Source organism: Anomaloglossus baeobatrachus, unplaced genomic scaffold (assembly GCF_048569485.1).
Source record: "Anomaloglossus baeobatrachus isolate aAnoBae1 unplaced genomic scaffold, aAnoBae1.hap1 Scaffold_118, whole genome shotgun sequence".
NCBI classification, from domain to species: domain Eukaryota; kingdom Metazoa; phylum Chordata; class Amphibia; order Anura; family Aromobatidae; genus Anomaloglossus; species Anomaloglossus baeobatrachus.
This window is the reverse complement of record NW_027441888.1, coordinates 78270-200165: the sequence shown is the minus strand read 5'-3', so window position 1 is coordinate 200165 and position 121896 is coordinate 78270. Positions and strand designations below refer to the sequence as shown.

General features: G+C 45.8%; 3 protein-coding genes across 3 annotated transcripts in view; 2 read left to right on the top strand and 1 right to left on the bottom strand.

The window, feature by feature from the left end:
* The first annotated feature begins 11774 nt into the window (after positions 1–11774).
* On the top strand, positions 11775–71792 carry LOC142260518 (uncharacterized). Its single transcript, XM_075331968.1, has 6 exons — positions 11775–11881; positions 65106–65255; positions 65385–65564; positions 65646–65769; positions 65845–65958; positions 68344–71792. The coding sequence occupies exons 2-6, from the start codon at positions 65178–65180 to the stop codon at positions 69393–69395; spliced, it is 1548 nt and encodes a 515-aa protein (XP_075188083.1). The 5' UTR covers positions 11775–11881; positions 65106–65177; the 3' UTR covers positions 69396–71792.
* A 1029-nt stretch (positions 71793–72821) lies between these two features.
* Positions 72822–91509, top strand: LOC142260517 (uncharacterized). Its single transcript, XM_075331967.1, has 2 exons — positions 72822–73995; positions 88076–91509. The coding sequence occupies exon 2, from the start codon at positions 88747–88749 to the stop codon at positions 90736–90738; it is 1992 nt and encodes a 663-aa protein (XP_075188082.1). The 5' UTR covers positions 72822–73995; positions 88076–88746; the 3' UTR covers positions 90739–91509.
* A 29352-nt stretch (positions 91510–120861) lies between these two features.
* Positions 120862–121896, bottom strand: part of LOC142260516 (uncharacterized) — a gene marked incomplete at its 5' end in the record, with an annotated part of 10105 nt that continues 9070 nt past the window's right edge. The window contains one exon of the mRNA XM_075331966.1: positions 120862–121896. This exon is cut by the window's right edge and continues 2166 nt beyond it.

The window sequence follows — 121896 nt, the reverse complement described above, 5'->3', positions numbered from 1 at the left end:
GAAAAAAGACACAAAATTTTCTGGAAAATCCGAACAAAAAAAAAAAGATTTTCACAAATCATTAACCTGAATGTACAAATCAATATGATAAAAAAAATTGTTTAAAAGAACTGAGAGTCCTGGGTGGTTGATGCCTTTTAATGGATAACTGAAAAGATGGTAATAATAGCAGCTTTCGAGACTACTCAGGTCTCTTCATCAGGCTCAGTATAACACAAGATCTGAAGAGTCACATATTTATACACAACAGGACATAGAATGGAGCAGTAAATAAGACAAGTTATGTGAAGCAGAGCGATCACTATGGCAAGGGGACAATCAGTTGTGGCAGTAAATATTGCAGCAGTTCATAGATAAGGAGTGGGAAAGTTTTATTGTCCTCTGATTAAGGTCTGGTCCGGGCTGTGATGCCCCCAGATGGTCTGAGGAGCACATTTCTTAATTTATGTAACAAGACATACATCCATGTGACACCTTCATTCCTGCTCTGAATGTGTCACCGGTCATCATACGTTTTCCCAAACCCTTCTGTCTCTCTTGGATTTGAAGTTTCCTTTCAATACCAGCAATTTCATGTCCATGATACTGTGGTCTGAGTTACAGAAATGTTTGGTCACACGTAGATTAATCCTTTTTTCTCTAATTGTGTGGCGGTGGGAATTCATCCTTGTCCTGAGCTGTTGTCCGGTCTCCCCTACATACAGACCCCAGTTGGACATTTGGTACATATAATTAAGTACACCCCATTAGTTGTGGTGCAGCTGAAGGTCCCTGGGATCTTGTAGTCCTGAAGTGATCTGGGAATCTTTATCTTGTCCGTTGTCAGTATAAATGGACAGGTCTTACATTATTTATGGTTGCAGGGAAATGTTCCTCTTGTTGTAGAAGAGGACAGGGATCTTCTGACAATGATGCTTCTTAGATTCGGGGGCTGCCTAAAACACAGGAGTGGGGGGTCTGGAAAAATAGATTTTAATCGGGCATCTTTTTGCAGTAATGGTTGTAGTTTCCGTGCAGCTCCTCTTAACACCTCCAGATTTGGATGGTAGGTGATCACAAGAGGGACCCGGTTGTTTTCTTCTTTAGTTTTATAATGTAGGAGATGGTTTCTTGATATTCTGGTGGCTCTTGTAATCTGGTTTTCAATTTTTCTTGGGGGGTAGCCTTAATTCAAAAAGGTCTTTCTGATGACCTCAAGGTAATTGTATCTATCTGTAGTGTTAGAACATATCCGATTGTACCTGATGGCCTGACTGTACACTATAGAGTTTATGTGTTTTGCTTGAAAACTGTCCCATTTCAGGTATGTTGTCAATTGGCTTCTGGTACAGGGATGTCTCTATTTCATTGTTCCGTAGTTTAATAATGTTGTCCAAGAAGTTTATTTCAGTGCAGGAGTAGTTGAGTGTTAGGCTGATGGTGGGATGAAACTGATTAAAGTGTTCATGGAACATCTTCAGCTGCTCCTCAGGCTCTGTCCAGATGATTAAAATATCGTTGATGTAATGGTAGTAGGCCAGAGGCCTGATAGGACAAGAGGATAAAAAGTCACTCTCAAGCTTGGCCATGAAAAGATTTGCATATCGTGGTGCCGTTTTGCTTCCCATTGCTGTTCCATTCTCCTGAAGAAGACTCCGGTAATACAAACGTATGACGACCGGTGACACATTCAGAGCAGGAATGAAGAGGTCACATGGATTTATGTCTTTTTACATCAATTAAGAAATGTGCTCCTCAGAGCATCTGGGGGCATCACAACTCTGGACCAGACCTCAATCAGAGGACAATAAAACTATCCCCCTCCTTATTTATGAACTGCTCCAATATTTACTGCCACAACTGATTGTCCCCTTGCCATACTGATAGTTCTGCTTCACATAACTTTTCTTATTTACTGCTCCATTCTATGTCCTGTTGTGTATAAATATGTGACTCTTCAGATTTTGTGTCATACTGAGCCTGATGAAGAGACCTGAGTAGTCTGGAAAGCTGCTATTATTACCATCTTTTCAGTTAGCCATTAAAAGGCATCAACCAATGAGGACTTCAGTTCTTTAAAACCATTTTTTTTTATCTCTATGGCTGAGTCTAGAATGTACGGGCTCCTATCAGGTTAGTGGGCGTGACCAGCTTGGTTGGGGGCATGACAATGTCTCACTGTCTACTGTAATCATGCAAGAGGGGCTTCTCCCCCCCTCCTGTGGCTTCGCCTCCCCTGCACCCCCCTCCTGTGGCTTTGCCCCCCCCCATGCACCCTCCACCTGTGGCTTCACTCCCTGCACCCGCCTCCTGTGGCTTCGCCCCCCCCTGCACCCCTCTCCTGTGGCTTCGCCCCCCCTGCACCCTCCCATCCTGTGGCTTTGCCCCCCCTCTCCTGTGGCTTCGCCCCCCCTGCACACCCCTCCTGTGGCTTCAGCCCCCTGCACCCCTCTCCTGTGGCTTCATCTCCCCCCTGCACCCTTCCATCCTGTGGCTTCACCCCCCCTGCACCCCTCTCCTGTGGCTTGCTCCCCCTCTTGTGGCTTCTCCCCCGCCTCCTGTGGCTTTGCCCCCCCTGCACCCACCATCTAGTGCAGGGGTGGGGAACCTCCGGCCCGCGGGCCGTATACGGCCCGTGACGACTTTTTATGCGGCCCCCGGGCACATTCCCGGGGACCATTGTGCTTTGGTGGCAGCCGCGCTTTTCCCGGCTGCCGGCCCTTTAAATCCCACTGCCTGATGCCCTGTGGGTAGATGCTAGAATGTACGGGCTCTCTCCAGATCCTGACTTCCAGGACCTGACTGCAGCCCATACATTCTAGGCTTATCCCCGGCCTGTGTGCTCTGGTGGGCGGGTAAGCAGCACGCTGCGATAGTCACACAGAAGAGCTGCAGCAGGTTTACCAGCCTCCCGAAACTGTGCTGTGTGTGTGTGTCTGACTCTCCCTCCCCCTCACTGCGAGTACTCAACCCATCGCTGCCCCCCCCGCTCAGTGCTGTGTACCCCCTCGTACTGTGTGTACCCCCCAATGCTGTATGTACCCCCCAATGCTGTGTGTACCCCCTCGTGCTGTATGTACCCCCCAATGCTGTATGTACCCCCTCGTGCTGTATGTACCCCCTAGTACAGTGAGTACCCCCTAGTACAGTGAGTACCCCCTAATGCTGTGTGTACCCCCTAATGCTGTGTGTACCCCCTAATGCTGTGTGTACCCCTTAATGCTGTGTGTACCCCTTAATGCTGTGTGTACCCCCTCGTGCTGTGTGTACCCCCTCGTGCTGTGTGTACCCCCTCGTGCTGTGTGTACCCCCTCATGCTGTGTGTACCCCCTCATGCTGTGTACCTCCTAGTACAGTGTGTACCCCCCAGTGCTGTATGTACCCCCTCATGCTGTGTGTACCCCCTCATGCTGTGTACCTCCTAGTACAGTGTGTACCCCCCAGTGCTGTATGTACCCCCCAGTGCTGTATGTACCCCCCAATGCTGTGTGTACCCCCCAATGCTGTGTGTACCCCCTAGTGCAGTGTGTACCCCCTAGTGCAGTGTGTACCCCCTAGTGCAGTGTGTACCCCCTAGTACAGTGAGTACCCCCTAATGCTGTGTGTACCCCCTAATGCTGTGTGTACCCCGTAATGCTGTGTGTACCCCCTCGTGCTGTGTACCCCCTCGTGCTGTGTACCCCTTAATGCTGTGTGTACCCCCTCGTGCTGTGTACCCCCTCGTGCTGTGTACCCCTTAATGCTGTGTGTACCCCCTCGTGCTGTGTGTACCCCCTAGTGCAGTGTGTACCCCCTAGTGCAGTGTGTACCCCCTAGTGCAGTGTGTACCCCCTAGTACAGTGAGTACCCCCTAATGCTGTGTGTACCCCCTAATGCTGTGTGTACCCCGTAATGCTGTGTGTACCCCCTCGTGCTGTGTACCCCCTCGTGCTGTGTACCCCTTAATGCTGTGTGTACCCCCTCGTGCTGTGTACCCCCTCGTGCTGTGTACCCCTTAATGCTGTGTGTACCCCCTCGTGCTGTGTGTACCCCCTCGTGCTGTGTGTACCCCCTCGTGCTGTGTGTACCCCCTCGTGCTGTGTGTACCCCCTCATGCTGTGTACCTCCTAGTACAGTGTGTACCCCCCAGTGCTGTGTACCCCCAGGTGCTGTGTGTACCCCCTAATGCTGTGTACACCCCAGTGCTGTGTACCCCCTCAGCGCGGTGTAACCCCTCATTGCTGTCCGTGCCCCCCCTAGTGCTGTCTGTACCCCCTGGGTGATGTCTATGCCCCCCCACCAGTGCTGTCCGCACCACCTAATGCTGTCCATGCTGCCACCAGTGCTGTCCATGCCACGGTGAGTGCTGTCTGTGCCCCCCTTATGCTGTCCATGCTCCCCAGTGCGGTGTGCCACCCCTCAGTGCTCTTAACTCGCTACTGCTGTCTGTACCCTCCCACTGCTTTCTATGCTCCCCAGTCCGTGTTCTCCTGTTGATGTCTATGTTCCCCCAGACCTGTCTGTCTCCCTAGTGCTGCCACCCAGTGCAGTCCGTGCTGCCACCCAGTGCAGTGCGTGCTGCCACCCAGTGCAGTCCGTGCTGCCACCCAGTGCTGTGCGTGTCCCCAGTCATGTCTGTGCCACCGCCAGGGCTGTCCATGCCCCCTACTGATGTATATGCCCCAGCCCCTCCTGTGATGTATATGCCCCAGCCCCTCCTGTGATGTATATGCCCCAGCCCCTCCTGTGATGAATATGCCCCAGCCCCTCCTGTGATGTATATGCCCCAGCCCCTCCTGTGATGTATATGCCCCAGCCCCTCCTGTGATGTGTACTCCCAGTGTCTCCTGTAATTTATGCGCCCCGGCCCCTCCTGTGATGTGTATGCCCCCAGCATCTCCAGACAGAGACAAACCTGGAAAAGCAGCTGTGAGAAACAAGATGATCAATATCACCGAACATCACAATCGCACCAAAGAGAAGCAGCTCCGGCCACCACAATAGGGGTGAGTTAATTAATCGTTTGACCAAATATAGCAGGGTTATTTTTCAGGTTGATAATGTTGTGCGGCCCCCAAAGGTTAGTAGGAAATTCCAAATGGCCCCCGGCAGTAAAAAGGTTCCCCACCCCTGATCTAGTGCTTTTACCCGCAGACCCCCGTTTCTATTATAATCACCTCTATGCCCACATGGAGTTAGAGAAAAAAAGTTTATTCCTGCTGAAAGCATTTTGCACATGCCCCATCACATGACAAGTTACGTCATACCTGTCAGGAGCCCGTACATTCTAGCATCTCCCTTATCTCTACTGGCTACCACGGTACAAAGATATATTTGACCTGTATCAAAACAATATGGAAATGAGCCGGTGAGGAATAGCAGGAAACTGGTCCTGAACTGGTTAAAGCTAAAAATAGCCAAGACATGAAGGGGTTAATAATAGTGATGACCCCCAAAATAATGGAGACCCTGCACCTACCTCCACCTGCAGAGCCGCACACTAGATATATAATACCCTGCACCTACCTCCACCTGCAGAGCCGCACACTAGATATATAATACCCTGCACCTACCTCCACCTGCAGAGCCGCACACTAGATATATAATACCCTGCACCTACCTCCACCTGCAGAGCCGCACACTAGATATATAATACCCTGCACCTACCTCCTCCTGCAGAGCCGCACACTAGATATATAATACCCTGCACCTACCTCCACCTGCAGAGCCGCACACTAGATATATAATACCCTGCACCTACCTCCACCTGCAGAGCCGCACACAGATATATAATACCCTGCACCTACCTCCACCTGCAGAGCCGCACACTAGATATATAATACCCTGCACCTACCTCCACCTGCAGAGCCGCACACTAGATATATAATACCCTGCACCTACCTCCACCTGCAGAGCCGCACACAGATATATAATAACCTGCACCTACCTCCACCTGCAGAGCCGCACACTAGATATATAATACCCTGCACCTACCTCCACCTGCAGAGCCACACACTAGATATATAATACCCTGCACCTACCTCCACCTGCAGAGCCGCACACTAGATATATAATACCCTGCACCTACCTCCACCTGCAGAGCCGCACACTAGATATATAATACCCTGCACCTACCTCCACCTGCAGAGCCGCACACTAGATATATAATACCCTGCACCTACCTCCTCCTGCAGAGCCGCACACTAGATATATAATACCCTGCACCTACCTCCACCTGCAGAGCCGCACACTAGATATATAATACCCTGCACCTACCTCCCCCTGCAGAGCCGCACACTAGATATATAATACCCTGCACCTACCTCCACCTGCAGAGCCGCACTCTAGATATATAATACCCTGCACCTACCTCCACCTGCAGAGCCGCACACTAGATATATAATACCCTGCACCTACCTCCACCTGCAGAGCCGCACACTAGATATATAATACCCTGCACCTACCTCCTCCTGCAGAGCCGCACTCTAGATATATAATACCCTGCACCTACCTCCACCTGCAGAGCCGCACACTAGATATATAATACCCTGCACCTACCTCCACCTGCAGAGCCGCACACTAGATATATAATACCCTGCACCTACCTCCACCTGCAGAGCCGCACACTAGATATATAATACCCTGCACCTACCTCCACCTGCAGAGCCGCACACTAGATATATAATACCCTGCACCTACCTCCACCTGCAGAGCCGCACACTAGATATATAATACCCTGCACCTACCTCCTCCTGCAGAGCCGCACACTAGATATATAATACCCTGCACCTACCTCCACCTGCAGAGCCGCACACTAGATATATAATACCCTGCACCTACCTCCACCTGCAGAGCCGCACACTAGATATATAATACCCTGCACCTACCTCCTCCTGCAGAGCCGCACTCTAGATATATAATACCCTGCACCTACCTCCTCCTGCAGAGCCGCACACTAGATATATAATACCCTGCACCTACCTCCACCTGCAGAGCCGCACACTAGATATATAATACCCTGCACCTACCTCCACCTGCAGAGCCGCACACTAGATATATAATACCCTGCACCTACCTCCACCTGCAGAGCCGCACACTAGATATATAATACCCTGCACCTACCTCCACCTGCAGAGCCGCACACTAGATATATAATACCCTGCACCTACCTCCACCTGCAGAGCCGCACACTGGATATATAATACCCTGCACCTACCTCCACCTGCAGAGCCGCACACTAGATATATAATACCCTGCACCTACCTCCACCTGCAGAGCCGCACACTGGATATATAATACCCTGCACCTACCTCCACCTGCAGAGCCGCACACTAGATATATAATACCCTGCACCTACCTCCACCTGCAGAGCCGCACACTAGATATATGGCTGCTCTGTGCTTACAGGACCTGTGATGATGTCACATGGAGGGGAGGAGTCAGGGTCACATGATCAGCTCCTCAGTGTATGCAGGACTCTGCTGTGCTGGTTGTCATGGTGCTGGATGAGGGGAAGTTTATGTGTGGGGTCAGGAGGGGTTTACAGTGTGGATGTAGCAGAGCCGTGTGTGTACGAGGTGTACGGAGCGGAGCCGTGTGTGTACGAGGTGTACGGAGCGGAGCCGTGTGTGTACGAGGTGTACAGAGCGGAGCCGTGTGTGTACGAGGTGTACGGAGTGGAGCCGTGTGTGTACGAGGTGTTCGGAGCGGAGCCGCGTGTGTACGAGGTGTTCGGAGCGGAGCCGTGTGTGTACGAGGTGTACGGAGTGGAGCCGTGTGTGTACGAGGTGTTCGGAGCGGAGCCGCGTGTGTACGAGGTGTTCGGAGCGGAGCCGTGTGTGTACGAGGTGTTCGGAGCGGAGCCGTGTGTGTACGAGGTGTACGGAGCGGAGCCGTGTGTGTACGAGGTGTACGGAGCGGAGCCGTGTGTGTACGAGGTGTACGGAGCGGAGCCGTGTGTGTATGAGGTGTATGTAGCGGAGCCGTGTGCGTACGAGGTGTGCGGAGCGGAGCCGTGTGCGTACGTGGTGTGCGGAGCGGAGCTGTGTGCGTACGAGGTGTGCGGAGCGGAGCCGTGTGCGTACGAGGTGTGCGGAGCGGAGCCGTGTGCGTACGAGGTGTGCGGAGCGGAGCCGTGTGCGTACGAAGTGTACGGAGCAGAGCCGTGTGCGTACGAGGTGTACGGAGCAGAGCCGTGTGCGTACGAGGTGTACGGAGCAGAGCCGTGTGTGTACGGAGCGGAGCTGTGTGTGTACGAGGTGTACGGAGCAGAGCCTTGTGTGTACGGAGCGGAGCTGTGTGCATGCGAGGTGTATGGAGCAGAGCTGTGTGCGTACGAGGTGTATGGAGCAGAGCTGTGTGCGTACGAGGTGTACGGAGCAGAGCCGTGTGTGTACGGAGCGGAGCTGTGTGTGTACGGAGCGGAGCTGTGTGTGTATGTGGCGCCCCTGAGTACATCAGGGTTCCACAGAGTACTGCATCCTTACCCAGGGTGCAGGGCCTATGCCCCATGGTTCCAGGTTCCTAAGAAACCAGTGTCACTACCAACAGCACCAGAAATCCCAATCACAGCTCACATCATGACCTGTCAGACACACCAGTGGGTTGGTCTAGCTGGAAAAGGGCCTGTCCATCTAGGGGTCTTCCAGATCAGAGCACAACATAAGTAATAACCTATACTAAAATGGCTTTTATTTCTGACCAACACTGATCAAACATTTTCCCTTCTCCACATTTGTCCCCTGTTTGTCCCAGGAGTCCCACTTCTAGGGGAGAGCGATTGCCGCCTTTCTCTGCACCATGATAGACATTTGGCTCATAGCGCAATGTCGGGCAAACATCTTCTTTCACAGAAGAAAATCCCTCACAATAACTATTGCACGGACGCTGCAAAGATCCACAGATCTGGAATCTTCAGACTGTTAAGCCTGCTTTACACCTTTCAATTTCGTGTGCGATCTCGTATGTGATCGCATGCGCCCCCATCATTTGTGCGGCTCGTGCAATTTGTTGCATGAGCCGCACAATCATTCAAAAGCTGTCACACATACTTACCCGTCCATACGACCTCGATGTGGGTGGCAAACATCCATTTCCTGGAGTGGGAAGGACGTTCGGCGTCACATCGACGTCACACGGCAGCCGGCCAATAGAAGCGGAGGGGCGGAGATGAGCGGGACGTAAACATCCCACCCACCTCCTTCCTTCCGCATTGCCGGGCGGGAGCCGCAGGATGCAGGTAAGCTGCAGTTCATCGTTCTCGGGGTGTCACACACTGCGATGTGGGCTACCCTGGGTACGATGAACAACCTGACGTTCAATTTTTCAGAAATGAACGACGTGCGTGCGATGAACGTTTTTTCGTTCAATCGCAATTGCACGCCGCTGTCACACGCTACAACATACCTTACGATGCCGGATGTGCGTCACTTACGACGTGACCCCGCCGACACATCGTAAGATATCTTGTAGCGTGTAAAGCGGCCTTAATCCTGATAAATGTGATTAACAAAGAGAAAATGTTCATTCTAATACGTCATTCAGAGAATTTCGGAATTCAGAAAATGAAGAGGAGGAAGGAAAACCAATAAGAAGGATATGAGAAGATCTCCAATACGGAAGATGAAAAAATGAACTTGACTATGAATGAATTTATGGATATTTTATGAGTGTGTCCCGCTCTGAGGAGACCTCTGGCGAGTCTGGGATCAGAAGGTCACAGCACCTTATTGTTCACAGGTCTACTACTTGATTTGAGTGAATCTACTTTCTTTTAGTGCTGTAGGGGTTAAGGATTCTTTTCAATCTGGCTATTCTTTGTAGCCTTAATCTCAGATACATCTCTTATGTGACCACTTCCCTTCAATATAAAAAGTCACGTGTCTTGCCATTTGATGCCAGTTATAGAGTCTAATTCTATGCTGACCTCTTTGGAAGGGGCCTGTGTCTGAAAGAAGCTGAGGAGTTGTGATTATTACTGCTGTGGTGTTTAGCTGCATTGGTACAGTTTTATATTGTTTTTGCTTTCTGTGTTTATTTTTCCTTTATCTCCTTTACCTGTTGTGCTACTGCAGTGATGAGACTACTGCTGGCCGTCTCACTAGCCAGAGTGAATGAGTGCCTAGGCACGTGATAACGACAGGGGGGTGAAGGACCCGTGACATTAGGGAGCGTAGGGTATAGACACGGGTGAGTTGTCTCTTCTTCCTATCATCAGGGCCTTCCTTTTTTACCATTTCCATTGTTACCCTGGTGTTATGCTGCACGCTAGGTTTCTGTACGCTCTGGCGTGACATAATCTTGTGGTTTTGATACCAACTGTCTTAACGGTTAAGCAGATTGGAGTCCTGCACAGATGGTTAAAGTTTGTCTGTGGCATTTTTTTTGCTGATGATAGAAATGTTTCAAGTCAGACTTAAGGCCGCTTTACACGCTGCGATATCGGTACTGATATCGCTAGAGTGCGTACCCGCCCCCATCGGTTGTGCGATACGGGCAAATTGCTGCCCGTGGCGCACAAAATCGCGAGGACCCGTCACACTAGTTACCTGCATAGCGACGTTGCTGTGACCGGCAAACCGCCTCCTTTCTAAGGGGGCGGTTCGTTCAGCGTAACAGTGACGTCACAGCGACGTTACTAAGCGGCCGCCCAATAGAAACGGAGGGGTGGAGATGAGCAGGACGTAACATCCTGCCTACCTCCTTCCTTCCTCATTGCGGGCGGCCGCAGGTAAGAGGAGGTTCCTCGTTCCTGCGGTGTCACACATAGCGATGTGTGCTGCCGCAGGAGCGACAAACTACATCATACCTGCAGCAGCAACGATAATTGGGAATAGGGGGGCATGTCACCGATGAGCGATTTTGAACGTTTTTGCGACGATTCAAAATTGCTCATAGGTGTCACACGCAACGACATCGCTAAAGCGGCCGGATGTGCGTCACAAATTCCGTGACCCCAACGAGATCGCATGAGCGATGTCGCAGCGTGTAAAGCGGCCTTTACTCTAGTAATAAATTTACGTGTAATTAATTTGAAGGATTCTCCTTCTCTGAACAAAAGACCATTGTAATCCTAAACTAATTGGATGAGGATCGTAATTTGGAAGAATTGGTGGGGGATCATGATGTAAAACCAAAGGTCTCAAACACTCATTATTATGCAGTAAAATCTCGCGTACCATCATAAGACATGTTCCAGAATATGATAGAAAAGGATCAGTTGCCTCTGCACCGTTACGTCTCCTCCAATAAAAATAAAATAGTAAATAATTTAACAAGAAATCATTATATTGCCATCTGTAAACTAAAAAATAACAACTATTTGGTTATACGTAAGTCAGACAAGGCGGGTTGTATATAGTGCTATTGATGCCTCTTTATATAAAAAATGAGAATATGACATTTTGGAAAATAATACTACTTACCGTAGATTGCAATCAATCCAGCTGATGTCTTTTCTAAATCATTATACAATATGTTGGTTGGCGGTTGGTTCTCTTTAAGATTCCTTCCTCAAATGCTTCTATTTTGAGAAATGTAGAAAGGATCCATAGTTGTAATCCCTTAGTTTATGGGGTTGGAGAGAATATTCTGAGCTTCCTTATATAGTCATCCATGTTTTGGATGACTATTCCATCCCCCTTGTTGGCTTATAGAGTTACTATATCTGAATCATTGCAAAATAATTTTAGAACATCCTTTTCTTTTCCATTTAGGTTATTTTGGGAGTGTAATATTTCTGATTTTATTGAACTCTTCGAGCACCAAGATGAGGAAAGTGTCGAAAAAATGACCTTCGCTTTCAAGGGAATAAAAGCTCAATTTTGGAAAACATCAATATGTAGTCTTGTGTCATATAGAAATTACAAAATCCATAAAGACTCAACAAGACCCCTATACAGCTGACCCTCTCCTTTGGAAACAGGTAATTAAAGAGAATCCTCTAGCAGATGTGAAGCCAATCTCAGCTTGAATTTACAAGAATGCAGAAAAGGACAGATTTATGAATGGTAGAGTTAAGAGCAGCAGTTGTACTGAAAAATAGCAGATAAGTTCAAATAATTTGTTTCCCCTTATAGAAAATACAAAGTAAGGTATAATGAACTGTATTGATATAATAGATATGAAAGTCATATGTTCGAATTTGTGATAAAACAGAGAATGCAAAGCATCGTTTCACATCATTGGGTGATGGCCGGGGTCTCACCCAATAGATATGGACCACATAGATGAAAATATCTATGCAATGTCTCCTATCTATGAACAGATAAAAATCGTGACAGGAAAGATGCCAGAATATATCCACCCTGGGACCTCCAGGGATGGAGATATTGTAAAAGTTGGGAATCTTATCATTTTCTAAGATTTAGAGACATCCTATCGTTATCTGAAGTCCAGCCCTGTTATGATGGGAAGTATGTGGGTGTAACTTGTGTTAATAAAAAGCTGATGCCAATTATGATCCTTGTTCAATGAAAGGAACATTGCTGTGTGGGATTGTTCCACGTTCCTTTGGAGTCCTTCCCTCCAGAAATCTGAAGGAATTTCTGTGACCCAGGTTCATTTATTTTCTTGCTTTATTCCCTTTTATTTTATGTAATTGTATATACTGTATTGTTTTCCCCTTTGCATCATCTTTTGTATATTTTTATAAATACTGCCTACTTTTCAGATTAAATATATAACATTTAATAGCGTATGGCTATGGGATGTGGTTTATAGAATAACCCCTTCAGCCCCCAGCCTGTTTTCACCTTAAAGACCAGGCCACTTTTTGCAATTCTGACCAGTGTCACTTTGACAGGTTATAATTCTGGAAATCTTCAACAGATCCTGGAAATTCTGACATTGTTTTTTTCGAGCCATATTGTACTTCATGTCAGTGATAAATTTAGGTCAATATTTTTTGCATTTGTGAAAACTTTGGAAATTTGGCGAAACGTTTGAAAAATTCGCAATTTTCAAAATTTGAAATTTTATGTCCATAAATCTGAGAGATATGTCACACAAAATAGTTACTAAATAACATTTCCCACTTGACTACTTTACACCAGCGTAATTTTCGAAACAAAGTCTTTTTTCGTTATGAAGTTAGAAGGGTTCAAAGTTCATCAGCAATTTCTCATTTTTCCAACAAAATGTACAAAAAAAAATGTTTACCACATTTGGAGTGACTTTGAGAGGCCTAGGTGACAGAAAATACCCAAACGTGACCCCATTCTAAAATCTGTACCCCTCACACTGCTCAAAACTACATCCAAGAAGTTTATTAACCCTTTAGGAGCTTCACAGCAACCAAAGCAATGTGGAAGGAAAAAATTAAAATTTTACTTTTTTACACAAAAATGTTACTTTAGCCATAAAATGTAGCTTTTTCACAAGGGTATCAGGAAAAAATGCACCATAGAATTGATTGTGCAATTTCTACTGAGTACACCGATATCTCATATGTGGTGGAAATCAATTGTTTGGGTGCACGGCAGGGCTCGGAAGGGAAGGAGCATCATTTGAATTTTTGAAAGCAAAATTGGCTGGAATAATTAGCAGATGCGATGTTGCGTTTGGAGACCCCTTTAGGTGCCTAAACAATGTAGCTCCCCCACAAGTGACCCCATTTTTTAAATTAGACCCCTCATTTATCTAGATGTTTAGTGAGCACTTTGAACCTCTGGGGGCTTCACAAAAGTTAATAACTTTGAGCCGTCAAAATAAAAAAAACAAACAAATTACCACGAAATTGTTACTTCAACCAGGTAGCTTTTTTTTCACAAGGGTATCAGGAAAAATTGCAACATAAAATGTATTGTGCATTTTCTTCTGAGTACACAGATACCTCGTATGTGGTGGAAATAAAATGTTTGGGCGCACGGCAGGGCTTGGAAGGCAAGGAGCGTCATTTGACTTTTCAAATGCAAAATTGTCTGGAATCATTAGCGGATGTCATGTTGTGTTTGGAGACCCCCTGAGGTGCCTAAACAATGAAGCTACCCACAAGTGACCCCATTTTGGAAACTAGAGTCCTCATGGAATTTATCTAGATGTTTAGTGAACACTTTGAACCCCTGGAGGCTTCACAAAAGGTTAGAATGTTCAGCCGTGAAAATATATATATATATTTCTTTACCACAAAATTGTTATTTCAACCGGGTAGTTTTTTTTTCCACAAGGGTATCAGGAAAAAAGGCACCATAAAATGTATTGTGCAATTTCTCCTGAGTACACAGATACCTCATATGTGGTGGAAAGTAATTGTTTGGGCACATGGCAGGGCTCAGAAGAGAAGGAGCGCCATTTCACAGCAAAATTGGTTGGAATTATTAGCGGACGCCATGTCGCGTTTGGAAACCCCCTGAGGTGCCTAAACAATGGAGCTCCCCCACAAGTGACCTCATTTTGGAAACTAGACCCCCCCCATGGCATAAATCTAGATGGGTAATGAGCACTTTGAACCCTCACATGCTTCATACATTGAGCCATAAAAACAAAAAAGTACTTTTTTTGCAACAAAAATGTTATTTTAGGCTCCATTTTTTAATTTTTACAGGGGTAACAGGATAAAATGGACAGCAAAATTGTTGGGCAATTTGTCCTGAGTACGCTGATACCTCATATGTGGCAAAAAAACACTGTTTGGGCGCACGGCAGATCTCCAAAGGGAAGGAGCATCATTTGACTTTTTAAATGGAAAATTAGCTGGAATTGTTAGCCGCACCATGTTGCGTTTGGAGATCCCCCTGATGTGCCGAAAACAGTGGAGCTTCCCCACATGTGACCCAATTTTGGAAACTAGACCCCCCCCCATACAAAAAAATTAGTTTGGCGAAATAAGAAATACAGACGTTAGTAACACAAAATAAAAAATGAGCGCCTGCAACTGACACTAAGGCAAGTGCCACACGTGAGAGCGATGCACGAATCTCGCTTCACATCATCCAGCACAGCAACACACTCCTGTCTGGAAGAGAGCGACCATGCCGTATGATGCGATGCGAGACTCATGCATCGATCTCATGTGTGGCACTGGACTGACCCTTACAATATTCAGTAAAAAATACTGTAGTTGACGATTACTACAATATAATTTTACTGGCCCTAAACTAAGTTTATTTGTATTTCTTTCTTAGTTTACAGAAAAAAAATCAGGACGCACGCACGTATGTGCTGCAAAAGGGGGGGGGACTAGGTGAGCTGGAAAAAAGGATGGATGGAGGATGGAAAAGGGCGCAACGGATGCAGGAGTGGCGGAGGATGAGGGGGATGGTGGAAGGGGAGTGAGATGTGAGATTGGGGATAGCTACCTTACAGGATGGATCTAGGCAGCAGATGGAGAAGGCAGCAGATGGAGGAGGGAGCAGATCGGAGAGGGAGCAGCAGATGAAGAGGATGGGAGAGCGCGGGCAGCAGATCGGGGAGGGGCGCAGATGCTGATGGAGTGCAACGGCAGATGCAGGGGGGGCAGTGGCAGATGCAGGGGGGGCAGTGGCAGATGCAGGGGGGGCAGTGGCAGATGCAGGGGGGGCAGTGGCAGATGCAGGTGGGCAGTGGCAGATGCAGGGGGGCAGTGGCAGATGCAGGGGGGCAGTGGCAGATGCAAGGGGGCAGTGGCAGATGCAGGGGCACAGTGGCAGATGCAGGGGGGCAGTGGCAGATGCAGGGGGGCAGTGGCTGATCGGGGACAGTGCGGGAGCATATGCAGGGGGAACGGCGGCAGATGCAGGGGGGGCGACGGTAGATGCAGGGGGGGGCGACGGCAGCTGCAGGGGTGGCGGCGGCAGATGCAGGTGGGGCGACGACAGATGCAGGGGGGGGGCGACGACAGATGCAGGGGGGGCAGCAGAAGGAGCAGTGCAGCGGCGATGCAGGGGCAGAGCAGAGCAGGGGCGGAGGAGAGCAGCGGCGAAGGAGATGGAGGGCGGCGGATGATCTGGGGCAGTGGCTGCAGCGGTGATCGGGAACAGCAGTGGATCGGGGGCAGTGACTTACCGATAGTCACCCACCCTCAGGGATCGTTCTCCTCAGCTTCCACAGACGGGCAAGCTGAGGAGAGCGATCACCTACAGATCTCCGACCCCAGATCAACGGTGATTAGAGAGATCGGTCACAAGGCCGATCTCTCCAATCAGAGCTGGGGGAGGGTGCAGCAAAGGTCACCCAGCTCCAGCCAATGATCAGTGCTACAGCTGCAGTGATCATAGCTGCATTTCAATGATTCAGCCATTTTAAATGGCTGAAACATTACACTGGCTGTGATTGGCTGTGCGGCGTTTGTCAGCCAATCACAGCCTCCATAGGTCGAGGGAGGAGACACCACCCCTCCTGAGGTCAGGTACAGGTCCTTTCCTTCCCGAATATATATATCCGGCATGGGGCTTTAAGTACCAGGGCACCATGACGGATGTATCCGTCAAAGGTCGTGAAGGGGTTAAGAGGAATAAAGCTACCTCAAACGGGTGTCCAATCGACCTTGATAAGCAGAGACTGATTCCAGCGATGTGTCACTTACTTGGCAGCTTGCTGAAGTTTTTATAAAAATCATTTTTATCTGCTTAAAATCTACCATTTCTCGAAATGCTGCTGTGTATAACCCCACTCACACCACTGGTTGGCAGCTGTCTACAATGAGCATAGACAGGAAGCTGCCAATCAGGGGTGGGGGCAGGGTTATACAGAGCTTATGGAGATAGTCCTTAGGTGTCCGGCAATAGAAGGTCACAGCGTTTCACTGCGCAACATGGTTCCTAACTTTCTATTGTTGCTGCTGTCAGTATTCAGTGTACTAGGTAGCTCCTCTGTTGGGTTTTTATCCTTTTCCCTTTAGGACCCAAGGGAGCTCCTTTTCCTTCAGCTGCTAATCATCTGTATTTCCCCTTATATACTCTCATTTTCTCTGGACTTGTGCCTTACATTATCCTGATGTTTAATTAAGGGGCAAACATTTAGTGACAGAATCCCATTAAATTCACAAAACCCCAGCATAGGTATCATAAATGTTACTTGCTCTTCACAAAGAGATAGACCTCTTTCAGTTCTGGTCTCTTCTACACCCGTATTATAAACTGTAATAAAGGTTTGTGGGCAGAGATGAGCGAATCTAAATAGTAAAGTTCAGTGTTCATATCAAACGCTGATTTTATAGAAAAATCAGTGTTAGAATTCAGAGTTTTGGTGCTTTATGTATCCTAACTACTCGATCTAGCATCGGTGTGCTCGGGTACGCTCGGTGTTCGGCCCAGTGGGAGCCGCTTGCAGTGGTTGAACGGCTTTCACTGGGGGTAAAAACATCGTTATAGAATGTAGTGTGTAAAAGAGAAAAATCCGCCCTCCCTTCCCCGGAAATACTGTTTATAGCCGGTTGCATGTGGGCGAAAACCCAAACTGCCCAATGAATGAATTCCAATGGGGTTCAGTCCAGGTCAAGTCCAGGTCCCGAACTGAACCTTATCTAAAGTCTGGCTGAAAAAGCCGAACCCAAACTTCAACGGGTCCGCTCATCTCTATTTGTGGGTAGCCCCACAACAAAAATAATCACTTGGATATCAAACATATAAAATCCTTTTGTTTTTTGTCCATTATTACAATGATCCTTTGAAAAGGAACTATTTTTATAACATAAGGGGCCTATTTTATGCGGAGGCCACTCCTGATTGATGAAGTGGTGAATGCCTCTTCATGAATCTGGAGTGTGCCTCCTTGTGCTATGCTAGAAATATTACTCCCATCAGGGACTGGAGTGGGATTTCTGGCATAGGGGTACAGCTCGTCATGAATTAAAGGATCTTTGCTATCACGCCCCGTCCCACCCAAGCTCTGCCAATTTTGTAGTGAAAATGCCAAAAGCCACCAAAATTTCGCATGAATCTGAATTGATCCAAATTTTTTAGACTTTTCAAAGCTTGTATGACAATTTTTTTGGCATAAAAGCTTTGATAATTTGAGACCAGAGCATCTTAACTAGAGATGAGCGAGTACTGTAATATTCGTAATCGCTACACTCGTAACGAGTACTTTGTAATATTCGTGAATTTGTTCCGAATAGCGAGTACAATGCAAGTCAATTGGAAATGCGAGTAATTTTCTGCTGGACCCAAGAAAGAGGTCTGGGGACCTGAGGAAAAGGCTGAAATGGATGGGGAAGGGATGAAAGTGAATGGGGAGAGCCTGGAGCATGCATTTCTGACTCACATATGGATTCTGATAATGAAGATGTGACAGTATTACGCCACTTAGTCTCTCTCGCTGTCTCTCCGCTTCATACTCACCGATCACAGGTGCCGTGCGGATGTCACACTGCTCCTGCTGCCTCTCTTCTTCCCTACCCGCTTATTAGCCTCATCACATAATCACTGCACCCGCTCATTAGCCTAATTACATATTTACTTCTTCACCCTGTGATTGGTTGCAGTCAGACCCAACCCCAAGCTGAGTGACAGCTGTCTGATTGCGTGCGACCAATCACAGCCGCCGGTGGGCAGGTCTATATCGTACAGTAAAAAAAAAAAAAAACGTAAAAAGCCGGCGTGCGTTCCCCCCAATTTTGATGCCAAGATAAAGCCTCGCAGCTGAGGGTTGGTATTCTCAAACTAGGGAGACCCATAATAATAATAATAATAAGTTTTATTTCTATAGCGCCAACATTTTCCGCAGCGCTTAACAATTAAGAGGGGACATGTACAGAAAATATGAGACAATACAAAATAACAAAATTAAGATACCAGGAGGAGTGAGGGCCCTGCTCGTAAGCTTACAGTCTATGAGGAAATAGGGGAGACACAAAAGGTGAATGGGGGGGAGAAAAGCTTGTCATATATGGTCCAGCCATCGATTTAATAGGGTATTCAAAAGCAGCTGCATGAACCCGTCGGTGAAAATGTATACAGGTGCAGTGCTAGGTAAAGTGTATTTTCACTTTTTTTTACTGGGCATGGAGGAGGATCAGAGAGCTGGATCTATATGGGGGATTGATAGGACCTATATGGGGGAGAGCTGGACATATATAGGGGAGAGACCTGGCCCCATATGAGGGAGACTGTGTCGCGGGCGGGGATGGCGCCGCCGACGCTGTGCTCGCTAACGCTCGGGTCCGGCGCTGCTGCTATGGCTGCTCGGTGGCTCGAGCGGTGGGCCAGATCTGGGGACTCGAGCGGCGCTCCTCGCCTGTGAGTGAAAGGGGGATAGTTTGGTTTGGGGATTTGGTCCGTGACGCCACCCACGGGTTGTGGTGAAGTTGGGCACCACCGCTGCTGGTAACGGGGATCCCGAGAGCGATGGCATGGAGCAACTGGGATGTTGTTTTCCCCTCTGTGGGTAGGGGTTGGTTGTCCCGGGGCCTGGTGACGGGGAGGCAGGGTTGGCAAGGTGCAGGGTCGCTTGGACTGCGCAGCGCGGTGCTGGATGGCACGGTAGTACTCACTCAGCCACAAATGTACACAAAGTCTCTGGTAAACCAAACGGCTGGATGGACGGGTCCCGCAGCCGGCTGCTGTAGTTTCTCCCGGATGGTTGGTGGTGGCTGCCTTTCCCTGCACCTGTGTGTATGTTCGGTCCCGATGGATTACCACCGGTAACCCGCTCTCCAGCGTGTATATGTGCCGGAGGAGCCCTTTTGCCCGCAGGCTCTGGCCCATGGAACTCTAGCTGTGGCGGTAGCTGTATTTCCTTTTTTTTGCTGGTTGGACGGTTGCCTTCAATCGGATCTTGGCTGTTAGGAAACCCCTGGGGTTCCGGTCACTGACGGATTTGACCTCTAATGGTGACTCCAAGCCTGGTCGGGGTCCGTAGGCCCTGCCTGTGTGTGCTGGCTTCACTTCGCTCCCCGGTTCGGTACCGGCGGGCCACCGCCCGTCCCCGGTCCTACGGTTCTGCGTTGAGCTGCCTCTCCTGCAGACGGCCACCACCGTCTGCCAACCTTGCTCTTGGTGCCCGGGCCACACACCCGGACACGGTCAGTTTGCTCCTCGACTACCACTTCACTCCTCTCTCCTTCACTTCCCTAACTGATCTCTCTCTGACTTCCTTTTCCCGCCTCCAGGACTGTGAACTCCTCAGTGGGTGGTGCCAACCGCCTGGCTCCACCCCACCTGGTGTGAACATCAGCCCCTGGAGGGAGGCAACAAGGATTTTGTGTCTGGCTGATGTGCCTGTCTCGGGGTGGGGGTGCATGTTGTAGTACCTGTGACGACCTGGCTAGTCCAGGGCGCCACAACTGCATGGGACCTATATGGTGGAAGAGCATGGGACCTATATGGGGGGGGGGGGCATGGGACCTATATGGGGGAAAGAGCTGGCCCTATATGAGGGAGACTGCATTGGACCTATATGGTGGAGACTGCATGGGACCTATATGGGGAGACTGCATGGGACCTATATGAGGGAGACTGCATGGGACCTATATGAGCGAGACTGCATGGGACCTATATGGGGGAGACTGCATGGAACCTATATGGGGGAAAGAGATGGCCCTATATGAGGGAGACTGCATGGGACCTATATGAGGGAGACTGCATGGGACCTATATGGGGGAAGAGCATGGGACATATATGGGGGAAAGAGCTGGCCCTATATGAGGGAGACTGCATGGGACCTATAAGGGGGAGACTGCATGGGACCTATAAGGGGGAGACTGCATGGGACCTATATGGGGGGAGACTGCATGGGACCTATATGGTGGAAGAGCATGGGACCTATATGGGGGGGCGTGGGACCTATATGGGGGAAAGAGCTGGCCCTATATGAGGGAGACTGCATTGGATCTATATGGGGGAGACTGCATGGGACCTATATGGGGAGACTGCATGGGACCTATATGAGGGAGACTGCATGGGACCTATATGGGGGAGACTGCATGGGACCTATATGGGGGAATATTATGGGACCTATATGGGGGAAAGAGCTGGCGCTATATGAGGGAGACTGCATGGGACCTATATGGGGGAGACTGCATGGGACCTATATGGGGGAGACTGCATGGGACCTATATGGGGAAAGAGCATGGGACATATATGGGGGAAAGAGCTGGCCTTATATGAGGGAGACTGCATGGGACCTATAAGGGGGAGACTGCATGGGACCTACAGTATATAAGGGAGACTGCATGGGACCTATATGGGGGAGACTGCATGGGACCTATATGGTGGAAGAGCATGGGACCTATATGGGGGGGCATGGGACCTATATGGGGTAAAGAGCTGGCCCTATATGAGGGAGACTGCATGGGACCTATATGGGGAAGAGCATGGGACCTATATGGGGGGTGGCATGGGACCTATATGGGGGAGAGAGCACACGTGTAGTGTGCATAGGGATTTTCATAGTTTTTCTTATAGTCCGGCCATCCAACGGTCTGGGGGACAGTGAACTGGCCCCCTGTGTAAAAAGTTTGGGGACCCCTGCTCTTCGTAGTATGTTCCAGAGCTTAGGCGCAGCTCGTGATAAATCTTGAAGACGGGAGTGGGAGGTTCGAATTGTTGAGGATGTCAGTCTTAAGTCATTAGCAGAGCGGAAGGCACGGGTGGGGTGATAGACAGAGATGAGGGAGGAGATGTAGGGTGGTGCGGAACCGTGGACAGCTTTGTGAGTGAGAGTGATAAGTTTATATTGGATTCTGTAAGGGATAGGCAACCAGTGCAATGACTGGCAAAGAGCAGAGGCATCAGTGAAGCGGTTGCAGAGGAAAATGATCCTGGCTGCGGCATTCAGAATGGATTGGAGAGGGAAGAGTTTAGTAACAGGGAAACCAATTAGTAAAGAATTACAATAATCCAGGCGAGAATGAATGAGAGCGACAGTAAGAGATTTTGCAGAGTCAATGGTAAGAAAAGGTCGAATTCTTGAGATGTTTTTGAGGTGGAATTGACAAGAACGAGCAAGTGAACGAATGTGGGGAATGAAGGAGAGATCGGAGTCAACTATAACCCCAAGACAGCGGTCGTGCTGCTGGGGCGTAATTGTAGAGCCACACACAGAAATGGTAATATTGGGTTTAGGAAGGTTAGGAGAGGGAGGAAACAGGAGAAGTTCAGTTTATGACAGGTTCAGTTTTAGATAGAGGGAGGACATGATGTTGGAGACAGCGGACAAACAATCGGTAGTATTTTGTAATAGTGCAGGGGTGATGTCAGGAGAAGATGTGTACAGTTGGGTGTCATCAGCATAGAGATGGTACTGGAAACCAAATCTGCTGATTGTTTGTCCAATAGGGGCTGTGTATAGAGAGAACAGGAGGGGGCCTAGGACTGAACCCTGAGGAACCCCGACCATAAGGGAAAGAGGAGAGGAAGTGGAGCCGGCAAAGCATACAGTGAATGAGCGGTTAGAGAGGTAAGAGGAGAACCAGGAAAGAACGGTGTCCTTCAGCCTGATAGAGCGGAGCATAGTGAATAGGAGCTGGTGATCCAAAGTATCAAATGCAGCAGAGAGATCCAGGAGGATCAGCAGGGAGTAGTGACCATTAGATTTAGCTGTTAGTAAATCATTAGAGACTTTAGTAAGAGCAGTTTCAGTAGAATGTAAGGAGTGGAAACCGGATTGTAGAGGGTCGAGGAGAGAATTATCTGACAGCGGATTAAACGGGAGTGGACCAGACGTTCCAGGAGTTTGGAGATGAATTGGAGACTAGAGACAGGTCTGTAGTCAGCGGCACAATTTTGGTCCAGAGATGGTTTTATAAGTAATGGGTGTATGCTGGCATGTTTGAAGGAGGAGGGAAAGACACCAGAGGAGAGTGAGAGATTGAATATTTTAGTTAGGTGAGTGGTGACAGCTGGGGTGACAGATTTAAGGAGATGTGAGGGAATAGGGTCACTGGTACAGGTAGTAGGGCGAGAAGATGCGAGGAGCCTGGTGACTTCTTCTGTGACTGGATCAAAGAGTGAAAGTGAGCTAGATGTAGTGAAGGAGGGCAGACAATGTGTGGTGTTATGTGTGGTGTTATGAGCCTGGGAGGAAATTTCCTGGCGTATATGGTCAATTTTTTCTTTAAAATAATTGGCCAGGTCATCTGCACTGAGGTTGGTGGTTGGAGCCAGAACTCTTGGTCCTAGGAGGGAATGGAAAGTATCAAAGTGTCGTTTAGGATTTTTGGCTAGAGAGGTGATGAGGGTGTTAAAGTATTCTTGTTTGGAGAGGTGAAGGGCAGCATTGTATGTTTTGAGCATAAACTTATAATGGATGAAATCTTCGGCTAGATTGGATTTTCTCCACAAGCGTTCAGCGCACCTGGAACACCGCTGGAGAAAGCGTGCTTGCAACGTGTGCCAGGGCTGCTGCCATCTGCGCCGAGTTGCTCTGCATGTAGCAGGTGCAGTTTCATCTAGGGCGCTCTGTAGGGTTTCATTATAATGTTTTACAGCAGAGTCAGGACATGAGAGGGAGGATATTGGAGCCAGTGATGACTGCAACTTCTTCAGAAATTTCTGGTTGTTAATGACATGTATATTCCTATATGGGAGGTAAGTGGGGGTGTCTTGAGTTGGTTGACAGCTCTTGACCAAGAATGAAAGAAGGTTGTGGTCAGAGAGTGGGAGAGGGGAGTTAGTGAAATCATGCACTGAGCAGAGACGGGAGAAGACCAGGTCCAGCATATTCCCACCTTCATGTGTAGGAGAGTTAGTTAGTTGTGAAAGGCCAAGAGAGGAGGTTAGAGATAAAAGATGAGTGGCAGCTGGGGAGAGGGGATCATCAATGGGGATGTTAAAGTCCCCCATGACAAGAGTGGGGAGGTCACAGGCTAGAAAATGTGGAAGCCAGGTGGCAAAATTGTCCAATAACTGATTTGTTGGGCCTGGAGGGCGATACACAACTGCTACTTGCAGGGAGAAGGGTCTGTAAAGCCTGACAGTGTGGACCTCAAAAGAAGGGAAGATAAGTGAGGGAACAGGAGGGTTGACCTGAAAAGTGCAGTTTGGGGAAAGCAACAGACCAACACCTCCACCTGATCTGTTGTCAAGTCTAGGGATGTGAGAAAATTGTAGGCCACCATATGAGAGAGCAGCAGCTGCGGTGGTGTCTGACTGCTGAATCCAGGTCTCAGTAAGAGCCAGGAGGTTGAGAGAATTGGAAAGGAAGAAGTCATGGATGAAGGAGCGTTTGTTACATGCTGAGCGCAAGTTCCAAAGAGCACAGTTAATAGAGACAGAAGGTATGCAAGGAATATTAATGAGATTTAGGGGTTTTCTGAATATGCCAGGGAAGGAATTGAGCTTACTATTATAAGAAGGTCCTTCATTAGGTGCAATATCTCCTGCTAAAAGGAGAAGGAGAATAGAGAGAGTGAGCATGTGGATAAGAGATTTTTGAGAGTGTCTATTACGTTGCATGGTGGGTGTGAATGGATCTGGATGGTTTATAATTTTGAAAAGAGCATGAGAGCAGTACATAGGAGAGGAGAGGAGAGAAGGGCTGATATAGATGGAGTGTACTGGGTGTGTGAAAGAGCAGTAGAAATGAGGGATTGAAGCAGCTAGCATATAAATGGTACAAATACATAGGGTGGAAACATGTTGCAATACACCAAAATGTGGAGCAAGTTTGTTTGATTGTTTTGCATGCCTTACCTGTCTCCTGCCCTGTACAACTGCCATGAATAACTGCTGTGCACTTATTAAAAAAATCTGCACAAATGCCCCCTGCATAAATGCTTACCCTTAGCTAGGTTTACTTATATAGTAAGGTTTGTGCTTAGATCTGTGTCAGTTTAGCGCGTTAATCAATCATCTAACTTTAACCAAAAAGAGGCAATAAGTTGTAATAACAACAAACATGCTTGCATGCTAGCAGGATCATAAACCTCAGGAGCAAGTGGGATGAAATTTAAACATCCAAGAAAAAGCTCAGTTGCAAATAATGATATATACCATTTCATTGCTATAAGCAGAAAGCGGAGTTAGAATTCAGCAGATGAGAGGAGATGAGTTGATTATATATACCTGTATGAAGAGATGAGAGATGAATGTTAGATTAATGCCATGAATAACTGCTGTGCACTTATTAAAATCAGCACTTGTTTAAAATCTGCACAAATGCCCCCTGCCTTTAAACTAACTTCTGAATGTTCTTTTCAAAATTTGAAGCCCAAAACTGAATCCATATTCTAGCTGTGGCCTTACAAGTGATTTATAGAGGGGTAACAATACGTTGGGATCACAGGATCTAATCTCTCTTTTTATACACCCTAAAATCTTGTTTACTTTTTCAGCTGCTGCCTGACATTGAGTACTGCTGCTCAGCTTATTTGTATCCTGATTACCCAAGTCCTTCTCCTGCTCTGTAGTTCCGAGTTTACTTCCATTTAATATATATGTAGCTATAGGATTCTCCATCCTAGGTGCATTAATTTACATTTCTTAACATTAAATCTCATTTGACAAGTGTCTGTCCATTCTGACACCTTTTTAATATCCTACATAGTTATCAGCAAAGATTGACACTTTACTATCAATCCCATCCACAAGGTCATTAATAAAGAGATTAAAAAGGATCGGTCCTAGCACACATCCCTGCGGTAACCCACTGCTGACTATAGCCCATTTAGAGAATATACCATTTATGACTACTTTTGTTTCCTATCTTTTAGTCAATTCCTTACCCATGTGCATATCGTTTCCCATAGTCCCTGCTTCTGGAGCTTCAATATAAGGCTATTATGTGGTACAGTATCAAATGCTTTTGCAAAGTCCAAATAAATCACATCAACTGCTTTACCAATATCCATATTTGCACTTACCTCCTCATAGAACCCCAACATGTTAGTTATAAGCTGTCTGTCAGTTATTATATTATTTTCTGCAATATATTTTTACAAATTATTGGATAGTAGTTGCCTGGATCCACCCTCTTACCTTTCTTAAATATTGGTACCACATCAGCAATCCTCCAATCCTGAGGAACCAATCCTGGTACAAGCAAGTCTAAGAAGATGAGATACAGTGGTCTGTCAGTTACTGAGCTCAATTCACTCAATATTCGTGGATGAATGCCATCTGGCCCAGGGGATTTGTCAATATTTAATTTACTCAGATGCAGGCCTACTTCTTCTTGTGTTAAATTAATATCAGGTGGTGAACTTTGATTTTTGACTTGTTGAATGCTCCCTGGAACAGTCTGTTCCTTGGTGAACACAGATGAAAAGTTACTGTTTAATATCTCAATCTTTGCTTTGTCATCTATAATTAACTGGTTATTATATTTTAAGGAACCCATACCATCCTTTGTTTTCCTTTTGGCATTAATATATTTATAAAAAACGTGAGATTTATTTTAAAGTCCTTGTCCATTTTTGTTTCAGTAGCTAATTTTGCTTGCTTGATTTATTTTTTACATTTCCTTTTGAGATTCTTATACTCCTGAAATGCTATTTCTGTATTCTCAGCCTTCAAGATTTTGAATGCCATTTGTTTTTGTTTTATTATACTTTGTACTGTCTTATTTATCCATAGAGGTTTTGTTTTTATTCCTAGACATTTTAAACCAGAAGGTATAAGTTTTTACAGGACTCTAGGAGTATATCATTAAACTTACCCCATTTACTGTATGTTCGGTATCCCCAGAAACCATGACATTGCCCCAATCGACACAATTAAGTTTTTCCTTTAATTTGTTGAAATCAGCTTTCCTAAAATTCTAGGTTTTAGCATTTCCCCTTTCAAATGCTCTATTGAATAATAATTTGAAGCTTACCATATTATGATCGCTGGTGCCCAAATGCTCCCAGACCTGTAGATCTGAAATTATATCTGGTCTATTTGACAGGACCAGATCTAGCAGATTATCTCCCCTCGACGGTTCATCTACCATCTGAGAGAGATAATGGTCTTGAATTGTATATAAGAAATTACAGCTTTTAGCACAACCAGAAGATTCTATGTCCCACCGAATGTCTGGATAGTTGAAATCCCCCATAATAAGAACCCGATTATTATTATTATTTGTTGCTTTTTCAATTTGTTGCAGGATTTTACCCACTACCTGTTCAGGTATGTTAGGAGGCTTATAGCAAACTGCAATTATCAGCTTTCCGTTATTCCCCTCCCCATGTACATTTTCCCATACTGACTCTACATTGTTGCAGCTCCTCACAATGTCATCATTGAGCACAGATCTTAGGTTAGATTTTATAAATATACCCCTCCACCTTTTTTGTCTTTCCTATCTTTCCTGAATGTAGTATAACCCTCTACATTTGTCACCCAGTCATGACTCTCATTCGTTTTCCATAATGCCCACCACATCATAATCCATGATTGACATAAGAGTTTCCAATTCATTTTCTTTGCAAGACTATTTGCATTTGCCAGTAGATATTTAATACTATTAACACATTCCTTACTCCTTGCCTCCCTACTTTCCTTGCATGTCCCAGCCCCTCCAAATCTTCATTGACACCTACTGTCTCACTGTCTCTATTTGCTCTATCTATCCCTATTCTGTCTCTTCCTAGAAGCTGTGAATCCCAAGCACTCTAATTATCAGTCCCTTAGATAACTGTATGCTTGTACTCACACTTCAAAGCATCAACAGATAGTTTAAAACTTCGCCAGAAACGATGACTTGTAGGAAGACCAGGAGAAACGCTGTAGTTTTCTTCTAGAATCTTGTATTAAGTACAAAGTAAAGGCAGGTGAAAAGGAATAATCTGTACAAGGTGTACACATGTGTCTTCAGCAATAGTTCCTCTAGACTAAACTGAGGGAGAAGGGAGGAGCATTCTATACAGAAACCAACTAAGGGAGGAACATAGGGACAAACTTCATACAGTCTAAATCTACCTAGTAACAATAAAGGAATTTCCTGATAGGAGGAAAAATACGCAATGCAAGAAATACTGTATACACAACAGTTTGTTCCTGTGACGGGGTATGCAACAGAGCAGTGAGGGACGCCAGGCCAAGGAACAATCCAAAGGGCTTTATTGGAACCACAAAGAATAAGCAGCAAACATAAATATAAATCCTTCAAATCTGCAAGGAGTCCACAACAGAAAAAAAAAAGATCCAGGGGCACCGCCTGGTATTCCGATGCCAGGGGAATTAGGGCAATGGTCCTTATATGAGTTCCTTGAGTCCAACAGGTGAACAACAAAACACAATCCCACGTGGCCACGGATCTCCAGTCTGTAACAGTCCACACACACAGACCCCAAGATCCAGCCTCAGCTATGGATCCTAGTCCTTCTCCAGCCAAGCTCCAACTAACTGAACCAACATGTTCTTCTCTCCTGGGATCAGCCCCCTAGGTGGGCACACCTCCCCCTGGCCACTTGATGCATGAATGGACCCCAGACTGCTGGCTCCGCTCTGTCTACCAAGCTGTAGATTGGAGAAGTCCCATGCCGAGAAGAATAATATATATATGCAACCCCCACCAAACTGCTGAAGCCTGATTGCAATATGATCCAGGCTGGGGGGAAGGTATGGTCACTTACATCCCAAGACATAGTATTACAGCAAATACAGTGAGAAGGTAAAATACATCACATGGCATCTTATACAAAAATATGGGATGGAGAAAACTACATACATCATGACAGTTCCCATTCATGGGACACAACAATCCACTTATTTGCTCCACTACCCTCCCTCCCCCAGATCCTAGTTTAAAAGCTCCTGCATCCGTCTGACCATTTTCTCCCCCAGCACAGCTGCACCCTCCCCATTGAGGTGCAGCCCGTCCCTACCGTAGAGCCTGTAGCCAACTGAGAAGTCGGCCCAGTTCTCCATGAACCCAAACCCTTCCTTCCTGCACCAATTTATAAGCCACGTATTTATCTCCCTAAGCTCCCGCTGTCTTTCTAGTGACGCTCGTGTCACCGGTAGTATTTCTGAAAACACCACCTTGGAGGTCCTGGACTTCAGCTTCTCTCCTAGTTCCCTCTAATCATTTTTAAGGACCTTCCATCTGCCTCTAACTTTGTCCTTAGTACCAATGTGCACCATGACTGCTGGGTTTTCCCCAGCCCCACCCAGCAATCTGTCTATCCAAGCCGCAATATGCTGAACCCGAGCACCCGGCAAACAACACACTGTTCAGCATTCAAAGTCTTGGCGGCAGAATACCCTGTCTATCCACCTAATTATAGAGTCCTCTACCACCACCATCTGTCGGGCCTTTGCTGCACTCCTATTTCCCTCCTTCCTACAGCAGTCATTTTCCTGGTTGCTAGGAGCAACGTCCTGCTGTAGTGACCCTAGTCCTGGCCCTTCATTCCTAATATCAGCCACACAGGCATATTTACTAGGTTGTGCAGATCAGGACTGGGCTCCCTGACACTTTTCCCCCTACCTCTTCTTCTGTTACCCAGCTACCTACCTCTGGGTCCTGACCTTCCCCACCTCCACCCTCCTCCATAGCACTGGCCCCAGCCAGAGCCGCTCAGTGAGCTCTAAACTCCTCTCTAGGTTTGCAATGCTCCTGAGTGTTGTGAGCTGCATATTTAGATCAGTTACCTGGGCTTCCAAATATGTAACACGCTGACATCGAGAGCAGACATATTCACCCTCCAACGGCTGCTCAAGGCAGGCACACATCTGACAAGACACACACCTGGTAGCATTGTCCATGGAGCCGCTATTAAATGGGGATGAACAGTGCAGATAAAAGCAAAAAACAATGGGAAACTTACAAGGATAATTCCAAACTATGATATTGTGTGTAAACTATGCACTTACCTCCCCCTCAGACTTTACTGCCCCTCACAAGCTCAGTGACCCTCGCTTACTGTGGCTGAGGTAAATAGTTTTGCTCGTACACACACAGCTCTGCTACATCCACACTGTAAACCCCTCCTCACCCCACACATAAACTTCCCCTCATCCAGCACCATGACAACCAGCACAGCAGAGTCCTGCATACACTGAGGAGCTGATCATGTGACCCCTGACTCCTCCCCTCCATGTGACATCATCAGAGGTCCTGTAAGCACAGAGCAGCCATATATCTAGTGTGCGGCTCTGCAGGTGGAGGTAGGTGCAGGGTATTATATATCTAGTGTGCGGCTCTGCAGGTGGAGGTAGGTGCAGGGTATTATATATCTAGTGTGCGGCTCTGCAGGTGGAGGTAGGTGCAGGGTATTATATATCTAGTGTGCGGCTCTGCAGGAGGAGGTAGGTGCAGGGTATTATATATCTAGTGTGCGGCTCTGCAGGTGGAGGTAGGTGCAGGGTATTATATATCTAGTGTGCGGCTCTGCAGGTGGAGGTAGGTGCAGGGTATTATATATCTAGTGTGCGGCTCTGCAGGTGGAGGTAGGTGCAGGGTATTATATATCTAGTGTGCGGCTCTGCAGGTGGAGGTAGGTGCAGGGTATTATATATCTAGTGTGCGGCTCTGCAGGTGGAGGTAGGTGCAGGGTATTATATATCTAGTGTGCGGCTCTGCAGGTGGAGGTAGGTGCAGGTTATTATATATCTAGTGTGCGGCTCTGCAGGAGGAGGTAGGTGCAGGGTATTATATATCTAGTGTGCGGCTCTGCAGGTGGAGGTAGGTGCAGGGTATTATATATCTAGTGTGCGGCTCTGCAGGAGGAGGTAGGTGCAGGGTATTATATATCTAGTGTGCGGCTCTGCAGGAGGAGGTAGGTGCAGGGTATTATATATCTAGTGTGCGGCTCTGCAGGTGGAGGTAGGTGCAGGGTATTATATATCTAGTGTGCGGCTCTGCAGGTGGAGGTAGGTGCAGGGTATTATATATCTAGTGTGCGGCTCTGCAGGTGGAGGTAGGTGCAGGGTATTATATATCTAGTGTGCGGCTCTGCAGGTGGAGGTAGGTGCAGGGTATTATATATCTAGTGTGCGGCTCTGCAGGTGGAGGTAGGTGCAGGGTATTATATATCTAGTGTGCGGCTCTGCAGGTGGAGGTAGGTGCAGGGTATTATATATCTAGTGTGCGGCTCTGCAGGTGGAGGTAGGTGCAGGGTATTATATATCTAGTGTGCGGCTCTGCAGGTGGAGGTAGGTGCAGGGTATTATATATCTGGTGTGCGGCTCTGCAGGTGGAGGTAGGTGCAGGGTATTATATATCTAGTGTGCGGCTCTGCAGGAGGAGGTAGGTGCAGGGTATTATATATCTAGTGTGCGGCTCTGCAGGAGGAGGTAGGTGCAGGGTATTATATATCTAGTGTGCGGCTCTGCAGGTGGAGGTAGGTGCAGGGTATTATATATCTAGTGTGCGGCTCTGCAGGAGGAGGTAGGTGCAGGGTATTATATATCTAGTGCGCGGCTCTGCAGGAGGAGGTAGGTGCAGGGTATTATATATCTAGTGTGCGGCTCTGCAGGAGGAGGTAGGTGCAGGGTATTATATATCTAGTGTGCGGCTCTGCAGGTGGAGGTAGGTGCAGGTTATTATATATCTAGTGTGCGGCTCTGCAGGTGGAGGTAGGTGCAGGGTATTATATATCTAGTGTGCGGCTCTGCAGGTGGAGGTAGGTGCAGGGTATTATATATCTGGTGTGCGGCTCTGCAGGTGGAGGTAGGTGCAGGGTATTATATATCTAGTGTGCGGCTCTGCAGGTGGAGGTAGGTGCAGGGTATTATATATCTAGTGTGCGGCTCTGCAGGAGGAGGTAGGTGCAGGGTATTATATATCTAGTGTGCGGCTCTGCAGGAGGAGGTAGGTGCAGGGTATTATATATCTAGTGTGCGGCTCTGCAGGAGGAGGTAGGTGCAGGGTATTATATATCTAGTGTGCGGCTCTGCAGGTGGAGGTAGGTGCAGGGTATTATATATCTAGTGTGCGGCTCTGCAGGTGGAGGTAGGTGCAGGGTATTATATATCTAGTGTGCGGCTCTGCAGGTGGAGGTAGGTGCAGGGTATTATATATCTAGTGTGCGGCTCTGCAGGTGGAGGTAGGTGCAGGGTATTATATATCTAGTGTGCGGCTCTGCAGGTGGAGGTAGGTGCAGGTTATTATATATCTAGTGTGCGGCTCTGCAGGTGGAGGTAGGTGTAGGGTATTATATATCTAGTGTGCGGCTCTGCAGGTGGAGGTAGGTGCAGGGTATTATATATCTAGTGTGCGGCTCTGCAGGTGGAGGTAGGTGCAGGTTATTATATATCTAGTGTGCGGCTCTGCAGGTGGAGGTAGGTGCAGGGTATTATATATCTAGTGTGCGGCTCTGCAGGTGGAGGTAGGTGCAGGGTATTATATATCTAGTGTGCGGCTCTGCAGGTGGAGGTAGGTGCAGGTTATTATATATCTAGTGTGCGGCTCTGCAGGTGGAGGTAGGTGCAGGGTATTATATATCTAGTGTGCGGCTCTGCAGGTGGAGGTAGGTGTAGGGTATTATATATCTAGTGTGCGGCTCTGCAGGTGGAGGTAGGTGCAGGGTATTATATATCTAGTGTGCGGCTCTGCAGGTGGAGGTAGGTGCAGGGCATTATATATCTAGTGTGCGGCTCTGCAGGTGGAGGTAGGTGCAGGGTATTATATATCTAGTGTGCGGCTCTGCAGGTGGAGGTAGGTGCAGGGTATTATATATCTAGTGTGCGGCTCTGCAGGTGGAGGTAGGTGCAGGTTATTATATATCTAGTGTGCGGCTCTGCAGGTGGAGGTAGGTGCAGGGTATTATATATCTAGTGTGCGGCTCTGCAGGTGGAGGTAGGTGCAGGGTATTATATATCTAGTGTGCGGCTCTGCAGGTGGAGGTAGGTGCAGGTTATTATATATCTAGTGTGCGGCTCTGCAGGTGGAGGTAGGTGCAGGGTATTATATATCTAGTGTGCGGCTCTGCAGGTGGAGGTAGGTGTAGGGTATTATATATCTAGTGTGCGGCTCTGCAGGTGGAGGTAGGTGTAGGGTATTATATATCTAGTGTGCGGCTCTGCAGGTGGAGGTAGGTGCAGGGTATTATATATCTAGTGTGCGGCTCTGCAGGTGGAGGTAGGTGCAGGGCATTATATATCTAGTGTGCGGCTCTGCAGGTGGAGGTAGGTGCAGGGTATTATATATCTAGTGTGCGGCTCTGCAGGTGGAGGTAGGTGCAGGGTATTATATATCTAGTGTGCGGCTCTGCAGGTGGAGGTAGGTGCAGGGTATTATATATCTAGTGTGCGGCTCTGCAGGTGGAGGTAGGTGCAGGGTATTATATATCTAGTTTGCGGCTCTGCAGGTGGAGGTAGGTGCAGGGTATTATATATCTAGTGTGCGGCTCTGCAGGTGGAGGTAGGTGCAGGGTATTATATATCTAGTGTGCGGCTCTGCAGGAGGAGGTAGGTGCAGGGTATTATATATCTAGTGTGCGGCTCTGCAGGTGGAGGTAGGTGCAGGGTATTATATATCTAGTGTGCGGCTCTGCAGGTGGAGGTAGGTGCAGGGTATTATATATCTAGTGTGCGGCTCTGCAGGTGGAGGTAGGTGCAGGGTATTATATATCTAGTGTGCGGCTCTGCAGGTGGAGGTAGGTGCAGGGTATTATATATCTAGTGTGCGGCTCTGCAGGTGGAGGTAGGTGCAGGGTATTATATATCTAGTGTGCGGCTCTGCAGGTGGAGGTAGGTGCAGGGTATTATATATCTAGTGTGCGGCTCTGCAGGTGGAGGTAGGTGCAGGTTATTATATATCTAGTGTGCGGCTCTGCAGGTGGAGGTAGGTGCAGGTTATTATATATCTGTGTGTGGCTCTGCAGGTGGAGGTAGGTGCAGGTTATTATATATCTAGTGTGCGGCTCTGCAGGTGGAGGTAGGTGCAGGGTATTATATATCTAGTGTGCGGCTCTGCAGGTGGAGGTAGGTGCAGGGTATTATATATCTGTGTGCGGCTCTGCAGGTGGAGGTAGGTGCAGGTTATTATATATCTAGTGTGCGGCTCTGCAGGTGGAGGTAGGTGCAGGGTATTATATATCTAGTGTGCGGCTCTGCAGGTGGAGGTAGGTGCAGGGTATTATATATCTGTGTGCGGCTCTGCAGGTGGAGGTAGGTGCAGGGTATTATATATCTAGTGTGCGGCTCTGCAGGTGGAGGTAGGTGCAGGTTATTATATATCTGTGTGCGGCTCTGCAGGTGGAGGTAGGTGCAGGGTATTATATATCTAGTGTGCGGCTCTGCAGGTGGAGGTAGGTGCAGGTTATTATATATCTAGTGTGCGGCTCTGCAGGTGGAGGTAGGTGCAGGGTATTATATATCTAGTGTGCGGCTCTGCAGGTGGAGGTAGGTGCAGGTTATTATATATCTGTGTGCGGCTCTGCAGGTGGAGGTAGGTGCAGGTTATTATATATCTAGTGTGCGGCTCTGCAGGTGGAGGTAGGTGCAGGGTATTATATATCTAGTGTGCGGCTCTGCAGGTGGAGGTAGGTGCAGGTTATTATATATCTAGTGTGCGGCTCTGCAGGTGGAGGTAGGTGCAGGGTATTATATATCTAGTGTGCGGCTCTGCAGGTGGAGGTAGGTGCAGGGTATTATATATCTAGTGTGCGGCTCTGCAGGTGGAGGTAGGTGCAGGGTATTATATATCTAGTGTGCGGCTCTGCAGGTGGAGGTAGGTGCAGGGCATTATATATCTGTGTGCGGCTCTGCAGGTGGAGGTAGGTGCAGGTTATTATATATCTGTGTGCGGCTCTGCAGGTGGAGGTAGGTGCAGGGTATTATATATCTAGTGTGCGGCTCTGCAGGTGGAGGTAGGTGCAGGGTATTATATATCTAGTGTGCGGCTCTGCAGGTGGAGGTAGGTGCAGGGTATTATATATCTAGTGTGCGGCTCTGCAGGTGGAGGTAGGTGCAGGTTATTATATATCTGTGTGCGGCTCTGCAGGTGGAGGTAGGTGCAGGTTATTATATATCTGTGTGCGGCTCTGCAGGTGGAGGTAGGTGCAGGGTATTATATATCTAGTGTGCGGCTCTGCAGGTGGAGGTAGGTGCAGGGTATTATATATCTAGTGTGCGGCTCTGCAGGTGGAGGTAGGTGCAGGGTATTATATATCTAGTGTGCGGCTCTGCAGGTGGAGGTAGGTGCAGGGTATTATATATCTAGTGTGCGGCTCTGCAGGTGGAGGTAGGTGCAGGGTATTATATATCTAGTGTGCGGCTCTGCAGGTGGAGGTAGGTGCAGGGTATTATATATCTAGTGTGCGGCTCTGCAGGTGGAGGTAGGTGCAGGGTATTATATATCTAGTGTGCGGCTCTGCAGGTGGAGGTAGGTGCAGGGTATTATATATCTAGTGTGCGGCTCTGCAGGAGGAGGTAGGTGCAGGGTATTATATATCTAGTGTGCGGCTCTGCAGGTGGAGGTAGGTGCAGGGTATTATATATCTAGTGTGGCTCTGCAGGTGGAGGTAGGTGCAGGGTATTATATATCTGTGTGTGGCTCTGCAGGTGGAGGTAGGTGCAGGGTATTATATATCTAGTGTGCGGCTCTGCAGGTGGAGGTAGGTGCAGGGTATTATATATCTAGTGTGCGGCTCTGCAGGTGGAGGTAGGTGCAGGGTATTATATATCTAGTGTGCGGCTCTGCAGGTGGAGGTAGGTGCAGGGTATTATATATCTGTGTGTGGCTCTGCAGGTGGAGGTAGGTGCAGGGTATTATATATCTAGTGTGCGGCTCTGCAGGTGGAGGTAGGTGCAGGGTCTATTATTGTGGGATCATTTTCATATTGTTTTGTACATGCAGTTTAACCCCTTTACGACCGCCGTACGGAGTAAAACGTCAGTAGTGAAAGGCACTTCTTATATATCGCCGTATTAAAATGGCGGTAAGGTAACAGTGTATACCGCCCCCCAGTGTCAGATAATCTTCAGGTTTTCAGCTAGCAGGGGTATCGGAGACCCTGGAGATCACGATTCGGGCTGTTTTTCCGCTCCCCGGTCACGTGGTCACCAGTATACACCGGAGAATCGTGATCACATTGCAGGACAAGGAAGGGTCGGTAAATAATGATTTATCTCCCCCTGATCAAACGTCACATGAGAGATAAATGTCCTCCCTCGCTCCCAGTGTGGCAACGTGCCCCCCACCCTCAGTCCACCTCCCCCTCATGATCACCTAACATGGCCATCACATGTGTTGCGCGCCGGCTGCACACATCCTCCACTGATTTCTGCCTCAACTGTCATGTCCCCGGACCCCTGACATATCAGATGAGGCAGTAAAGTCATCCCCAGGTCCAGCCAGGTCATCCCCGGTCCCCTCAATACCTCTCTTGCAACGTTGATCCCCCGCCACTCCTGTTTCTCCTTGTCATCAGAAGAAATGTAAGCCACATGCGCAGAGCAGCTCTGTACACAGTGACACTGAGTTTACTGCAGCTCACACTGCCGTGCTGTGGACCGTGGGAGTGTGAGTGCAGTATTCTCAGGTCATTGCAGCCACGCACCTCACATGGAGTGCCTGCACCCCCAGAAAATGGAGGATACATTCACTGAGTGTGCCCCACATATTCTGGAATGAGGATACTAGGAGGTCACTCTATTGGACTGGGGTAGTGTGAGTGCAGTATTCTCAGGTCACTACAGCCACACTCCTCACATGGAGTGCCTGCTCTTCCAGAAAATGGTGGATACATTTCCTGAGCGTACCCCCATATTCTGGAAAGTACAGAATCGTCGTGGGTCCTTCAAAATGGATTGCAGTGGACCTGATTTTTTTTCTTTTCAATAAATTGGTGAAAGAGGAAATGTATTGAGTAGGGCTTTTTCAAATATTTTTTTGTCATCTTCATTTTTTTTTATTACTGACTGGGCTAGTGATGTCAGGTATCTGATAATGAGACTACAACAAAACTGGGTGGTATCCAAATAGTACCAGTAATTCCATATTGGTAAATAAGTCAAATATACACTGTGTGCAGAATTATTAGGCAAATGAGTATTTTGATCACATGATAATTTTTATACATGTTGTCCTACTCTAAGCTATATAGGCTTGAGAGCCAACTACCAATTAAGTAAATCCGGTGATTGCATCTCTGTAATGAGGAGGGGTGTGGTGTAATGACATTAACACCCTATATAAGGGGTGCTTAATTATTAGGCATCTTCCTTTCCTTTGGAAAAATGGGTCAGAAGAGAGATTTGACGGGCTCTGAAAAGTCCAATATTGTGAGATGTCTTGCAGAGGGATGCAGCAGGGTTGAAATTGCCAAACCTTCAAGCGTGATCACCGAACAATCAAGCGTTTCATGGCAAATAGCCAACAGGGTCACAAGAAGCGTGTTGGGCAAAAAAGGCGCAAAATAATTGCCCACGAATTGAGGAAAATCAAGCGTGACGCTGCCAAGATGCCATTTGCCACCAGTTTGGCCATATTTCAGAGCTGCAACGTGACTGCAGTATCAAAAAGCACAAGGTGTGCCATACTCAGGGACATGGCCAAGGTAAGGAAGGCTGAAAAACCACCACCTTTGAAACATAAGATAAAACGTCAAGACTGGACCAAGAAATATCTTAAGACTGATTTTTCAAAGGTTTTATGGACTGATGAAATGAGAGTATGGGGAGATAAATAACTGAATTGATCAATGCAATAGAGCCCCAACACTACGCCAAAGTATTTCTCTACGTTGGGGTCCCTAGCTTGTGTGTGTCCTCTCATGCAGTTAAAAAACTTACCGTGTATGGGAAGCTGAGACCCAGGCTATTTATGCGTATGATATGGATTGGCAATAGGTGTGGTTGGGGAGGGTTCACAAACGAAAAACTACTAACAAATAAAGAATAACGTTTGGAACACCATTCTAAGTCTGAACTGGGTGCAAAAAACTAAAAAAACTAATTGCATTGATCAATTCAGTAGCTAAATTTCTCTTAATTCATATGTTCATGGCAGTAATGCAGATTCCATTTTCACATTTTCACTCTTCCATATAGCTATTGGATTTTTCATGTCAGTATTCACACAGCAGTTTCTGCTATTTCATGTATTCCCCTTACATAGTCACTGGTGTGCATACCTTATCTCCCCATAGTGATGTTTTTTTAGGTTTTTGCACCCAGTTCAGACTTAGAATGGTGTTCCAAACGTTATTCTTTATTTGATGAAATGAGAGTGACTCTTGATGGGCCAGAGGCTGGATCAGTAAAGGGCAGAGAGCTCCACTCCGACTCAGACGCCAGCATGGTGGAGGTGGGGTACTGGTATGGGCTGGTGTCATCAGAACTTGTGGGACCTTTTCAGGTTGAGGATGGAGTGAAGCTCAACTCCCAGACCTACTGCCAGTTTCTGGAAGACAACTTCTTCAAGCAGTGGTACAGGAAGAAATCGGTATCGTTTAAGAAAAACATGATTTTCATGCAGGACAATGCTCCATCACATGCATCCAACTACTCCACAGCGTGGCTGGCCAGTAAGGGTCTAAAAGATGACAAAATAATGTCATGGCCCCCTTGTTCACCTGATCTGAACCCCATAGAGAACCTGTGGTCCCTCATATAATGTGAGATCTACAGGGAGGGAAAACAGTGCACCAATGGGAGCAGTGTCTGGAGGCTGTGGTGGCTGCTGCACGTAATATTGATCGTAAACAGATCAAGCAATTGACAGAATCTATGGATGGTCGGCTGCTGAGTGTCATCATAAAGAAAGGTGGCTATATTGGTCACTCATTTTTTTGGGTTTTGTTTTTGCATGTCAGAAACGTTTATTTCTAAATTTTGTGCAGTTATATTGGTTTACCTGGGGAAAATAAACAAGTGAGATGGGAATATATTGTTATGTAATGTTTATTATAATGAGATGCTGCGGTATTGTTAATTCCATCTGGGATTGCATGCATCCTCTCCCTATATTGTTGGCATTTTTTCTTCAGGAACCCAGCTTTCTCACTGCTTCAATATGTGCGTTTAATTTTGTTCATTGTAATTACATGCATAGATGAATGTTTGGTTTATTGGGTGCTATTGATTTTGATACAGGAGACAAGTATTACATCTGTTGTCTCGTCTCTATCTGTATAGGCTGGGTCTGTATCAATACATCATTTATTGTATACTGGGGAATTATCCTTGATGTTATATTGATTTTTGTGAGAAGATGCAGTTGTGTATAATCCATTGTCATGGAATGATTTTAAATGTTTTTAACCCTGTACACACATGATTTTGTTACAATAAAAATATAATCTTTTGCACATGTTAATTCCAGCATATATTTGACTTATTTACCAATATGGAATTACTGGTGCCGTTTGGATACCACCCAGTTTTGTTGTAGTCTCCATATGCTAGCTATCTGGCACAGAATTCCTTGTAAATATAGGTGGTGCTCATATTCCCCCTCTTCTTTTCAGTCAGGTATCTGATAGACGCCATGGCAATACTAACCCCAGGGATTGATGTTAAGTGACATTACACAGCTGGTATCTATCCCATATATTAAGTTTGCCACCGCACCAGGACGAGGAATGAGCTGGGGCGAAGCGTCAGGATTGGAACATCTAATGGATGCGCCACTTCAGGGGCGACTGCTGCCTGCTAATTTTTTGCTGGCAAAAGTCAAATAACCATGAACCTTCCCACCCTGAGAATACCAGACCCCAGCTGTCCGCTTTACCGTGGCTGGTAATCCAATTTGGGGGGACCCCCACATTTTTTTTTTCTAAATATTTATTTATAAATAATTTAAAAAAAAAAACAGTGTGGGGTGACCTCCAAATTGCATCACCAGCCAAAGTGAAGCTGATAGGTGGGGTCTGCAGCTGCTGTCTGCTTTACTCTAGCTGGCTATCAAAAATGGGGGGAACCCCACGTCGTTTTTTTAAGTTATTTATTTTTTGGCTAACTATAAGGCTAAACACTAAAGATGAGCGAGGTTCGAGGCTCGAGAATTTCATGTTCGAGTGACTTTGGGGGTTTTTCGAGCTCGAGCTCGAACTTGAGCTTTTTGCTAAAAGCTCGACAGTTCGAGTTACGTTCGAGAACGGTTCGATCACCAAAAGCGTGGCTTTTTACAGCTACAGTGTGCAGGGAGCCATCGCTGGCAGCCTGCGGTAAGCTGGTTACCAAGGTAAATATCGGGTATCCAAGCAAAGCGCTTTTCTTAGCAAGCCGATGTTTACCCTGGCTACATGTGCAAAAATCCCCGAAAGCCACACAGAAACACTTCCACGTGACTTCCGTCGGATGCCGCTGCAGTCTGTATCGCACTCCAGCTCCAGCCCCGCGGCTGCCCGCTCAGCAGTTTCCGCAGCTGCCCATGGCTGCTGTCACTGCAGTGTCAGCATATGCCCGCACTGTACGGTGTCCGCGGCTGCTGTCACTGCAGTGTCAGCATATGCCTGCACTGTAGGTGTCCGCGGTTGCTGTCACTGCAGTGTCAGCATATGCCCGCACTGTATGGTGTCCGCGGCTGTTGTCACTGCAGTGTCAGCATATGCCCGCACTGTAGGTGTTCGCGGCTGCTGTCACTGCAGAGTCAGCATATGCCCGCATTGTACGGTGTCCGCGGCTGCTGTCACTGCAGTGTCATCATATGCCCGCACTGTACAGTGTCCACAGCTGCCCACACTGCAGTGACAGCAGCCGCGGGCATGACAAGCGCTGCCGTCAGGAGGTTAGTGAAGTTCCTTACCTGCGGTGATGAAGTCCTGCCCTCCTGACGTCAGCACTGTCACTGTCCTCCATGGCCGCCGCTTGTCACATCTCCTCTCGCTGCTGACCCGAGACTGTCACTAGCACTAGCGGTGACGTCACAGGCACCCGCGATACTTGGTTGTGAAGGCGGCGGTCATTGAACTCAGTGACAGCTCTGCTATCAGGAGTGCAGCGATCACCGCAGGTAATATACATCGCTATCCTCCTGACAGCAGCACTTGTCATGCCTTGCAGTGACAGCTCTGCTGTCAGGAGTGCAGCAATCACCGCAGGTAATGTACCTCGCTATCCTCCTGACAGCAGCACTTGTCATGCCCTGCAGTGACCTGGGCTGACCTATTGATGTTAGCTCAGGTCACTGTATTGCTCTCCCAGCCAATATGGAACATTCTGTTCTTCATTGACTGGGACATTGACTATGGTATGGATCGTCATCGGAACCCCTTGGATTACACCAGACCTGGATTTGTTTTTCTTTCTAATAAATTGGTGAAAGAGGGAATGTTTTGGGGAGTGTTTTTTCAAATAAAAATGTGTTTGTCGTCTATTTTATTTTTATTACTGACTGGTTAGTGATGTAGGGTATCTGATAGACGCCTGACATCACGAACCCCAGGGCTTGATGCCAGGTGACATTACACATCTGGTATTAACCCCATATATTACCCCGTTTGCCACCGCACCAGGGCAACGGGATAAGCTGGAGCGAAGCAACAGGATTGGTGCAACTAATGGATGTGCCACTTCTGGGGTGGCTGCGGCCTGCTATTTTAGGCTGGGGAGAGTCCAATAACCATGGACCTCCCTAGTCTGAGAATATCAGACCCCAGCTGTCCGCTTTACCTTAGCTGGTGATCCAATTTTGGGGTACCCCCACGTGTTTTTTTTTAATTTATTTAATTTAAAATAACAGCGTGGGGTGCCCTCAGTTTTGGATTACCAGCCAAGGTAAAGCTGCCTGCTGCGTGTGGTCTGCAGGCTGCAGCCGTCTGCTTTACCCTAGCTGGCTATCAAAAATAGGGGGAACCCCACGTCATTTTTTTTTTTTTAACTTATTTATTTTTTTGGCTAAATACAAGGCTAAGCTCCCCTTGGTGCCACATGAAAGGCACGAAAGGGTGCAAAATTACAAAATGCAGGAGAGTGGGACATTATGTGTCTTTCTGCCATTATAATGACATAAAAGACTGATATGAAGTGTGTGTACAAGCACAGGATAATCACCAGAGCGCTCTACGCTGTGAAAAGCAGTAGAAAATGGCACTGTAGTGAACATGTGACCGCCTCATGTAAGTTGAAGCTATGGATCCTGGGTAAATTTATGTATTTTCCCTCCTTCAGTTTTTTTGCAGTACGCAAAAAAACAGAAGGCACACGGATGACAAACGGATGACATACGGACCGTATACGGAACAAAAACGGATGCCACACGGATGCATCCGTGAAAAAAACGGACCGTTTTTTGCGGACCGCAAAAACGGATCGGTCGTGTAAATATAGCCTTATTCTGATCTACCATTTATAAACAGCAGGCAGAAAAAAGTGAATAACGCCCCCCAGCGTCAGAAAATCTCCGGGGTTTCAGGGGGTAGCTGAGACCCTGGAGATCATGATTCAGGCCGTTTTTTCCCGTACACCGATGATCACATTACAGTAAATGACAGCGCCGGTAAAAAATTATTTCTTTATAGTTCCTATGGGAGACCCAGACATTGGGTGTATAGCTTCTGCCTCCGGAGGACACACAAAGTACTACACTCAAAAGTGTAGCTCCTCCCTCTGAGCTTATACACCCCCTGGAGAAACCAGATCTAGCCAGTTCATTGCTTTGTGTTCAGGAGGCATACATCCACACATGCATTCTCATCTGATTTTTCAATTTTGGAAAGAGTTTGAAGAAAAGCGGGTCCAAGTCTGGACCCCCGGCATGTCCCTTCTCACCCCACTGTGTCGGCGGTGCTGTTAAGGTTGATTCCAAGGCTGGAGCCTTACATGCCGCGCTCCTTCACCATCCCTCGGGCTCTGGCTTGAAGTGGGAGCCAGCACGGTTCTCCATGCTTTGCAGGAGACCGGTCTCCATCCGCAGCCCTTCAGGATCCTGCTGGACGGAGCACTCATCCCCAGGGACCTGGCCCTACGTCTCAGCAAGCTAAGTACCTGAGACATTTATATTCGGGGGGTCCCTGTACTTTATTATGGTGGGATAGTGTGCTGAGTGAGTTTTCTGACATTTCCGGCCGGTTCTCTGGCTGTCGCCTGAGAACCGCGCCGATGGTGCCTGCGCGCCGGCCGCACCGCTCAAATTTAGGCCCCGGCTTCGCCGGAGGCCTACTTTCGGTTTCTCTGCCCTCGCATGTCATTCATGCAGAGGGACAGTGCGGCTCCGCCCAGCGGCTGTTTTGCACAGGGAAGAGACACTCCTCACTGAGTACATGTCTCCTCCCCTGTAAGTCTATTTGGCCCTCCAGATCCCGCTCTCAGAGTTGGTCCCGCCCCCTCTCCTCGCTCCGGCGCCATTTTATCAGCGTTTTTCTCTGCGATCATCACTGGCTGCAGCATCCCTGCTGAGGTGCTTGGGGGTCCGGGTTTTGGGATCTGGAGGGCACACAACACCGCTCCAGCGGTCTGGTAAGCCACAACCTCTGGTTGTGGGCCTCTGTATATACTCTCTGGGGGTCACTCTGGCAGAGCCCCCACTTCAGCAGCATGTCTCACACGAGGAGCAAGGCTCCAAAGCTGTATTCAATATGCACTGCATGTAAGCTCCTACTGCCTGAACAGAGCACCAATCCCCATTGTGCTGCCTGCTCTAACCTGACGATGCCTCAGCCTGGAATCGTACCCCCAGGGGTCTTTCCGGCTGCTCCGGCTCCTGTGGCTGAACCCCCGGCTTGGGTAGAATCCTTATCTAGGTCTATCACCCAATCTTTTGCAGACTCCATGGGACAGCTGTCCCGGACTTTGCTGAACATGCATCAGCCCCCTTCACAGGGTGCCTCTGCTGCTAGGGCTCTCTCAGCGGAGCTCACAGAGGATTCTTCATCTGGTCCCAGGCCCCGTCCTCCTAAGAGGAGACGTAGGGCTCCCTCCCCTTCTGTCTTGCTAAATTCTACTAAAAAGGGGCTGAAAGCCCGTACTTACGAAGCGCTCACTGATATCCTAATCAGGCACGAATACTAACATTCTTTATAGCAAGATACTTATTTATTTTAATAGCACATGAATATATAGTCAATGGTACATAGGCATAAGAACTATTTTTTTAGTCATAGAATCTTATACAATAACAGAAATATGCATCAACATTACCGTTTGTTGTAGCAATCCTTTCACATCGGAGGGAACTCGATTTAATGATAAGGAAACATCAACTCGGCCTCTTGCATCACAGGAACAGTGCGTACGTACACTTCAATGTCCTGGAAGGTTTCCCTAACATTAAGCGAGTCCGGTGTAATTTTATAGGAGAACTTTGTAGGTTGTGTTTAAATGGTCACCAGCATGTGACAGCTGAGTCATGTTCATGTAACTTGACCACAAACTGCTGTGAGCACCAGCAGCTTCCTGCACATTTCCTGCACATTTAGCCAGTTGTCAACTGGCCGACCACAGTTGACCATACTGTTAGTGAAATATTGCAATGAGCCGTAAATTTCATATGCAAGCTTCCTTAAACCTGTCTTTAAGCCAACCACAAGTTTCCGGTAAGTGGAACTGTAAATGTGACTTCCTCATTATCTGTTTGACATGTATTCCTTGGTCATCATATTGGCTACTCAGAGGACATCTCTTTGATACTGAATTATTGATAGGTCAAATAATATCTGGGATCACTCCCTATCTAATCACACATTCTTCAGTCATATCACATTGGTATCACAATCGGTCCTTGATCCCAGGGATTATTTTCCATCATCAGTATTCCACTAGAAGAAGATCACTCAGAATATACCATACCATGACCAAGAAATATCGCTTTTAATAGGACACTAACATTGACTTTGCCACAGATTTTGATTTCTTGGTTTGTTTGGATAAACGTTGAATCACAAATATAATCACTTTCACTACTATGTATATTAAAACTAAAAGCAATATTATCTGAAAAGCTCCCTGCAAAAGCCCCATTACCCATCCTCCTAACCCCTTAAACCAATTTGCAGGGTTTAGGAAGGAAAAGGTATTCGCCCACCAACTATCTTTATTTACATCATTATCTTTTTGATATTTATCTCTTAATTTTTGTATGTCATTTAACTTTGCTCGTAATTGTAGCTGTCCTTTAGGATCTATGTAATGGCAACAGGCGGGGCCTATTATCTGACACATACCCCCTTGGGCTGCTGTTAGGTAATCAAGTACCAAAGTATGCTGGTTAGTAACTATAATCAACTGCTGTTGTACAGCTACAGAGGTGTTAACTATATCCAAAACTGCAAAAATTTGATCATCCAGATAATCAGTAGACTCTACTAATTTATCCCACATTTGCATTACCATTGGATATAGGAAAAAAGTACTGAAAATTTTATTCGCTGTTCCCATTTGTACCACATGGGGTCGCCCTGATTCCCTTGGTTTATTATCTGCAGCTCTCTTGAATATCATGTGTTTTGGCAAAACCTGAGCATCTAATTGATCATAAGGTAATATAAAGGTGGCTGGGGTCAAACGAGCTAAAGTACAGCTTCCCTTGACTCCTACTGGGAGCCATTTATAGGCATTATACCCACATACCCAATTCCTTTAGGTAAATCCCATAAAGCCGAATGTTGCAAAACTAAACGATGAACCAAATCAACGAAAATACTAACATTTGATAACAAACACCACCCGGGCTGTTGTCCAATTGGGCTACAGTATCCTACATCAGGGTTATTACAGGTCGGATCATTTGCTCGATATTCAGAGTAATCATTACACATTAAATTTCCCGATATGTTACTACAAGTTTCACTAGTCCCATTTATGAACATATTGGCATAAGGCCATAGCATATCATGAATTTTCCTTTCCACTAAGCTGGGTTTAAAAGCATCTAAAGTATTTACAGTTGTCCCAAAACTTATTTTTATATTCTCTATAGGGATGAATCCCAAGTTAGTCAGTCCAGTCTTATTTCTTGGTACCCAAATTCCTCCCTTAAAAGCCAGATATTGTAAATTGGTGATTGTTCCACTCAAATTGCCTTGCCACCATGGAAGATTGATCCATCCCACTACGGGAATGGGTACTGTAGTATTCCATAGTCGAACATTTCGAGTGTCTTTATCAGCAAGATGATCAGAACAACTTTTCCACTTTAGGATTTCCTCCATCGATACCGGGATAGCCAGATAATGGATACTGGTGGCTGTAACCGGAGAATGTGTACAGATCCAGCAATCTGTGTGTTGGCTACTGTTCAGCGCATCCGTTAAAATGTGATGGTGCATCAGAAATTTATTCGCCACAGGTTTCTCCTGATGTAGACTTGTCCATCCAACGACCAAAGAGGCAAACATCAAACACAGGAATTTCTCCATCTCATCACTATCGAGCTCTTCCCAGTAACCGATACTATGGATTCCGCTTATTTACAACACCATCTGCAAATAAAGATACACTATTATTCTCGTAAATAACATTTTTCTTGTGGGACATATTCCCACTTCTCCACTCCTGGTCTCATTATCAGGAGAGTACGATCTTTTCCAACCGCTATTACCTCTGCCTCTGAGGGCGGTCCTTGGAGGTTTTGAATCCATATTTTTGCTCCTACATTTGTAATATTAGAGGATCCAAAACCTTTAGTACCCCGTATTGTTAATTCTGCTGGGGCAGTCCCTTCTCTTATTTCAGACAAGTTTATTGGAATTATCAACATCTGAGCCACCTTCTGGTGTTTCACCAAGATCAAAGGTTCATGTCCCAAATTTAGCATCAGTACCTTGATTTCTCCCTGATAATCTGCATCTATTACCCCTCCCACCACTATGGCTCCTTTTAACACTAAACTAGAACGAGTGGCTATTTGACCATAATGATCCTTTGGCATCTGGCAACCCAATCCTGTTGAAATTGGTTTTACCTTACCTGGGGGTACCACGACAGTTTCCAATGTACTGAGGTCTAAACCTGCTGAATAAGGTGTCACTCTTTCTGGGAGTTTTGCCTCTTCTTCCACTTTCCAATAAATGATTGTACTCACTACGTGTGCCTCATGAATAGTAAGATTTGGTGTCAACATCCTCATGAGAGGAGTCATAGAATCTGTGATAGGTCTATTGTTTTTTATCTGTAGGGCTTCACTGAGATTGTCTCTCCATTGTCCATACTGTTTGTCTGATTGATTTACTTTTTTCAAGGTGGATTTCAACAACCCATTCATTCTTTCCACCAGACCAGCAGCCTGGGGATAGTATGGCATATGATACACCCATTGAATGTTATGTTCTTGGGCATAATCTTTTATCTTCTGGCCAGTAAAATGAGAACCATTATCTGATTGTACCTGCAATGGAACTCCATAGTATTGAGTGATGATTTCTAAAGTTCTCTCAGTACTCCACTGGGTTGCTGCCTTACAGGGAAAACCCACCATCAAACCTGAGTATGTGTCTACTGCAGTGCAGACGTATTTACACCCTCTACTTTCTGGCAATGGACCAATGAAATCCATCTGCCAAATTTGTGCAGGTAATTGTCCTCGACCTATGTGTCCCATTACTGTATGTGGAACCTCCCTCTTTTGTGAATGTTGGCACACTGGACAGTGTAGAATGATTTCTTTAATGATATCAAGAGTAAGAGGCACACCCCTTTCCTGAGCCCACCTGTAAGTGGCTTTTTCTCCCAAATGTCCACTTTTCTGGTGTGCCCAAACAGCTGTACCTTGCAACCATGCCTCTTTTTCCTTGTCACCTGTTGGACTGACTTGTCTGATGGCTGCTGCTTTATCTGCTTCTGAATTAAACAAACGTTCAAGTGAGTTAGTAGGGACATGAGCATCGACATGAAATACAGTGGTCTTGGTAAATTGAATAATCTCTTCAATCTCTTGCCACACTTCCTTGCCCCAAATCTCTTTTCCATGAATTAACCAATTGTGTTTTTTCCATCCCATCATCCATGTGGCTAATCCATTTGCTACTGACCAGGAATCAGTAAAAAGATGACACTCTTTTCCTTGTTCAAAAGATAATGCCAAGAATATGGCATAGAGTTCTGCATATTGGCTACTTTTGCCTTCCCCTTCTACTGACAGAAATTTTTCCAATCTGGGATTATATGCAACACTTTTCCACAACCTTTTCCCACTCACATAACGGGCTGATCCGTCTGTGAACCATGCATGTGTTTGTTGTGGTTCAGTTAAATCTTCATATGCTTTCCCCCACTTCACCGGGGACTCCTCTAGCATGGCAGCTTTGCTGGGAAAAGATGTTTCCTCAGCTACCTCTGCCACTTTCTCATGTAGAGTGGCGATCCCGCCTTCTCCCTTCTTGGCCCTTTCCGAAATGTACCATTTCCATTTAATGATACTTTGCTCCTGGGCATGCCCCACCCTATTGGTTTTAGGATTGGACAACACCCACTGCATTATGGGTATTGCTGGTCTCAGCAATACCTCATGTTCAATGGTTAATTGTTCCGTCTCTACCAGAGCCCAATAACAAGCTAACAATTGCTGTCAAAAGGAGTGTATTTTTCTCCAGCATCTGGTAATTTTCTATTCCAAAATCCAAGAGGAACTCTTTTTTTCCCCCTTGTTTTTGCCAAAGTGACCAATTGGCATACATATGTTGAACTGACACATGCAGCTCCACGTGTCCTGACAACATTGGCCATAGATCCACGGCTTGTTGTATCACTTCCTTGACCATCTCAAACGCATTTTGTTGTTCCTCTCCCCAGTGGAACTCATATTTTTTCCTCGTTACTTTGTACAAAGGAGCCAACATTTGTCCCAAATGAGGGATATGTTGTCTCCAAAAACCAAACAATCCAATATAAGACTGAGTCTCTTGTTTGGATTTAGGGACCGGAAAATTAATAATTTTCTGTCTGGCATTGGGCAAGATCTCTCTGTGCCCCTTGTTCCACTGAATCCCTAGAAATTTTACCACCTGAGACGGTCCTTGAACCTTGGCATCATTGATTTCCCATCCTTTACTCCTCATATGAGCAATCAGTTTTGTCAATTGATCTTTCACACTTTGTTCATCTTGTCCTTGTATCATTATATCATCGATATAATGTGAGATCTGCATTTCTGATGGTAGATCAAATCCATCCAAATGCTCTGCCACCGTCCGGTGACAGATTGTGGGGCTATGTAGCCATCCTTGGGGTAACCTGGTAAAGGTATATTGTCTTCCTAACCAAGTGAATGCAAATTGATCTTGAGCCTTCTCTTCTATAGGTATAGTAAAGAAAGCATTTGCCAAATCAATTACTGCATACCAAGTTCCGGAGTGAGTCTGAATATTTTCCACAATCGTTATTGTATCCGGAACTGCAGCTATCAAGGGAGGAGTATTCTTGTTTAACTCCCTATAATCAACTGTCATGCGCCAGGAGCCATCACTCTTTTTAACTGGCCAGACAGGATTATTCCATGCGGTAGAAGTAGGGCGCATTACCCCAGTTTCTACCAATTCTTTAATGGTTTCTCCTATCTCTCTGTGACCTCCTGGTATTCGATATTGTTTCATAGCTACCATTTTTGTAGCTGGAAGCACATGTACAGGGGGCATTTTGACTTTGCCCACCACCACTGGTCGCATTTCCTTATGACAAGACTTAATCCCAAAGGAGAATTTTTCCTTCTGTTAGATTAAGAGTCATCCCTTTTAGGACATCAATTCCCAAAATATATTCTGGTATAGGTACTACCAGTACCGTATACTTCTTGATAGGTAAATTACCTATCTTTAAAGCTACCTGTGTCTGAACCCCGGTGATCACTTGACCACCTAGTCCAGCAATTTTTACTCTAGGTCCTTTTATTTTTTCTGGGTTTCCATGAATTAAAGTAGCCTCCGCCCCCGTGTCAATCAAAGCTGGGACTCTTTGAACATTTCCCCCTTTCCAATGTATGCTAAGATTGACGTAGGGACGTTCGTCCCTTTTTATCAATAGGGGGGCTTGGCTGGCTACCTATAGTAAATCACTTCCTTCTGAACTTTCATTTACATAGATTTCAGTCTGTGTATTAGCCCTTCCTTCCGTAACCTTTGTGGCCACGGCTGCAGCCAGTTCTTCCCATGGATAAACTGACTGAAAATCTTCCCAAGACACTTTCTTTGGGGTTTTTTCCCCTTTTCCCTCTAATTTCTTTACCTTGGGGGTTTTTGAACCCCCTTCCATATTTGTAGTGGTCACTTTCTTTGCAGATAGAACTTTCTGTTTGTACAACTTCCATAATTCTCCTGTCTCCTTTCCATCAATCCTTTCCTTATTGATCCCGGCTTTAAGCAAAGCCTGGAACATGTCTTTGCGAGACACCCGTGGGGCCTCCCCTACTGATTTCTTTTTCCAATCAGGATTGTTTGGCTTACTGTTACCAACATGGCCTCCAGGGGACGGTTTATCCCACTGTCCCATATCCTGTAACTCCCTCATCCTCCCTAGAATTACACCGATTGATTCTCCAGTCAACGCTACAGTTAAGGTTAAAATAACTGTTTTGTATGCTGGAGTAGCATGTTTAACCAGCCTATTTCTTATGCTGGCTGTCAATGGGTACTGGAGATAATCATCATCCATTCCCAAAAGAGGAAGAGCATTCCTCATTGCTTCTTCCTTCAGCCTTTCCATACCATCTTTTAAAGGGGTTATCCGGCTTCTTTGACTTTTTTTTTTTTATTTCCCTATTGGGCTACATTGGGGCAGGTAAGTAGATAGAGACCACTTACCTGCCCCGCTGTCAGCCCCTCTCCCCCGGCTCAGAGCGGTCATGTGACCGCTCCTGCCGCGATTTTGCTGCTTCCGGTCTTTGCACGTCTACATGGGCAGGGCCATGTTGACATGCAAATGTGGAACAGCTTGTGCCTCCCTGCTGGGCGACTACAGTGCGAGGAGTCACCGCCCCCTTCCCTGCACCCTCCCACACATTCCCCCGCACCTCCAGTAACCTCCCCCTGCACTGCTGTGGGGTCCGTGATTTGGGGGCGGGGCCTGGCGGCAGCTGCCGTAGTATCAGCTCCAGCACCGGGCCCCCTGCCCAGGATCACACATTCAAATGTACCGGCATCACAGATCGGTACATTTGAATGTGCTGATGAGAAGTCACTGTCCCTCCCGCTGTCTGTGCGCTCTGCAGCACAGCGGTGACGTCAGAGCACAGACAGAGGACGAACGTGCAGGAGCGGCGGGGACCAAGGACGAGTGAGTATGTACTCCACATGTGTTCCCGATGGGGATGGGGGGGTTGCAGAGCCATGTGTGTGCGTGTGCAGAGCCATGTGTGTGCGTGTACGGTGCAGAGCCATGCGTGTGCAGAGCCATGTGTACGGTGCAGAGCCATGTGTGTACGGTGCAGAGCCATGTGTGTGCGTGTACGGTGCAGAGCCATGCGTGTGCAGAGCCATGTGTACGGTGCAGAGCCATGTGTGTACGGTGCAGAGCCATGTGTGTGCGTGTACGGTGCAGAGCCATGTGTGCAGAGCCATGTGTGTACGGTGCAGAGCCATGTGTGTGCGTGTGCAGAGCCATGTGTGTGCGTGTACGGTGAAGAGCCATGTGTGTGCGTGTGCAGAGCCATGTGTGTGCAGAGCCATGTGTGTGCGTGTACGGTGCAGAGCCATGTGTGTGCAGAGCCATGTGTACGGTGCAGAGCCATGTGTGTGCGTGTGCAGAGCCATGTGTGTACGGTGCAGAGCCATGTGTGTGCGTGTGCAGAGCCATGTGTGTGCAGAGCCATGTGTACGGTGCAGAGCCATGTGTACGGTGCAGAGCCATGTGTACGGTGCAGAGCCATGTGTGTGTGTGCAGAGCCATATGTGTGCGTGTGCGGTACAGAGCCATATGTGTGCGTGTGCAGAGCCATGTGTGTGCGTGTACGGTGCAGAGCCATGCGTGTGCAGAGCCATGTGTACGGTGCAGAGCCATGTGTGCGTGTGCAGAGCCATGTGTGTGCGTGTGCAGAGCCATGTGTGTGCGTGTGCAGAGCCATGTGTGTGCGTGTACGGGGCAGAGCCATGTGTGCGGTGCAGAGCCATGTGTACGGTGTAGAGCCATGTGTGTGCGTGTGCAGAGCCATGTGTGTGCGTGTGCAGAGCCATGTGTGTGCGTGTACGGTGCAGAGCCATGTGTGTGCAGAGCCATGTGTGTACGGTGCAGAGCCATGTGTGTGCGTGTACGGTGCAGAGCCATGTGTGTGCGTGTGCAGAGACATATGTGTGCAGTGCAGACCCCGATGTGGGGCTGTTATTTGCAATGCTGTAGTGATACCAGGTCAGGTGCTGGGGCAGAATATACTGACAGGGACTGTGTGTGCAGGGGGCGGGCAGAGGGCGAGGCTGGACACTGGGGTGGGGCTGGACACAGGGGTGGGCGGTGACAGCTCTGACTAAGGTTTTGCACAGGAAGTGGTCATGTTTGCTGGATCTGAATGTAAACAAGAAGCTGCAGAGACTAAAGGGATAATTCAAGAGGAACAAAAGTTAGAAAACAGAAAATAACAATGTAGGTGTGATTTATATGACAATACAGCACAGATAAACTCAAACATTTTTGTTAAGCTAATGTCGGACAACTCCTTTAAGGTATACCAAGGTTTATCATTGATAGGAAAGTCTGCTTCTGATGGGTATTTGTCCAGAAAAGCATGGGCTAAGATCATGATTAAGTTTTGAGTACCATGCTCATTATGATCAACAAAATAATTTTTTATTGATCTCTGAATTACTGGGTCCCGAGACATGGTGACAAATTTTGCCACGTCTCCGGCGTCAAAGTGCACTGCACCTCCTCCGAGATCGTGCACCCTGACCAACCAGGGAATTTCTCCTTCTGGTTTTTGTCTAAACTGTGTTAAAATGCTATCAACTTCTCCCTGAGAGTAATCTTCAATGGTTACTCGATTTTTTACATGAGGGATCGTTCTCTCATTTGTGATGGCATTACCATCTTCGTCATATTGCAGATTTCCCTGACCATCCCGGACATGTTCCCGGATGATCTCATTCTCTGTCCTCTCTAAGTGCCTCCTCACGGGATTAGCCTGAATCTTCCCTTTACGGTAATCCTCCTCATCAGATGATGAAGATGAATCCCACACATCCCCATCCCAAGTATCGGGATCCCAGTTTACAGAAGCTGAGGCGATACTTTTATGTACTTTGGTTTTATTTACTTTTCCTTTTCTTTTCTTGTACTTATTTTGAGCGATTTTTTACGGCAGCTTTTTCTGCCACATTCTGATAATGTTCCAATTTATCCTTCAACAGTCTGGTATTACATTCCAGAACTGTTTTCTGGCCACCTAATTCTATCATCTTTTGTTCCTTTTGGGAACATTTCTTCTGCATCTTTAGATTACGCTCATGCATCTCGCGATATGCACTTGCCAAAATCCAGATGCGCCGTCCTAAAGACACTACATCACCTGCTTTCACAGGGACACTACTGAGTACATTAACAACATCAGTAATCTCACTACCCTTGAGCTTATTCTGCCATTGTTCTGCCAATCCACAATTGACCAATTCATGTGCTATAAGATTGTAGGGAGCCTCAGTCCAGCCAGGGATCTCCACAACAACCTCCTTAACATTATCCTTACGTTTTCTGAACATTTTGACACTATGCAAAAAGATTGAAAAAATATCTGGAAATTTGCCAAATATATGTTTTTAACTTCTAAATTACAAAAATTCGTTAATTACTTCTTATAGAAGTAATCCTGACGACTACGCCAATTTATGTCTTGCTAAATTCTACTAAAAAGGGGCTGAAAGCCCGTACTTACGAAGCGCTCACTGATATCCTAATCAGGCACGAATACTAACATTCTTTATAGCAAGATACTTATTTATTTTAATAGCACATGAATATATAGTCAATGGTACATAGGCATAAGAACTATTTTTTTAGTCATAGAATCTTATACAATAACAGAAATATGCATCAACATTACCGTTTGTTGTAGCAATCCTTTCACATCGGAGGGAACTCGATTTAATGATAAGGAAACATCAACTCGGCCTCTTGCATCACAGGAACAGTGCGTACGTACACTTCAATGTCCTGGAAGGTTTCCCTAACATTAAGCGAGTCCGGTGTAATTTTATAGGAGAACTTTGTAGGTTGTGTTTAAATGGTCACCAGCATGTGACAGCTGAGTCATGTTCATGTAACTTGACCACAAACTGCTGTGAGCACCAGCAGCTTCCTGCACATTTCCTGCACATTTAGCCAGTTGTCAACTGGCCGACCACAGTTGACCATAGTGTTAGTGAAATATTGCAATGAGCCGTAAATTTCATATGCAAGCTTCCTTAAACCTGTCTTTAAGCCAACCACAAGTTTCCGGTAAGTGGAACTGTAAATGTGACTTCCACATTATCTGTTTGACATGTATTCCTTGGTCATCATATTGGCTACTCAGAGGACATCTCTTTGATACTGAATTATTGATAGGTCAAATAATATCTGGGATCACTCCCTATCTAATCACACATTCTTCAGTCATATCACATTGGTATCACACCTTCCTCGTCCCGCGGCTCTGTTTCAGAGGCTGACTCGCGGAACGAGGAGGATGCCCTTACAGGGGGCTCGGATGCTACCTCCATGTGCCCCATTGCTCTGTCCGAAAGTGACTCAGATGTTAGTGATTTGATTGCGTCCATTAATTCTGTACTGGACCTCAATCCGCCAGTATCAGAGGAACCTCCCTCTCTGGCAGAAAAGCACCAGTTTACCTTGCCTAAGAGGACAAAGAGTGTGTTCTTTAACCACTCCAGTTTTCAGGCCGCTGTGACCAAGCCTAGGGCCTGTCCTGACAAACGCTTCCCGAAGCGTGGTTCTGATGACCGTTTTCCCTTTCCACCTGAGGTGGTCAAGGAGTGGGCTCATTCACCAAAGGTAGACCCCCCCGGTGTCTAGACTCTCAGCCCGGACCGTGGTATCAGTGGCTGATGGCACCTCTCTTAAGGATTCCACTGACCGTCAGGTTGACCTTCTGGCCAAATCTGTATATGAGGCGGCAGGGGCCTCGTTCTCCCCATCTTTTGCAGCAGTGTGGGCTCTCAAAGCCATCTCTGCTTCTCTAGAGGAGATGCATTCCCTCGCCAGGGAATCTATGCCCGAAATGGCTCCCTTAACTGCTCAGGCTTCAGCTTTTTCATCCTATGCCATGTCTGCCATGCTGGAGGCTTCTCACCGCACTGCGGTGGCTTCGGCCAATTCCCTCGCTATCCGCAGGATCTTGTGGCTTCGAGAGTGGAAGGCAGATGCTTCTTCAAAGAAGTACCTTGCTGGGCTCCCTTTTGCTGGGTCCAGGCTATTCGGTGAACAACTGGATGAAATTATTAAGGCAGCTACTGGCGGGAAGAGTACTTCCATGCCACAAACCAAAACCAGGAAACCTGTCCAGGGTAGGACCCAGTCGAGGTTTCGTTCCTTTCGTTCCTCCAACTGGTCGTCCTCTAAGCCCTCGGCCTCGTCCACTAACTCAGCCAAGGACCAAAAATCCAACTGGCGCACAAAGGCGCGTCCACAGAAGACCGCAGGAGCTGCTGCCACTAAGGCAGCCTCCTCTTGACTATCTGTCCACGCCAGCAACGTCCTTAGTCGGTGGCAGGCTCTCCCACTTTGGCGACGTGTGGTTTCAACACGTCTCCGATCAGTGGGTGCGGGATGTCATCTCCCACGGCTACAGGATAGAATTCTCTTCCAGCCCGCCAAACAGACTTTTTGTGTCAACTCCCCCCTGCTCCAAGGCCGCCGCCTTCTCTCAGGCCGTGGCATCCCTGCAGGCCAACGGAGTAATTGTACCGGTTCCCGCCCGGGAACGGTTCAGAGGTTTCTACTCAAATCTCTTCCTAGTCTCCAAAAAAGACGGTTCCTTCCGGCCCATCCTGGATCTCAAGCTTCTCAACAAGCATGTTCAGGTGCGGCATTTTCGCATGGAGTCCCTGCGGTCAGTCATTGCATCAATGACCCAAGGGGATTTCCTGGCATCCATCGACATCAGAGATGCCTATCTGCATGTGCCAATTGCAGTTTCACACCAGCGTTGGCTACGTTTTGCAATCGGAGAGGCACATTTCCAATTCGTGGCTCTCCCCTTCGGGTTAGCCACGGCCCCTCGAGTATTCACCAAGGTCATGGCAGCAGTGGTTGCGGTTCTGCACCTACAAGGGTTGGCAGTGATTCCTTACCTGGACGACCTTCTAGTCAAGGCTTCATCCAGTGCAGACTGTCAGCGGAGTGTCTCGCTCACTCTTGCCACTCTAGCCCAATTCGGGTGGATTGTCAATCTTCCCAAATCCACTCTGACTCCGACTCAGTGTCTCACGTACCTAGGGATTCAGTTCGAGACTCTGCCGGCACTTGTGAAGTTGCCCTTAGTCAAACAGCAGTCCCACCAACTGGCGGTGTGCTCTCTGCTGAGGCCCCGCCGTTATTCCATCAGGCACCTGATGCAGGTGCTGGGTCAGATGGTGGCGTCAATGGAGGCTGTTCCCTTTGCCCAGTTCCATCTGCGTTCTCTGCAGCTGGACATTCTCCGCTGTTGGGACAAGCGGCCTTCCTCCTTGCACAGGTTAGTGGCTCTGTCGCCACAGACCAGGAGCTCTCTTCAGTGGTGGCTTCGGCCTCTCTCTCTGTGTCTCAGGGGTGCTCCTTCCTGACTCTGTCCTGGGTGATTCTCACCACGGATGCCAGTCTATCCGGCTGGGGAGCGGTATGTCTCCACCACCGAGCGCAGGGCACTTGGACTCCGTCCGAGTCAGCCCTCTCGATCAATGTGCTGGAAACCAGAGCTGTGCTTCTAGCTCTCCTAGCCTTTCACCACCTGTTGGCGGGCAAGCACATCCGAGTCCAGTCAGACAATGCGACAGCGGTTGCCTACATCAATCACCAAGGCGGGACACGCAGCCGCCTGGCAATGTTGGAGGTCCAACGCATTCTTCAATGGACGGAGGACTCCAAGTCCACCATATCCGCAGTCCACATCCCAGGCGTGGAAAACTGGGAAGCAGATTATCTCAGCCGTCAAACCGTGGACAGTGGCGAGTGGTCCCTGCACCCGGCAGTGTTTCAGTCAATCTGCCGCAAGTGGGGCACTCCGGAAGTGGACCTAATGGCATCCCGTCACAACAACAAGGTTCCGGTTTACGTGGCTCGCTCCCACGATCCTCAGGCCTTCGCCGCGGACGCTCTGGTTCAAGACTGGTCCCAGTTTCGTCTGTCCTACGTGTTTCCCCCTCTAGCTCTCTTGCCCAGAGTTCTGCGCAAGATCAGAATGGAGGGCCGTCGAGTCATTCTCATTGCCCCGGACTGGCCCAGGCGAGCTTGGTACCCAGACCTGCTCCATCTGTCCGTAGAGGTGCCGTGGCATCTTCCGGACCGTCCAGACCTTCTCTCACAAGGTCCGTTTTTCCGCCAGAATTCTGCGGCTCTCAGATTGACGGCGTGGCTCTTGAGTCCTGGATCTTGACGGCTTCTGGTATCCCACCTGAAGTCATCTCCACAATGACTCGGGCCCGTAAGTCTTCCTCTGCCAAGATCTATCACAGGACTTGGAAAATTTTCCTGTCCTGGTGTCGCTCTTCTGGCCATTCTCCTTGGCCTTTTTCCTTGCCGACCCTTCTGTCTTTTCTACAGTCCGGTCTGCAGCTGGGACTGTCCCTCAACTCTCTCAAGGGACAAGTCTCGGCTCTATCAGTGCTGTTCCAGCGGCGTATCGCCCGGCTGGCTCAGGTCCGCACCTTCATGCAAGGTGCGTCTCACATCATTCCGCCTTATCGGCGGCCCTTGGATCCCTGGGACCTCAATTTGGTTCTCACGGCTTTGCAGAAACCCCCCTTTGAACCTCTTAGGGAGGTTTCTTTGTTTCGTCTTTCACAGAAAGTGGTCTTTCTAGTGGCCATAACTTCCCTCAGGAGAGTATCTGATTTAGCTGCGCTCTCTTCGGAGTCACCTTTTTTGGTTTTTCATCAAGACAAGGTGGTTCTCCGTCTGACTCCGGACTTTCTCCCTAAGGTGGTTTCTCCTTTCCACCTTAACCAGGACATTACCCTACCTTCCTTTTGTCCGGCTCCTGTTCATCGCTTTGAAAAAGCGTTGCATACTCTGGATCTGGTGCGGGCGCTCCGGATCTATGTGTCTCGCACCGCTGTCCTTAGGCGGTGCACCTCTCTTTTTGTGCTAACCACAGGTCGGCGCAAGGGCCTCTCTGCTTCTAAGCCGACCTTAGCCCGTTGGATTAGGTCCACCATTTCGGATGCCTACCTGGGTTCTCAGGTGCCTCCCCCGCCGGGGATCAAGGCACACTCGACCAGAGCTGTCGGTGCCTCTTGGGCTTTCAGGCACCAGGCTACGGCTCAGCAAGTCTGTCAGGCTGCCACTTGGACTAGCCTGCATACCTTTTCAAAGCACTACCAAGTGCATACTCATACTCATGCTTCGGCAGATGCGAACTTGGGCAGACGCATCCTTCAGGCGGCTGTCGCCCACTTGTGAAGTTAGGCTCCGCCTACTTCTCAGTTTTTCTGTTTATTCCCACCCATGGACTGCTTTGAGACGTCCCAATGTCTGGGTCTCCCATAGGAACGATAAAGAAAAAGAGAATTTTGTTTACTTACCGTAAATTCTTTTTCTTATAGTTCCGTATTGGGAGACCCAGCACCCTCCCTGTTGCCTGTTGGCATTTTCTTGTTCCGCGTGTTATCACCGGCTGTTGTCGTAGACAGAGGCTCCGGTTGTTCCGGTTCTTGCTCTGTTTTTACTTGTGGGTGGCTATTCTCCTTCAGCTTTTGCACTAAACTGGCTAGATCTGGTTTCTCCAGGGGGTGTATAAGCTCAGAGGGAGGAGCTACACTTTTGAGTGTAGTACTTTGTGTGTCCTCCGGAGGCAGAAGCTATACACCCAATGTCTGGGTCTCCCAATACGGAACTATAAGAAAAAGAATTTACGGTAAGTAAACAAAATTCTCTTTTTATCTCCCATCTGGCATGAACAAACATGTCAGATGAGAGATAAATCTCCTCCACGGTCCCCTCCGGTCCCCCGGTTTCGCCAAAGTGCCCCCCCTGACCCCATCCCGGAAATCCAAGATGGCCGCGCGCACAGCAGCGCGCCAGCTGCATTCACTCTACTCCTCTGATTTCTGTCGCATGTGTCATGGCAAACTCCTCCCCAGGCCCTGCCAGGTCACCCCCTATAACACCACCGGTGTTCCCCGGTGTCCCACGGTACCTGTGCAGCGTTGATTCCCCACGGCCCCCTCCTTCACAATAGACGCCGCAACTCAACTTCCTGTGTTCAGACACTGAGTGCGGGAACCATGCATATGTAAGCAACTGCAATGCCCTGCTCATGAGGTAAGGAACATAGTTGATCAGGAGAGCTATACTACATTTCCAAATGGAGGTATTTGATTTTATAGTTGCCCTGCTGAACGACTACCAAACATAAGAGTCCGTTATACGCCACAAGAAAACATATCTAAATAGCGAGCTCTGTTGTTTAGTATTCATTCAGCTGAATAACTGGACTTAAAGGGGTATTCCATCTCCAAGATCATATCCCCAATATATAGTAGGTGGAATAGCAATAATATCAGCAAATACCAATATTTGGAAATGTAGAATAGTTCTCCTGATTAGGCATGCCCTTACCTCATGAGCAGGGCATTGCAGCTTTGGTAGCAACAGTTACGACATGGACTCTGCTGCTGTGGACCCGGGGAGACTGGGTGCAGATTCATTGCAACCACACTCCTCACATGGAGGGTCTGCACTCCTAGAAAATGGGGGATACATTCCCTGAGCGTGTCCCCCCATATTCTAGACGGTCCAGAGTTGTCGTGGGACCCCTTTATTTTTTTTTCCTTACAATAAATTGGTGAAAGAGGGAGTGTTTTGGGGAGTGTTTCTTCAAATACATTTTTTTTTCTCTATTTTTTTGTTAGTACTGACAGTTTGTGATGTCGGGTATCTGGTAGACGCCATGACATCACAAACTGCTGGGCTTGATGTCAGGTGACCTTACAGCTAGTATCAACCCCATTTTTTACCCAATTTGCCACTGCACCAGGGAACGGGATGAGCTGGGGTGAAGCGCCAGGATTGGCGCATCTAGTGGATGCGCCAATTCTGGGGCGCCTGCGGCCTGCTATTTTTAGGCTGTGAAGGACCAATAACTATGGACCTTCCCACCCTGAGAATACCAGACCACAGCTGTCCGCTTTACCTTGGCTGGTGATCCAATATGGGGGGACCCTACTTTTTTTTGTAATTATTATTATTTATAAAATAATTATAAAAAAAAAGCCTGGGGTGACCTCCACATTGGATCCCAACCACGGTAAAGCTGCCAGCTGTGTTTTTCAGGCTACAGCCGTCTTCTTTACCCTAGCTGGCTATCAAAAATGGGGCGACCCCACGTCATTTTTTTTAACTATTTTTTTATATAAAAATAATTAATGGGCTTCCCTGTATTTTGATTGCCAGCCAAGGTAACACCAGGCAGATGGGGGTGGTAACCCATATCTGTCTGCTTTATCTGCGCTGAGAATCAGAAATACCGTGGAGCGCTACGTCATTTTTTTTAATGATTTATTTTTACAGCACTATGATGTCAGTCAATCAAAATACAGGGAAGCTCTTTTTTTTTTTTTAGTTATTTAAATAAATAATTAAAAAAAAAAATATGGGCTCCCGCTGCATTTTTGTATTGCTAGCTAAGAGTAATCCAAGCAGCTACTAGCTGCTAACCCCCACTGCTTGGTGTTACCTTCACTAGCAATGGAAAATCCAGGGAAGCATTTTTTATTTTTTTTGCCAAAAAACTACAAAAAAAATATTTCTGTATGGTAGCCAGGTACAGCAGGCAGGTACGGCTGCCCCTAACCCCCAGCTGCCTATTTGTACCCGGCTGGGAACTAAAAATATAGGGAAGCCTTTTTTTTAATTATTTCATGAATTTCATGAAATAATAAAAAAAAAACGATGTGGGCTTCGCCCCATTTTTTTGTCCAGCCAGGTACAGCTAGGCAGCTGGGGATTGGAATCCACAGCACAGGTTAGCCTGAGCTTTCTGGGCCCCTCTGCTGCGAATTGAAGTCCACAGCCGCCCCAGAAAATGGCGCTTTCATAGAAGCGCCATCATCTGGCGCTGTATCTAACTCTTCCAGCTGCCCTGGTGACTGGTGGCTTGCTGGGTAATAATGAGTTAATACTAGCTTTGTTTTACTAGCTAGTATTAAGCCAGAGATTCTTAATGTCAGGCAAGTTTGACCCGGCCATTAAGAATATCCAATAAAGGGTTAAAAAAAAAAGACACCACACAGAGAAAAAGTACTTTACTAGAAATAAATACACAGACACACTTAGAGACTCCATGTTTATTAGTCCCTGTCAGCCCTCCACGATCCATGGTCTTCTGTCTTCTTTCTCCTTCAACCCATGCAGCTCTGCTCCATCAGCAGCACTGCATGGGAGGAAGACGCTGCTGCTCCCCGTGCAGTCTATTCACTTCGTGAGTGAGCAGAGGCTGCTGGCTGTAAGTGGTGACGTCACCGCTGACAGACGGGTTACCATAACAACGGTGCTCCGATCACGTGATTCCCGATGCCGCTATTACCGGCTGTGACAGCTAGTCCCTGCATGGGGCTGACTCTGTAAAGAGCGCCCACATGCAGGAACGGGGAGTCGACCATGTGCCAGAGCATTTCGCCGGTACACGGACATGCTCAAACGAGCACCGCGTACCGGAGAGATGCACTGACAGGACCTAGCATGACGTCTTAGCCATGTGACCAGTCTGTAGCCAATGAGATAATAGACACGTGACTGGTCACATGCTATTTTGACATCACGATAGGTGCTATCATCAGTGCTGGTTACTGGGAGGACGCAGCGATTATCGGAAGGAAAAGCAGCGGGAGACAGAGTGCAGGACGCGTCGCGGGGACCTGTAAGTGTTATGGCAATGTTTATTAAATGTATGTGTACATGTATAATGTGTTTTTATGTGTTTGTGTTTGCCTGCCATTGGTTTCAATGGGGCTCCAGAGGTTCTTCGAACGGTTCGCCGAACCGAACTCGAACGGAGCCTCTGTTCGACGAACCAACCGAACTCGAGCCTTCAGAGGCTTGCTCATCTCTACTAAACTCCCTTTAGTGCCACATGAAAGTCACTAACTAAACGGTGCCAGCTTAGAATATGCAGGGGGGTTGGACACTCATATATGTGTTTTACCTCTGTCTATCTATCTATCCATCCATCCATCCATCCATTCATACTAGCTTTTTAGGCTATGTGTCCATGATCAGTGTTTGCAGCGTTTTGGATGCAGAGTGTTTGGACTGCGTCCAGAACGCTGCATTGTGTAGCACAAGTGCAGTGGAAGGATTTTTGGAAATCTCCTGCCCACTGTGCTTCTTTTCTCTGTAGCATAAACTGACTTGTGGCGTGGTTTCCTGAGCCTCAGCATGTTAATTGTTTGCTGTGGAGATAAGTGTTCTCTGCAGTGACAATATAGCTAAGGACCGCATCACACTGAACCCTGATTGTGGGCACGGGCAGCTGCGTTCTCCCGTGGATAACATTCATATCTCTGCAGGAGGGCTGGCACCGCGTCCTAGACACAGTGGCGCCGGATCGTGGGCACATAGTCTAAAAGTGAGAAATTTGCTGCTTCAGCAACATTTTTATGAACTACCTGTGGATTCAAAATGCTTACTATACCCCTGATTAAAATCCTTGAGGGGTCTAGTTTCCAAAGTGGGGTCACTTGTGGGAGGTTTCTGCTGTTTAGGTACCTTAGGGGCCCTGCAAATGCGACATGGTGAAAAAACTAAAAAGCTAGCACTAAATGTGCACTACAGCACTAGAAAATTCCAACTGTACTTTTTATAAATTTGAGACTTTTGGCAAAAAATTGCAATTTCTTGAGCTGCCCTGCCACGTCACGGCAAATCTCTATTGGGGCAGTCCTACGCTAAAATATTTTTATAAAATGTGCCAAACGGCCTCACATATGAATAGTAGAACTGCTCTTAGCAGCACTCACCTGGTCTATTTCAATCCCGTACTCGTGACTGAATCATGGCTGTGGGCGGGACAGGTCCAAGCAAATGCTGCATGAAGTAAATAGTCTGTGGACAAGGCCTGATGACTGAATGTGAACAGTCACCAACCGTCAAAATCTAGATAGGTGGGATATATATATATATTTTTGGGGTTTTTTTTTTTTTTACAGGTTTTTAGCAACAAAAATAAAACCAATATAATACACTGCAGTGTGGAGCTAAGATGTGAATACACTGAAAAGCACCAACAAAAATGGTAAAACGTGGCATCGAAGGGCGTTACGGAAAGGGTTAATGACTCCACACTGTATTGTGATTGTTTTACATTTGTTGTTAAAACGGAAAAAATAAATACAAATAAGAAACCGACTTCAGCCCTGAATAAGAAACTGGACCAATAAGAAACCAACTTCAGCATCGAGTTTTTATTGCTGATATTGAGCGATACTGGTGAGAAAATAAGGGAAATGTCTGTTATTACCATATACCGTATTTTTCACATTATAAGACACACTTTTCTTCTCAAAACTTTGGGAGAAAAATTAGGGGTGTTTTTTAAAATCTGAATATAGCATCTGTGTGGCCGGAGGTTGGCATCTTTGTGGCTTGCGGCGTGTATCTGTACGACCGCCATCCTTGTAGCAGGCAATGGCAGGCATCTGGGCAGCCAAGGATGGGGAGTACTTCAACTAATAGTGCTATTGGTGCCCAGAGTCGCCGCATGCACAGATGGAGATCTCAGCTCAAGCTGTCATTAGCGCAGGTGCCGCCATTTCTTTGAAGCCCCAGTGCAGAGAAGAGCAGAGCCCGATGCCCCAGGAAGAGCAGAACCCACAGTACCAGGATAGAGTAGTGCCACAGCCCACAGTGAGTATCTGGGTCCTCCTCTGCACCACCCGCAGCATCGCCTACTCCAGCACTGCCCTTGCCTCCTGTGACCACCGCTGCCACACCCCTCCGGTAAAACACCACCGGGTTATAAAACGGACCCCATGTTTTTTTTCTTGTTTTTTTTCTCTAAATTTGGGGTGCGTCTTATAATCCGGTGCATATTAAAAAATGAAAAATACAGTATATACCCTAAAGTGACTAACAGCCGCTCAGCATTAGAACCTGCTGTCAGTTAGTACCGAGAGCATGTATACAACCACTGATCACTGTATACTGAGCAATAACTAAAACCTCATCGGGGCCATCCCTATGACTGAAAGTCGGACACTGTCATATTATATGTTTATTATATGTTTATGACCACATGTAAATATTTCTTAGCTATTTTGTAACACTTATTATTTTGTATATATGGCTGTTTTCTTTACCTGATTGGAGCTAATAAGATTTGGATTGACAGTGGTATCTTCCTATAGTTCACACATTCGGGGGGGAGGGGGTTAGTTCTGTATTTAAATATTTGTTACTTTCATCTTACTTCCCTTATAACTGGGGCTGATATAATGACTCAGCAGTGATGACATAACCTCTGTGTATGAGGGAGAAGGCACCATCAGTTTTTTCTACACTGTTTCCATGAAATCCTGAAAATAAGCCCTAGTAGGATTTTTGGGGCTTTTTTGAGTATAAAGCCCTTGTTCTGACCTCCCTACATGGGCCCTGAGGCGTGTGAAGCTTGACAGGCAGCTAAACCTTTATCCACCATAGCTTAATAAGGAGACTGTTGCTTGAAGTCTGTTTTTATTACACATTGCTAAATGTGTTTGGTGAAACTAGGACCTGAACTTGACTTAAACTTCATTTGAAGTCATTAATTGGGCAGTTCGCATCTCCACCCACATGCAGCCATAAACAGTTCACATCCATAGGAGAGTTGGTTAGTTTATTTTCTATTTTTTTTTTTTTTTTTGGGGGGGTGCACACTACTTCCGATCATGCTGTTGTTACCCCCAGTGCAAGCCGATAAACACTGCAAGCTGCTCGCACCGGGATGAGCACCGAGCGTACCCGAGCACGGCGATAATCGCGAGAGTGGTTTACATATGTAAAGCATCCACTCTGAGTTTGTACCGGACACTGAACTTCAGGTTCACTCATCTCTAGTGGTGAATAAAAATCACTTTTCTAGAAAAAATCAGTTTGTGTCGCCATTTTCTGACATCGGTAACATTATTCTTTATGCGTCGATGGAGTTGAGTGAGGACTTGTTTTTTCCTTGATGAGCCGACATTTTCATTAATACCATTCTAGGTGCAATATGGATAATTCATCACTTTTCATTGTATTTATATTGCTATAAAAATAATGTTCTACTTTTATCAGTCAGTTTTACTACTTATATAGCACATTTCATGTAGATATTTTTTTTCCTACTCAAGTGATATCTCACCTCCCTTATTATCTGCAGTATGTTACATATGGGCTCATCTCCTTCCCATTCAGGTCCTTATAATTTCAGATCCTCTCAGTGGTTTTAATCTATATAAGAGAATTCTCCTGATTTCCCCGTGAAGGATGGATATGGACAGGGAGAAGATGGCGGAGAGGATATTACACCTCACCCTAGAGATCCTCTTCCGGCTTACTGGAGAGGTGAGAGATTCTGATGACGTCACATTACATCATTCTTATCTATGGGAATAACAGATGGACAGAACTGGAGAGGTGAGGACTCTGGAAATGTCTGGAGTGAGATTTATTACTGTGTCTCTCCATAACCAGGATTACACAGTAGTGAAGAAGACCTCTAGTGAGCGCTGTCAGGCCCCTGTGTCTGAGGGATGGGGAAGACCCCTGAGCCCAATCACGGGGCCTCCACCTCACCCCCCGATACATAAGGACATCAATGACCAGAAGATCCTAGAACTCACCTACAAGATGAATGAGCTGCTGACTGGAGAGGTGACACTGCTGGGAATGCTGGGACATTATACAGTAACGCTATGAAGGGATCGGGGGTGACGGTATCATTGTATGTGTCAGGTTCCTATAAGGTGTCAGGACGTCACCATCTATTTCTCCATGGAGGAGTGGGAGTATTTAGAAGGACACAAAGATCTGTACAAGGACGTCATGATGGAGGTTCCCCAGCCCCTCACATCACCAGGTAATAGACAGGAGTAAATACACACGGCCTATAATTATCTGTATTGAATTCAGTCCCTGTATGTGTCTCTTCCAGATCTATCCAGTAAGAGGACAACACCAGAGAGATGTCCCCGTCCTCTTCTCCCACAGGACTGTAACCAAGAAGATCCCGATGTTCCTCAGGAGGTGTTTCCTCCAGCTCTATCCTGTAAGAGATATCTACTCATGTACTTTCTGCACTTATTTTGTATTTACATTTTTAGACTTTGCTCTGTTTTTTTTCAGCTGTATTTTCTTTGCTTCTGATTCTTCTGCTGTTTGTTTCTAGTCCCTTCTCTATGTTGTTGTGAAGGCAACTCAAAGACCTGCAGAGGGTTCATGAATACCCTATTTCCCTGAAAATAAGACCTACCCCAAAAATAAGCCCTAGTATGAATTTACGGGATTTGTGGAGAATACTTGAAAAATAAGCCCAACTCCAAAAATAAGCCCTAGTTACAGTCAGGGCCAGCTTTGGGAGCAATTTTTCAGGCACTCCACTGTCTTAGGAACCCCATCAGTGTTATTCTGGGACGTCTGATGACTTCAAACTCATGTGACATGATGTAACGAAAGGTCTACTAATTGCAGGAGTCTAAGGGGTACTTTGCACGTTGCGACATCGCTACTGCGATATCGTCGGGGTCAAATCGAAAGTGACGTACATCCGGCGCCGGTAACAACGTCGCAACGTGTAAAGCCTAGATGCGCCGATAAACGATCGCAAAAGCGTCTTAAATCGGTGATCTGTGTAGCGTCGGACATTTTCATAATGTCGCACCAATAAGAGATACGATGTTGTTTCTCGTTCCTGCGGCAGCACACATCGCTGTGTGTGAAGCCGCAGGAGCGAGGAACATCTCCTTACCTGCCTCCACCGGCTATGCGGAAAGAAGGAGGTGGGCGGGATGTTTACGTCCCGCTCATCTCCGCCCCTCCGCTTGTATTGGCCGCCTGCCGTGTGACGTCGCTGTGACGCCGCACGACCCGACCCCTTAGGAAAGAGGCGGGTCGCCGGCCAGAGCGACGTCGCAGGGCAGGTAAGTTCGTGTGAAGCTGCCGTAGCAATAATGTTCTCTACGGCAGCTATCACAAGATATCGCATGTGCGACGGGGGCGGGTACTATCGCGCTTGGCATCGCTAGCATCGGATAGCAATGTCGCAGTGTGCAAAGTACCCCTAAAGAACTGAAAAGAAGACAGGCTGGCATGCAGGACTGGCATTAAGGGAAAGGGAGAACAAAGTGGGCAATTTCACAGGGCTCCCATTCTCCTAGGTGCCCCAGTGTTTATATGCCGATTATAGGACTGCTTAAAAACCTTTTCGACATCACGTCATGTGACCAAAGGTCTTAATTGCAGGAGTATAAAGGTGAAGAGGAGACAGGCTGGTGTGTGTGTTCACGCCAATTTTAATCAGCTTTGCCAAAATGAGCAAAGCTCAGCCAGAACAAGGGTGTGATGCCACGGTTTCTCTAATTCATACCAAACTGGGACATTCCTATGCCAAAAATCTCACTCCAGTCCCTGACGTAATTTTCCAGTGTACATCGCCACAATCGTTGTCCCGGACAACCCCGTTAAATATCTGGTATCTGTCTGTAACTTTTATTTTCGAAAAAAAATCTCTGAAAATGTCTATGTTGTGGATCACTGTTGCAAGGAGATTTTTGCAGGGTTGCCAACTGTCATGGCGGTGTCAGGATCTATGGAAATTATAGCTTCTTATACATTGCATGTTAACTTCTCTGATGTCTGTGAGCAGCGCAGGGAGACACAGGCGTCGAACCACAGACTTAGGCAGGCTAACAAGAGTTATTCTCTGCGGGGCTGCTTGTTAATGTCTTTGATCACATGCTGTAGAGTAGAAAGTATCATTTGCTCCCCCTCCTGTATATGCTGGCTGGACTATTTCATTAATGCCAGCTATAGCTTACCTATACTGGTCTGGTCAAGTGTTGTGATCCAGACTTACGGGTGGTTGTTGTGCATTATTACTGTGAGCTGTTGTGGTGTTAACCCTTGTTGTCTTTTTATTGCTGCTTTCCTGCTGTTTCTTTTCTCCTTAGTCTTTCACTGTTTGTTTCTGTGAGTTTGCGATGTGTTTCATCTGTCTTAATCTGTGTTTCCCGTCTGTCTTATTCTGTTTCCATCATATTTCTGCCCCTTCCTTCCTCTGGGGATTACAGATTAGATCTCATCAGCAGAATAGTAAGGCACGAGACTCCAGCATCTCCATCTTCAGGGGTATTCCAGAGGTTAGGAATAGCTTAGGGTCCTCTAGCGTGAGGGACAGTATAGGAGCCCCCTGTCCCTCATTATCCTGCAGTCACATTGTGACAATCAGTCAGATTATTTACTGTAGCACATTCCAGAGAACTGGTGCTAGGAATGGGAGATCTGAATTAACGAAGAAGTAACAGATGTCAAAATTGGCCAACAGATTAAGAATACATTTTTTTCCTAATTTAATTTCTGATGTTATGGTTTAAAAAAATAAATGAACTTTCAAGATAATATGATTAAAAAATAATAACATTCTGTTTATTTTTAGCACATGACTGTATTGGGAGTTCAGATGGATCTCTAATATCTTCAGAATTTATAACCGATAATGACAATATCACACATAATACATATGAAGAACATGATGTTGTCCCAAATTTACCTCCAGTCCTTCTTCGGAAAGCTCTGTCATCTGATCTTTTCAAACAAGACCAAAATTCCAATCATCAAAAAACTCTCACTGGGGAGAAGCCATATTCATGTTCAGAATATGGAAAATGTTTTATGCAGAAATCAAAACTTGTTGGGCATAAAAGATCTCACTCCGGGGAGAAGTCATTTTCATGTTCAGTGTGTGGGAAATGTTTTATTCAGAAATCAGATTTTGTTAGGCATCAGAAAATTCACACAGGGGAGAAGCCATTTTCATGTTCAGAGTGTGAAAAATGTTTTAGTCAGAAATCAAACCTTGTTACACATCAGAAAATTCACACACGGGAGAAGCCATTTTCATGTTCAGAGTGTGGGAAATGTTTTATTCGGAAATCAGAACTTGTTGGACATCAAAGATTTCACATCGGGGACAAGCCATTTTCATGTTCAGAGTGTGGAAAATGTTTTATTCAGAAATCAGACCTTGTTAGACATCACAAAATTCACACAGGGGAGAAGCCATTTTCATGTTCAGAGTGTGGCAAATGTTTTATTCGGAAATCAGTCCTTGTTAGACATCACAAAATTCACACAGGGGAGAAGCCATTTTCATGTTCAGAGTGTGGCAAATGTTTTATTCGGAAATCAGAACTTGTTAGACATCAGAAAATTCACACAGGGGAGAAGCCATTTTCATGTTCAGAGTGTGGGAAATGTTTTATTCAGAAATTAGAACTTGTTTGGCATCAAAGATCTCACACAGGGGAGAAGCCATTTTCATGTTCAGAGTGTGGGAAATGTTTTATTCGGAAATCAGAACTTGTTGAGCATCAAAAATTTCACACCGGGGACAAGCCATTTTCATGTTCAGAGTGTGGAAAATGTTTTATTCAGAAATCAGTCCTTGTTAGACATCACAAAATTCACACAGGGGAGAAGCCTGTGTGAAAAGGCTCCACCATGAGTGGTTCTAACCACACAAGGGGTTTCACCAACAGTAGATATAAGAAGACTAGGTTTCAGCAGTTCAGTAGCATTCTACGGATCCTAGTGTGTCATCTCCAATACTAGTCAGTGTTAAAGACAATAGTTCACAAAACATTGACCAAGCGATCCCTCCTGTACGGACCACTAACTACCCCCCTACAGTCCATGAGAAACACTCATATCTTCCTCCTTCTATTGAGGTTAATAAAATACACATTTCTTCTTCTATTGCTCCTATCACTACTAATACAACGCTTATGGGACGGACAAATACTCTGCCCTCGGATGGAAATAAGGTTTTTCATACCAATACAGACAAATTGAACACTGATACAGAACAGGATTTGGCTATCATTCAGACGCGAATCGATAAATTGAGGAAAGAGATCTGTGGTTTCTTTGATGGCAGCTAATTCCAGCTCCTTTAAGGAGATTGGAATAGTTGACTCTGTATCTAAAGGCCCCGTTACACGCAATGACATATCTAACGATATGTTGTCGGGGTCACGGAATTCGTGACGCATATCTGGCGTCGTTAGCGACGTCGTTGCGCGTCACAGCTCCGAGCGAGTGTTAACGATCAAAAATACTCACCTTATCGTTGATCGTTCATTTCCAAAATCTCGTTGGTCGTTATGGACGTAAGTTGTTCGTTGTTCCTGAGGCAGCACACATCGCTACGTGTGACACCCCGGGAACGACAAACAACAGCTTACCTGCGTCCTCCGGCAATGAGGTGGGCATGTCGTTAATGCGGCTGTTCTCCGCCCCTCCACTTCTATTGGTCGGCCACTGTGTGACGTCGCTATGACGGCGCACGAACTTCCACCTTAACGAAGAGGTTGTTCGCCGCCCACAGCAACGTCGCTAGGAAGGTAACTATGTGTGGGTCCTAGCGATATTGTGCGCCACGGGCAGCAATTTGCCCGTGACGCACAAACGACAGGGGCGGGTGCTTTCACGAGCGACAGCGCTAGCGATGTCGGTGCGTGTAAAGCCCCCTTAAGCCTCTGGCATCTGATAGAAATATTAACCCTCTAGTATCTAATACATGTAGCAATACTTCATTTGATTTGCTTGATCTCACCATTCATGATAATACAGAGGATTTTACTGCAATCCCTGGTTCATCCTCTACTCTACCTGATCATAAAAAACTTATCACTATTGATAATTGCACTAATGCTGCAACATTGGTGCTTTTTTTACCCAAGGCCACCCCCGGTCAGAACAATGGGATAACCAATTATCTAACTCCCAAGTCGGTAAAAAAAAAAAAAGCGTTACAGAGGGACCAGAGCTGGAGCCAAGACAAAGATAAAAATGGAAAAAAGTTCATCTGCTGGATGCTTAAATAAGACAAATAATATTTCATCTTTCAGATTATACACCTACTGCTGAAATTTCTTTACTTAATAAGGGCCTTTCTTTTTGTCCCACTTTTAATAAAAAATAATTTGATTTATTTACCGATCTACAGACATTTATTAGAAAATTGACTCTGCAGAGACACTATACCATTATGGCGGGTAGGGCGACATCCAATAGTGCACTTTCAGGTGATTTAGTCACCGATCAATTCTTACACACTGACCTTAGAAGGACCTCTCATTTTTATCCTACGGAAAGTAAAGGACACAATTTACACACATTCTGTGAAATGGTGCTTCAGGATTTCAACCTGTTAAAAACCCGATGCGGAAATATTCCTTATAACTTATCCAGATCTGAAAAGAGGGCATTAAACTCTCAAAAAGGGAATAATGATATCATCAGACCAGTTGTAAAATAATGAGTTTATTAAAAATGATTATTTGAACTCATTAAATACAGGCCTTTAGCTTGTATGAATGTATAGACCCCTCATCCCTAAGACGTGTGTTTGTGAGTTTGAAGAATTTCTAGCCAAAACACCTGACATGATAAATCGCTAACTGGCTGACAGCCAGTGCTATTCTTTATCTGGTCTCTTAGCAACGGTCTGTAATTAGCCATGAACAGCTTATATACAGTTAGGTCCAGAAATATTTGGACAGTGACACAAGTTTTGTTATTTTAGATGTTTACAAAAACATGTTCAGAAATACAATTATATATATATAATATGGGCTGAAAGTGCACACTCCCAGCTGCAATATGAGAGTTTTCACATCCAAATCGGAGAAAGGGTTTAGGAATCATAGCTCTGTAATGCATAGCCTCCTCTTTTTCAAGGGACCAAAAGTAATTGGACAAGGGACTCTAAGGGCTACAATTAACTCTGAAGGCGTCTCCCTCGTTAACCTGTAGTCAATGAAGTAGTTAAAAGGTCTGGGGTTGATTACAGGTGTGTGGTTTTGCATTTGGAAGCTGTTGCTGTGACCAGACAACATGCGGTCTAAGGAACTCTCAATTGAGGTGAAGCAGAACATCCTGAGGCTGAAAAAAAAGAAAAAATCCATCAGAGAGATAGCAGACATGCTTGGAGTAGCAAAATCAACAGTCGGGTACATTCTGAGAAAAAAGGAAGTGACTGGTGAGCTTCGGAACTCAAAAAGGCCTGGGCGTCCACGGATGACAACAGTGGTGGATGATCGCCGCATACTTTCTTTGGTGAAGAAGAACCCGTTCACAACATCAACTGAAGGCCAGAACACTCTCAGTGAAGTAGGTGTATCTGTCTCTAAGTCAACAGTAAAGAGAAGACTCCATGAAAGTAAATACAAAGGGTTCACATCTAGATGCAAACCATTCATCAATTCCAAAAATAGACAGGCCAGAGTTAAATTTGCTGAAAAACACCTCATGAAGCCAGCTCAGTTCTGGAAAAGTATTCTATGGACAGATGAGACAAAGATCAACCTGTACCAGAATGATGGGAAGAAATAAGTTTGGAGAAGAAAGGGAATGGCACATGATCCAAGGCACACCACATCCTCTGTAAAACATGGTGGAGGCAACGTGATGGCATGGGCATGCATGGCTTTCAATTGCACTGGGTCACTTGTGTTTATTGATGACATAACAGCAGACAAGAGTAGCCGGATGAATTCTGAAGTGTACCGGGATATACTTTCAGCCCAGATTCAGCCAAATGCCGCAAAGTTGATCGGACGGTGCTTCATAGTACAGATGGACAATGACCCCAAGCATACAGCCAAAGCTACCCAGGAGTTCATGAGTGCAAAAAAGTGGAACATTCTGCAATGGCCAAGTCAATCACCAGATCTTAACCCAACTGAGCATGCATTTCACTTGCTCAAATCCAGACTTAAGACGGAAAGACCCACAAACAAGCAAGACCTGAAGGCTGCGGCTGTAAAGGCCTGGCAAAGCATTAAGAAGGAGGAAACCCAGCGTTTGGTGATGTCCATGGGTTCCAGACTTAAGGCAGTGATTGCCTCCAAAGGATTCGCAACAAAATATTGAAAATAAAAATATTTTGTTTGGGTTTGGTTTATTTGTCCAATTACTTTTGAGCTCCTAAAATGTGGAGTGTTTGTAAAGAAATGTGTACAATTCCTACAATTTCTATCAGATATTTTTGTTCAAACCTTCAAATTAAACGTTACAATCTGCACTTGAATTCTGTTGTAGAGGTTTCATTTCAAATCCAATGTGGGGGCATGCAGAGCCCAACTCGCGAAAATTGTGTCACTGTCCCAAATATATGGACCTAACTGTACATTACATTAGGTTAAAGGTTAACTACCCTTGTTCTGGTAAACAAGTGCTGCGCATGACATATACATACAACTTAGAACTCATATTCGATGGTTACATCATGCAAAACCAAGAATGGGAATGAGGTGTATATTGGGTTCCGAAGACACTGCAGAACCATGTTTAGTCAGTGGAGTGAGTAGCGCTGTAGCAAAATAGTATATAAGCGGGGTCATATTCTATGGGTTCAGAATGTCCCCACCATTCTCAACCAAAGACTGATGGAAGATTGCCGTGACATCACAGCTATGTAAGATAAATGGACTCTTTCTTTTTCTTCTTATTACTCAATTTTAATTAAGCCAAGCATTCTTTTTCTGTAATGATTTTTAACTCTAAATAAACCCATATGTTTTGCACCTCATTTTCTCTCTAAACAATCATTATATACTGGCTAAGTATATATGCCAATCCTAATTTTTCCACATTTGGCGAGCTTCAGCCTGATTGATTGAGAGGCACAGGTGTCTTTCCCGTTTTGGCATGCGTGGTGAATTTTCACTTTCACGTTAGTTCTTGCTGTTTTTTTGTTTACGGGACTTTTCTTCCGTTACACTTCCCTGGCCTTTTGTCCAAAGAGGGGGGGGGGCAGTGAGGAGGAGCAACGTGTTTGTTCAAAAGACTGTAGGAAAAGACCCACACTGCGTCTAAATCAAAGTGAACCTTAGAAGAGTGACAAGGATTGACGTAATTCCACCGCAAGAAGGTCGTATGAGTCGTGCCCTGACGGACATCTGAGGATCCATCCAGGACCATCAATCCAGGAAATCCCCAGGAGAATCCTTCCAGGACACAAAGACCATCAATCCACAGACGGTTGGACCCATTCCAGGACAAACGCATCTACATCTACATATAGGTGAGAAAATGGATTTTATTCATGATATTTCTAAGAAAAGTAATGTGGAGTATACATTTGATCATGAGCATAGTGATGCTCAATTATGGTCAAATCTGTACCGGCAATGTGAAATTGAGAATACTAAGATAGATAAGAAGATCTTTACTGTGAAAAAATTGCAGAAAAAGATACAGAATGTATTAGGCATGGTTTATACTTATAACTCCATGGTGGGTGGGTGTTACGGTTGCTGCGAGCACTGGAGACTAAGTCCAGATTTCTTACTACTGCACATGTGCGAGCGCTGGAGACTAATTCCAGATTTCTTGCTACTGCACATGTGCGAGCGCCGGAGACTAAGTCCTATCTTGGAGCCATTGCACATGTGCGGGTGACATCATCGCTGACACGAGGTCACATGTCTCTGACACCTTCTATGCCGATTGGTCGCTGGTCATGTGCTTGTGATGCCTTGCTCGGTGATAGGCCAGCATGACGTCACTCCTGTCGTTCTGGCAGCGGATTGGCTCTGGTGTCCTCCATCTTGGATGAGGCACAGAGTCTATATAAGACCCTGACACACGCCGCATGACGCTCAGTCCTCTTGGTTCATGCATAAGAGTAGACGCTCTGTGCGCGTTCCTCTAGGCATTCCTCTGTCTATGCTAGGTGAGCGCTACCGGCAGGGTAGCGTTCTAAGGGTATGTGCGCACGTTGCTTTTTACCTGCTTTTTACCTGCTTTTTTGCTGCTTTTTCTTCTGCGCTGTTTAATGCCAAAATGGATGTGTTCTTCTATTCAAGCAAAGTCTATGGGAATTTGGGTTTCTTGTTAACACTATGTTGTTCAAAATGCTGCCTTTTTGAGGCAGAACTTTGGTCAAAAACTCAGCTTTTCAAAGAAGCAACATGTCAATTGTTTTTGCCATTTGGGTTTTGCACTGCAAAGCTGAGTTTTTGACCAAAGTTCTGCCACAAAAAGGCAGCATTTTGAACAACATAGTGTGAACAAGAAACCCAAAATCCCATAGACTTTGCTTGAATAGAAGAACACATCCATTTTGGCATTAAACAGCGCAGAAGAAAAAGCAGCAAAAAAGCAGGTAAAAAGCAGGTAAAAAGCAACGTGCGCACATACCCTTATACCTTACAGCTTCGGCTGCTGTCCGTATCCTTACCTCTTAGGGGAGCGGACATAGGCAGGTGCCTGAGGCACATGGTCTGCCTGGGCCTTGTGGTTCGACTCGTAGGTGGACGTTGCCGCTAGGGTAACGTTCCTTATACTGCGTCTGGCAGTTGTTCGTATCCTCGCACACTAGGGGAGCGAACAGAGGTAGGAGCTTTGTGCGGCTTACGCTGCTGTTCGTCTCTTTTGCACCACTAGAAGAGCGGACCTAGGCAGGTGCCATATCTAGTGGTTCGTGTCCTCGCACACTAGTGGAGCGAACGCAGGTAGGAGCTTTGTGCGGCTTACGCTGCTGTTCGTCTCTTTTGCACCACTAGAAGAGCGGACCTAGGTAGGTGCCATTTCGCACACATTGCCTTTGTCTCTGTGATTATTAACAGAGATCATTCCACACACCCTCCAAGTAAGGGAGGAATTGCTTTACTTACTTATTATATCCTTCTGTGAGTTAACAGAGGTATTGCACTCTGCCATAGTCTGCAGCAGAGTCTTTGCACGGTGGACCCTGACTGTCTGATACTCCTTTAGGTAATCAGACAGCCCCCCGTAACATTAGGACTGAGCCAAGGGTCTGGCAGTTATGGCAGAATATCAGCAGTTACACCGTTACATACAAGTACTTGAGTCACGGCTCAAGAGTATAGAGGATAAACCTCAGACCATGGTGACATCTGCACATGATCCTCGACTTGCTCTGCCAAACAGATATTCTGGCGATGCCAGATCATGTCGTGGTTTCATTAGTCAGTGTCAGATACACCTAGAGGTCAACTCTTCTCGCTTCTCTACGGAGAGGTCCAGAGTAGGCTTTATCATCTCCTTACTTCAGGACAAAGCCTTAGAATGGGCGACTCCCCTATGGGAGCGCTCTGATGTGGTTACTCTGAGACATCAAGACTTTCTTGATGCTCTTAAGGCGGTATTCATGGGTCCGCAGGTTACCCATGATGCGGCCCTGAGACTGTTAGATCTATCTCAGGGTTCGTTATCCACTAGTTCTTATGCCATTGCTTTTAGAACTCTGGTGGCAGAACTAGATTGGCCAGAGAAGGTGTTGATTCCTATCTTCTGGAGAGGGTTGGCAGGCTATGTCAAGGATGCTCTTGCTACTCGTGAGGTCCCTGCTTCTCTGGAGGACTTGATCACAGTAGCAACGAGGATCGATGTACGCCATAAGGAACGTAGACTCGAGGTCTCTTCCTCACGCCCTAAGCATCGGGCTATTCCAGTTGTTGAGGGTCCACTACCATCTTCCTCAGCATCTGAAACATCTCCCACTCCTATGGAGTTAGGTCATACGTCTTCCAGACTACGCAAGTCTGGTCCTCCTATATGTTACGTATGTCGTCAGGCTGGGCACTATGCCAACAAGTGTCCTAGTCGTCAGGGAAACTCCCTGGCCTAGTAACCATTAGAGGGGGGTTACTAGAGACGTCTTCTGCACCCTCTAAGTGTTGTATCCCAGGTCAGCTCTCGTTATCTGAGAATACATGGCCTATTATGGCTTTTGTGGATTCCGGAGCTGACGGGACTTTTGTGTCCTCAGGATTTGTAAAGGGACACAATATTCCCTCTATCATGTTAGAGGCGCCTATTCCTGTCCGTGTTGTTAATGGAACTATGTTGTCTGACTCCATTACATTGAGGACAGTTCCCTTGCGCCTTTCCCTGTCTCAGGGTCACATAGAGGAGATTTCTTTTCTTGTTTTGCCTGAGGGTATAGACGACATCCTTCTGGGTCTCCCATGGCTTCGGACTCATGCTCCTCACATTGACTGGGAGTCTGACAGCATTATTAGTTGGGGTTCAAAATGTCAGTCCCGATGTCTTCCCTTACCACCTAAGGTCATTGCGGTTGCATATACTGATCTCTCTCCCATACCTACACCCTATCTGGATTTTGCTGACGTGTTCTCCAAACAGGGTACTGAGGTTCTTCCACCCCATAGGCCGTATGACTGTGCCATAGACCTTATCCCAGGTTCGGTTCCACCTAAAGGCAGGGTTTACCCCCTGTCGATACCTGAGTCGGAGGCCATGTCGACCTATATAAGAGAGAATTTAGAGAAGGGGTTCATTCGTAAGTCTGTCTCTCCCGCGGGAGCTGGGTTTTTCTTTGTTCGGAAGAAAGAGGGTGATTTGCGTCCCTGCATAGATTACAGGGGTCTCAACGCAATCACAATAAAGAACAAATACCCGTTACCTTTAATTTCGGAGCTCTTTGACAGATTGAGAGGAGCTCAAGTTTTTACAAAGTTGGATCTGCGGGGTGCGTATAACTTGGTACGAATTCGAAAGGGTGACGAATGGAAGACCGCTTTTAACACCCGAGACGGTCACTATGAATACCTCGTCATGCCTTTTGGGTTATGTAATGCACCCGCAGTATTTCAGGACTTCGTAAACGATGTGTTCAGGGATTTACTGTTATCCTCAGTAGTGGTGTATCTGGACGACATCCTGATTTTTTCTCCTGATCTGGAGACTCATCGTCAGGATGTCGTTCGTGTCCTTTCCCGTTTAAGGGAGCACTCATTGTTTGCTAAACTCGAGAAATGTGTATTCGAGCAGTCCTCATTGCCTTTTTTGGGTTACATTATCTCACAAGAGGGCCTGGCTATGGATCCTGCGAAGCTCTCTGCTGTCCTGCAATGGTCCGAACCTCATTCCTTCAAGGCGGTGCAACGCTTCTTAGGATTCATAAATTATTACAGGCAGTTCATACCCCATTTTTCTACTTTGGTGGCCCCTTTGGTGGCCTTGACTAAGAAAGGTGCTAATCCCAAAGCCTGGTCTACTGAGACATCTCAGGCTTTTGAGGCAGTAAAAAGACACTTTTCAACTGCTCCCGTTCTTCAAAGACCCGATGAGAGTAAGCCCTTCCTCTTAGAGGTTGATGCCTCTTCAGTGGGTGCTGGTGCGGTCTTGTATCAAAAGAACGGTGCAGGTAGAAAAAGGCCGTGTTTCTTCTTTGCGAAAACCTTTTCACCAGCAGAGAGAAACTATACCATTGGGGATAGGGAACTGCTCGCCTTGAGATTAGTCTTGGAGGAGTGGCGTCACTTGCTGGAAGGGGCGAAACATCCTTTCCAGGTCTATACAGACCATAAGAATCTGACGTACTTACAAACCGCTCAGCGTCTGAATCCTCGCCAAGCCCGCTGGTCCTTGTTTTTCTCCCGCTTTCACTTCTCCATCAACTATCTGTCTGGGAGTAAGAATAACAAGGCAGACGCCCTGTCTCGCTCTATGCTTTCTACCCAGGAGGAGATTGACGAACCTCGTCTTATCCTTCCCTCCAGGGTTTTTCATACGCTCTCCCCTGTGACGTTAGACCAAATCCCACTGGGCAAGACCTTTGTTCCGCCTGATCGACAGAATGATATACTGTCATGGGCCCACACCTCAAAGGTGGGTGGGCATTTTGGTATTAGGCGGACACGAGAGTTACTGGAGAGGTGGTATTGGTGGCCACACTTAGCCAGCCACGTCAAGAGATATGTCGGTTCCTGCTACTCGTGAGCTCGCAACCGTCCATTACGGCAGAGACCGGCTGGACTCTTGCATCCTTTACCAGTGCCAGATAGGCCATGGGAGGTGGTAGGCATGGACTTTGTGGGTGATCTTCCATGTTCACAGGGACATAGATTTGTGTGGGTCATTACGGACCATTTCTCCCGGATGGTTCATCTCGTACCGTTATCGAGAATCCCATCTTCTAGGGTACTAGCCAAACTATTCCTCAAGCATGTCTTTAGGCTTCACGGGATGCCAGATCGTATCATTTGTGATAGAGGCCCGCAATTTACTTCCCGTTTCTGGCGAGATCTTTGTAGCCTTCTGCAAATTGAGTTGAATCTCTCTTCGGCATACCATCCGGAGACCAATGGTTTGGTTGAGCGTACCAATCAATCTATGATTATATACCTTCGACACTTTGTTGCTGAGAACCACGATAACTGGTCCTCCCTCCTACCCTGGGCAGAATTTGGCCTTAACAATTCGCTGGCTGAGGCCACTGGGCAGACACCGTTCGTACTCCATAATGGGCAACACCCTAGGGTACCGGTACCGTTTCCCGCTGCTGCACCTCCTCCTCTTGTGGCCGACTGGGCAACTAATGCCAGAGAAGTTTGGGATCGGACTCAAGAGTCGATCCAAGCAGCTAAGGACCGTATGAAGACGGTGTCCGATCGGTTTCGTCGCCCGGCTCCTGTCTTTTCTCCAGGGGACTTTGTGTGGCTCTCTGCAAAACACGTGAGACTTAGAGTGAGCTCTGTCAAATTTGCTCCTCGCTTCCTGGGTCCTTATGAGGTTCTTCGACAGGTAAATCCTGTAGTCTACCAATTGAAGTTACCCGTCCATCTTAAGATTCATGACAAATTCCATGTCTCACTGCTAAAGCCGGCTATTTTACCTCACGCTCGTGAAGTGCACTCTCCTGCCTCTGATTCCTCTCGCTCTAGCTATGAGGTACGAGCCATAGTTGGTTCTAAGATGGTTAGAGGGCGCAGGTTCTTCTTGATAGATTGGGAGGGTTACGGCCCGGAACATCGCTCTTGGGAGCCTGAGGAGGCTGTCCATGCTCCCGACTTAGTTGCCGATTACCTGCGTCGCCGGGAGGGGGGCCCTTGAGGGGGAGGTACTGTTACGGTTGCTGCGAGCACTGGAGACTAAGTCCAGATTTCTTACTACTGCACATGTGCGAGCTCTGGAGACTAAGTCCAGATTTCTTGCTACTGCACATGTGCGAGCGCCGGAGACTAAGTCCTATCTTGGAGCCATTGCACATGTGCGGGTGACATCATCGCTGACACGAGGTCACATGTCTCTGACACCTTCTATGCAGATTGGTCGCTGGTCATGTGCTTGTGATGCCTTGCTCGGTGATAGGCCAGCATGACGTCACTCCTGTCGTTCTGGCAGCGGATTGGCTCTGGTGTCCTCCATCTTGGATGAGGCACAGAGTCTATATAAGACCCTGACACACACCGCATGGCGCTCAGTCCTCTTGGTTCATGCATAAGAGTAGACGCTCTGTGCGCGTTCCTCTAGGCATTCCTCTGTCTATGCTAGGTGAGCGCTACCGGCAGGGTAGCGTTCTTATACCTTACAGCTTCGGCTGCTGTCCGTATCCTTACCTCTTAGGGGAGCGGACATAGGCAGGTGCCTGAGGCACATGGTCTGGCTGGGCCTTGTGGTTCGACTCGTAGGTGGACGTTGCCGCTAGGGTAACGTTCCTTATACTGCGTCTGGCAGTTGTTCGTATCCTCGCACACTAGGGGAGCGAACAGAGGTAGGAGCTTTGTGCGGCTTACGCTGCTGTTCGTCTCTTTTGCACCACTAGAAGAGCGGACCTAGGCAGGTGCCATATCTAGTGGTTCGTGTCCTCGCACACTAGTGGAGCGAACGCAGGTAGGAGCTTTGTGCGGCTTACGCTGCTGTTCGTCTCTTTTGCACCACTAGAAGAGCGGACCTAGGTAGGTGCCATTTCGCACACATTGCCTTTGTCTCTGTGATTATTAACAGAGATCATTCCACACACCCTCCAAGTAAGGGAGGAATTGCTTTACTTACTTATTATATCCTTCTGTGAGTTAACAGAGGTATTGCACTCTGCCATAGTCTGCAGCAGAGTATTTGCACGGTGGACCCTGACTGTCTGATACTCCTTTAGGTTATCAGACAGCCCCCCGTAACAGTGAGGCACAGCCAACACACACCATCTGCATGGTTACAGACATAACCAATACAACGGACACACACATAGCAGATGCAGAAACAACAGATTGTCCAAATTGTTCAATATTGGCTGAACATATTGAAAATTTGGAAGATCAATTGGAAACTAGAGCAGACTTAATATCAAAATTACGTAAAGATATAAAACATGTGTCTGCCAATACATGACAACATCAAAGGGATGCCTCAGCATCACCTGCCTCAGGTTCAGATGTTCCTGAACAGTTGAACACAACTGTGGATGAGGGTCTGAACGAGGAAGAAATACGTAAAAAGAAATTACATGAAAAAGCAGCCTGTCTTAATATTAAAATCCATGACCAATTAATGAAAATCATAAAAGACATACCCAAATATGATGATAAAATGGACGCCTTCCATAATGCGGACATTTTTGAATCGAACGCAGATAAATACAATCTTACGGATGATCAAAGGAATAAAATATTTAGGGTATGGCTTCCCTCTCATATGACAAAAAGGTTACAAGCCACACCTAGGACAAATGAACACAATGACCTGATCCATGATACAAAGGAAGATAGGCTGAAACAGTTAATTCTATTCACAACAGGAGAATGTACCCCAACTGTTGAAATTTTAGAAAATCTTAAAACACACATACAAGAGAACCCTTTTGTTTTTTTGGTCAAATTCGAACAAGCTTACCGAATGATAATGGAAATCGGATCTGAACAAGAACCGACTTCCATGGTCAAAGCTTTTGTTAAAAAAAAATTAAAAAATTTGACCCTGCTTCATTCGAAATCGCTTCTAGGATGGACAATCTACAGGAGGCCACGACATTTATTGATAGAATACGGAGACAAATGAAGCAAAATCAGGTAAAGTCAAAAATAGCCATGATAAAGGAGACAAATGATGACAAAACAGTATCACAGAAAAAACAAAATAATAAGAACAAGAGACCCATACTGAATTCTAAGAACAAGGGTTCAGGGGGGGCAAGCAAAAAAAGCAACATTCATTGCTTCTTCTGCAGCCTTCCTGGCCACCTTAAGTGGGAATGTAAGAAATTCCTAAGGGCGAGAGCTGATGAAAAGCTGGGTAAAGAGAATGGACTGATGCCAATTACATCAAGCGCACCTCCCCCATCTTCAGCGCCTCCTCCTTCATACACACCCACTCATACTGACTACAGGAATAACCAATCACCATATGCACCACTGACCAAACAAATTAGGGAAATGACCATAAAGGAGTTGAATGCAAGGAACAAGACACCTGCTGCTCTTCTTCCTTCTCCATCTTCCTGACTAGCAAAGCCGGTGCCCAGGCTCCATCCACTGGAATTTGTCACTCGAGTTTCAATGGATAGCTGTGGTCGACCATTTTTAAAGGTACATCTTAACGGCCAGGAAGTAATGTTTCTCCTTGATACAGGTGCGCAATTGAGCATAACAAATGTTGATCTACATTTAAAGCCAGATTCCCCTGTATGTGCAATTGTTGGTTTCAGTGGCAAAAATGGAACAACGGTAACTTTAGCTCAGGATGTTTTTCTGGAAATACCTGGTTCTGTGGAAACAAAAATGGATATCTGGTGTTGTCGGGATACTGAGAACATAATTGCCACTGATTTTATGGAAAAGCATGGCTGGATTATTGATTTGGGTAACAAAACAATTTGGAAAGACTCTAACGGTTGTTTGAACGATGTAGTGTCCTCTGATCATTTGTGGCCTGAAACTGGTGGTAATGAAGTATTGACTGAGATAGTACAACGGTTTCCTTCTCTATGGGGTCAGTACAGAAATCAAGTAGGAACTATGAAGGATTTAGTGGTGAAAGTGGAAGGGCGGGATGCGCCTCCACAGCGTCAGTATAAGTTGCCCCCAGAGTCAATTGCTCCGATGTCTAAAATTATTTAGGAATTGTTGGATCAAGGTGTCATACGTAAGGCAAATTCTGTTTGTAACAATCCATTGTGGTGTGTTCTGAAAAGCGATGGTAGCTATCGGATGATATTGGACTTACGGATGTTCAATAAATTTACTCCCAATGTTGCACCGATTGTAGCTGATACACATAACATGATGTCAAGATTGAATGCAAAGGCAAAGTATTTCTCAGTATTGGATATCAATAATGTTTTTTTCAGTATACCGATTGAGAAAAGTTGTCAATATAAGGTTGCGTTCAACCATCTGGATCAACAATACATGTTCTGTAGGCTACCTCAGGGGGCGCATATGTCGCCAAGCATTTTTCATCAGGCGCTAGCAAAACTTTTGTCAAAATTTTCTCATCTGGAATGTATATTGCAATATGTGGCCGATATGTTGCTATGTACAGAGGATGAGGAATTGCATATTTCTCTATTGGCAGAGTTGTTTGAGCTTCTGCATGATGCAGGATTGAAACTGAATACCAAAAAGGTCAAACTGATGCAGACTGAGGTCAGATTTTTAGGAGTTCTGCTAAGTCCAGGTAAAAGGCTACCCCTACAGGACAGAATAGAGGCAATAGCATCCCTTCCAATTCCAACATCACACAAGGCACTAAGACATTTTTTAGGACTTGTAAATTATTCAAGGGAAGGTGATAATGATGATTATTTTGGTCCCTGGAGTGTCGAACAGGAAAAAGCCTTCACACAATTGAAACATGATCTACAACACTCACCTGCGTTAACTATGGTGGAAAAGAATGCACCTTTTGCGCTCCAAGCACACACTTCAGAGACAAGTATCTCTGTGGTTTTGCTGCAGCTGCAAGGGGGGGAATAGAGAATCTTTGGTTACTTCTCTAAGCTTCTCTCACCTGTTGAGAGGGGGTTCAAGGTGCGCGCAAGACACCTGGTGGGAGTGTATTTCGCAATAAAAATAACAGAACATATACCGTATTTTTCGGACCATAAGACGCACTTTTTTCCCCCCAAATGTTGGGGGAAAGTGGGGGTGCGTCTTATGGTCTGAATGTAGGGCTGCGTGGAATGAGGGTGCTGCGGTGGAGCGGGTTATCGGGGGCATGAGCAGGCTGTAGCAGCGCCTGCCATGACCACGTGGACCCGCTCATTTAATATGCACGCCCATCCTCCCACCCATCGTCTCTCAGCGCTGACAGGTGGGCGGGTGGATGTGCGAGGGATAAACAGCAGGCCCACGTGATCACCCCTGGCAACTACAGCCTGGAGTGATCATGTCCGGTTGTATTCACTGCCCCCCGTGCATCATCATCAGCGCGGGGTGCAGTGAATCAGTACACTCACCTGTCACCGTTCCCCTGCAGTACCGCGATCTCCTCCTGGCTGCCGGCGGCTGCTGAGTGGAGCCGTCCCCGTTCCCCTGCAGCACCGCGATGTCCTCCTGTCTGTGCGGCGGCCGCTGAGTGGAGACTAGCGGTGCGCACAGCGATGACGTCATCGCTGTGCGCACGTGTCCACATGCAGCCGCTCGCAACCAGGAGGACATCGCGGTGCTGCAGGGGAACGGGGACGGCTCCACTCAGCGGCCGCCGGCAGCCAGGAGGAGATCGTGGTACTGCAGGGGAACGGTGACAGGTGAGTGTACTGATTCACTGCACCCCACACTGATGATGGTGCACGGGGAAAAGTGAATACAGCCGCACATGATCACTCCAGGCTGTAGTTGCCAGGGGTGATCATGTGGGCCTGCTGTTTAACGGGGACGGCTCCACTCAGCGGCGCTGCCGCTGACACAGGCGGGAGGAGGAGCGATGCTGCAGGGAGTGAGGTGAGGTAAGATAAGTATGAACGTTTATTTTTTTTATGTGCCACAGGATGCGGGCCGTATACCAGCATGGGGGTGTATAGCAGGATGTGGGTATATTATGAGCAGGATGTGGGTATATTATGAGCAGGATGGGGTATATTATGAACAGAATGGGGGTATATTATGAGCAGAATGGGGGTATATTATGAGCAGAATGGGGGTATATTATGAGCAGAATGGGGGTATATTATGAGCAGGATGGGGGTATATGAGCAGGATGGGGGTATATGAGCAGGATGGGGGTATATACTGTATATACAAGGCAGGAGGATCATTACCAGGATGGGGTATCTTAGTAGAGAATTTGGGGATATTACCCCCATAAAAGTGTCAGCAGCAGATCCTCACCCCAGTGTGTCATGACTCCATTTTTTGCTTAAAATGTTATTTTTCTATTTTCCTGCTCTAAAACCAGGGTGCGTCATATGGTCAGGTGCATCTTATAAGAAGTAACAAGGCACTCCCAGGGTGTGATGAAAAAGTATATTTATTGTGCTTGAAGAGAAAGTGGATTCCGCGCCTGCAGTCCATACTACATTCCTCCTCACATTTGGTAAGCACCTCGGCGTTTTCACGTTTGATTCATGTCATGCTTCGGTTTCCTCTCAGCCTTCTCTTCTGACGGTTATTTACTTTTTTACAGATCATCCATTAAATCCTTTCCCTCTCCTTCACAATACTCATATCTAGTCTTCCACTTTCATTACACAATACTTACAATTCCTATAAACATTCTCCCACACACAGCGCTCACATCCATACTAATCCACCTTACTCTATAATCATACTATCACATCCTACACCCCTGATGGCTATACACATATGCTATCCACTGGTCTCTCCCTGTTACCATTCTCATCCACCCATATAGACATTTTACTACAGATCTTCCTCCCTCCCTCCATTAACCCTGTACAAACCAACATTTTCTTCTTTTTTTCTTTTTCTTCTTTTTCTTTTCTCTATGGTTCTTCTTCTTTTTCTTTTCTTTTACTCCCCTTTTCTTCATTTTATTTTCAAAAATTCTCTGAGTCAATATGAATCTGTTTATTACAGAATGATGTATATATTGTCACATATATGAAATGAATATATGTATGAGACTTTTCCTGTCAAAGAATATGAATTTGAATATTATAATGTACACTGTCATTTATTTGAAACTATTTTGTTTGCCCTCAGTGTTATATACATCTTATGTATTTATGTTATTTATTACTGTATTTTATTTTTATGCTTAGTGCTACTGAGGAAGGTCCAATTTGGGCCGAAAACGTTCTCTTCAAGCACAATAAATATACTATTTCATCACACCCTGGGAGTGCCTTGTTACTTCTTGTATTATGGCTTTGGAACCTGAAGTGCACCCCGGCATCTTTTGAAAATACATACGAAGGAAGTGCCGTTTTCTTCTTTATATCTAAGGTGCATCTTATAGTCCGAAAAATACGGTAATTGGGTTCAATCGAATTATTCTCCAAACGCCACATTCCACACTAAAGCTCCTCTTTGAGAAAAATATTCCAGGTGTGTCACATCAGAGATTTGCCCATTGGTTACTCTCATTGTCTCGAAATCAAATTGAGGTACAGTAGATTATAAGGCCAAATATGTTCTTCCTCAATTGATGCAATATGAAGTACAAACCCTTGATTGCCTACAAACGTTCCAAGAACTAAGTCCATCTCTCTTCAGACGTCAGTCGGAAGACACAGATGAACCTGTGTTTGTAGACGGTTCTAGATTTTTCTAGAGGGACACTTTTACACAGGATATGGAATTTTCTATTCCAAAAGAGGACAAGTGGTAAAGCACAAATTACCAAGTCATTTCTCAGCTCAATGGGCAGAGCTAGAAGCGGTAAGAATGGTCCTACAGCTGAATGAAGCTGATGACCAGGTTCCAATGGTAATTTACAGCGATAGCTCCTATGTTGTCAGGTCCCTAATGATTATCTGCCTATCTTGGAGAGAAGAGGTTATGTGGATTCTTCCAACAAGACCTTGGTGCACAGTGACACTTTAAAAACAATTTTTGAAATAGCATCTAGGGCTCCAAATAGATTTGCTATAGTGAAAGTCGCTGCACATAAAAAATCTGATGAGTTATCTGTAGGAAATGCAACCGCAGATGCTGTAGCCAAAGAAGCTGCCCGGACTGGAAAAGAAGTGTTTGACTCTGAACCTTCTGAGATTTCAGCGGTTCAAAGAGCAGATACATACATACCTTCATTTGCAGAAGAACAGATGAAAGATCCTTCTCTTGTTACTTCTCAGGATGATCCAAAACCTCCTTTATCTGTGAAAATGGGGTTTTGTGTCACAATTCAAATGGAGAATTGCGTCCCGTTGTACCAAAACATCTACAGGTAGAATTCACTCGATATAACCACGAGAGCTTAGGTCACTTGGGCCAACAAAAATTGTTAGTCATTCTCAAAGAGAAATTTTATTGGGAAAAAATAAACGAAACAGTTCAAAGTGTTGTACTATCATGTCTCATTCGTGCCCAAATAAATCCAAGACCTAAAGGACAGAAGCCACCACGTCTACAAATCGCACCTGCAGATGGTCCATGGTCTATATTACAAATAGACTACATTGGTCCTTTACCCTCAGGTAAACATGGTCTCAGGTATGCATTGATTGTGGTAGATGTGTTCTCAAAATGGGTAGAAATTTGACCTGTTAGGAAAGATGATGATTTGTCCACAGCAAGGGAATTGGTACAACATGTCTTTTGTACTTGGGGGATCCCAAGGATGATTACCTCTGATCGAGGAAGCCATTTCACAGGTAAAATCATGCAAACTGCTTGTGCTATTCTAGGGGCACGACAACAATTTCATGTCCCCTATCATCCACAATCTGCGGCAATTGTGGAAAGAATGAATAGGACAATCAAATCCAGAATTGCAAAGATGCTTTTGGATAAAGGTAACACCTCGGTTGATAAGGTACCCTTCATACTAATGAGTATAAGAGGTTCAATCTCCTCTACAACTCAATTCACTCCTTTTGAGTTGATGACAGGAAGAAAAATGCCATTGTGGTTTCCACATGAGCCATTTTTATCCACTCCGCAAAAAGATGCCATCTCAAGGTCCCAATGGTTGAGAACGCTACAGGAGAACCTGAAAGCAATTCTGCCATATGCGGCATCAAGAATGCAAAACATGGAGCCACCCTATGAGTCCAAATTCAAGAAAGGTGCTCTAGTGATGATCAAAACCTTTCGCAAGAGTAGTCCATGGGAGTGTAATTGAAGTGAAGTCTTTGAGACTATGGGACAAGTCATGATTCTCGTGTAACGAGCATCCAATGTGGTAAAAATACCCGCAGACAACAGAAAGTGTGGGTCCACATTGACCAGTGCAAATTGTTTGTAACAAAATAATGATACTGCATTTCTTTACAGAAAGAAATGGATTCCGATAAGAACTGGAATAAGAAACCTAAAGACTTTGACGGAAAGATGACATCAAGCCTTCCGGAAAAAGAACATTTTCCCAAGCTCAAGAAAAGCTTCTATGTGATGGGAACTACTTTCCTGCTGCTTTGTCTTATTTCAATCATTATCTACAAGGAAGACATGTTACAAGGAACAATCACCAATGATGTGAATGAGCGGACCAGAGAGATTCAACATTCACGAAGACCAAGAGGATCATTAACGCTGAACTTACTAAAAGAGAACATCATGGATGATTCTGTGGAGATAACAGGAAATATCTGCATGGGATATGGAACAAAATGTTGCATTGAATTGCATTTTATACACAACACAGATATAACATTAGATGCTATTGCAGGAGCTAAAACTAGATTCACACAATTACAAGGAGAATATGTACATAATAATAAGACAGGTACATGGGAATGTTCTCCTACTGATGTACTATACTGGAACATAGAGATCAGAGGTGATGAACCTGCTGTATGGTCCGGTGATATTACAAATGATATGATTGCTAGGGGAAAGTTTGGAAGATCCAAAACAGAAATTTTGTTAAAAACACAGGTTTTTGGGAAAAGTTTGGATCCTTCATTACTCTCCATTACAGAAGGAGATAAAGATTGGGTAAAAACATGGAATTTCCAGATAACACGGGAACCTGTACAAGTTCAGGTATCTGTAGGGTTTACCGTTACCAACACTATATGGTAGTTCCAGAAATAAGGGTTTCACCACAGACAGTACATAATAAAGAAAATACTTCCCCTATAATGTTAAAATGTAACACAAGGTTGACATTGCCTTCTGAGTCTCTGTTGACATGGACCAAAAATTCATCATTTTTGGGAAGTTTTTTAAATAGTCCAACTAATGTCATTCACAGAGGTCAGATTGGTAATATCAGATGGATGGATGATAACTTATTTTTTTCCATAGAAAATCCATCTTCCAAGGACTCTGGAATTTACCAGTGTTGCGTTGTAACAAGGACTCATTACAGACAATGTAAAGACGTTAGTGTGAATATTTGGTCAGCAGCAGATAATGCATGCACAAACACAAGGTTTATGCCATCTACTCCTCTCCAAATCAATCAGTTTCAGTCTAAGTCTTTATTAAGGGATGGAGAAGTCATGACAATGTTATGGACTTTCAATATGTCGCATTGGAAAATCTCTACCAGGTTTCCTCAGTGTCAATCACATCTTACTAACATGGAGATGGGGATAGAACAATGGTTTGGGAGAAGAACAACTCAGACTAGAAGTAAGAGAGGAGTGTTGGAAGGAATTCTGGGAGGAATAGGGACAGTGGGAAGTCTGACTAATGCCATGAATATACAGACACTTAAGTCAGATTTGGATAATATTGGTTTTATTGTAGGAAAAGGTGTAAAGATTCAGAAGAGTTTGAATCAACTTCTTGAAAAGATGGTTATGAATACAGCTGCTGTACTAGGGTCTTCCGTCTCACATCTACAGGATGCTACATTAGCTCTCGTGGAAAGCACACACGAAACACAAGTAGCTAAAGCGTGCCTGGAGATACAGATCGAGTATTCCACCAATCTGAAAATGATTGCTCAAGCTTTACAGAGTGGAATTACTCCACTGGGAATACTGCGAAATTTACCTGTAGAGTATGATTTTGCATTGAATCATACGGATTTGTGGCTAAATAAGTGGTTGGGATGTGAACGAAACATTTGTGTTGGCACATCACTAATCCCAGTGATCGGAAGAGAGGGAACTATTGTTCCTGTTACAGTTTTGGGTATACCTGTGAGTAACACACAACAAGTGTTCTATCAACTGCAGTACACAGATATTGCATTTGATGGAGTGAACACTGAACAATTAGACATTTCTTCATGGTTACATTTTGTTTCTAAAGTGATGTGTCTACCTGGACAGGATAAGGTAATCTATCATTCATGTTTTCATAATCATTCCTCTTGTCATGCGAGAATAGAAACTGTACAGACACTACATGATCTGGTGACTCCAGTAAGTCCAAATAAGATTTGTTTCCAGGTCATGTCTGAGACAGAGATGGTTTCTGCTTTCTATTCTACTTGTGTGCATAAGGAAAATCTACCTATGGGTTTGTATTGTATAGAAGGAAATGTGAGATCTCTTTCAAAGAAGGAAGGAAGTTTTAATATCACTTCTATAGGAAAGAGAAACTTAACGGCATTTCCCATACAATTCAATTTATCACAAATAAATGATTTTCCTTGGGATATGTGGACAAGTGAAATAAAGAAAGATAAGGGTTTGTTAGATTTATTAACGAAACAGTTAAAGGAAGCAGAAATCATATTCAGGCATGAACAAGGTGAATTAAGTGATATTGAACACGAATGGAATGGAATGTCAGGTAGAACTTGGTGGAGAAGTTTTGGGAAATCGGTACATTCCTGGTCTCAGTCATCTGTTCAGTCAGCGGTTGGAAATGTTTTATTTAATCCCATCATAATCATATTTTTATTAGTTTTGATGTGCATTATTTATCAAGTTTTTGTGATGTGTAGAATTCAGAAGATATATAAGAATATAAAAATAGAAATGAAAAAGGAAGATAACATTCTTAGAGGAATTTTAAATCGTAAGATGACTTTTTGACAGAAAGTTTCAGATTGGTTTATCAAGTCAAATATTGGTCTAGAATTTTCAACAAGAATGTATGTGATACGAATGATGATGAATGAGTTAGGGTTTCCCGGGGATTCATCAAATCTTCAAAAGGAGGGACTGTAAAATAGTGAGTTTATGGAGATTTGATTCATAAACTTGAATACATACATTCATATAATGTGTGTATTTTGCCCATCCCTTTAAGAGAGTCTGTAAGTTGAAAATACTAACCAAGGTCTTTGACATGGTAGAACCAAAGCCATCTGCCATTGTTCATCAAAGCTTTCAACGTAGTGCTATATTCTATTTGGAATTTGTGCAAAGATCTGAAATTAGCTTTGAGAATCTTCTTACTGTTACACTAGGGTCAAGGGTCAGCGAGCTTCAAAGAGTTCTATATATTTTCTATGTCGAAGTGGTTTAGTCTTACAAGTCTCCACTGCGCAAGACACTTATTTTGCAGAAAATATGAATCACGTGATATGACATAAGCTAGAACTAAAAAAGATAGTTCTTGTAACAGCATGTAAAGAGATAAGGAGAATCAGGGGGTGGGGTTTGAATTATAAAAGAGGACCACACTTCAAAGGGTCAGAAGAAGAAGGGAGGTAAAGAGAACTCAGAGGTAGAATGGGAGCATTCGACCAGAAGATCCACAGAGAGACGGCTTATCACATCACAGCTATGTAAGATAAATGAACTCTGTTTTTTCTCTACTTATCTATCTACCCATCTATTAACTCAAGCCAAGACAGTAACTTTTCTGTAATGACTTTAACTTGAACTTTTACTGAATAAATCCATATATGTTTTTGCACCTATTTTGCTCCAATCATTAATATACTGGCTTAGCATATGTCACGTCAAACCGTATTTTTAACAGTTACCAACTGTGGTGGCGGCCTGCATCGACGCCCTATCCATGCCTACCTCTGGCTTAAAGCCGCAATGGGTTCAACACATGGAGGTGTGCTCTTTCGGAGCATAATAGAAGACTGCACACCTCCTTGTTGGCTCCAGCCCCTTTTATAACCTGGGTCCCCCCCAAACCAGGGTGGACCACAATGCACCTCCTGGAGACAAAAGCAGATTGACACGTCATGAGTGGCATAACTAGCGTCCTATTCGGAACCGCCACTTCAATGATGACTTCATGGCAGCCACGACCCAAACACCTCTCCAGTTATCGTCTGACCAACAATAATGAGGTGACAAGTCATAGGGGCGGGCCTCTGCAAGCCAGTTGGGAGTTGCCTGGCCACATCATCAGGACACCTGATGCCCTGTGGTCTATATGGGCCCCCCACATCAGGGGCAGAGCCAAAGAGTTCATTACCGGACCTAGCCTCTGATGCAATAAGTGCCTGAGCATGCTCAGTAGCATAAAATACAATCTCCGAAAAAAGACTATCAGCTTCAGCATGCTGTCTAGGCACAACACAGGACTTAGACCCGGCCAGAAGTCCAAGTACCTGTGCAAAGAGGCTTTTCGCACTAAGTGTGGGAGCATGCGCTGTAGCCCGAAATGAAGACTAAGCCTCAGGAATGGCACAGTCAGGCTGAGCATACTCACTAGGCGAAACACTGGAGTTAGGCTGCGGCTGGGGTAAATCGGCACACGCATGCACATTAGCCGCCTCTCCACACTTAGACGTGGAGGAGAAAGCAGCCAGCTGGACAACCCGAGGCACAGCCCTAAATGGCAGCTGACACCTGGGCGCAACTGGAACCGCAGCAGGTTGCTTGCGTTTACGGCAGCACCAATTCATAACAACAAATAACAGCCAAAATAACAGGTGTACTTCTTCCCGTGGATAATCTGATATGATCCTTTTTTCAGGAACACGACCATCGCTAACAAATGTAGATGAGGCATCAAAACAGCAGCTGCTTCAATGGATCTCAAGTGCGCCATAAAGTGGCCTTTCCTCCACCTCAAGTTCAATAGCACAAATACTCCATTCCACTGTGGTGTCAACCCAATCGCACTTGCTTCATAACAGCTCTCAAGTTTCCACCAGCCCTGCTGAGTATGGGGTAACAGAGATGGTTGAGTCTGCAGAGCTGATCAGTCAGTCACACTATAGCCTGGGAATCAGAGGTCTGCTCCAAAGCTGCAGTGAGTACAGACAAAGAAATTATTATTATTATTTATTTATAGAGCACCATTGATTCCATGGTGCTGTACATGAGAAGGGGGTTACATACACAATAGATATACAAGTAACAATAGACAGACTGGTACAGAGGGAAGAGGGCCCAGTGTTATGATCCAGAACCATGGAAGACCACCACAAATCATTGGCAAAAGGTGACAAGAGCATTGGCAACTAATCTGGCCGCCATCTCCTTACTAACCATCACAACTAGAAGTAGCCGAGGGTTGAACTAACATCCTGTGCACCGCGAACCCAGCCGGAGAACTAACTATCCTAAAGGTAGGAAAGATGAATAACTCTCTGCCTCAGAAAATAGACAAGAATAGCAAGCCCCCCACATTAAAAGACTGCGGTGATATAGGAAAAACACAATACACAGGTAGATGACAGGATTAGCAAAAGGTGAGGCCCCCGCTGACTAAAATAGGAAAGGACAGGAAAGGGACTGATGGTGGCCAGAGAAAAACCCTGCAAAATACCAACTTCCTGATAGTACAAAAAGGCCCTCAGATTGCACAATCTGAACTCCGTCCTATACCAGGTGCCCTTGTCATACCAATGAACAGAAAACAAGAATCATAACAAATTCAACAAGCCACAAACACATGGACTCAAAGGAGCTATACTCCACACAGAACTGCAGGGAGTTCCCCAACAAACCACTGAGGGGGAAAATCCCTGCATGCAAATAAACTGAAAACAACCACAGCAAATGACAAACCCAGATAAGCAAAAGAACCAGACAATAAATAAAGAGCAAGCACTTATCTGGGATAGATGTGGTGTAGAGCAGGATGAAGCAGGCTGGAGATACAAAGAACAACTGACATCCGGCAACAGCCTGCAATCAGACCAGAATTTAAATAAGCAGAGAGTTAGCAAAGGAAACACCCATTGCACAACACACCTGGTCCAAGTCCAAACCATTCCTGGCCACCAGAGGGAGCCTCCCAGCAGCCACAACATAACTAACATTCACAACAGCCCAGCCCTTGCGGGATTACATTATAAAGTATTTTGGGGAGGAGACAGTAGGTGTGGTGTAGGTTTGGCGGAAGCTACGCACGGTGGTGGTGTCATTGAAGGTTATAGTCATTTCTCAACAGATGATTTTTCCGGTTCCGTTTGAAGCTTGCGGGTGTAGCAGATAATCGGACGTGTTGAGGCAGCGAGTTCCAGGAGACAGGGGAAATGATCTGCACAGATGGCCAGAAGCTTTGTGAGTCAGATCCAGGCCCCGATGAAGAAGGTGCTGAGCATAATGTACACCCTCACTTCCAAAACGTACATCATCCTGGTGGAGATAATGGGGAACATGATGAGGAGACTCAGATACCTGATTGTAACTACAACTTTGCTATTCGGTCAGGGCAGGAAGAGGTTGTCACGGAGGACTCAGGATGAGGGGAATGAAAAACACAGGGTGATGATGAGGTTGGAGACCCCACTTACTGTCAAACCAAAGTCAGCCAGTCGATGACGTCAGCAGAGAAGGTGGAGGAGGATGCTACTGTTGACGAGTTTACGTTGTGTCTTCCTGGACAGAGACAAAGTACTGGAAACACGTCAACAACAGAATCCTCGGCCACAACTCTGCCTCTGAGCATAAGTCATGTTGGCTATGCAGGTCGCATGGGCTGTAAGCCTTGCCTAGCCTGGGACTTTTTGGACATCGCAAAGGATCACCCAAGTCATGTAATCTGTAAGATTTGTCAACAATCTCTAAGTAGAAGGCAAAAACTCACAATTTTGAGATCTTCCTCCATGAAGTGTCACATGGATATGAATTGATAGCATGAGGGTGTATTGCTCAGCTTTAGCCACTGTCAATGCTACATGCTTATTTGCCATTCATTGCATGCATTGTTGCAGACTACACACAAGGGGCTGCTGTTTTTTGGATCTGCCTTTGTCTGTTTGGTTACTATAGCAATAGCAAATTGGTCTTCGGGTGTGGACTTGGAGATGATGTCTATGAACAGAAGGAAAAGCTAAAGGTGTGTGTTACAGCAAGGAGCCCCCGCGGAAACATTTCGTTCAATTGTGAGGGGAGTCATGTTGGAGTTTGGTGAGGAGCACCGTAATGCCAGTGAGCAGCATCCTGTGCCACAGACCAACATTCTTCCGATGCTGTCTATACTGTTTACCGTGAGAGGAGCGTAAAGCCTGCATTTCTGGCAACTGGACATCACAGTACCCGGGTACGGTACACTGTGCCCAGACAGTAATGCGTGCACGCAACACTTTGTTTTATTAGCAAAACACATATCTGTTCTGGGTAGGCCAACTATATAGACAATAAGACTTGCTGCCTCTGCACTGTCAAATTGTCACTTACAGTTTAAATCATAGAGGGACAGCGATACATATTTGCATTGACTGTTGCTTTTCAAGATTTCCATGACTGTTTTGCAGAGCTGTGTGGTTTGCATTCACACTGTTATCATCTGCCTTATCTGTGAGGTTTCAGCTAACAAGGGGGGGGTAATGTGTTTTGTCTATGTTTAGGTAGATAACTTTGAAGCTTTTGTGATGCGCCACTGGTAAGTCGTGTTCGCACACACACACATGCACAAACACACAATTACTGCTGCTACGCAGAGGGATTAGCAGGTAGTAGGCAGCTGAATAGGTTGTTCTATTATTTAAATTTTATGCATGGTTCTTATTGTTTGTTTTGGGAAAGTTAAACAATCATTTATCAAACTAACTGCCTAGAGTCCTTTTCCTGTTGCGTGGTTTTGCTGCATACTGGGGAGCCCACCAAGTACAAGACTTAAAATGAAGCACAAGTCGCAATGGGAATTTCACTGTGCTACAATGCGCTCTAGCGGGGCTGTGCAACCACCCTCTTCCCCATCAAGTGCATCTGCGAGCTCTTCATCCTCTGTGACTGTGGGGACAACAGTCACACATTTTTCACAATGAACTTACACCCCTTTACCCATTAGCGGGAGTGTGATTGGCAGGTCATCACTTGTTTTGGAAGTGGAAACAGATGGTATTGTTCACCTGTCAGACATCGAGAGAACCACCATTGGATGAAGGCAACATTATATCCACGCCTGCACCTTCGTCACAGATTGCCTGGACTACCTGCAGTTAATAATTGCGTTCCAGAAATGGAAAGGAGTGTAGAATGCACATGTGTTTTACCTTGCTTGGCAGCAAAGGAACACTAACTTAGTATTCCAGACAATTTTAGGATGGCAGAAAAAGAGTCAGCTCTTTTGGCAAATAAAATAGCGTGGCAAAAGTGGGCAGGTGGGTACAGTGGCCGTGTTCTGTGGGTACCAGGACAGTAAAGGAAGCCTCACTTTTTATCCCTCCTAATGATGAAATGCAGCAAGGAATTCCCAGAGTTTGCTATAAAAATAGCGTAGCAAAATGTGCATGAGGGTTTAATGCAGAGGTGCTGGAAAATGCTTGGCACCAGTGGGACAGCAATGGAGCATAGCAGCCACTTTTTGGATGCCACTTATGTTCAGCACTGTTTGCTATAAAAATAGCGTAGCAAAATGTGCATGAGGGTTTAATGCAGAGGTGCTGGAAAATGCTTGTCACCAGTGGGACAGCAATGGAGTATAGCAGCCACTTTTTGGATGCCACTTATGTTCAGCACTGTTTGCTATAAAAATAGCGTAGCAAAAGTGGGCAGGTGGGTACAGTGGCGGGGTTCTCTGGGTCAGTGGACAGGAAAGGAAGCCTCACTTTCTATCCCTCCTAATGGTGAAATGCAGCAAGGAATTCCCTGAGCTTAGGTACAAAGACGCTGTTATCTGAAGCTGTATACAGCGTTTCCACGGACCTGACTGTCACCTATGGCTCTGAGCCTGAAGAAATGAGCCCTGAAAAGGGCTGAAATAAACTTCTGTCCCTAATCTGTAGAGCGCTGTGTGTATAGCATACACAGCCAGAGCAGCGCCAGGAGCTGCGTGAGCGGTGACTGTCACCTACATGCAGAAAGCAGATAATGGCGCCGTGAGGGAAAATGGCCGTATTTTTAATGCAAGGACATTTGACATGGACAGCCTATGACACATGCCCTTGCTTGTCTGGCAAAAAAGACCACTTAGCTGTGTGTGTGTCTGGGATTGGCTGACATGCTGGCCCGCCCCACTGCACGCGCGCTTAGGGAAAAAAAAAATAAATGGCGATCGCCATTATCCCAGCAGCACTGATCTAAATGTGCCGCCCCCGCACACTATACGCTGAAATTAGATAATAGTGTGAATCACAGAGTGACTCACACTATTACAGTGAAAAGCCAGCTAGTAACTAGCTACTCTTTTTGCTAATCGAACCGTTCTCGAACGCAACTCGAGCTATCGAGCTTTTAGCATAAAGTTTGCGTTCGAGTTCGATCTCGAGCACCCCCAAAATCACTCGAACATGAACTTGGCGAACCTCGAACATCGCTCAACTCTAGTAGGGAGTGAAAGAGGGATGCTAAAAAGTAATAGCAAGTTTTAATAGAAATAGAAAAGAGGGAGGGAAGGGAAGGTACAGGAAAAATTAACCCTTCAAACCCTTCACCCCAGGCGATTTTCCGTTTTTCATTTTTGTTTTTTCCTCCCCTTCTTCCGAGAGCCTTAACTTTATTTTTCCAGCAATTTTGCCATTTGAGGGCTTATTTTTTTGTGGGACGAGTTGTGTATTTGAATGAAGTCATTAGTTTTACCATATAGTGTACTGGAAAACAGGAAAAAAAATCCAAGTGAGTTGAAATTGCAAAAACAGTGCAATTGCACAATGTTTTGGGGAAATTTTATTCAGTGTTCATTTTATGGTAAATCTGATACCTCATGTCGTTACGAGTTCGTGGATACTAAACATGTATATGTTTTATTTTTGTCTAAGGAGTTAACAAAAATTCTGAAGTTTGTCCTAATAAAACAATTTCGCTTTTGGCGACATTTTCTGAGACCCATAGCGTTCTCATTTCTCGGGATCTGGGGCTCAGTGATGGGTTATTTTTTGCATCATGAGCTGACGTTTTTAATTTTACTATTTTTCTGCAGTTGCTAAGTTTTGATCGCCTGTTATTACATTTTTAAACAATATTGCAGTGACCAGAAAACTTAATTTTGGCGTTTGGAATTGTTTTCTTGCCACGCCGTGTACCGATCAGATTAATTGATTTTATATTTTGATAGGGAATTTCTGAAGGCGGCAATACCAAATGTGTATTTTTTTTATTGTTTTTAACAGTTTTATTTTCAATGTGGCTAATGGGAGATGATTTGATCTTTTTACATTTTTTTTTTATTTTTTGTTTCATATTTTTCAAAACTTTTTTTTTCCTTTTAATAGTTTCCCTAAGGGACTTATCTGCACACTGCGAGCACTTCTTCATTTCTGCTGATCAGAGCAACATCGCTGTGATCGGCAGAAATGCAGCGTTCCTGTGAGTGCCGCTGCTCTCTGGGCTCTCACAGGATAGGAGTTATGGTAGCGTCAGGGGTTATCAGCTGACCATGCACTACCATGTCAATACCAAGGTGTCTTGTGATCACGTCACGAGGCGCCGATGGCAGCGAGGAACAGCACGATCCCCATCGTGGCCATTTAAATTGTTCTGTCAGCGCAATCTAAAGGGTTAACAGGTGCGGGTGGATCAGATCAGTAGAGATGTGTGAGGATTACCACGGGCTTGCCGCCGGAGCCTGCGGTAACCAGGGGGAGGCGACCAAGGGCGTACCAGTACGTCCTTGGTCGTAAAGAGGTTAAGGAAAAAGGCAGGATATGACAAGTGCTATATATACTTGTATTGTCGCTTATTTACTTTTTAGTCCACAATAAACCCAATGCTTAGTCCAAGGTTAATGTTGTTTTTAATCTGTATTTTCCTAAATGAAAATAAAATTCCATAAAATGTTGCTTAGTCCTTAAAAACCTTCTGGATTTTTTCTTCTTTCATCTTTTAAGGCAAGCACAAGAGGCATCTTTGTGAGTCGGGTGCCGCACTCCTGCTTCAATTCTATGACGTCACCTTGTCTCTGTCAACGGGGGTGTTTGTTATTGGATAGGGCTTCCCCTGATGGTTCTTGGAATTATCTTTTCTTTCATGATACAGGTGCATCTCAATAAATTAGAATATCATGAAAAAGTTAATTTATTTCAGTAATTCTATACAAAAAGGTAAATGCATATATTATATAGTCATTACACACTGAGGGATCTATTTCAAGTGTTTATTTCTGTTAATGTTGATGTTACAGTCAATGAAAACCCAACAATCATCTCAGAAAATTAGAATAATTGCCACAAAATACATTCAAATGTTTCCACACACAGATGTATCCAGGACATGGGCTACTACTGTCGCATTCCTTGTGTCAAGCCCCTCATGACCAAAAGACAACGCAAGAAGTGTCTTACCTGGGCCAAGGAGAAAAAGAAGTGGACTGTTCTCAGTGGTCCAATGTGTTGTTTTCAGATTAAAGTACATTTTGCATTTCATTGGGCAATCAAGGTCCCAGAGTCTGGAGGAAGAGTGGAGGCCACAATCCAAGCTGCTGAGGTCTAGTGTGAAGTTTCCACAATCAGTGATGGTTTGGGGAGCCATGTCATCTGCTGATGTAGGTCCACTGTGTTTTATCAAGACCAAAGTAAGCGCAGCCGTCTACCAGGAAAATTTAGAGCAGTTCATGGTTTCCTCTGCCGACAAACTTTTTGGAGATGTAAATCTCATTTTCTAGCAAGACTTAAGCATATGTCCACACTGCCAAAAGTACCAACACCTGGCTTAACCCCTTCCCCCAGGGCCATTTTCCGTTTTGATGATTTTTTGCCTCCCCTTCTTCCGAGAGCCGTAACTTTTTTTATTTTTCTGTCAATCTTGCCATATAAGGGCTTATTTTTTGCGGGACGAGTTGTACCTTTGAATAAAATTATTAGTTTTACGATATAGTATTGTAATGAACCAGCAGGGGGAGCTGGAACGTCAGGAGAATGCTAGGTAGGGATTCCCCACTAGATGGTACTAGACTTAACAAACCAGCAGGGGTAGCCAAAGCACCAGGAGAGTGCTGACAGCAATCCTCCACTAGAAGGCACAAGTCTCCCCAGTGGAAGAAGTGGAAGGTCGTACGGGTCCAAGTCAGAACCAGGAGGTCAATGAGGTACCAGGGGTCAAACGGAGACAGTCTAAGGAGAGCTGAGTCAGGAAGCTAAGAGAAAATGTCAAAGACCGGGGAAGCGCGGAAACAGAGTTAATAGACAAGCCGAAGTTGGGAGCCAGGAGAGCAGGTAGTAGCAAGGAGGGCGGAACAACAGGGGAGGGAGGAAGGAGTCCGAAAGGAACGGAGGCGGTCAGGATGGAAAGCTTAGGGGACGGAAAGTCTGGACGGGAGGCAGGGAGTACGTACACAGTCAGAACAAGAGGCGTGGGGAGCAGACACAGTGTACGTGAGGCAGGGAGAAGGATTGTAGTAAGGACGGGATGCAAAATCAGAACTTACAGGGACAAGCGGTACAATGTGGAGCAGAATTATAACTGGCACCGCATAAAAGGAAGTGCCCTGAAGATAAAGGCACCGTGATTCCAGGAACGAGGAATGGAGGAGAGGCTCCTCCCCCTGGCCACACTTCCGGAAACACTGACAGCCGGGGTCATGACAGTACACCCTTCTCAAGGGGGGCCACCGGACTCCCAGGTTTCCCAGGAAACCCCCGATGAAAAGCCCTGATCAGTCGGTCGGCTCGCACAGAGCGCACCGACACCAAAGACCTATCTTCGGGCATGTAACCCCTCCAATGAATCAAATACTGAAGGGAAGTACGAACCCTCTGGGAGTCGACAATGCATTGAACTTCATACTCCGTCTCACGATTCACCAAAACAGGAGGAGGTGGAGACGGTAAGTCCAAAACGGATCGTACAAAAGGTTTGAGCAACGACTTGTGAAAAACATTGGGAATGCGTAGAGACTGAGGAAGATGCAACCGAAAAGCAACTGGGTTAACCACCTCAATAATCTCATAAGGATCAATAAACTTAAAGTCCCATCTGCCAAACTGGGTCCTAAGCTCGATGTTCCTGGTGGAAAACCACACCTTATCCCCTACCTGAAAGACTGGCCCCACGGAACGTCTCCTATCCACATATCCCTTCTGGCAACCCTGAGCCCAATTTTCCGCTGGACCTCCCTCCAAACTTCCCCAGATGCTGAATAACAGAATCAACCCCCGGACATCTAGAATCTACAGTGCCTTGCGAAAGTATTCGGCTCCCTTGAATTTTTCAACCTTTTCCCACATTTCAGGCTTCAAACATAAAAATAAAAATATTAATGTTCTGGTGAAGAATCAACAAGAAGTGGGACACAATTGTGAAAGGTGAACAAAATTTATTGCTTATTTTAAACTTTTGTAAAAAAGAATAAACTGAAAATTGGGGCGTGCAATATTATTTGGCCCCTTTACTTTCAGTGCAGCAAACTCACTCCAGAAGTTCATTGAGGATCTCTGAATGATCCAATGTTGTCCTAAATGACTGATGATAAATATAAGCCTCCTGTGTGTAATCAAGTCTCCGTATAAATGCACCTGCTCTGTGATATAGTCTCAGTGTTCTGTTTAATACACAGATAGCCTCATGAAGACCAAGGAACACAACAGGCAGGTCCATGATACTGTTGTGGAGAAATTTAAAGACGGATTTGGTTACAAAAAGATTTCCACAACTTTAAACATCTCAAGAAGCACTGTGCAAGCGATCATATTGAAATGGAATTAATATCATACCACTGCAAATCTACCAAGACCCGGCCGATGATCCAAACTTTCATCTCAAACAAGGAGAAGACTGATCAGAGATGCAGCCAAGAGGCCCATGATTACTCTGGATGAACTGCAGAGATCGACAGCTGAGGTGGGAGAGTCTGTCCATAGGACAACAATCAGTCGTACACTGCACAAATCTGGCCTTTATGAAAGAGTGGCAAGAAGAAAGCCATTTCTCAAAGATATCCATACAAAGTGTTGTTTAAAGATTGCCACAAGCCACCTGGGAGACGCTCCAAACATGTGGAAGAAGGTGCTCTGGTCAGATGAAACCAAAATCGAACTATTTGGGCGCTGTTACGGTTGCTGTGGCACTGGAGACTATGTTCGAATTTCTTGCTACTGCACATGTGCGAGCACTGGAGACTGTGTTCGGATTTCTTGCTACTGCACATGTGCAAGCGCTGGAGACTAAGTCCTATCTTGGAGCCATTGCACATGTGCGGGTGACATCATCGCTAACACGAGGTCACATGTCTCTGACACCTTCTAAGCTGATTGGCCGCTGGTCATGTGCTTGTGACACGTGGTCACATGTCTCTGACACCTTCTATGCCGATTGGTCGCTGGTCATGTGTTTGTGACGCTTTGCTCGGTGATAGGCCAGCGTGACGTCATTGCTGTCGTTCTGGCAGCGGATTGGCTCTGGTGTCCTCCATCTTGGATGAGGCACAGAGTCTATATAAGACTCTGACGCACGCCGCCCGGCGCTCAGTCCACTTGGTTCATGCATGAGAGTAGACGCTCTGTGCACGTCCCTCTAGGCATCTCTCTGTCTATGCTAGGTGAGCGCTACCGGCAGGGTAGCGTTCTTGTACCTTACAGCTTCGGCTGCAGTCCGTATCCTTACATCTTAGTGGAGAGGACATAGGCAGGTGCCTGAGGCACATGGTCCGGCTGGGCCTTGTGATTCTACTCGTAGGTGGACGTTACCGCTAGGGTAACGTTCCTTATACTGCATCTGGCAGTTGTTCGTATCATCGCACACTAGGGGATCGAACATAGGTAGGAGCTTTGTGCGGCTTGTGCTGCTGTCCGTCTCTTTTGCACCACTAGTGGAGCGGACCTAGGCAGGTGCCATATCTAGTGGTTCGTGTACTCGCACACTAGTGGAGTGAACGCAGGTAGGAGCTTTGTGCGGCTTACGCTGCTGTCCGTCTCCTGGCACCACTAGAGGAACGGACCTAGGTAGGTGCCATTTCACACTCACTGCTTTTGTCTCTGTGATCATTAACAGAGACCATACCACACACCCTCCAAGTAAGGGAGGAATTGCTTTATTTCCTAACTATATGCCTCTGTGAGTTTAACAGAGGTATTGCACTCTGCACTTGTGCTACTACTATTTACAGCGGCACACTTATATACTCTTCCTCACTCATTAACCTATCCCTTTTACGTTAATGCTAAATACGGTAGTCGCTGTGACTTTAACAGTACACGCCGTGATTGGCTCTAGTGTCACTGAGACGTATCAGTGTCAGTACTGCTTCCGTAGTACAAGATACCCCTTATCCTCTGCCATAGTCTGCAGCAGAGACTTTGCACAGTGGACCCTGACTGTCTGATATCCCTTTGGTTTTTATAATCAGACAGCCCCCGTAACAGGCGCAATGCCAAACGATATGTTTGGCATAAAAGCAACACAGCTCATCACCCTCAACACACCATCCCCACTGTCAAACATGGAGGTTGCAACATCATGGTCTTGGCCTGCTTTTCTTCAGCAGGGACAGGGAAGATGGTTAAAATTGATGGGAAGATGGATGGAGCCAAATACAGGACCATTCTTGAAGAAAATCTGTTGGAGTCTGCAAAAGACCTGAGACTGGGACGGAGATTTGTCTTTCAAGAAGACAATGATCCTAAACATAAAGCAAAATATACAATGGAATGGTTCACAAATAAACATATCCAGGTGTTAAAATGGCCAAGTCACAGCCCAGACCTGAACCCAATCGAGAATCTGTGGAAAGAGCTGAAAACTGCTGTTCACAAACGCTCTCCATCCAACCTCACTCAGCTCCAGCTGTTTACAAAGAATGGGCGAGAATTTCAGCCTCTCCATGTGCAAAACTGATAGAGACATACCCCAAGCGACTGCAGCTGTAATCGCAGCAAAAGGTGGCACTACAAAGTATTAACTTAAAGGGGATGAATAATATTGCACGCCCCAATTTTCCGTTATTTATTTATTATAAAAATTTAAAATATGCAATTAATATCGGTCACCTTCACAATTGTGTCCCACTTGTTGTTGATTCTTCACCCCATAACATTAACATTTTTCTCTTTATGTTTGAAGCCTGAAATGTGGGAAAAGGTTGAAAAATTCAAAGGGGCTGAATACTTTTGCCATGCGCTGTATATGTTAACATAACAGGTGCACTAAATACATTAATTAGACAGGAGGTGCACAAAATATAATTTCAGTGTAACATATCACATTAATGCGGATTATTAATGGTGGACACAGATTTATTCATGTTTTATTATTTAATGTCAATTACAGATAAAAGTAATGAACTAGTGGAATTATCATCATTGTTTTTATATCAGTTTTAATAATAATATGATAAGAATAATAATAATCTTTATTTCTATAGCGCCAACATATTCCACAGCGCTTTACAATTCTGAAGGATCATATACAAACAAGTAAGAGTTATAGAAAATACAATATTTAAATGGAAAAAAGACAACCCTGCTCGTGAGAGCTTACAATCTACAATGAGATGGGGGGGGGCAAGGTACAAGTGCTTATTTACAATGACAATCCAGCCATATCAAGAAAATGGGGGATAGATAATGGGTTCCTGGACCAGTTGGCCAGGGCCTTGAGATGCATTTGGGTGCCATGGAGTTTGACGTGGGGTTATTTTCTGAGACGTTGTGGAGGGATTAGGTGAAATTAGTTTGGCTAGGGAGTTTGATAGGTCGATCTGAAAAGATACGTTTCTAGGGTGCGTCTGAAGCTGAGTAAGTTGTGATTCGTCCTAACTTCTTGGGGTAGTGCGTTCCAGAGGTTTGGTGCAGCGCGGAAGAAGTCTTGGATTCGGGAGTGGGAGGTTCGAATTAGTGTGGATGTTAGTCGAAAGTCTTTTGCAGAGTGTAGGGAACTGGTGGGGTGATAGACAGAGAGGAGGGTGGCGATGTAGGGGGGTGACGCACTGTGGAGAGCTTTGTGGGTGAGAACAGTTTTGACATGGTTATTTCTCCATATGTATTTACTCAGGTGGTGTATGTATAGGCATTAGAGAAAGTATTTTTCATTGTACTATTGCTGTCCATAAACACGTTCTGGAAATTAAAAGGTTAAATTGAAATGTGTTACACTGAAATTACGTTTTGTGCACCTCCTGTCTAATTAATGTATAGATAGAGATAGGAACTTTTTCTTTTTCATATAGATGATTAGCAAAATATTTACCCGCTAGGAGTCTGATTGGTCTAACAGGAGAGACTCCAAAATGGTTACTGGTTCTTTCTCTCGAGTTGTATTGACGATTTCATTACTCTCAGACTTCTAGTGGCTCCTCTTTAAAAGCAATTTTCTGCGGAAAGGATGGACATCTGTTATGGCTGTGAACGTGTCTAAGGTTTTGGAAGGAGAGAATGTCCGACCTTTAGAGAAAAAGCTGATATGAGGTGCAGGTAATATATGCATGGAAAGGTTTACTACCTGGAGATGGGCTTCCAGTCTAATGTTCTGAAGACAGGTCGCTCCAACATGGTGTTTATGTCTCCCAACTGATCTTGTTGTAATCACATCAGTTCGTCTGTCCTTATTCTGATGTCAATTTTAGATGATCCACTTTCAAGAGAAAAAGTGACGCTATGGATGAACTTCTAGATGGGGGGTGTTGCCATCAGAAGACCTTATGAGTTTCATAGTTATTGAGATCTCTTTGAAATGTTTTTTTGTTTTTATGTAACTTATTTCCTTTTCCCAGTTTTCAAAAATGTACCCTCATGACACTTCCACTATTTGGCTGCCGGCCATGTGACTTACTCTTATGACGCTTCCACTGATAATCGGTTGCCGGCCACTAGCAGGTCTACGTATACCAAACCAATTCCCTTTTTTGACACAATCCTTTAACAAAGAAAGGGTGAAACGCTCGTTAGGGTGTGGTGATGCACAACTATCACTCTGCCTTACATGTAAGTGTTACTAAAGGGATTATTACTATGGCCCCATATAGTGCAGTGATCTTTTCATGTTCTTTGGTGCAATGTATGGTTATATCTTCTTCTATGGACTCTTTACCTTAGTATATTGTACGCTCCTCTCTATTCCTCCGGGATACTCTATACATACTCTAATACTTAGTGGATACTTATACACATATGTCTCCATAACTTGCATCCTATTACTGCTGTATATGTTGCACGCTGCTTCTACCTTTCCTTCATTTATTGTGGGTGTATATATGTGCACATTATGATGAGTCTATAGAGCTTTGTCCCATGGTAGACATTATTACTCTGATGTTTGCCTGTCCCCGTCTTCTTCATATAGACCTTGTGTTACACGCTAACCTTTGTATGATATATTTGTATGTCATATATTTATACCTTCTGAGATATTTCTTCTGCCTCCTTTTCCTTTGGAGACTTGAACCTGCAAGGTTGTTACAAAAGTGTAAAGAAAAAATCATTGTGTGAAAGAAATTGTGTTTAAGCCCTTCACCGCTATTTTTTTTTGCTCCCCTTCTTCCAAGAGCCGTAACTTTTTCATTTTTCTGTCAATCTTGCCATATAAGGGGTTATTTTTTGTGGATCAAGTTCTACTTTTAAATGAAACCGTAAGTTTTACTATATAATGTACTGGAAAGCAGGAAAAATCTCCAAGTGCAAAAAAATTGAGATTGCAAATAAACTATCCCAAAAACAATCATGCAGTGTTCACTATATGGTAAAACTGATGTGTCGGTGTGATGCCTCAGGTCGGTACGAGTTTGTAGACACCAAACATGTATAGGTTTATTTTTATCTTAGGGGTTAAAAAAACTTCAGACATTTGTCCCAAAAAAGGTGCACTTCTTGCGCCATTTTCCATGATCCATAGCGTTCTCATTTTTCGGGATCTATGTCTCAGTGACGGCTTATTTTTTGCATCTTGAGCTTATGTTTTTAACAATATCATTTTTGCGCCGAAGCGCAGTTTTTATCGCCTTTTATCACATTTTGTGTAAAATTTGCGCAAATGTGATTTTGTCATTTAGAATTATTTTGCCACTACACCGTTTACCGATCAGATTAATTGATTTTATATTTTGATAGATCGGGCATTTCTGAACGCGGCGAAACCAAATATGTGTATGTTTTTATTTTTTTAACCCTTTAATTTTCAATGGGGCGAATAGGGGGTGATTAGAACTTTGATTTTTTTAATTTTTTTTAATTTTTTAAAACTTTTTTTTTATTTTACTAGTCCCCCTAGAAGACTGTAATGATCAGCTGTCTGATCGCTGATTGTTTCTTGTAGATTAGAGCAGCATTGCTCTGATCTGCACAAAAGCTGCTCTCCCCTCTGCCGGCTGTAAAAGGAACTGACCCATGATAGCTACAGGAGTCATCACATGACCCTGTGCTACCATGGCAACTATCGGATCCACGTGATCACATTACGTGACTTCTAATGGTGCCGTGTATGTGAATGTTTACCATGGCAAGCATATACAGCGTGCTGTAAGGGGTTAACAGGCATAACAGGGTAGCGAATCGACTCGTGCCTCATACCCGCACATGTCAGCTGTTCAAATCAGCTGACATGTGCAGCGATCGCTGCCAGTGGCAGATGGCAGAGATGAACCTGACTTCATCTATCTCTACCCAGTACATCATACGTCGTGAAAAGGTTGAATGTGTTCTAAAATAAAACCCTGAGGAGATAAAGGTCGCACTTTTTATACATCTGTGGGGAACAATCAGACCCTTCCTGAATCCCTACATCTAGATGGGTGAGAAATGGATTTCATCAGGTGTTACGAGACTCAGCCGCCTATTGTCCAATAATGATTTCTGCTTGTTTCAGCAATTAGAAGAATTTATCCTCCTCATAGATGTTGTTATCGATATATTCAGGTCTGATCCAGTAAAAAGCGTTTATTACACAAAATACAATTAAAGAACTTGGACTGCGATCAGACATGATGCTGAGCACAAAATCTAATTCACGGAGAACGTCTGGTGAGATTTCTGGACTTTATAAAGTGACGCTATCCAAATATGTGGGAAATGATCCTCTTGTTATTATGTGTAAATGGGAAAGAGACATTGGGCCGTTACTGACCAGCAATGGACAAGGATAAGAAGAGGTCAGATCTATATCTCTAGTGGACTTGGTAGACTGTCAGAACTATAAATCATCCATAGGGGATATATGATCCTCTGTTTCTCCACAAGGTCGGCATACGTACAGAGGACAAAGTTGGGAAGTGCTGAGCGGAAGCTGCGGATCTTATACACAGGCTGCGGATCTTATACACAGGCTTCGGAGTATAAATACTTTTTTGGAGTAAATTATTATAATTGTAAAATCATAATGAGCAGGTTTGGTCGGAGACACCGAGGTTTTATATAAGGGAATATAGAAGAACTTACACTGGACATGCAGCGCCCCATGGGGCAAGTGTTTTTAACCTACTCGTTGCCGGGTCGGGGTGCAGATCCTCTGCGTCGTCACGGGGTGGCCTGGTCCGGTTCCGTTTCCCCGAGGCGTACAGAAAGGGAGGGTGGTAGGAAGGATGGAGGTGGTAGTTGGTGGATGAGGGTGGGGGTGACGGGTGAGGAAAGTCTCTAGATGATCGTGATGCCACCTGCGGTATGCGGCCATGGAAGGGCCGCCGCTGCGAGTGCTGCTCTCCGGGGCTGTTGTTCAATGTCGCAGCCAGGATGGTGTTGCTGCCTGCAGGTGGAGCGGGATTACCCCGGGAAAATGAAAATGATGGAGGACAGGGATGGTGGTGGTAGTCCCCGTTGGCGCCACAGCGCTTAGCGCCGGCAAAATGAGAGGCAGAGGCAGGGGCTTCGGTTCCAGATATTTTACTCACAGTTCGTCTTAGTGCTGCCCCAGAGTACTGGTCCCTGCCACAATGGGCTCCAGCCGATTCTGGATCGATAGGTAGAAGGTCGATACCAGTGTCACAGCCGGTGAGCCCTTCCTCCTTTGATGCTCTAAGTATTGGATCCCCATGGCATGAAGCACTTGGGGATCCTGGTGTCAGTTAAGTATCCCATCCTGTATGCTGATAGCGCGGTTCCGTTGTGGGGCTAGCCGAAGACTTTGGCCCTGGATTCTATGTGCTGTTTGGCTCCAGGAAAATGTGACAGGTCTGGTGGCTTTCAAGCCAGTTCCTGTGACCCTTGCAAAATTGGTAGATAACTTAAAGTATATCTGCCCTGGGGTCTGTACCCCGAAGAGTCGGTCCTGTGGAAGCAGCCGCCTGCTTCACCCCAGTGACCGTGTGTAGACTCCTTGGCTCATGGAGCTGCTGTCCAGCACGTCCACTCAGCTGTGTCTGCAGCTACACTCCCCATTGCGTGTGTTGTTGGTTCAGGAAGCTGTTGCCCCTAGCCGCTGCCACCATTGCGTGTGTTGTCGGTTCAGGAAGCTGTTGCCCCCAGCCGATGCCACCGGCTGGTTCACTACTCTCACTAGGTCAACCTGTTTCCCTCCCGTGTGCTCCTAACTTCCCCTGATGGCTGCCTATCCCTGACCTTGGGTCCCGGTTCAGTGGATCCGGGGAGCCCCTGGTGCGGTGGCGTCCTATAAACCCAACTGATATAGTGACCCCCTACTTTGACCCGACCCTTGCCCAGTCCCCACTGGGGAGAGCAACCTTACCGTGTAAGTGTGTGTTTTTGTGGTGTAACTGGCATCGACCTTCGTTAGACCCAGGATAGGTACTACACCCTAAGTAAGGTGCAGTACCCTGTGGCGCCTGAAGACGCAGGGGCGCCACAAACACACATGGGAAAACTGCTGTAGGACGATTATTGTTTCTTACACATAAATTGATAAGATTTAGATGGATTCAGACGACCCTCTGACAAAACGTGATTAACAAAGTCATTACTACAGGACGGTATGAGAAGGGGATTTATTCTAAAAGAAACTCTGGAGCCAAAAATGAGAGAATCTGGGCCCCGGGGCTGGAGACTTCGGGCTTCCAGCGTGTCAGTACGAGACGGGGTCCTTGTCCCTGGAGCTTCTCTACTCGGTATAATGAGACTCACTGATCTTATTCATATAAAAAGCGTCTGAGTAAAATAGAAACTGCCGAAATATGAGGAGCTTGTCTGATCTAGAAGTCATTGTATAAAGAGCTATGGTGACAGCGTTATTCTTCTGTATAACATATGTGATGTTGCTGTAGCCCTAGTATTTCTGTACATGTCGTCTCTGTATATTCTTAGGGTATGTGCGCACGTTGCTTTTTACCTGCTTTTTACCTGCTTTTTTGCTGCTTTTTCTTCTGCGCTGTTTAATGCCAAAATGGATGTGTTCTTCTATTCAAGCAAAGTCTATGGGAATTTGGGTTTCTTGTTCACACTATGTTGTTCAAAATGCTGCCTTTTTGTGGCAGAACTTTGGTCAAAAACTCAGCTTTTCAAAGAAGCAACATGTCAATTGTTTTTGCCATTTGGGTTTTGCACTGCAAAGCTGAGTTTTTGACCAAAGTTCTGCCACAAAAAGGCAGCATTTTGAACAACATAGTGTGAACAAGAAACCCAAATTCCCATAGACTTTGCTTGAATAGAAGAACACATCCATTTTGGCATTAAACAGCGCAGAAGAAAAAGCAGCAAAAAAGCAGGTAAAAAGCAGGTAAAAAGCAACGTGCGCACATACCCTTACACAAGCATTACGGATTGGGAAACCGTGGAAATGGAAGAGGGGTATTTTACTGTAATTTTTGTTAAAAAAAAATCATTAATATGATACTTCATCCCACCATTTTTGTTGTGCACTCAAAATAAAATTTGGAGTTTAAAAAAGAATTTAAAATTATAGAAAATGTAATCAAGGACCTCGTGTGGAGAAATAAACAGCCGAGGAAAGGAAAGAAAAGGACAAAGAGGTCATACTGTCTACATTAAAAATAAAAAAAAACCCAGAAGATAAGCTTAAATTGTTATGTCAGGCCTTACAGAGTTATAATGGATATACAGCACTTTTGGGGAAAAAATAGCAAACAGTTAAAGCTTTGTTTGTGAGAAATTGCAGTAATAAGAGTATTGTATCCAAGATATTTAATGCCATAATGAGGAACAGGTTGGGCGACCTCTGCTCCAGCAAAAAGGAAATGGAGGAAGAAGAAATGAAGAACATTAATTTAGATACTCAGACGTTATTGGAAAAAATGTTTTAAGCGTCAGGTTATTGGGACAATTTAGTAAGAATTTACAATCACAGTCCCCTTAGACCCTATAATCTGTGTATTAAGCGGGCTTTACACACTGCGATATCGGTCCCGATATCGCTAGTGTGGGTACCCGCCCCTATCTGTTGTGCGACACGGGCAAATTGCTGCCCGTGCCGCACAACATCGCCCACACCCGTCACACATACTTACCTGCCCGGCGACGTCGCTGTGACCGGCGAACCGCCTCCTTTCTAAGGGGGCGGTCCGTGCGGCGTCACAGCGACGTCACTGAGCGGCCGCCCAATAGAAGCGGAGGGGCGGAGATGAGCGGGACGTAACATCCCGCCCACCTCCTTCCTTCCGCATTGTGGCCGAGAGGCAGGTAAGGAGAGCTTCCTCGTTCCTGCGGCGTCACACGGAGCGATGTGTGCTGCCGCAGGAACGAGGAACAACTTCGTTACTGCTGCAGTAACGATTTTTGAGAATGGACCCCCATGTCACCGATGAGCGATTTTGCACGTTTTTGCAATGATGCAAAATCGCTCATCGGTGTCACACGCAACGACATTGCTAATGTGGCCGGATGTGCGTCACCAATTCCGTGACCCCAACGAGTTCGCATTAGCAATGTCGTAGCGTGTAAAGCCCCCTTTAGGGAATAGAGAAGGGAGTCAGGTCCCAATGATGAGGAAAAAATACTAAACTTAGCGGAAAGTGATTATAAAAACTCGATCACATCAGATGTGCCCACAAAGAAGGAATGGATCGTAGATGGAAATAGTAATTTGTAATATGAACATGTTTATTATTGTAGTATAGAGAAGTTACAGACATTGTTCAGACATGGAGATTGTGCGCTGAAAGTAACTGTAATGAATGGCAGATCGCTGAGATTGGGAGTTAGGAAGAAGAGGGAGGAGGAATGTTGGGTATTTTGGGGGGAAGGTTACTATACACCTGTACATATAGTGAATATTTAAATATATAACAATGAGAAATGCACATGAAATATTGCTTTGTATTTTATTTTTAGAAAACAGACGTCTATTATTAACTGAGAAAAAAGGGGAACCAGCACGATCTGAAATTGGCATGCATCATATAAAAAGTGAAAATTCACAAATTTATTCCAACTGTACTATAATAAAAAAAATGAGATTTTTAGCAAATAATTGATCAATTTTTTGATCCACCCCTGCCAACGTCACGGCAAATCTCAATAGGGGGGTCCTACTCTACATTCTGTATTTCATGTGCCATGCGGCCTCCTAGATAAAGTTAAAAGCAGAACCATAATGGAGCACACATACCTGCAACCTGTATATAGCCGCTTCCATGTTGCAAAAAAGGCACTTGTGGATAGAGACCAGCCCAGGTCCCAGCATGTGGAGCAAGCCCTACACATACCAGGACTATATCAGAACTGATCCTCCCAGTGCCAACCAGCAACCATTGATAAAGGCGGACCAGATCCAAGAATGGTGCTTAATTAGCATTGCCTGTGGAAAGGGGTGAGGTAACTGAGTCTGAACAGCTACCAACAGGAGGAATATATTGCAAACCAAAATCAGGCGTGCATGGTATGGTGTTGGTCAGACACCAGATTTGTAGCATAACTACGGTCAAAACAGAGAAAAAAGGGGAACCAGCACGATCTGAAATTGGCATGCATCATATAAAAAGTGAAAATTCACAAATTTATTCCAACTGTACTATAATAAAAAAAATGAGATTTTTAGCAAATAATTGATCAATTTTTTGAGCCACCCCTGCCAACGTCACGGCAAATCTCAATAGGGGGGTCCTACTCTACATTCTGTATTTCATGTGCCATGCGGCCTCCTAGATAAAGTTAAAAGCAGAACCATAATGGAGCACACATACCTGCAACCTGTATATAGCCGCTTCCATGTTGCAAAAAAGGCACTTGTGGATAGAGACCAGCCCAGGTCCCAGCATGTGGAGCAAGCCCCACACATACCAGGACTATATCAGAACTGATCCTCCCAGTGCCAACCAGCAACCATTGATAAAGGCGGACCAGTGCAGGGCACTGCGGCCGATGCCGCTGCCCCTGACTGCTGAGCCCCTCGCTACGTCCCCCATGGTCACCTCTCCCTCCTTCCCATTGTGCAATGCCCCCCGCTGACCCCCCTTCCCTGCTGGGACCTCCTCCAGGGCATATAAACAGCTGCCGGAGTCCCTCCTTCCTCTTACCACATCTGCCCTCAGGGTGAGCATCGCCGATGGACCCCCTGGAAGCAGCGGTAAGAGAAAGGAGCGGACGGGAGGGAGCCGAATGGCTTGCCTCCCTTGTGGGCACCAGCTCCCTCCTGCCGGTTCCCAGCAGCGGTGGGCGCAGGTCTTCCAGACCCTCCCGTCCACCGCAGCGTCTAAGCCCCACCACAGATTCCAGGCGCAGGGCGGCCCGGTCCAGAAGGTCCGGTCCGCTTTCACCTCCTGCTCCCGGCCCTAGCCCCTGATCCCCACCAACATCACGCCGGTCGCCATGGCCACCTCGCGCACCTCCCCCCGCCGGGATGACGCGGCCCTGTGTGACTCCCTGTGGCATACGGAGGTCGCGTCACATCCTGCTATCCATGTTCGCCGCGTCACTTCCTGTGATGCGTCGATCACATGATAACTCGTCACTTCCGGTTTCGGGTCCCGGACCGGAAGTGACGTCAGAATCCTGAAAAGCAACAGAATGCGGTTTTCGGCGCACATATCAGCTGTTTTTAACAGCTGACATGTGTGACTACAAGTTGCGGGTGGAATCGCTTCCACCTGCAACTTGTAACCCCTTACATCTCGCTGCCAAAGTCTGGCAGCGAGATGTATATGCGCAGGCATTACTATCACGTACCACCGCCCCCACCGAAAGTCACGTGCGTGATCACATGACTTTCGTTGGTTGCCATGGTAGCACAGGGTCATGTGATGACGCCTGTAGCTACCTTGAGTCACTTGCTCTCAGTGCCGGCATACTTCCGGCATTGAGGGTAAAGCAGTGTATCTGCAGATCTCAGCTGTGTAGCTGAGATCTGCAGATAGTGCAGAGCGATCGAATTGTTGATCCATACATCCCCCTAAAGGGACAAGTTTAAAAAAAAAAAAAAAAAAAAAAATAAATAAATAAAATAATAAAATAAAAAATAAATAAATAAAAAAAAAAAAATGAATAAATAAATATGTATACATATATACACATATTTGGTATCGCCAAGTTCAGAAAAGCTTGATCTATCAAAATATAAAATCAATTAAAGAATAATAATGCTATAATGCTAATAATTTTATTCACTTGGGTAGCGCTGTCCACGGCGCTTTGTATGCATTGTCCCTAATCTGATTGTTAAATTTCGTAGCAGCAAAAAAAAAAAAAAAAACCACCCAAAATTACGCTTTTGGTCACGGCGTGTTTTGCGTAACATCCAATGACAGGCGATCAAAAGTAGCATCTGCGCAAAATGGTACCATTAAAAAATGTAAACTCGAGACGCAAAATAAGCAGTCATTGCGCCATAGATCCCAAAATGAGAACGCTACGGGTTTCGGAAAATGGCACAAAACGTACGCCACTTTTATTGGGCGATCTTGTTAACACCATCAGGAGTAGCTCTGGTTAACCCCGCGTTTGTACAACATCAGGATGTAACGCAGCAGCGCCCGACTTACACAGGGACGTGTTCTACTGCTGTGTATCACAGCTGGGAACTCACCTAACACCAGATACAGTTAAAATAAATAAATAAATAAAAAATTCGCGCAAACGAATACGTCGATATCTGTTCCCTAATATCAGTGGACCAAAAAACAGTCAACAAAGAAAAGAGTCAATTCGCAAAATACTGCAATACCATTTTCAACTCCTATAAAACCCATTGGGGTTCTGCGTGGTGGAAGTACGACGAAGAATTTAGAAGATGCTTGGCATTCCAACCGTTGGGAAGTTAAGGCCACCGATTCGTGGCTTATGATGGCGCAAAAGTCCCACCAGTCGTTTCCAGGCCCACCAAACATTTCCTCTCACCACGCTACACCTGGAGCTGCAAATGTCCGTAGACCAGGTCGCTGTTGGCTTTTCAATGAAGGCCATCGCAGGTTTCAAGGACTCCACAAATACAAGCGCGAATGCTCATCGTGCGGAGGCAATCACACCTCCTCCAAATGCGATAAGCAACTAGACTGGCATCACACTAAAAATGCACCACCAAGTCCCAAAGACTCCAGTGAACGTGCACGTGGTGGAGCCATTGCTAGAACGTTACCCCAATAAGGCTGCGGCCAACGCTATTAGGGACGGTTTCAACCACGGTTTCTTTATCCCCCTTTATGTTCTCCTCAGAACTAACCTTCGCCCCCAACCTCAAATCGGCCCGGGACCTCCCACAGGTCCTGGCGAACAAACTACTGAAGGAAGTGGCGTTAGGCCGACTAGCAGGCCCATTTATAGATTTACCATTCTTAAACCCTCGCGTTTCACCCCTAGGGATAGTGCCTAAGAAAGAAAAGGGTGAATTTCGCCTCATACACTACTTGTCCTTCCCGGCTGGGCGGTCAGTCAATGACGGCATCCCCACAGAGGACTCAGCAGTTTCCTACGCATTTTTGACAAAGCGGTCGCACTGGTGCAAAAAGCAGGGTAAGGAGCACTAATGGCAAAATCGGACATAGCATCTGCTTTTCACCCGCTACTAGTGCACCCCGATTGTCCCACCTGCTAGGGCGCTATTTCAACAAAAAATTCTGTTACCACATGTGAATTACCATGGGTTGCTTCATATCCTGCTCACACTTCGAGCTCTTCATCTCTTTCCTGGAATGGGTGGTTAAGGACGTGGCAAAGAATAAATTGGTCACCCATTATTTGGATGATTTCTTGTTCGTTTTCCCACACCAACTCTAAAGCATGCTCAACCGCGTTAAAATCTGTCCAGGTCATAGCGGACAAGTTTGGTTTCCGCTGTTGGCCGAAAAAACAGTTGGCCCTGTGACCTGCCTTTTCATTTGAGAATCGAAATAGACTCAATTATCATGATGTTTCGGCTACCACTCGAAAAGGTTGAAAAAACCACATCGCTCATTGACGGGTTCTGCGCGGTTCGTAAGGTAACCCTGGCGCAAATGCAATCTCTATTAGGCTTGCTCGCCTTCGCCTTTAGAGTCATGCCCATGGGAAGGGGCTTTTCCCTGAGGCTCTGCCTGGCCACTAGGAGCATAACTGCCTCCCATCAAAGGATTTGCATCACCAGCGCTCTACGTGAGGAGCTCGGTGTATGGAGGTCCTTCATAGTCATAGCTACTTACAATGGGCGTTCATGTTTCCAGGAACAGGAAGTTTCCAGCGCTGATATATCTATTTTCGGATGCTGCCGGGTCCACCGGATTCGGCCTTTACCTTGGTCCCAATTGGTGCGCTAATCGCTGGCCCAACACATGGCACCTGTCTGGGTGGACAAAAAAAAAAACAAAAAAAAACAACAAAACTTTACTCGAGCTGTTCCCTATAATAGTAGCTACAAGTCTTTGGGCAGAAAAGTTGGCGACCAATCGGACCCGCTTCAGGACTGACTACATAAGTGTCGTCCACGCTGTTAACCACCTCGCATCTTCCTCACCACCGGTGATCAGCTTGCTACGATACTTAGTTCTTAAGTGCCTTGAACATAATATCTGGGTCAGGGCCATCCACATACCGGGGATTGATAACACTATCGCTGATGCCTTATTGCATTTGATTTTCAGAAGTTTCGAGCATTGCACCCAGAATCTGACAACAATGGCCAAAAGTGTCCACAGTCCCTCTGGACGGTCCCTGTGGACAGTTGATTCCGCTGGTTAAGGCATCCCATCAACGTGGCATTTGTATGGTAAGGCTGGGGACGAATGATTTCAATATAGTTCAACCGCTGCCTAGCCAGGTGTCCGCGGTTTTTCTTAGCAATTCCGTTGCTCGAGACATAACGCATCTACATACCAGTGGCTTGCCGGGCACAGTAGCGTAGTTGCGGGTTGCAGGAATAGCCTCTCACTTTCAGGTTCGTGGATGGACCGATGTCACCAAGGCCTTTCTGTTCAAACAGGCCGTTAAAGGCTGGAAGCGCTGGTGCACGGAGAACAGGAAGGCCAATTCATTCGCCATCCTTTCCGGCATAATAAACCAGCTAGGTGACGTTTGCACCAATGACAGCGAGGTCCTCTTGTTCTCGGCCGCCTTCTCGCTAGCATTCTTCGGAGCTTTGATGGTCAGCGAATTAGTTAGCAGGTCCCTAGGTCGCACCGGTGGTCTGTTACGCGACAATGTTATAGTTTGCAATGGTGGAGTACGGGTTCGCATAAGGCGCTCCAAAACAGATCAGCTCGGTAGAGGAGTTTGGTTCCCTATTTTCCCGTTTTCAGGTATCCTATGTCCCATCCTTACCTTGCAGCGACACTTAGAGTCTTGGGTTCCCAACAAATTCTTCTTGGAGCACGCAGAGTGATCCCGCTCATGGCGACACAACTTTCGGCATTGCTCAAAATGTCTATTTCCTACCTGGACCTACAACCAGGAGATTATGGCATGCACTCCTTCCGCATCGACACGACAACCGAGGCAGCAAGGGCCAGCTTCATACCTATCCGTGCAGTCCTGTAGTTCCCTGCCACCAGTTGTCCACTGTTTGGCACGTTTATATATTACACAAAAAAATAAATAAATAAATAAATTGTTAACCGAAATGATATACATATATTTATTTATCTAAGCACCTTCAAACCTAAAGAAACATTAATACAATGATGTTTACTGACACGATGATGGAAAATGTTTTGCATACAAGAGAAGTAACCGTTTTTCTTTTAGATCTGTCGAGACCTAGCATCTGGATCCTAGGTCACTCACACATATTCTGGGCAGCACGGCGGACTGAGTCGAGACCGGGTGGAAGCGTGCTGGGAGTTTGTGACCTCAAGTTTCACTGGAGAAGAGTTCGGGGCCTGGCCTGGGCCCAGGTCCTGCCCGTGGTAGTGAGCATATCCAGAGTAGCCACTGGCCTACTGGTGCTGGTCATTCACGGGTGGAAATGACCTGGTAAATGTGAGGATCCAGGATCTGCTTGCGGTCATGCAAGTGGTCCTAGATAAGTTCAGCAGCTTCTTTCCTAGATAAGTTCAGCAGCTTCTTTCCTAGATAAGTTCAGCAGCTTCTTTAGCGACGTAGTGGGGGTACGGTCCAGTATATTACCGAGATTGAGTTGTACAGGGGCAAGGAACATAGCAGCTGTGGAAAGGTCAAGGCAACACGTTAATATGCAGATCGCCAAATTTATAGCGTCAGGAAGAGGGATAGTGCCTGGACACGAGATGCTGGAATCAGAGGTCAGCCGTTTGGTGCTAGAGGATGGTTTTAGCCTTAATGATATAGGCCTAGACAATTTCCTGTCGGACAGTAAGGACGGGGTTGAGCGGGCCATAAGGGCCCTGTGTGGGGGTCGCAGCTCAGGCTTGGGCCTTCGCCACTCCGTGGCCGGTGGAAGAGGGATTTGGTGAGAGCCAACCTGCCACGGACGGCCGTAGGCATCGGGCCTCCTCCCTCAGGTTTAAGGCGGATTTGTGCCTGTGGTTAAAGCTGTGGCCAAAATAACAAGCAACCCCCTTTTATATCAACATTGAATGGTGTTACGTGGATACCTTCAATAAAGTACAAAAGAAAGATATTCCATGTGTGGTCTCATTCATTGCGCGGTGGGGAGGGGGAACCGGTTGGTGGGTCTCGGCAGTCATCCAAGAATGGTGCTTAATTAGCATTGCCTGTGGAAAGGGGTGAGGTAACTGAGTCTGAACAGCTACCAACAGGAGGAATATATTGCAAACCAAAATCAGGCGTGCATGGTATGGTGTTGGTCAGACACCAGATTTGTAGCATAACTACGGTCAAAACAGAGAAAAAAGGGGAACCAGCACGATCTGAAATTGGCATGCATCATATAAAAAGTGAAAATTCACAAATTTATTCCAACTGTACTATAATAAAAAAAATGAGATTTTTAGCAAATAATTGATCAATTTTTTGAGCCACCCCTGCCAACGTCACGGCAAATCTCAATAGGGGGGTCCTACTCTACATTCTGTATTTCATGTGCCATGCGGCCTCCTAGATAAAGTTAAAAGCAGAACCATAATGGAGCACACATACCTGCAACCTGTATATAGCCGCATCCATGTTGCAAAAAAGGCACTTGTGGATAGAGACCAGCCCAGGTCCCAGCATGTGGAGCAAGCCCCACACATACCAGGACTATATCAGAACTGATCCTCCCAGTGCCAACCAGCAACCATTGATAAAGGCGGACCAGATCCAAGAATGGTGCTTAATTAGCATTGCCTGTGGAAAGGGGTGAGGTAACTGAGTCTGAACAGCTACCAACAGGAGGAATATATTGCAAACCAAAATCAGGCGTGCATGGTATGGTGTTGGTCAGACACCAGATTTGTAGCATAACTACGGTCAAAACAGAGAAAAAAGGGGAACCAGCACGATCTGAAATTGGCATGCATCATATAAAAAGTGAAAATTCACAAATTTATTCCAACTGTACTATAATAAAAAAAATGAGATTTTTAGCAAATAATTGATCAATTTTTTGAGCCACCCCTGCCAACGTCACGGCAAATCTCAATAGGGGGGTCCTACTCTACATTCTGTATTTCATGTGCCATGCGGCCTCCTAGATAAAGTTAAAAGCAGAACCATAATGGAGCACACATACCTGCAACCTGTATATAGCCGCTTCCATGTTGCAAAAAGGCACTTGTGGATAGAGACCAGCCCAGGTCCCAGCATGTGGAGCAAGCTCTGCACCATACCAGGACTATATCAGAACTGATCCTCCCAGTGCCAAACAGCAACCATTGATAAAGGCGGACCAGATCCAAGATGGTGCTTAATTAGCATTGCCTGTGGAAAGGGGTGAGGTAACTGAGTCTGAACAGCTACCAACAGGAGGAATATATTGCAAACCAAAATCAGGCGTGCATGGTATGGTGTTGGTCAGACACCAGATTTGTAGCATAACTACGGTCAAAACAGAGAAAAAAGGAGAACCAGCACGATCTGAAATTGGCATGCATCATATAAAAAGTGAAAAGTCACAAATTTATTCCAACTGTACTATAATAAAAAAATGAGATTTTTAGCAAATAATTCTGGTGGCCGGTCACCACCATGCCATGCATGCCTGATTTTGGTTTGCTATGTATTCCTCCTGTTGGTAGCTGTTCAGATTCAGTTACCTCACCCCTTTCCACAGGCAATGCTAATTAAGCACCATCTTGGATCTGGTTCGCCTTTATCAATGGTTGCTGTTTGGCACTGGGAGGGTCAGTTCTGTTATAGTCCTGGTATGGTGCAGAGCTTGCTCCACATGCTGGGACCTGGGCTGGTCTCTATCCACAAGTGCCTTTTTTGCAACATAGAAGCGGTTATATACAGGTTACAGGTATGTGTGCTCTATTATGGTTCTGCTTTTAACTTTATCTAGGAGGCCGCATGGCACATGAAATACAGAATGTAGAGTAGGACCCCCCTATTGAGATTTGCCGTGACGTTGGCAGGGGTGGCTCAAAAAATTGATCAATTATTTGCTAAAAATCTCATTTTTTTTTTTTATTGTAGTACAGTTGGAATAAATCTGTGAATTTTCACTTTTTATATTATGCATGCCAATTTCAGATCATGCTGGCTCCCCTCTCTGTCTATTATTAACTGTATATATTATAATTCTAATGTAACTTCTAGCGTGCTTTCCCTTTCTTCTTTACTTTCTTGTCTTTACATTGTCTCTTCTGTGTTTTCTTCTTCAGTTTGCCATATACACTGTTGCTCACCATTATTGGCACCTTTTCATTTTTTTCATACACTGCACAATATCTTTAGAAATAAATGGAATTGTACTAAAGTTATATCCTCAGGATTTTTTAATTAGTGGTCCAAAAAGTAATACAACAATAAAACATTGTCACTTACATGTTGCAAGAAGAAACAGAATAAACAGCATGTGCAACAATAAAAGCCCCTAATTAATACTTGGTTACACCTCTAATTAATACTTGGTTGCACCCCTAATTAATACTTGGTTACACCCCTAATTAATACTTGGTTACACCTCTAATTAATACTTGGTTGCACCCCTAATTAATACTTGGTTACACCCCTAATTAATACTTGGTTGCACCCCTAATTAGTCCTTGGTTGCACCCCTAATTAATACTTGGTTGCACACCCTTTGGCATTGATGAGCCTCCAAACGTTCCTTGTAGCCATCTATAAGCTTCTTGCACTTCTCTGGTATTTTCTCGCACTCTTCCCTTATAGTTTGGCCAAGCTCTTGAATGTTTGCAGGGTTCTTTCTCCCAATGGCAGATTTCAGCTCACCCCAAAGATTTTCAATGGGATTGAGGTCAGGACTCATTGCTGGCCTTTTTCAAAGTCTATTTTTTCTTTTTCAACCATTCCTGTATACTTTTGAATGTGTGCTGTTTGGTCATTGTCTTGCTGGAGGACCCAAGTTTTTACACTCAGTAGCACATTTTGCTCTAAAATTTCTTGATAATTCTTGGATTTCATGATTCATGTGATACGGTCAAGGCCTCCAGTACTAGACGCAGCAAAGCAACACCATAGGATTATGGATCCTCCACCATGCTTAGAGGTTGGTAGGGTGATATTTTCCTTAAAAGCTTCATTGCACCATCTACAAACAAACTGTTGCTTTGCAATGCCTAAAAGGTCTATTTTTGTATCATATGTCCACAGAACATTTTCCCAGAAGGAGTGCAGTTTC

What these genes read in the sequence shown, in the direction of transcription:
- LOC142260518 (XM_075331968.1), top strand. Translation starts at nt 65,178, where the DNA reads ATGGATATGGACAGGGAGAAGATGGCGGAGAGGATATTACACCTCACC. An exon ending in CCAGCCCCTCACATCACCAG is followed by an intron (nt 65,770 to 65,844) that starts GTAATAGACAGG and finishes TGTCTCTTCCAG; the next exon opens with ATCTATCCAGTAAGAGGACA. An exon ending in GTTTCCTCCAGCTCTATCCT is followed by an intron (nt 65,959 to 68,343) that starts GTAAGAGATATC and finishes GTTTATTTTTAG; the next exon opens with CACATGACTGTATTGGGAGT.
- LOC142260517 (XM_075331967.1), top strand. Translation starts at nt 88,747, where the DNA reads ATGGAATTTCCAGATAACACGGGAACCTGTACAAGTTCAGGTATCTGT.